The 140,713-nt window shown below is 43.7% G+C and overlaps 9 protein-coding genes, 3 long non-coding RNA genes and 1 other non-coding gene across 18 annotated transcripts in view; 11 read left to right on the top strand and 2 right to left on the bottom strand.

Annotated features, from left to right (window-relative positions):
- The window catches only part of LOC100711878 (2-aminoethanethiol dioxygenase), a 5,893-nt gene extending 4,592 nt beyond the window's left edge, over positions 1-1,301 (top strand). Inside the window, 1 exon segment of the mRNA XM_005473767.4 lies at positions 1-1,301. This exon segment is cut by the window's left edge and continues 1,540 nt beyond it. The gene's annotated coding sequence lies outside the window, so the exon portion shown is untranslated.
- A 1,148-nt stretch (positions 1,302-2,449) lies between these two features.
- Positions 2,450-5,999, bottom strand: egr2a (early growth response 2a). Its single transcript, XM_019366817.2, has one exon. The coding sequence runs from the start codon at positions 5,850-5,852 to the stop codon at positions 5,082-5,084; it is 771 nt and encodes a 256-aa protein (XP_019222362.1). The 5' UTR covers positions 5,853-5,999; the 3' UTR covers positions 2,450-5,081.
- Positions 6,000-20,993: 14,994 nt separating this feature from the next.
- On the top strand, positions 20,994-34,272 carry kif11 (kinesin family member 11). Of its 2 annotated transcripts, none has more exons than XM_025897755.1 (27): positions 20,994-21,192; positions 21,365-21,447; positions 23,816-23,945; positions 24,239-24,336; positions 24,447-24,525; positions 25,276-25,461; positions 25,545-25,669; positions 25,756-25,846; positions 25,930-26,075; positions 26,210-26,306; positions 26,591-26,686; positions 26,999-27,087; positions 27,190-27,277; positions 27,667-27,740; positions 27,834-27,948; positions 29,559-29,630; positions 30,854-30,989; positions 31,264-31,436; positions 31,518-31,643; positions 31,742-31,900; positions 32,425-32,564; positions 32,653-32,813; positions 32,896-33,014; positions 33,170-33,392; positions 33,470-33,642; positions 33,743-33,853; positions 33,999-34,272. In XM_025897755.1, the coding sequence occupies exons 2-27, from the start codon at positions 21,374-21,376 to the stop codon at positions 34,107-34,109; spliced, it is 3,192 nt and encodes a 1,063-aa protein (XP_025753540.1). In that variant the 5' UTR covers positions 20,994-21,192; positions 21,365-21,373; the 3' UTR covers positions 34,110-34,272. The 2 variants fall into 2 exon arrangements, with proteins under 2 accessions (XP_025753540.1, XP_003455739.1); XM_003455691.5 differs by having other exon boundaries at positions 21,337-21,447.
- A 1,084-nt stretch (positions 34,273-35,356) lies between these two features.
- LOC102077762 (uncharacterized) lies at positions 35,357-36,577 on the top strand. Its single transcript, XR_002064242.2, has one exon. It is a non-coding gene; the product is annotated as an uncharacterized LOC102077762 (transcript).
- A 2,373-nt stretch (positions 36,578-38,950) lies between these two features.
- On the top strand, positions 38,951-41,088 carry LOC112841916 (titin-like). Its single transcript, XM_025897239.1, has one exon. The coding sequence runs from the start codon at positions 39,129-39,131 to the stop codon at positions 39,999-40,001; it is 873 nt and encodes a 290-aa protein (XP_025753024.1). The 5' UTR covers positions 38,951-39,128; the 3' UTR covers positions 40,002-41,088.
- Positions 41,089-41,166: 78 nt separating this feature from the next.
- Positions 41,167-57,988, top strand: slc22a15 (solute carrier family 22 member 15). Its single transcript, XM_019366660.2, is given in 14 exon segments — positions 41,167-41,327; positions 42,470-42,613; positions 42,703-42,835; positions 44,597-44,761; positions 44,861-44,990; positions 45,778-45,838; positions 46,489-46,655; positions 50,587-50,621; positions 50,624-50,726; positions 51,591-51,676; positions 52,401-52,509; positions 52,923-52,995; positions 56,235-56,393; positions 56,551-57,988. Coding segments are annotated over 14 exon segments (1,494 nt in total). The 5' UTR covers positions 41,167-41,243; the 3' UTR covers positions 56,596-57,988.
- On the top strand, positions 46,663-49,250 carry LOC112841918 (uncharacterized). Its single transcript, XR_003213393.1, has 2 exons — positions 46,663-46,751; positions 47,976-49,250. It is a non-coding gene; the product is annotated as an uncharacterized LOC112841918 (long non-coding RNA).
- Positions 57,989-58,979: 991 nt separating the features above from the next.
- Positions 58,980-78,619, top strand: LOC102077403 (CD48 antigen). 3 transcript variants are annotated; one of them, XM_025897242.1, is made up of 2 exons: positions 58,980-59,316; positions 77,462-78,619. In XM_025897242.1, the coding sequence occupies exons 1-2, from the start codon at positions 59,230-59,232 to the stop codon at positions 78,026-78,028; spliced, it is 654 nt and encodes a 217-aa protein (XP_025753027.1). In that variant the 5' UTR covers positions 58,980-59,229; the 3' UTR covers positions 78,029-78,619. The 3 variants fall into 3 exon arrangements, with proteins under 3 accessions (XP_025753027.1, XP_025753025.1, XP_025753026.1); XM_025897240.1 differs by lacking the exon at positions 77,462-78,619 and adding an exon at positions 69,880-70,165 and having other exon boundaries at positions 58,980-59,851; XM_025897241.1 differs by lacking the exon at positions 58,980-59,316 and adding an exon at positions 67,918-68,025.
- LOC102077498 (pregnancy-specific beta-1-glycoprotein 8-like) lies at positions 60,580-64,711 on the top strand. Its single transcript, XM_005473763.4, has one exon. The coding sequence runs from the start codon at positions 63,662-63,664 to the stop codon at positions 64,388-64,390; it is 729 nt and encodes a 242-aa protein (XP_005473820.1). The 5' UTR covers positions 60,580-63,661; the 3' UTR covers positions 64,391-64,711.
- Positions 73,648-91,744, top strand: LOC100705186 (uncharacterized). Of its 2 annotated transcripts, none has more exons than XM_025897243.1 (2): positions 73,648-74,409; positions 91,125-91,744. In XM_025897243.1, the coding sequence occupies exons 1-2, from the start codon at positions 74,021-74,023 to the stop codon at positions 91,522-91,524; spliced, it is 789 nt and encodes a 262-aa protein (XP_025753028.1). In that variant the 5' UTR covers positions 73,648-74,020; the 3' UTR covers positions 91,525-91,744. The 2 variants fall into 2 exon arrangements, with proteins under 2 accessions (XP_025753028.1, XP_013119813.1); XM_013264359.2 differs by lacking the exon at positions 73,648-74,409 and adding an exon at positions 84,516-84,656 and having other exon boundaries at positions 90,868-91,744.
- On the top strand, positions 81,064-82,959 carry LOC112841917 (uncharacterized). The gene is made up of 2 exons (XR_003213392.1): positions 81,064-81,907; positions 82,069-82,959. It is a non-coding gene; the product is annotated as an uncharacterized LOC112841917 (long non-coding RNA).
- Positions 91,745-97,805: 6,061 nt separating the features above from the next.
- Positions 97,806-121,926, top strand: LOC109194243 (TBC1 domain family member 12). Of its 2 annotated transcripts, XM_005473758.4 has the most exons (13): positions 97,806-99,275; positions 107,218-107,353; positions 110,911-111,044; positions 113,810-113,892; positions 113,987-114,104; positions 114,179-114,285; positions 114,703-114,786; positions 114,893-114,987; positions 115,233-115,304; positions 115,406-115,534; positions 115,720-115,829; positions 116,221-116,479; positions 116,562-121,926. In XM_005473758.4, the coding sequence occupies exons 1-13, from the start codon at positions 98,143-98,145 to the stop codon at positions 116,631-116,633; spliced, it is 2,532 nt and encodes an 843-aa protein (XP_005473815.3). In that variant the 5' UTR covers positions 97,806-98,142; the 3' UTR covers positions 116,634-121,926. The 2 variants fall into 2 exon arrangements, with proteins under 2 accessions (XP_005473815.3, XP_019222360.1); XM_019366815.2 differs by lacking the exons at positions 97,806-99,275; positions 107,218-107,353 and adding an exon at positions 107,400-107,938.
- A 14,441-nt stretch (positions 121,927-136,367) lies between these two features.
- On the bottom strand, positions 136,368-138,127 carry LOC106096523 (uncharacterized). Its single transcript, XR_001222929.3, has 3 exons — positions 137,917-138,127; positions 137,449-137,508; positions 136,368-136,994 (listed from the first exon to the last, which is right to left on the bottom strand). It is a non-coding gene; the product is annotated as an uncharacterized LOC106096523 (long non-coding RNA).
- Between the last annotated feature and the right edge of the window lie 2,586 nt (positions 138,128-140,713).

Here is a 140,713-nt window from a genome sequence, read left to right as displayed (position 1 = left end):
AAGAAGTTAACTGCACAAGTTTGTGTTTTTGGTTTATTTTCATTTTTGGCAGCTTCAGTCTTCCATAAAGTGTTGAATCTGAATCTGACCGACAGCTGTTTCGTTACAGTCACATCTGGACTGAGTTTCAAAGCTAAAGTCAGACCAAGTGTGTTTATTTGACACCTGAAAGTTAATAATGCTGCATTTGAGAAAAGTCTGGAATTTTCTGTTTTCATTTTGACTGAATTTTTCAAGGTTCACTGAAAACAATAATAATTGGGACGTTTTTAATACACGTCAGTACTTCACGTCCTTCAGTCTGAGGACCTCACTGGTAATGAATAACTTGTGGTATTTATACAAAAGAAGGTTTCAGGTACACGAACAACTACAGAGGACTGTAACTGTCAAAATAATTACTTATTAGGAACAAAACCATATTGGAAATAAATGCAAGCATTAATCACATTTTTAAAATGAACTTAATTATGTTCACTTTGGTTTTCTTTTTTAACCAACTTTAAATATTTTCCTTTCCTCTTGTCACCTGACTTATTTCCCCAAATATTTTTTGTTTTTACTTTATTTTTTCTACAGTTCTGCTTCAGCTAAACCGTCTGAAACATACAAATAATAAAACTATAAAACTGCCTAAATCACAAATGAATATATGAGTGGTAAACATTTATACTTTTGCCCAACGCAGAAATAAAATGAAGGATGAATTGGGGGCTAATGTACCTTAAAATAAATAATTACTGCGAATAGAAATAAATACAGTAATAAATAGCAACACAATCGGTTCATTTATGTCCACGTAGCATTAATATTCACTTTGATGGCTTTATTAGCAAATATATAATTCCGCAATGTAATTTAGATTTTTGGCTTCTCTGGTTCTCCGTACACGTATACCCAGCCGCTACCACGTATTACTCGCCGCATGAGGGGAAACAAAAACATCCCAGGCTCCTGGCTGCTCCTTGAAAGCAGCACCGAAGGACCACTGCAGGACCCTGCTGATGTCTCTTTACTCGTCTTCCTGCTTCAGGCTTTGTGACGTCAGACCTTCGGGTCTCTTTTGAAGACTGAAATCTCGTAAAGCTGCAGATTTTCTCGTGTTAGGACTCTTTATGCCGCCGCCGCCTTTTCTCCTTCTTCTTTCTGAGAGACTTCTCAGGACTGTGTTCATGTTTGTATCTCCGATTGAAAGATGTGCACTAAATCGAGTTTATCAGCACAAAGTGTCTTTAAGAGAAATGTCAGAAAATGTCCATGTGATTACAAAATAAAGAGAAAAGAAATCTGTTCAGTCTAAAGTTTGAGTCTGAGTGATCTGCTGAATCTGAAATGTGACATTAAAACTCAGGTTTCACTTAAAAAGTCGAGCAAAAAGTGTAAAATAAAAATAGAGTTGGCATTAATTTAATCAGATGCTTCTGTGTTGTTTTAGAAGTTTAGGGAGTTTTAAAATGCAACTTTTATTTAGAAAATCCTTAGGAAATTCACTTTAAGAGCTGCCAACATGCATTTATAAACAGAATATGTCATTAATTAATTATATAATTAAGCCACCAATTCCTCTTATTCATATATGTTCACAACTATTTGTCCTATTTAATTATTATTATTTTTAAATGTGTGTTTCTTGTTGAATTTAAAAACAACAGCAATATTTGGAGCTAGATTAGATGATTCTGTAGCAACACAACAGACCGTCAGTTCCTGGTGTCTACCTAATAATTTGCACAGAGTTCGTCTCACAGCCGGGAGACAAGTGACGAAAGCAAAAGAAAAAAAGAATGTAAGAAATGCTTAAATTAAACAAACTCAGTGTAACTTTTTAATAATTACAGAAGTTTTTTTTTTTTCGGTTGTTGATTAGCGCCTGAATTTATTTGCAATTAATTTTTATTTAATTGTTATTCATATAATTTCTTTATTGTGTTATGATTTTTTGCACTTAGAGTCCTCCATACCACTGTTAATATCATGTAAATACAGTACCTAATACATTTATGCATAAATGAGTAAATAACTTGAAAGATCAAATGAGAACATTTTAAAACTTTGGATTTGATTCACACACAAATGCAAGAAACACGAGAGCAAATAAAAGCAGAGATTTCTGTCTGTTTTAAAGTTAAATGAACCACCAGGGGGCAGTGTTCCCCCACTGTGTTCGTTGACGGGTGTTTTATAAACAGGGGTGCACATAAATGGTCCGCAGGTGCACATTCGCTGTCAAAATAGTTGCAACGCGCACCAGCTCACCTCCTGCAACCACTTTTCCGAGAATACGCGCTCCTTTTGCAGTTCGGACTCCTTCTGACATTTCTTCGGAGGTGGAGGAACACCAAAGTAATTGCTTAAAGGAGCTTGCTTCTTTGACATCTTCCTCCTCCAGAAAATCTTATGAACGCAAACGCGCGTTGCAACTTCTTATCTGGTGTGCGTCTTTTATTTTGACAGCGAATGCGCACCTGCAGACCACTTATGTGCACCCCTGGTTATAGCAACTTTGTCCTCACAGAGGAAATGTGCTTTTACTATCTCTCTTGGTTAAATAAAGGTAACCCTGGGTCGCTGCACCATCTAGTGGCAGAAACTGGTATTACATGGATGTGCAGCCTGGCCAAATTTCAGCTTTAGTTGATATCGTTTGGACACAATAAACAGATGATTTAAACATAAAGTTGCAGTGGGTGTATCCTCACAGTCCGCGCCTAGCTTTAGTAAATTTTGGAGTAGGTACCTTTTCTGCCCACATAGCAATTTAGTGACAGACCATTTACTGATTCACGTTTTTGTCCATATATTTTTGATTTTGACTGTCAGTTCTCCATATATAAGGAAGCTGGGGCAGAGTCTGTCATATACACCTGAAGGCGACTGTTTTATCCTTTTCCTTCTTTTCTGAGGCCTGAATGTGAGATAAAGTTGGATTAGTCTGAAGTCAGAATCATGCAAAGCTACCCTGTGTGTACTTTCATTAAAAAGAAAAAAAGAGGCAGCAGCGACTGAACAGTTCCACGTTTATTTGCATTGACAAGAAGCATCAATTCTTCAGAATAAAAGCTTTAGTGCTTTCTCTCATTTGCATAAAATAGTAAAACACACAAAAACAAACTTTTACTTTTTGCCCACTTACTGTCTCTCTTTGTCTCACATTGACTGGCAAGAAATCCAAAAACAACAACAGGAAATAACAGATTATCAGGCTACAATCAATAAATCCCTTTCACAGCGTACCCCAGCCTCAAGCTGTGACATCACCGTATCCCCTCAGTGTGCTCTGATGCTGCATCCCACATATACACCTACATACTGCATTAGTTCACGTGACGCCGTGGCTGCCATGCTGCTCCAAATGCATGCGCGTGTGTGGAAACACAGGCCTGAACTCTCGCTGACCTTTCAGCCGATGTTCGCGAAGTTTGGTGTGCTATGGGACACTTATTTAGGTTGGTTAAATATTTTTTTAACCAAAATATTTGTCTTGTATCTCAGCAGGTTAAAAATATAAAATAAAGATGGCTGACTCAAGTGAGCAAAAGCAGCAAATTTTAGAGGTTTATGTGAAAAAGCCCGAAAAGACAGGAGCTTTTATTTTGGAAACCTGCTATGTTAAATACATATGACTAACTTCACACAATCTGAGGTCTTTCTGAGCATCCTGAAAGCTTTCTTACAAATTATATGGTTTTATTTTGAAAATCTAGCAAAATAGACAAGTTCCAGTAACTAAATAGATGATTTTTATTTAAAAAACAAAACAAAAAAACCCAAAAAAAACTACAACAAAAACAAAAACAACCGTCATCTTAAATAATCTCGATGAATTCCCAACTAACTAGAGGATTAAATGTAGAAAATGTGGTAACTTCCAATAACTAATGGAGGCTTTTATTTTGAAATAAGCGAACGCTTTTAATAGAGAAAACAGAGCTCACCATCTGTCTGAGCATCCCAGTAATTTGTTTCACACAACCAAAAAAAGGCCTTTTATTTTGACATTCTCACAGAAATAAATTATCTTGATAACGTCTAAGCAACTAATTAAAGGCTTTTATCTTGAAAAAATCATTTAAAAAAAATCATTTTAGGCCTGATCCCCCCCCCAAAAAAAGGATTTTTACTTTGAAAATATTGAAATAATTTAAGTAGTTTCAGGCTGTTTAACACAATAACATGATCAGCTTCTCTCTAATGTATTTGAATAAAATATTATTTTTGTTTATCCTAATTTCACGCCAGTCATTTTACTCATTTACGACTGTAAAATGTCATAAAACAACCTTTTATCTGTGGCCTGTTGTTTCCTGTCGCTCAGTTTTGGCATCCTTCTTCCATTAGAGCCAACAAAGCAGCGCAAAATGAGTTTATTTCATACAGAAACGTCAGAAACCAAACGCAGACCCCCTGAGCCACGGCATCTGCGTGCACTCGGACGACAGCGCCTGTGTTCATTGGTTTCTCCTAAAAACTGTAAAGTGTTGGACTTTTATTCTTTTCAAATATGGTGCAGAGGAACGTTTGAGTGCCAGCAGTCTGAAGACACTCAGCCTTGAACTTGGAATGAAGGTTTTTAAAGGATTTTTCTGTGATCTTACAAATATAGAAAAGGCTGGTGTCGCTTTTCACTAACGATTCCTCACAGTCCTCCTCCGGAAGTCACCTGTGATGCCTCCGTGTCTCTCTGCGTTTATACGGAGTTTTTTGTGCATTTAACTCCAAATGAAAGCAGCCGGAGCAGCAGTAACCCTCTCACCTGACTCACCTGTCGCACCTGTGCTGCCCGGCACGTGACTGAATCCCTGAGAGCTTGAAGCATAGACAGCAGACAGTGTTCACTAAAAGCAGGTTGTGAGATGTTGTTCTTGGAGGTTTGGAGCGCTCACGCCAAACTCCATTTAAATTCCATCTAATTTAATCCCAGCACGGCCAGCTTGGCTTGTGTGGATTTTGTAGTCATAGTAACACATCTGGGGACCGGGGTTCTGGCTCTCCCTGATTTTTTCTTCATGATATGGCTTCTAAAGAGACTTGCGGCTATTTCTGAGGTTAACTTAGACTACGGGGCACCGTTTGGGCTCAGATTAGGAAGCGGGGGTCTTCTTCTCCTTCTGCCGCAGGTGAATCTTCATGTGCCGCCTCCTCTCATCGCTGCGGGCGAACTTCCTCCCGCACTGGTCGCAGGTGAACGGCTTCTCCCCGGTGTGCGTGCGGATGTGCGTGGTCAGGTGGTCGCTGCGGCTGAAGTTGCGCATGCAGATGCGGCACTGGAACGGCTTGTGGCCGGTGTGGATGCGCAGGTGCCGGCTCAGCTCGTCCGACCGGGAGAACCGGCGGTCGCAGCTCTCCGCCGGGCACGGGTACGGCCTCTGGTGCACGGGGGTCTTGCTCGGGCGATTCGGGTACTTCCGGGGTCTTAAGATGGGCCTGAGGGGGAGGTTCTGGTGGCCGGGGAAGGGGGCGGCCGCCGGGCCTTCGGGCGCGCTGAGCGTAAAGTTCCTGATGGTGTTGAGAGGAGTGAGCGGCGGAGGCACCCGTAACGAGTCCAGCGGGTACGGGAGGGCCTTCCTCTCCGGGAAGCCGGCGTGCATGTCCCTCTGGCAGCTCTGCGGGTAGAAGCCTCCGTACTCCGGCACGATGGAGAGCAGCGCGCCGTCAGCGGCCGGTTTGGGCGCAGAGCTGTAGGCGGGAGGCGGGTGGTAGGACACCGCGCAGGTGGAGGTGGACAGGTAACCCCCGGCTGCCTGGTCCTGGTACACCTCCCCGCTGCAGGAGTAGGACGGGGGCGGGTGGGGGTGTGAGTGTGGGTGGGGGGGCGCGTACATGTGGCTGATATCCGGCTGGCCGTGCGCCATGTTCCCGTCCCCCGCTCCTCCTCCTCGTCCTCCTCCTCCTCCTGCTTCTCCCGCGTAAATGTTGGGTGATGCTGATCCGGACCCCGGTGCCGGTCCCGGGGGGCGATGTCCGCACTGACCACGTTGATCACGTCCCCCTGTGCCCAGGCTGGCCCCGCGCTCCCGGAGTCCAGGGAGAACCTGCCACTAAACGCCACCGGCTGCGTGCGTAAAGTGGCCACGTACTGCGCCAGGTGGCCCTGGAGAGAGAGCTCAGGTGCGCCGAGATCACCTGAAACACAGAGAAGAGCGCAATCAGACACATTCACAGGAGCAAGCTCCGTATCTCCATCTAACTTGTCCGTCCACATCCTCGAGTGTTTGAAACACACGAACGCTTACCGCCTCCATCCCCACCACCGTCCCGCCCTTCAGCTCCCTCCGGCCCCACGGCCTCCTCCTTGAACACCATCCCCGTTTCTGCGCACACATCTTTGGGAGCACCGTCTGGGATGCTGCCGAGAGACGCCGAGACTTCAGCTGCCGTCTTAGCGCTCATGTTCACTGACTCTCAGACGTGTTCGGTGTCTTCCCTCATTTTCTCCGGTCCGCCTCTCATCCTTCGTTAACCACTCCGCGGAGGCGCGGCGGGGTTATAAAGGGAATCTCCCGGTGTCCCGTTGCGTCATTCACCAGATATGGAGTTGGGTTTAAAAATAAGAATAATAATAAAAAAGAAGGAGAGGGAACTCCAGAAATAGGAGCTTCCCGTGACGAAACACAGACCAAATAAATGATGTTCAGTTTATTCACAAAACTTCACGAGTGGATTTAAATTTTACTGCTCAATTTCAGCATGTTATCACTATCATGCGCACGTGCTTTGCGTTGTTTTGGTTTCATATAAAGGGGGAAGAAAAGAGGCGCAATCATTCGGAATTCCGGTCCCCCTGTCTCCATAAAAGGACTCTCCGGTGAGGTGAGAGGAGCTCCGCCCGCGTATATGGCTGGTATCCGGTTAAATTGGGTTGCATTGTGTTGTCTTCGTGCCAGCTGAGCCCACACACTGACTGCGCACACCCATTTGTTTTCGCTCTTGTCTTGTCAGGAACAGATTACTGCTCTGACTGAGTCCCGCTATTGTTGGCCCGGGGTGAGATGGATGGGGGAGAATAATCATTGGAATCATCTCCTCGCTGCTCTTGTACAAACATGGATGGGACAATAAATGAAACGTCCAAGTGCAACTGTGCCTGACAAACATCAGAGCCTCAGCCGAGTGTCCTGTTAGTAAAAGCTGAGGATCAGGAAGTGTTAAAACGTGTAAAAATGACCAAACAGATTCTCTCTCAGGCTCTGTTTCAGCATTTAAACCTTCTCTGAGTTTCTCATCCAAAGAAATTATTTGCAGGTGAACTCGGAGCTCTCGGTCTGCTGAGCACACATGAACATATTAAAGGTATTTACTGGTTTAGCAGGTATGGAAGCTTGTTTATGCCACTGGGGGGAAAGTAGACATTGCCAGACAGTCCTACTGACTCACACTTAACTGGAAAATTTGAGTTAACCTGAAACTTAAACTAGCATCCACAGAGTAGAGAGTTTAACACAGCTTGTGTTGAGATTTAAAGATTTGGGAGCGATTTCAGGAGTGAGTCCGTCCACGCAGCAGCCCTCTCGGTCACGGCCCTATTGGAGCATTTTCTAACTCGGGGTTGTACGCGGTTTCAGATAAATGAATTCAAACTCAGACGGAACAGTTTGACATTTATGAATATGAATCAGCTCGTTTTCTCTTCTATTGCTGCTCAAACTGGACTGATGTGGATTTGAAAACACGCTTCATGTCATGTTTCAGAGTTTTCTGATGATCATTTCTGAATTTTATCTGAAGCTTCGAGGCTTCAGAGGTTTCAAAGGCTGAGTTTGGGTTTATAACGACTGCTGACCTGCATGAAGGAAGGATCGGGCGAACATTTATGAACACTGGCATGTGCAGGAACACAGAAGCAGCTCACTTTGCATCTTTCTGATGTTGAAATAGCGGCACAAATGTTTATCTATCAGCTGGAATCTGTTTGTTTGTTTGTTTGCTAATTTATTTCGATCGTGTAAACAAACAAGTACATTTAGGAAAGAAAAGAAGAAAAAGATACTATACAAAACAAAACTACTACATTTCAGTATTGCTTCAACTGTTCTGATTCAGTTACATTTCGAAAGCAGTTGGAAGAAGTACTTATTTAACCCCGCCCCTTTGCCATAAGCTATCAGTCAATATTTAGTCAGTTTCTCACTGATATAATCTGCAGTAAAAATAGCGAACAGATTTCTGACATCACATCATGAAATCTTCTAAACAGAGACATTCACTGAATCTCAACCTTTTCCCTTTCTTTATAATTCATGAAGATCATATTTTATAACTCTGTTTGAACGGCTTGGTTTGGACATTGCTTTAACTCCACATTCAAACTGTTCCACAGTTTCACTCCACGCACAGAAACACAAAAGCTTTTTCTGACCTTCACAAATTTGAGGTTACAAAAACCCCTTAAATGATAACTTCCTTCAAAAGACAAAAAAACAAAACAAAAAACATACTCTGAACATTACCTGGTAGTTCGTTATTTTTTGCTTTGAACAGAATTTGTGCGGTTTGAAGATTGCAAGAAGAGTGAGTTTGTGTGATCCTTATAACCTGCACTGTGGATGTGGATTTTTTGAAGAGTAAAAAGTGAATGTAATGTAGTTTTATAACTGCCCCAGACACTCTGCACAATAGCTTATGAAGTGATGTCTAATACCTGCTTTGCCTTGTTGCAATGCTTCTTGATATTTTGCAGTGAACATATCTTACGTGAGCTCTCCAGTTAAGTTATTCATCTGTTATTATCCCCAGAAATGTATTTTCACTGACTCTTTCAATATCAGCACCATTTATTTGAATCTTAGCATTTGCATTTAAAGTACTATTTCCAAATAACATAATTTTACTTTTATTCAAATTTAATGATAGTTTATTTTTTATCAAGTCAGAACTTCACTTTATTTATTTCATTAGTCATCTCATCTAATAAATGCTGCAGATCATCACCAGAGCAGAAAATGTTTGTATCATCAGCAAAGAGTTACATTTTTAATACTTTGGACACTTTACAGATGTCATTGATGTGTAAGTTGAAGATTTTTGGGCCCAACACTGACCCCTGGGGTACACCACAAGCAATGTCCATAAATAAGGAGCAACAACCATTTAATTTCACAAATTGCTTCCTGTCTCTTAAATAACTCAGAACACAATTTAAACCTCCTCCAGGTCTGACTGTGATGTCTCCAGCGTGTTCTGGGTCACTTTTGGTTGGACATGCCTGAAACTTCTCCCCGAGGAGGCATCCTGGTCAGGCTCTGACCCGCCTCAGCTGGCTCCTTTCCATGTGGAGAAGTAGCAGGTCTACTCGGAGCTCCTCCTCAGTGAATGATCTCCTCATCTTTACATCGGAGGAAGCTCATTTCTGATACCTTTGCTCTCATTAGGTCACTACCTACAGATTGTGGTCATAGGTGAGGGGAAGGAATGTAGATCAACTGTTAAATTAATAGCTTCACCCTCACGCTCAGCTCTGCTCTCTCTCCACCCACTCATGAACAAGAACCTGATGCTCGAACTTGTCCAACAACTCCTCCTCAACCTGGAGCACGGCTTCCAGCCTTTTATGACCTCAGCTTTGGAAGTGCCAATTCTCTTCACAACCTCCACGCTCGACCTCATCATCCATAAAAAAACAAAGACACAGATACCGTCTGCACCTTCGCTGTGTCGACAAATTCAGTCTATAAGCATCCCGGTGACAAAGTCCTCTTTAACCCTCCTGGCTACCAAACCCACGGTCGTCGTGTTGGTCTTCCCTACAGCTCAGTCACACTGTGTGTGTGCGAGAGGTGAAAGAGTGGGCAGACACAGATGTGGATTGACGACTGAGTGTCGTGTGAAAACATAGAAGCACTTTCTGACGGGTCCTTCAAGTTACCAGAAAAATGACTGTGGAAACGACACCACCATTAAATAAGCACACTCTAACCTTTTGATGGCCCAAAACTCTGTGTTAGACTCTGTTTGTGTGGTATTTGGATTAAATGATCTTCTGACGATGAAGCTTATGTTCCTGAGGCCTGAGTGGACCTTGCATACACACAGATGCTGTACTTTAATATGGACTGGTTAGCACACGCATTTCTTTTGGGGATCTCAGCAGTTTCTGGGAAGATGTCTTATGAAACCCCGTGGAGTCGCTCGAGCTCCCAGAGGAAGAATTAGAAATCTAATCAACGACATTTTAACATATGTGTTTGCAGCTCTTCAGGCCTGAACCTGTTTGACCAAATCTGTGACTTACGTTGTGTTTCCGTTCAGCGGGAATCACCCGGAGAAGAGAAAGCGAATGGTTTTTGGTGTATGGAGGGTAAACAGGAGCTTTGGAAGCGTGTGTTTGCTGTGCTGACTGGAGAGCTGATGGAGCCGAAGCCTTCTGCTGAGCTGCAGCTCTCCGAGCCTTTTGAACGCCCACAGTTACAAAAATGTTGGTGTGTATTGTCGTTGTGTGGCGAGCCGCCCACCCTGTGGCAGATGGGGGGTTTGCTCTGTCCACACACACATTCACAGGAAACACATACACACACACTTTCTGATGCTTAAACACTCCCACACACAGACACACACACACACACACACACACAGATTCTCTCGTTTTCAGTTCAAATCTGTCGCTCTGACTCTTTACACACACACACATGTGAGCTCACACAGCTCCGTGGGGACGGTGCCCTGCTTCCACCCTTCGCCCACGCTCCTCCAGGCCGCCGAGGCTCTGGGGGGTTTTTGGTTTTGTGTTTGGTGGCTCGGGGTGTCAGCCGGGGGTCCGGCAGCTCGGCAAACCCCACCACGCCGATTAATCATCTGTCATCTGCGGTTTTTGTTAATATGGATCTTTGTCTCGGTCCTCAAACGACGCTCAGGTCCGGCCTGCTCACCGCCTGCCGCCTTCTTTTCCATTTCACCAAACCCAGAAACCACCAAACGGGCCTTTTCTGCACCTTATGAAGGTTTTTGAAGCCATCAGCTGCTGCCCCAGCAACCTTTGTCACCTCTGAGACCTCTTATTGACTTTCAAAACCTCTACATAGGTACACGTTAGCATTTGCACGCTAGTTTTTTCACTTTGTCTCATTTCTACAATAGAAAGTTTCATCTAATTCCCTGGAAATCAATGAAAACTCATTTTCCTCCATGAACCCTCTCTTTCACTATGCTACATTATTCTATCCTAAAAACGCCCCTCCACTCACACTTCACTCTTCCCTTCCTTTATTTCTGGCTTGACCGGAGCACACAGCAGATTATTTGCAGGTGTGTTCGTCCTCTGAAAGTCGTGAATCAGCCCGGGTGAATCTGGATGTTCAGACTTTAAATAAACACCATAAATCATCTGAATTTTCTCCGCTACCTTTAGCGTCGGAGCTGTAGGTGTTTCTCAAACAGCGGATGACTCATTTGTGGAAGGAAACCCCCGTCCCAGTTTACCCTGCAGCGCTCATCGTGCTGGAAGACGAGGAGCTGGGTGATGAAACGACTAAATGAAGGCGAACTCTCGGTGTTGTGATTGAGTAAATCGGCACATTTGGCCTCATCCTTCATGTTAAACTGGTCAGATTTTAATTTTGGGCTGAAATCCTGCAGATCCTGCAGATGAGGCCAGGCCCGGACGCTTGAGGCGACGCACCCTCCACCTAATACATCCACACAGGCGATTGCATATTCATGGGAAATGTATTGACTGCTGAGTGTTGGATAATAGACAGGCGCACGAATGAGCGCTGAGGATAATTAGCTCTGTAACGCGAACATGTTTCACATCATTTTTACAGCGTTTCTCAAACCACATTGAGCACAGATGGACTCGTGACCTTTAACGCTCCTCAGTCAAATAAAAAGTCATCTTCCAGGAAGTGGAGCTGCTTTGGAAGTTTTCTGTCTACTAACTGATCGATGAACGAAAATTCACATATTTGGTATTTTTTTACAGTCAAATTAGGCAAATTTCACCAAAAAGGAACAAAAACAACAAAACTTTGAGACCTTAAATCTGGTTTGAAGCTCCACAAACAGGAGCAGCAGTTTGTTACAGAAGGCTGTTTTTGCAATTCACAAATGCATCTTTTGTAAATATTGGATCGGTCAAGAATTTCAGCCCAAAAGTTTTGGAAACTTCTTCAAATGTTAAATTATTTAGCTTAAAATGAAGAAACTGATCAAATTTTCACGCAGAAAAGTCAAAGATTTCAATGTTTTCTGTCACTTTGGTTAAAAAATGGTTTAAATTATTTCCAAATGATCAAATATTTGCCTTATAATCTCCAAAAGCTACAATATACCAAGAAAAGTAACATCTGCTCTACATTCCAACACACCTGAGTCATTTTTGCCCTTTTGCTGATTTCAGAGGTCAAATTAAGCTCAAGACACAACTAAGTGTAAACAGAAGCTTCCAGCGTGCAGCTGCTCCGAAAAGGACAGAAATATAAATGTTTGCTTCATTATATTCATTAAATGTTCAGTTTTTGAATTTAACACAGAAATTCTCACATAAAAAAACAGGAAATGCAAATTTTTATTTCATTTTTGTTCTTTTGGTTTTGGAAATAACTGAAAATTATAATCACTTATCCCAACGTTGCCTTTGGTTACAGCGGTTATCTCTCTCACACACTTTATAAACATATATCAAAGTATAAACTCACTGCTGAGCTTTTGCTGTCTGATTATCTGAAACAGTCGAACTTTATTTTCATTTAGTTCTTGACTGTGATTTTTTTACTTTGAGGCAAATAAATGAATCAAAAATCACAAACTTCTGTTCATTTGGTTTAAAAGCAGCTGAATTTGATCAACTTAATAATCTCTGATATCTACAATTTACTAAGAAAATCAGCTCCAGGCTCAAATGAATCACATTTGGTAAAACCTTTACTGATCATAGAGCTCAGGTCAGACTTCAGGACAGAAACATTAGAAATGTTAGATTTCACAGAAAAGGCTTCTCAGATAAGGAGCGAGTTGAAGGTCTGCTCCTAAAAATGCTAAAGTTTCCCACACTGACCGATTTAAACCAGATCCGATCGTTCTAAGAGCTCCTCTCTGACCACAGAAATCCTCTCAGACCAGCTGAGAGATTTTAAAGCTGAGCTTCAGAAACTCAGAACCACCAGTAAGAGGAGGAAATCCAGTCGGTGCAGTGGTTCCTCCTCCCCACTAAAGTGGACAAAAGATCAAGAATCAGACTCACTTCAGCTCTGTCCGGGTCGACGCCGGGCCTCCTCCTCGTCCTCCTGAGGTGGCTGGAGACCCAGAGAGAGAAAGACAAGAGTCGGATCGACGACAGGAGACACGGAGATGCTTCCTGAGCTGAACGCAGCCCGACGTTTGGACGCCGGATCGGAAAGTTTAGCCGCTCCTCCGGCTTCGTGGCTCGCCCCCGGAAAGGGTCATCGTCACCCGGGGTCTGAGTGGGCTGCCAATGACAAAAAGAGAGAGAGGGAGCGGGAGAGCGTGGAGGGGGGAGAGACAATACGATTGTTTCCACCTCACTCTGCTTCCACCCTCGCAGTTAAAATTGTCATGGTAATGAAGAGGGGTTATTTAGTTTTGCTGGACAGCAGATTTAATGGGGAGTGGAGGAAGATGCAGCAGCTCAGGACGTGAGGATGAGGACGATGAAGGTGGTGAAGGTTTGACATCGTCGCAACAAAGCGCACAAGGATGGTCAGGAACCTGAGCAGTGGCTCCTCCTGATGCATCAGATGGGTTTTAATGCAACAACTTTTCATTGGGGGGTAAAAATTGGTGCTTTATGATCATTTTTCCATCATAATTTCATAAATATGCGACGTATCCACGTCAAACCCAAAGGGCTGAAAACACCTTTGAGCTGTCACATCCGCTCCAGTCTAAACACAAAGTGATGGCTACAGCGTCAGAAACCAGCCTCAGCACCATGGATGTTTCAGCTGTTTAACACAAATCCATCAGTTTATTGCATAAAAGAAGCAAAAATTAAACTTTTTGTTAATTTGGCTTAAAAACAGCTAAAATTATGCAACATTTGCCTGATTTTTTTGTTCCGTGACAGCTGAATTAGCACGTTCGTATTACGATGCGGGATGGGTGGCTGCTCAGGACAAGTTAGAGCACACAAAACGTCTCCTTTTTACCTCCATCAGACACCAGGACCATCTTCCTGCTGTGATTCCTTCCAGGTCAGAATAACTTTCCTGAGTGGAGCTCCTGGCTTGGTTTTTACAAATGAATCAAACTAATTTAGGTGAAGAGGTTTTTTCAAAGTGCCAGCAGGCTCTCCACCTCAGCAGATGATTTTTAACATGTTCAGCTCGTGATCTTCTTCTTGTGGCATAAGAAGTTTAGACACTCGTATTTCTAAATTTCGGAGGAACATCCTCATCTGAGCTCGCCCACTCAGCCCGGGACCCTCTGTGATGCAGGTCCAGCACTTAGAAACTCTCAGAGTCACAGATGCCCCGATGTCTGGGGATCTGCTGTGGCAACAAAAACCACACCGCATGCACAGACATGTTAATTTGCAGTATCACATTATCTACTATTATTAAGGCAGCACAGGGAATTTGCCAAGATTTATTAAATAACGGATAATTATACTGAGTTATGAGGTTGATCAATCCATGAAAGCTGGTGCTACTAATTCCTACAGGTGTTCCAACATTTCTGGATTACTTACAGGTTCATTATGCAGGATCTTTGTACGCCGTCGAGTACAAAGACACAGTGTGTGGCATCAACTGTCAAACATGGAGGAGGCAGTGTGATGGTCTGGGGCTGTTTGCTGATCCAGGGTCGGTGACTTGTACACAGTGAGAGACACCATGAACCAAACCAGCTACCACAGCATCCTGCAGTACCATGCAGTAGTCAAGTATTTATTATTAACCCAACAATATTGACTCACGTATGCAGTGGGATGAAATATCGTCCTCCTGGATCAAAGGTGCAAACTGTAACAATAAAATGAAAAAATTAAAATATACATTTGTACAACTATACAGAAATAAGATAAACTAAGAATAAGTACAAGAGTATTGCACTTGAATAGAAAAGAATGAGAATAAATAAATACAATATTACACAGAATAAATACAATACTCAGAGTCGAACAGTATAATACAGAATAGTGCCAGTGTTGGAAGAGAGAGGAGAGTGTTATGTGGTCCAAGAAGTGTGTATACTCTCTGGTATGGACTAGAGATGGACCGATCCGATATTACGTATGGGTATCGGTCCGATACTGACGTAAATTACTGGATCGGATATCGGAGAGAAATACAAAATGTAATCGATCCATTAAATATCAAAAAAGCACCTCAGAAAACTTGCGACACGGCGTAACTCGCCTCATAACCGTAGCACGTCGGAGCAGTGTGCTCACGTGATAGAGCGGCTGTGTGTATTTGTAGCCTCGCTACCAAACCAGCATTTCATCTCCGAGGAAGTTATCCCAGAGAGAAGTAAAGCAAGTGTGTAAGTTCATCTCTGAATGTTTGTAAAGCGTTCCCATGTTAAGCTTAACAACCGATATATGGAGCGACTGCCTCTCTCTCTCTCTCTCCCTCTCTTGTTGCTACTTCAATCATGAAACTGATCAATGATCAGCTGATCGGCTTTTCTGTCGCCAGTCCGTCTCTCTTGTTTGTTTTTGGCCCACTTCACGCCAGAAAGAGGAAACAACAGCAGCACGTTTAAGCTTGATAAGCTGTTGTTAGAATGTATTTAATATTACTTTCTACACCAGGATCCTTTTCTACGTAGCTGACGTACCTGTGCAGGGGCGGATCTAGCAAAGTGTAGCCAGGGGGGCCGATAGGGCATGAACAGGGAAAAGGGGGCACAAAGACATACTTTTCTTTCTTATTCTCATTTAAAATGTCTAGCTTTTAATAAATAATTATCTGAACCTTACACCCAAAGTTTTAATCTGATGTAAAATGTATAGAAGTCCATTACTGTATATAGTAACTATTAAGTCTAATATACCCTAGTAAGCTATAGTACTTTTTCCTTTGGGAAGGTACCATCTGTGAATTCTGCAATTCTGTTGAAGAAAGATGTTGAATCTATTTAATTATTCTTGAAAAATCATTGATTTCTGTGTATTTTTTTTCACACTGCATCAAATTAAAGTTGATTACGTCGATTAAGCATCATGAGGTGGAGGGTGATTCCCTATTTTTTTTTTTTTTTTTTTGCTGGGAGTTTGCAACCCTATTAGTTAGGTTGCTTAATATTTCTGCTAAGTACTCTTTAGAATACCAGAATAGGAAGGATGGTGCAGGTTTAAGTTTATTAGATTGATCAGTATTGCTGAACTATGAAATATTTGGATGCTGTGTATTTTTTGCATACAGGTATAACAGAATAGCTTTAGTATTTTGTTTTGTTTTTTAACTTGAGTATGAACTTATTCAAAAACAGCAAGATATTAAAAAAACAGTTTTATTGATTAAAAAATACACTATATTGGATTCATATCGCCAATACCGATATGATACCATAATACCAAATTTATGGTATCGGTATCGGACATAAAAAAGTGGTATCGTGCCATCTCTAGTATGGACCTAGTTGGTGAGGGGTTCATCCAACAGCAAGATAATGACCCAACACACAAGTCCAGGCTGTGCCAGAACTGCCTCAGGAAAAAGTAGAAGATGGTGAGCTTGTAAACATGGAATGTCCAGCACAGTCTCCAGATTTAACCTTCTAGGACCTGGCGTCCACATATGTGGACATCACATTTTGGGTTGTCTGGACCAAAATACTGAATTTTACTCTACAAGAGCTTGATATCCACTTACGAGGACATTAAACTGCCTCTGTTCTATTTAAAACAAATGTCCTGGATCTCATTTTTGTCAAAAACAAAAATCAGGTAAACAAATAAAATTATCAGGTTATTCTTTGTTTTTGCATTCATCAGGTCCCAATCAGCCCAAATAGCAAAGAGAAATTAAAAATGCCATGAAAGAGTTTGGGTCTTAGGTTAAACCCCATCGAGCTGGTTTGGGATGAACTGGACAGAAAAGTAAAAGCAACCGACAGGTGTCAACGTTTACAGGAACTTGTGCAACAGATATGGGAAGAATTTTCTGAAGAATATTTTATTTCTATTGTAGAAATAATTTTATGGGTGTGTTCAGCTGCCTAAGGTGGCTACATGAATGAGTCAGAAGTTTAGAACACATGTTGGTCCATAAATTGATTCTATGATATCTTTTTTAACTCAATTGCTTATTTGTACAATCCTTTAATTTCAGAGTGCAATGAGACATTAAACTGCATCATTTTCAATTTTAAAAAAATGGGAAAATTGGGGTGTTCTGGTAATGTACACATAGTTGCATAATCACACAAATTTGTGCGTCATGACATCGCATGCGCATGCGAACATGTGGGAAGATACTCATGTCCACACCTGTTTTGGTTTTGTGACAGTTTAACTTGTATGTTCACCTGGAGCACAACGTAATCCGATAATACGTATTATGTTATTATTATGTTCTGCAGTGAGCTATGTGTTTTGATACTTTTTATTGTTTCAACACAGGAAGTGGTTAACCACACCCAACAATTTTTCAGATGAGTAACTGCACATTTTGTGATATGTTAGCTGTCCCCTAGAAAACACTCTCTGGTAGTCACGTCACACGTGTCCTCGTGCACGTCATATAATCCACAAAGTGAAGACAAACAAGCAAACATTTATTTCTAGGCTTGAAGTCACAGGAATTAGCCTGCAGCTAGTTAAAGCCTCTACTTCTACTTAACAATCAATATTAAACTAAAATATGACTTTGTAGTCAAATGAAATTCCCCATTATCTTGTGCTTATTCATCTCCATAATAATTTAAATCAAAATTATTACCAAATATATATGAAATATGATTAAAGTTAGAGAAACTTACAGACCTTTGTCTTCTAGATTAGCTAATGTTAGCTAATTAGCTAATGTTAGCTAATGTGCCTTTGATGTTTTTACTCGGCTGGTTTGGGGAAATGTTTCTTTGAATGTCCTCATCTGTGTTTAATATATTAGATATAGAATAATAGTTTCATTTTTAGCTCACTGCTTGATTTTAGCACAGCTGAAATATCCGGAGCTGCTTCTGCTTAGACGATAGAAAAACAGATTTTTAGGACGTACACTTATCGTCTGCTGACTTTATGGAGACGGTAATTTTGGTTAGAGAAAATGTTGACAAATCTTGATATGAAAAACTTTAAAAATTTCCACAAAAAAACTGCACAGTGTTTAATGAGTTAAAAAATTATGGCAACATTGCAAAAGATTTTTGAGTATCAAAAAACTTGTATGTTTTTAATTTCTTAGAACCAAGTTTGTTCAGATGTATTAATTTAAATGTCTTCACCTTAAATACATGAGCAGAAATCTTAAAATTAAGAAATGTACGACTGAACTTCTTACCTAAGGTGATGCAACTCATTAGCGTTTGCAGCTTTTACAGTGCACACAGAGTACCATTGGCACATTCTCAGGTCCCTGACTTGTTTGCTGTCATGTGCAGTGTTACTGCTTTTAAAATCCTGGAGTACAGGAAATGTGTAAGACTGTAAATCTTCTGGTCATTTTGGTTTTCGGTGTTTTGCTGTGGAGTTTCGATTATGGTTCTGATTTCACTGTTTGAGGTTTTTGGTGATATTGTGGAATTTCAGGCTCTGGTGGACTTTCCTGTCCAGATGATGATCAGTGTCTCGAGTTTGTGCCTCCCCCCCCCGTGTCGTATCTGTGTTACTGTCTTAGTTTTCATGCTTGTGTTTGGTCTCTTTTGGTTGTTTCCTGTTTTACTTTGAAGGTCAGTTTTCTTTTGTGTCCTGGGTGAGTTTGGCTTCGTTTCTCTGACTTGACCTGATGGTTCTCGCCTGCTGTTCGCTGCTTCCTCCTCTGTGCTGTTGTTGTAGATCTAGTGCTGTGTTCCTTGGCGCTTGACTCACTCGTCCACCTAAAAAAGTTTTTTGTCACCTTGTGCTGGTACCTGTGCCCTGTGCAGCTCTTCAGCACCACCAGACCTGCACCGTTTAACTTCTCCTGTGCAGGAAAAAAGGTTTCTGGTTATGGATTACAGCCAACATGTTTCTAACATGTACAGCTAAGAGTGTCTGATCAGACAAGCAGAAAAATCATTGGAGACAGTCTCCACGACAATGAACTCCAATCTGAGTTGGACTGTTCTCTTCAACAAAAGCAGGGACAAAGCTCTTTAGGTCAGATGATTTTTACTTTCTTTAAAGAGTGTTTGAGTCTTAGAGATGTTTAACTTGTGCTGAGAACAGAGAAGCAGAGATTTAAAGGAGCTGAAATGACCAAACTCGCCGTGCTTTGCATGAGGATGTAGGCAGACTTATAGTCACGATAGTCGTCCATGCCTAGATGGCTCAATAAAGCTTCTCTAAAGTAGCAGGATTGTGACTATTAGTCCAAATAAACGAGTCTCTGGTTACACTCTGCAGCTGCTGAAGTGAAAAATGAAGCGAGAGGTGCTGCAGAGTCCGACCGGAGCAGCAACGAGGACCTCCAACAGCGCTGTGAGTTGGATGTACTGTAAGATATCAGACAAAGGGAAGCTGTGTGTGTCTGTGTGTGCAATGAAGAGGTTTCCAGAGCAAAAAGGGCAACCCCCTCGCTGTCCTCAGGAGGCCGAGTGGGCGGATGGTCCTCAGCAGATGGATTGCTGCTCGCCTGCCGTCACTTCATGAACCTGGAACGGAGGCGGAGAGTGAAGTCTATCAGTGACATCATGTTTTTGGATTATTTCTTCTCTTTCTTTCTCTTTTCTACGCATTCTAGTCTGATTTAAAACCATTTGTGTGTGTTACCATATGTTATGAAGCACTTATTATGATTTTTAAGTACATTTGAGCATGAGATAATCAAAAGGTTCCTTAGAAGGAAACGTTAAAGATGAAGAGAAATGACAAAAAGCACTCAGAGAGTCATAAAATCACCTGAAACAGTCAAAAAAATAATGCACAGTCCCCACAAAAGACACAAACACATGAATAATGATAATAATGATAATAAGTTAAAGGATCATTTTGTTTCACAAAGTGATTTATGGTGTCTTTGGACTTTTATTTAGCTTGAAATTTTTAATGCTACTTAAATAATGAAACACATCAAAATATTCAATGCAACGATCGAGTCATTCACGTGGTCGGTTTTCCTCCCACAGACCAAAGACGTGATGTTAGGTTAAATAACCATAGAGACCAACACCTTTGCACAGTGAACACACGATGTCCACAAAGAAGCAAAACTGAGGGAACAAAATGAATATAAACACACAAAAGATGCAAAATGAGCAAAAAGAGCCACAGAACACAAAGAGATGAGAATGACATAGGTGAACAAAAAGATTAAAATCAAACACATAAAAACAACATAAAAGTGACACAGAGTCATAAAAAGATCTTGTTAAGTCAACAAAAAGTGCCAGAAATCCAAGCGACATGAAAGGGGAGAAAGTGCAAAGGTCATGATAAGTCTCTGATTAAGGAAAGGAACACAACAATCATTAAGAGATACTTAATTCCAACGAAAAACGTGAAAAATAAACAGAAGAAAATAGTCAAAGAGCCTAAAAGAGACAAACAACCTCAAAGACGTTCAAAAATGACCGCATGAAGAAACACTCAGTGCATCATGGGAAGCCGCCAGCATCATTCGGGTCACTTCCAGGCTTAACCATATGAAACTCAGCCTTTTTTAATTAATTGAAAGAAACACGAATCAAGTATCAAAAATCTTATGTAAAAGTCTAATTATTTATTTGGGAACATAAAAATACGTTATTATCTCTAATAGTTGTTTATAATTATAAATAAAAATCATGTTTGTTTTCGTTTAATTAAATATTTCTCAGAACAATGTCGCCACCTGCTGGACGTACATCGATATTTATATCACATCTGCTCCCGTGATGCTCTGCGATGGCAGTGTCACATGATCGTGGTACCCAATGACGGTCACGTAGTGACCGTTACTCTCCTGCTATTGGCCGATGAAAATTTAAAAGTACAGTTTGAAAAGTGTCCTGTCGGAGGTTTTAGTGCGCCAGAGAAGCTGTAGGAAAACGGCCTGTGCTGTCAGAGCAGCCCGTAAACGCTGAATTACACGATTTATTAAGATATCGAAGACTTTGGATTTATAATCGGATAACCCGCAGCGGGGGAGGAAGTGACGCGCAAACCGATATTTGGTAAGTTCTCGTTAGCTAACATTATGATGCTATTTGTCGCTTTTCTTTCGGCTCGTCACATTTAAAGCGGACAAACCGCCTCCCTGCTGTTTATTTCTGTATTGATGACTGTGCTGCTTCATTTATGTGCCGTTTAATCTGAAGTGCGTGATATAACGGTGTCCGGGAGCAGCTCGGAGCCATGTCTTCAAACGTCCAGAGCGGAGGGAAACGGGAGGAGAAGGGCAGGAACATCCAGGTGGTGGTCAGATGCAGGTAAGGAGTTAAACAGAGTTTCAGCTGTGTCTGTGTTTGCTGCTGTCAGTCACAAACATACTCCAGATATCGTAAATATCCTCAAAACATCGCAAAAAGTGCAGGAACAGCACCAAATCCACCTTAAAGCTGTATGTTCACTGGTTCAACTGCCCTCAGTGGGTGTATTTACCTGGAAGAGACCTTAAAAAGGCTAAAATTTTACTTGCAGATGTCTCAAAAAAGAGGTCACTGACATTTTACAGTCTCAGAAACTAAATGAGAACACTACCCTGAGCTTACTTGTGGAAAAATCAGCAGTTCTTGCAGTCTTAAAGTTACTATTTGACCCTCTGAGGGAACCCTAACCCATGTGGCGCCTAATTTGTCAATAAAATCTGAGTCTTTCTGTTTTACTTTCTTCTATGTTTATGGGTGTGTTAAAATGTTAAAGTGTTAAAATGTTAGTCAATCCAGAAATGTGCACACAAATGATGCAAAAATACCTGCACAACCACAGAGAAATGCAAAATGATTATAAAAATACAGGAAAAGCATGGAAATGGGACATCCAATCATAACCATCATACTAGCCTCACATGTTTGAGTCTCTCAGTATCCCAGTGCTCATGTATTTGATCTTTAAGTTATTCATCATTTTCCTAGAAGAGACCTTAAAGCGTGTGTTTTACCTCTTGGTAATTTATCATTTTTAGCATTCGGGATGAATTTCCACGACTGAGTGAAAGCCTGTTCATTCCAGTTTAATTGTACTTCAACCTGTATTAACAGGTTTAAAACCCAAGGTGAAAAAAATGAGTATAAAACCATCCTTCTCTTTTCTCACTTACACATCGGTTTGGCAGAATAAAGGTGTAATAAGTTTTTAAAAACCCAGCAGGTGGAGCAAAGACACGCCCCCGCTTGTCTAGATGCAAATATTTCAAGCACATGTCAAACACTGAGCACTAACATCGGACTAAATAGGTTTTGGGTGTTTTGGATGCTGTTCGCTATTTTCTAGCTCTCTAAGTTTTATTGGCTGTTAATTGATCCCTGAAAGTTTAGATTTGTGTGACTGTCTGTGTCGTTGGACACAAACATGGGTTTGTAGTCCCGATCCGATTACTGGAGTCGTCTTCCACGTGTTTCCATTTAACAATTATTAGTGTGAAAAGAAAATTGGTAATCCATCAGCCCCTCTGTTGGCACTAAACACTCAGCTTCACAACATTTTTTTTTTTTTTTTTTTTTGGTACCGTTAGCTCGTTAGTTCGCCAGTGTGTGAATGTGTGTGTGACTGGGTGAATGACTGAATGTAGTGTAAAGCGCTTTGGGGTCCTATGGACTAGAAAAGCGCTATACAAATGCAGGCCATTTACCATTTACCATCTCTCTATGATGTCACAGAGTACAGAAGCCCCGCCCACCAAGTTGAGGGGCAGCCAGTCAGAAGAAAGTTGGCTTGAAATGGTTCGGGTAGATAATAAACTGATGGCTCAGATAGAGGAGCTTTAAAGAAGCTTCGATGTTTTTAGTTTCTGAAACTGATTATCTCTGGATTTTTGGTTTGCGGTGTACCAGCTCTGAAACCGACACTGAGTGAGATAAGCGTCCGTAACGTCATAATCGCGGTTTGATCTTCCCGTACCCGTGCAGGCGAGTCTGTGGCGGAGGCTCAGAACACGGCACAGGAACTCTGCACTAAAACTTTAGGTCAGAAATATTGAATTTACCGTCTTTCATCCACTCAGTGCATCAGTGTCTGCTGGGTTGGAAAAACTATTGATTTTGAGTCTAAGATGATATTTAGAAACGTCTTAAAGATGTTTTGAGGCCTGCAGACGCTGATCTAATTTAAATCCCATATTTGTGCTAAATCGGTTAATTCATCTGTTCCTTCTGCTGTCCATCGTCTGGTTCGTTGTTCATGATAAGCTCACAATGTTATATGGATTTCCTTTATGTAGTCTGGTTTTCTGAGGCCTCAGAGGATGAGCATCATTGATCTGTGTATACTTAAGTCTGTGTTCTTTAGTTATCTGAACCTAAACGAGCATTAATGTGTTTTTAGAAGTCTTCATATGTAGCTCAGAGTATGTGCACAAACCCTGTGTGTATTTTAATTATAATAAGCAGTAAATCTTTATTATGGGACCTTTTTCAAAAAAATAAATGAACGTTGCTCTGACAGAAAGAAGCAGAAACTCAAACCGTGATTTTAATCTGAGCCAAAGTCAAAGCTTTGGTGTCGGCGCGCTGTGATCTTTAAAAACAGGACCGTGTGCGCCCGAGCTGATGTTAAAGCTTCATTATTATGTCTGCAGAGCTGCAGATGTCTCAGGCGTCGAGTCTTTGTCACCGAGGTTTTCCTCTGCTGCGTTTTCAGGCCTTTCAACACGATGGAGCGCAAGTCGTCCTACGGCGTCATCGACTGCGATCAAAACCGGAAAGAGGTGATGGTGAGGACGGGAGGCATGAACGACAAGGCGTCACGGAAGACCTACACGTTCGACATGGTGAGAGGAGAAATGGACACGGCGCATCCTGTGCTCGCACATCTGGCTTATACTTACATAGCTGACTTGTTGTGTCAGACTAAAAAACTGAAACCCCACAATTAGAGTCCAGGAAACTTTAGTCCGTTCTTAAGGTGAAGTAACAAAACTTGCGTTCAAATCAGAAGCGGCTCTTAGTGTCTCTCGATGAGGATTGGCTCATTGCTGCAGCTGTGTGTCCTGCTGTTGGTCCAGCGATGAGCTCACGGTCATTTCTATTTATTTGTTCTGACCGAAGCGTTTCTCTCCCTCAGGTGTTCGGTCCGTCTGCGAAGCAGATCGAAGTGTACCGGAGCGTCGTCTGTCCCATCCTGGACGAGGTCATCATGGGATACAACTGCACCGTGTTTGCGTGAGTGCTGCGCAGATATGCGAGCGTCGGCGTGAGCCGTCCCGGATGAACCGGTTTGTAATCTCTTTTGTTTCCATCTTTTTTTTTTTTTTTTTCTTTATTGATGACAGCTACGGTCAGACGGGAACAGGAAAGACGTTCACCATGGAGGGAGAGAGGAGCCCGGACGAGCAGTTCACCTGGGAGGAGGTGAGCTCGGCTTTGAAGTGGGCTCACTGGTTTACTGTATGACCCAAACCCTGCATGTGGATCTAATTCAGCCGAACCACAGAGTGTGAATGAACTGATCCTGCAGCAGCGTGTACGAAGTATAGGAAGGGGAAACATCTTGACTATCTAACATTAATAAACATTTTCAGGTTTTAAAATTCAGAGTTTTGTGATCAGTCTGACTGCATCCATCCTGAATGTGCATGAATTGGCTTTAAATAATTCCCCGTGTCCGTTTTTATGCACGTGGATGTTGGACGTCTTGTTTTCAGATCATCAGTAGCTGCTCAGACCTGCTGCTCATTTTAGCCTCAGGCTGCACTAGAGCAGCTTTGCTTGATTCATAGTTAGTAATAATCCTCCTTTGTCTTGTGCTGGGTCTCCGTACAGGCCTTCAGCTCATCCTTTACAAGCCCTCGTTCATCTTATTGGCCAGTTTCTGGAAGCCTGCAGAGGGGTAGTATGCAGTACCAGTCAGCTGTACTTTTGAGGGGGGATGTTATTGGATACTGCGTACATGCAGCCAGCTTTTTATCGTCAGTTCAGATGTGTTAATGTGTCAAATAACCAAAATAAAACATGTTTTATTTACAAGTTTCACAATTGGCAACGAACGAGGGTGACAAACGTCACCACAGCTCTGTTTGTGCACGTGCGCTTAAATAAATGTTAATTATTGTGGAATAATGGTCAGCGCTGAAATAAATTCCCGTGTTTTTGCGTCTCTAGGACCCGCTGGCCGGCATCATCCCTCGCACGCTGCATCAGATCTTTGAAAAGCTTTCCGAGAACGGCACCGAGTTCTCCGTCAAAGTCTCGCTGCTGGAGATCTACAACGAGGAGCTGTTTGACCTCCTCAGCCCCACCGAGGACGTCAGCGAGCGGCTGCAGCTCTTCGACGACCCTCGCAACAAGGTGAGCGTCACACAGCTCGGACGAAACGAACGCCCGCTGCGAAAACCTCCGGGAATCTGACGTGTCTGTGTTTGCCTCCGCAGCGCGGCGTGGTGGTGAAGGGTCTGGAGGAGGTGACGGTGCACAACAAAGACGAAGTCTACCAGATCCTGGAGCGCGGAGCAGCAAAGAGGAGGACCGCCTCCACGCTCATGAACGCCTATTCCAGGTACCTGCTCGCAGGAAACCGCTCTCAGCCCATCGCTAACCACCATGTCGGTTTTGTTTGCTCACCTGCTTCCCGTTTCTCCACAGTCGCTCCCACTCGGTGTTCTCCGTCACCATCCACATGAAGGAGATCACTCTGGAAGGAGAGGAGCTGGTGAAGATCGGAAAACTCAATCTGGTAATAATCTGGCGATAAGGGGGGGGGGGGGGGGGGGAGTGCAGCCTACAGCGTCTAAAATGATCCAAACGCTTCCTGTCCAGGTCGATCTCGCCGGCAGCGAGAACATCGGCCGTTCTGGCGCCGTGGACAAGCGAGCTCGCGAGGCGGGAAACATCAACCAATCGCTGCTGACGCTGGGCCGAGTGATCACTGCTCTGGTGGAGAAGAGGCCTCACGTCCCGTACAGGTGAGAAACGACCCTCCTCGGTCTCACGAGTCTTCTGGGGGCGTGTCTGTGCTGGTCCGCCTCCCCCGACCTCGTACAGTTTTGTGGGGGCGGAGCTAGAGAGTGGTATTGATCAGGTTTATTTTCTCCTACAGGGAGTCCAAACTCACCAGAATCCTTCAGGACTCGCTGGGAGGGCGGACCAAAACCTCCATCATCGCCACCGTGTCGCCGTCGTCCAGCAACCTGGAAGTGCGTTTCAAAAACATAAATAAAAACAAAACAAAATGAATGTTTTCAAAGATTCATCATCATATTTATCCTGAGGCGTCTCTGCACCACAGGCTTGATTTTAATGTCACGTCACCCACGTCTGTTATTGTTGGTGCAAATGTTTCCACTCAAGCACAGACTGTATATAAAAGATGGACGTAACCACGTTTATATTTTAGTTTCTCTTGATCGAGCACATTTATTTACCCCGTGTTGTTTTCACTGCTTGTAATTGTGCTGACGAGTCTCGGTTGTGCGTGCAGGAGACGCTGAGCACCCTCGAGTACGCCAGCAGGGCCAAAAACATCATGAACAAGCCGGAGGTCAACCAGAAGCTCACCAAGAGGACGCTCATCAAGGTATCCGAGGTCGACGCGACCGTCAGCGTGTGTTCGGGCTTATTTCAAACGGTGCCGTCACAGGTTTGCCCGGAAAAGCAGAACTCTGAACAACATTCAGGTCCCGGCTGTCTTTAGGTGTCTCAGCAGAAACCTTTCAGACTTCTCCTGAGAAAACTGACAGCAGGGAAGTGTGTGTTTGTCCTGGGATTCAGTCGGGAAAATCTGTGACGCCACATCGGAAGGTTTTAAATTTGTGACCCAGAAGAGCCTGAATGAAAATGTGACACCGAGGCTGAAACGCCAGATTTCAGGACCTTCTCTGTCCTTCAGGAATACACCGAGGAGATTGAGCGTCTGAAACGCGACCTGGCCGCCACCCGGGACAAGCACGGAGTCTACCTGTCCTCGGAGAACTACGAGTAGGTCAACGCTGTTTTTACCCAAATAGCTGACCTGACCGACTGTCTCGGGGTCGGAAACTCGGGTGCTCCTAAACATGACTATGTTTTTAATTCCCGCAGGAGCATGGTGGCTCAGATCACCGCCCACGAGGAACAGATTACAGAATACAACGACAAGATCGCCATCATGGAGGAGGAGCTTAAGAAGGTATGATCCTCATCCGCTGTCGGACGGCTGCAAATCAGAGCCTGATTCAACTTACTGAGGTCTTAAAAGTTGACTTTTGAACTTTAGAAGTTGTGAAGATGCTGTTTGAGCCTCTCGTGCAGATTTTAAAGCTGGAGATTTAATTAAATGCAGCAGTTGCAGATACTGCAGTCTTGCATTAATCTGGAGTTTACTGTTACTTGCTTCACACAAACATTACAGAGACTAAGTTTGTTGCTGTGGCCAAAGAAAAGACTCCACTAACTGTCTGGCTGTAGAGGGATTACGAGGTGTCTGTTGTGGCGTCTTCGCCATCGATCCATCGTTTTATTCGCTGACGTCTTAGAGTCCTGAAGCGGCCTGAACGTGTGGTCGTGTTCTCTCTGCAGGTCACGGAGCTGTTTGTGGACAGCAAAGCCCGACTGGAGCAGTGCACCGCGGACCTGGACGAAAAGCAGCAGAGGTGCAGGGTTGTTGTTAACGTGTGAGATTAAAAACCACCACCAGGGGGCGCAGTTTGATTTAAAGTTGTGGTTTTCTCCTGTGCGCCTCTCAGGCTGGAGGAGACAAGCAGAGACCTGCAGGAGACGAAGGTGAAGCTGAGCGAGGAGGAGTTCATCTGCTCCGAGCTCTCCTCCGTCCAGGAGACGCTGTATGACACGGCCGGGCAGGTACAGGCGCGCTCCTGCAACGCTCCACGCCGTAGGATATATTTAGACTCTGTCCCACTTCATCATCGCTTCCTTTCCTCTCTCTGTTATTTGAATAATCTCTTAAAATGACTCTTCAGCTTCCTCTCTCACCCCGTTTCACCAAACTTCCCTTTTCCAGATGTGAGATGTTTATTTATGATTAGTGCTGGGCGATATGGAAAAAATATTTATCACGATATGAATTATTTTATATCACGATAACGATATATATCACGATATACCACCTGACCTGTGGTCATCTGGAAAGTATGCAGTCTGTAAACAGCGAGTGGAGAGGGTGCAGTCTTTGTTTTGAGTTACCGTAAAGCATGTCGCAAATCCGGGTGCACGTAAAGCAGCACCATGTCGCAAAACCACAAGACGGAGTTTCTTTGCGAAAAATATCATATTTTTTTTATACTTTTTCTCTTGCATAAAGTTAAGAGTATGTATAGTGAGAAGACAACACTAATATATTTGCACAGGCTATTTAACCCTTTAAGACCTACCATAGAACCAAGTCTGCCACAGCTCATCTTTATATTTTACATGCTGTAGTGCCATTTGTGGAAGTATTTCAAGTTGCTATACATCGATACAACCGTTATAGCCCAAAGTTTAATAATATGTATGCATTAAGTCCATAGTAATTACATAAATTGCAAAAAATAAGTGCAATAAACTACAAAAAAATTGAAAATCTTTTCTTTTTTTCCTTTTTTTTTACATATATTTCTAGTTAGAGAAATTTAAGAGGCTTATCCCTCAAAACTGTAAATACAAAAAAGTTGCACAAAATAGTTTCCAACCACGAGAAATTTATTTTGAGTATCTTCATAGTTTTATTTTTGAGATACACAAATTTTTATATACTACAGGAAAAATGAAAATAAATAAATGCAAATTTGCAAAAACACAGCATGTGCATCAATATAAACTATTTCCAACAGTGTAATTTGACTTCTAAGCATCCCAGAAACGATACAGAAAAGCATAAAGTCAAACATGACTTTTAAAAACACCAACATAGGCTTTGAAGCTAAACAAACTATGTTTTCCGTGAAATGACGTCACTTCCGGTTTCGGACAGGTAATGGCGGACATGCGATAGTTCGCGCTGACTTATATTCCAACGTAGGAAGTGTTATGAACAGCTGATCGGATCGGCAAAGCCTGTTTCTGGAATATTATGTTTTTGTTGCTGGAAGTGGTTTTTATGCAATTTTTGCAAAGCTATATGTGGAAGGAAACCGTGACCGAGGACAAGCTGATGGCATAAGATGTAAGTGCAACTCCTATGGTTTCATATGCAAAAAAAATTATTACGTTACCTTACTGGGTTCCAGTTCTACAGGGATTTAAAAATAGTTAGGCAAAACGGAGCGTGCCTGCTCCAACTGGTTGTAAAGCGTTAATGATATATTTTATGTAATAATTTATAAAATTAGGGTTAGAAACGATAGAAGACAAATGGCACGATAGACACTTTTCTATCGTCCACACGATATATATCGTCATATCGCCCAGCACTAATTATGATTATTTATGTTTATGATTAAAGTCTGAAACTTTGTGCTTTCGTCCTTCAGCTGCTGAGCACGGCGGATGCCAGCACCAGCGACGTGTCGGGCCTCCACGACAAGCTGGACAGAAAGAAAAAGGTCACGTGTGTATTTGTTTGTTTTTGTTAAAGTGGGGATTACACAGCATCTGCAGACGCGCTCGCTTCGACTCGTGTTGGTCACTGCAGTGTGACGTATCATTACTGTGGCCGACTCGAGCCGAGAGCCTGTAGATGACTGTTGGTCTCACACTGGGCCTTCCTGCAGTCTGGAACAGGTCATTTAGCCTTCTTCTGATTGGCTGTCACAATTTGAATAGAGCAGCCTCATCCACTCACTATCACATCAGGCATCTCTCCTCTTATGACTACAGGTCCACTGGTAGAAAACACTGAGCTTCCTCACACACACACAGAGCTCAGTATAAACTCTGTCCATGTTTGATGTGAACGGACACAGATTAGAACAGATGTTAGATGATGCAAAGCAGATGTGTCTTATTTTCCTCATACTTGCAGCCGAGGCGAACACTAATATCTGGCACTTCCTTTACAGCCTCGCTGTTTAACCCGTAAAAGCACATTTCTGTTTAAATGTTTAATCCTGTCCTCGCTTCGATCTGACTGACGGTCGAGTTGAATCCGGTTTGAGCCAGACTCGTGTTTCCTGACTCTGAGTAACGGATTCTGGTGAACATAACTCGGCTGCTTATTATGTCTGCCATGCACTCATGACACACCAGGTGTCATAAATCAGAGGTTTGAGTCACAGATAATAAGATTAGGGAACACCTGGGGAACCTGCAGGGGCACAAAACTGCAGGAACTCTCAGCGTGTTTTAGGTGGAACCTGCTCTTATCTGTGACCACTGTGGGGAGCTCCCTCTGCAGACTGCAGAGAAATAAACACTCACTGTGGAGTAAGTACCCCCGAGTGACTGAAAATCCCCCTTTAGGCATCGACCGCTTCACACAACAGTTGGGAAAGAAGTGAAAGGGAAGTCGGGCGGCTTGTTATCACTGCTGGTTAAGTCCTGACGATGAGCTGGAAATAAACAGAAGGGTAAAAATGAAGCGTGTTTAAGCCGCTGTTTTTACATCTGTGGGCTGATTCGAATCATTTCCACTGTGACTAAAACCTGAAAATGAACATTTTTAATCCCTGTAAAGGACTTGAGAGGGTTTCAGGTGCTTTGGATGTTAAAAGCAGGAATCCAGACAGAGCAGAGGGCGGTGAAAGCCAGGTTTTTGTGACTTGATACTGAAACTTCCTGAAAACACAAATGTTCTGAAGCACAAACCTGCCTCTGACCGACCCTGCAGGTGGAGGAGCACAACAGGGAGATCCAGCAGAGCTTCGCCCAGCAGATGGAGGGCTCCTTCAGAGACGTGCAGCGCTGCATCCAGCAGCACGGAGACAAACAGCGCCACATGCTGAGCAGCTACTCGCAGGCCGTCGGTAAGAGCGCAGAGGTTTCCCCGTCACAGAGGCGACGGGCACCGCAGAGCTAAAGGCTGTGACCGTTTACTGCAGCCGCTTTAAATTTACCCGCCTGATGGTGACGAGGTTTCGTGTGGGAAAACTACACGAAACCACGAAACTCTGTGGTGTTTGTACTTAAGAGTAGTAATACTTAGTGTATTTTTTAGTATGTTCTGAACTGAAAAAGATGATTTGCTGTTTAAAACATCTCTTCGGTCTTTCCTGCGTCTCCGCCCTCTTTCCTGTGCAGACGGTTTGCTAATGATGAACGAGGCGGCACTGAAGGGCGCTCTGACCACTGTGGAGTCCTTTGTGGGCGGAGTCAGGCCGCTGGTGGCTGAGAGCGTGGCCCGCTGCGAGGAGAAGGTGCAGCAGAACGAGATGCTGTGTCTGCAGGACAAGGAGAGCGTGCTGCAGCTGCTGGTGAGTGTCTGAGCGCGCTCACGGCCGCGTTGTCTGCTCAGATCAGCGCTGTGTGACTAAAGACTGTGTGTGTGTGTGCAGGAGGAGCACCGACGGGACATGGAGGAGGTGCTGGTGGTCCAAACTCTGATGGGTTTATCAGCAGCCAAAGAGCTCAACGACAGCCTGAGAGCTTCGGTGGAGAAGCAGCGAGCGCTGGCCGACAAAGTTAGTCCACGACAGTAACATCCACATGGAGCCAACATGGCGTACGCTCTATATCGGAGCCGAAGCTCTGATCTGATTCTTCTCGTTCTCCTCCTCAGGCGGAGGCGATGAAGGAGATGGGGGTGGTGTTTGACAGCTTGGTCCGGGAGCTGGCGGCGCTGCGGGAGGCCACCGTGCAGAGTTTGAGCGCCCTGCAGGCCGAACGCAACGAGCTGGAGGACAAGATCAGGCAGGCGGAGGAGGAGATCGAGCAGAAGGTGAGAGCTGATCGGTGTGGACCAGAGAAGGCAGCGAACCTCCGTCTGCTGGAGGAGGACGCTGCCAGATGTTCTGGGGCCTGATACAGACCGTTAACTTTGGACCTGTGATGGTTTCAAGCCCAGGATGACTGATCTGTAGTGGTTTTCAGTTTCGGACGTGAAGTATTAGGATGCATGTTCCATTTTTAAATCCACTTGAAGAGCATTTAATGATCTATTTGAGCATGAGGTGCAGTCAGCGCACATTCAGCCTGTCTGCAGCCTCAAAAACTCAAACAGTCGGAGATTTAAAGTTAGAATAACAGTTTAGTGCACAGAATACATGAGAAGGATGAAGATGACAGATTATGAAGTTGATGGGTGCGATGTGATTTGCATTGTACCTTATTTGTTCTGCCCTCGTGTGGCACGGTTTCATGCATTAACAGGTTTATCTCCCTTTATTACACCTGAGTGTTCCCGCACTGGCTGGTTCTGTGGGTCGGATGTTTCTAACACTGCTTCCCGTTTGCTTCGGTCAGGATATGAAGGAGACCATCCAGTGCCTCCAGGACCAGCTCAACCTGCTGACTGTGAAGGTCAAGAAGAAGTTCACTGGCCTGTACTCGGCCTCCAGAGGCCTGCAGAAGCCCCTGCAGAGCCTCCAGGAGGACATCAGCAGGTGAGTCGAGCACTAAATGATCACAACAAGTTTTTCTTCTACTGAACCTCAAAGTTCAGCTCCTGCATTGAAACTGTCTCTGTGGCAGAGGCTGCAGCACAGTCGAGCACCAGGTCTCGGCCCAGGCGGACCTCCTGTCTTCCTCCGCCTCCTCCCTCATCTCCTCCCTGCGTCTGACCGCGGATGAGAGTCAGCAGTCTCTGGAGGAGATGTCAGGCTGCTGCTCCCACATCCACAGCTCCGTCACCGGTACCAAACTCCTCCTCTCCTCTGTTACTGCTCGCTGTAACCCCTCATCCACAGCACGCTCAGTGTGTTTGTGTCCGTGCAGGTCTGTTGGAGCGTGACCTCGAGTGGAGCTCCAGAGTAAAGGAGCACGCTGAGAAACGAGCTGAGGAACAGCTCACACTGATGAGGAAGGTTGGCTCTGAAGCTCAGGACCTGCGTCAGGTGAGAATTCAAAGTTTTTCTGTCCTAACCCAACACAGAGCAGACCCTCAGTTTAATACTGTAGAGACACGACCGTCTCTACAGGATCAAGATCTTATTACCAAACCGAACAACTCTGAACTCACTAAAAGCTAAAAGTGCTCCCTGTCCCGCAGAGCGTGGAGGATCGCTGCTCCGAGCAGCTCCGAGCAGCCAAGGTCGAGATATCCAACCACCAGCAGGAGGTGACGCGAGCACTGACGGCTGTCAAGGACCAGACCTCCATCGACTGGAGCGCCCTGCATGAGCAGCGGGCTGAGCTCCTGCAGCACGTGGAGGCGAGCGAGCAGCTGGTCCACAGCTTCCTGCGGGACGAGCTGCAGGAAGACGTTCCCACTGGTGACAGATTTATTTTATTTTGCCCTAAAATAAAAGTTAAAGTTCTCAGCAGGACATTAACCTGCTGTTGCCTTCAGGTGCGACCCCTCAGCGTCGGGAGTTTGTGTATCCCCGTCAGCTGGTGAAGTCTCGCCGCCGCAGCGAGCTGCTGGAGAGCCTGAGGAGGCAGCAGGAGGAGCTGCAGGCCGCCATGGAGGCGGAGGAAGAGGAGGAGCTGGAGGATGAGGACAAGCAGAGCCAGACTGACCCGGTGAGTTTCAGCACATTTATCTTAGATCTGTGATTCATTTTCATTTAAATTTAAAGAAACTTGTTGTTTGTGACCTCGTTCTTCTCTGCTGCATCATCAGGACTCGCTGGAGGACGATCTGAGCACGTGCAATGAAAGTCTGGCCACAGAGCCGTCCTTCATCGACGAGAACCTCGTCTTCAACGAGAGCAAGCGGGTCCCTTTCTTCAAGGTGAGGGTGAAGTTTGAAGCCGTGTAGCTGTTACTGTAAAAGCTGCTGAGGCAGCGACGGGGGGTCTTTACGAACCCTCCAGGTCAGAGGTCAAATATTTGATACAAAATACACATTAACACATATTTTCATTCCTCTTTTCCAGAAGAAGAAAGGCAAGAAGGAGACGAAGATCCCGTCCCGGTCTAAAGTGTCGGAAAATGAAGCGGAGTCGACGCCTCAGAGATCCAGACTGCCGCTCCGCTGTCAGAACTGAAACCTTATTTCTCTTATTACTTTATTTTTAATAACTTTATTACCGTTTCTTCTTTTTTTCTGACCTCTTTAATCTTAAACGTGTCCTCATGAACTGTTTTATTGTGGTTTGTGTCTCAGCATCTGCAAATTGTTTGTAAAATTAAAGATTTATACTTGTTTTATTCTGCTGTCAATTATTCAATCTGCCGCACTCAGACGGTCAGCTCATTGACTTTGTCCTCGGTTATGACCGCCAGCACAGGACACGTGTGGATCTCCTGGTTAGACGTTATGAAATGTGGTGTGGAGTGATGGAGGGTACAGTGGGTTCAGCAAAACCAGAAGAGTTCAAATGTTTTTGTGTCGGGTGGGCTGGAGGACAAGGCAGCCTGTGAGGTTTCTGTGGTTTCTGTGCAGCTTCATGAAGTTTCACTATTTATGTTTCCTGGCCTCGACAGATGAGCTCACAGCAGCACGCCATGTTACACACCGTGTCTTTAACACACACGGCCAGAATGTGCAAAACTCCTTCCACCTTTCCACTGGGACTCGGAGTAAACAGGAGCCTGATGCTGATAGTCTTTCATGGAGTCCAGCTGATGTGAGCGTCTGTATAAAAGCAGAAGTTGTGGGAGTTTACAGGTGCAGAGACCAGGTGGAGACACCTGCTGCAATCTTCGACAAGCCATTGTTCCAGTCTTTGGCGAGGGGGGGATCACGTGATTTCCGGGCAGTTTGGAGTCCTCATTCATAAGTGGACATCCCAGCAAATTTACCGTGATGTCAGACTGCGCATGCTTAGAGAAACTCCGAAGAAAAACCCCGAGAATTCCATGAGTGAAAAAGAAGTCTGGTGCTTTCCTCTCAAAACACACTCATGAACCAGACAAAGTTTACTGCGGTTTTCCTCGGATGACGTCATTGCGGGATTCCCCCACTGATAACGTGCAAATAAGACTGCTTATCTCTGAAGTGCGCGTGCTTGATGGCGAGGTTTCGCTGACATCATTTTTTCTTTCTTATGACCTTTTTCTGTTTACCGTAATATTTGTACTGATTATATGCACGATATACAAACATGATATTTATATTAGTATATTGTGTACGTATGTGTGCGCGTGGACACATTAAACCTAAAAAAACAACAACCCAGAGTTAAATGAAGGAGTTTGAAATGTAAAACAACATAATTCTGAATAAATGAGGTCATGTGACCGTGATAATAATTTAAATTGTTGTTAATCCTCGGTAGGAGCTGCTGTGTCAGAGGGTTACGTTAGTTTGTAGCTCTGAGGTCAGACGGAAATCACCCAGAGTTACTTTCGGTTTGGTCCTTTATTTGTTGTTGTGGATTCTGGATGAGCTCATTCTCTCAGTGTCAGGTGTGAAGGTCTTATCGGAGCTGATGTCCGTGTTTTCGCGGACATGAGGAGAGTTTCTCTCTCTTTCTGTGTTCGCTCTGTTTTTCCTGCTCTGATCTGTGAACATGGAGCGATCAGCTGCTCTCTGCCTCCTCTCCTTGCTGCTCCTGGCCGTGCCCTGCTGCTCCCAGCCCGGGCTTATTCAGGCATACTTTCGGCCTGGAGGCGCTCTGGTTCTGCAGCCTGTGCCGCCGGTCACTGAAAGCATCACCAGCGTGGTGTGGAAACGCAACAACGACCTGCTGGCCGAGTGGGCGGAGGGAGTGAGTGAGGTGGGATACTACGGACGGTTCAGAAGCCGGTCAGTGCTCAGCACCGGACCGGACGCCTGCGCGTCAGCGGCGCGTCTGCAGAGGACGCTGGAGTGTTTTCAGTGGAGGTCAACGACGAGCCTGCAGCCGTGGGTGAGGTGCCCCAGCCTGAGGCCTTTGTGACACCTCTGGCCTGCAGTCAGGCCTCCTCTCGGTGCTTACTGCACTGCTATGGACACACTGCAGACCCCGAGGACATCACCTACTACTGGAAGATGGGCGATGGAGAGTGGGAGGAGTCAGAAAAGAAGATAGAGATCCTCAGTGTTAATGAGCTGCACCATGTGAGAACTTTCTCCTGCAGGATGAAGAACCCAGTGAGTGAGAAAGACAGCGAGCCCATCAATAATCCTTTTTACAGACAGAGCAGCCCACCTGACTCTGCAGGATGGACAGATGTGGCGGTCACTGTGGGCGGAGCTTTTGCAGCTGCTGCCCTGGTTTCTGTGGCTCTGTTTGTATTTTGTCAGAGAGAATTTATCTGGAAAAGCATTAAGAAACTCGAAAGGAGGATTTCTGTCCCACAGGACTCAGTGACGTGTAACTCTGTGTAAAGCTTCATCAGCCTGGGTTTGATGTTTGTGCGTTGTTCGCCGTTCAGTGTTCTAGTGAAAAGAAACTGCTGAACTACCAGTAACAGTCCTGTGAATGCAAATGAGTTGTTTTCTCCTTATTTCTTCATCATGCCAGGTCTCTCTTGGAAATAAGATTTTTAATCTCAGTGAGATTTTTACCTGGATAAATAAAGGAATAATAAAAAAAAATCTCCTTGTTTTCTGTCCTCTGATTCTTCTAAAACAGCTTTGCATGAGTCAGAGTTTCAACTTTTATTGTACACCAGCACCTCAGCTCTGAGCTGCTCTGAGGTTGCTCCCCATCACAGTGTGAATATGTGTGAATGTTAGATGAAAAGCACTTGAGCATAGAAAGAGGCTGTGAATGAGGCATGTTGAATAAAGTGTTTTGAGTGCTCTGGGAGAGCACGCAGCTCTCTGGGAGGAGGAAAGTGCTATATAGGAATCAGGCTGTTTACCATTATAAAGCTCATTCTTTTCTGATTGGCCAGCTTCTGGGAGCCTGCTTAAGGGCAGTCCATCTTTCTTGGAGAGCTTTTAGATGCCTCACTGCAGAGCTGAGGCAGCTCTAATGGCTGTCCAGGACCAAACAGCTAGTCCACAGCAAGATTTTCCACCATTGGCCAGAATCAGGAGGTGTTTGAGTCAGCAAAGGTCAGAGGTCACTGAACAGACTGCTCTCAACCATGGACAACAGATCACACCCATTCAAGTCCACACTACTGAGCCAGCCTCCTTGTAGCTGTTTCTTAGATTTACTATCTGTCTGTCTGTCTGTCTAGATAGATAGAGATATTATTGTTGGAAGGTTTCTTTTCTCCATCTCAAAAACACCGGAAAATTACTCAGAAAAAAAAAAAAACTAAGACAAATCAAAAACCCTGGAACCTAAACCAGAGATCATAACAGGGGAACATGATATATGATACAGTGTGTGTTGGTTCAACAGTTCAGCATCCACAAAAATTAGGATTTTAGAAGGTCTGACAGCATCATCGCTGTCTTTCGCTGTCTGTTTCATTAATATCAAGTGCATGAAGTCATTATGCCACGTATCCATTCTCAATGAGTTTAAATTAATTTTAATAATAATCTATAATCCCACTGCATCAGGGACAGCTTCACGCATTTTGTAAAGATGTTTCTGTCATTGATACGGTAGAGGAGAGGACCCAAATACAGGGCACTAGCCTTCTTCTTATTATTATTAACCTGATGGTAAAATAAAAAAAATAAATAAAAAAAATTAACAGAGTCCAAAGCAAACACAGAAACAGAACATTCCCTGTGTGCAAAGATTTACAGGAACACACTGAGAGAGCTCACCAGAGGAAAGGAAGCAGGAGAGGAGGCTTTGTTCTTTAATCTCTGAATAGAAAACCAGAAAAACCATCTATTCTTTTCTTATTGTAAATATCAAATTCACCCTGAACACTTCCTGCAGTCACTGTGTGGATGAACTGAAATACAGACATATTTACATTTATATGTAAACATAAACATTAATTTATATATAAATATAAGTACATACATTTATGTATTTATATACACATTCTTTCCCTAAGAAGCACATAGGTTTCTTTCCTATGTGGGAATTCAAACTGCTCTGATCGTGGCTGCAACACTTCGGGCACCCGTGGAGCCACCGTGTGTGTGTGTGTGTGTGTGGTTCTCGGGGCTGCTGTCAAATTCTCGCTTTTATTCTTTAAGACTAATTTAGCTCTTAATACAGACGTTATGTGTCTACAGACAGAGCCATTTTATAATAAGTGCGCGCGACAATAATATGTCCTACGTTAGAGTTACTTTCACTTTCTAAGGAAACTCGATCCCGTGCCTTTCAAAATAAAGCCGTGTTGCGTCGCTGTTCTGGTTTATTGCACATGTAAAACATGCATTGTCATGTTAATAATATAAATACGATATCAGCTAGGATTGTTTTGACTGCAGCAATAAAGCAGCAGAACCTCAAATATCGCCTCTGATAAACTCTTCTTTCTTTTTACATGTTCCTGAGGATTTTCTTGATTATGACGTTATTAAATTTGTATCTGATGTTACGCTCACACTAACAGCAGTGTTATATAGCTGTAAATATAAGCTGTTTGCCTCTTTCTTCTTCTTTCATCTTCCCATCCAGGTTGATTTCTTCTTCTCGTGGTGCTGAGGCGTTAGATTGAGTGCTGAATTCACCTGTGTTGATCACTTTCACCTGTGAGCATTTTAGGATTAGGAAGGGAAACCATAAAACACGTGGACAACAGCTGGATCCAACTTTATGCAATTGATGCGAGTTTTTGTTACTGACTTTCGCCTCACAGATCTCCAAATTAACTTTAACATTGCTAACAAAGAAAAGAAACATGATTAATTTATTGAGAAATAAATCATCTGATTCACAAATATTACAAAAATAAATGTTTCATTTAACACTAAAATTGATTAGAATATGTGGCTTTAAATCAATGACTGTAGAAATTGGTTAAAATATTTCTGAGGTATTTTATTGTTCTTTTATTTTGAAAGTGAACAGCAGAGAAGCCACGCTGAAGGTTTTTTTCTGCGACATTTTGCTCCACAGGAAGAGAAGGGCGGAGGTCTTTTCGTTATCAGCGACTCAAACCTCCTCATTTTCGTCGGTTTTTACTGACCTGCCTGAAAAGATTTCGACGATTGAGTTTTTATTGATGTGATCATCGATACTCTGTCAGTCCTGTATTGATCAGTGGACATGGGTCGGTCTGTGGTTTACGGAGTGCTTCTGCTGCTGCTGGTGGCTAACGTTAGCTTCTGTCAGGCCCAGACTGTGAAGCAGTACTTCAAGGTTGGCGGCACACTTCAGCTCAGCCCTCAGTCTGTCTCTAAAGCGATCTCCAGCATCGTGTGGAAATATGACAAGAATCTGCTGGCTGAGTGGGTGAAAGACGCGATTCCTCTGACATATTACAGCAAGTTTAAAGTCCGAACCACTCTGAACACTGACACAGGAGTGTTGGAGATCAGGAACATGACTGCGGCGGACACTGGACTGTATTCAGTGGAGATCAACAACCAGGTCCAGAGTCAGGTTTATCAGACTGTGGAGGTCGAAGATGTGCCCCAGCCTGAGGTGGAAGTGAAGCCGCTGGCGTGTGATCGATCGTCGAAATGTGAACTGAAATGTTACGGAGACATTACAAATGCCGAGCCTGTCACCTACTCCTGGAAGAAGGACGATGGAGAGTGGGAAGACGGACAAGACAGAAGGGATCTCACTAGTCTGGAAAAGGACAGCGTGAAAACTTTCAACTGCAGGATGAAAAACCCAGTGAGCCAGAAAGAGAGCAAAGCCTTCAAAAATCCCTTCTACCAGGAGAAACCGCCAGAACCAGAATCATCTCCGGTTGGGGCGATTGTGGGAAGCATTATTCTCGTGGTTATTGCCATTGTTTTATCTGTATTGGGTTTTCTCTACAAAACCAAAGAACCATTCAAGACTTGGGTTAATGTTAATATATTCAGGAAAAAAACAGAGGGTAAAAACAAGGCTACAAACGAGGAAAAAAACGAGAGTCAAAGTCTCACCAAAGTGAGTGATGGCTCCAACACAGCCACTGAACAATGAAAACAGCCTGCCTGTGTGGAGATCGTCTTCAAGCTCTCAGCTGTGTGTATTATACATTGCTACTGCTGCAGCAGTAATTCTCCCTAAAACAAAAGAAAATGTTTTCTATTTGAGGGGCTGCCTGTATTAGCCTATAAGAGCCCACACCCTTTGTACTGTCAGGAAAGCTATGGGATCATAGCTTTGAAGTACAGTTACAAGTGATGTGTCTGTAAAAGTGTTCTTAAGGTGGAAATCTGTCCTGCTCATTCTTATTCTCTGAATCTTTGAGGAGGGTGGCTTTGCATGATTCACAGGTCAATAATAATCCTTTATCTCATAGCAGTCCTTCACTTCATTCTCTGTCTGAAACAGACAGACTTGACTCCTGTACACAATCCACTTTTTGTTTTACACGTATGATAAAAAGCAGAATAATCCAATTAATTAAATTAAATCATGCAGTGAGGCAATCATTTAATCATGATATAAATAAAAACGAGAATGTACATTACTGTCCTAAGACCCTCTGAATGATATGATAACTTACATGGAATGAGGTGTGCTTTTCTTTCTTTTTTTGTAAATGTGTGCTGTTGTCAGCTTTGTTTTTAGGATATTTTAGTGGCTTCATCCTTGAGGACAAACATGTACAGAACTGTTTCAGAAAGTGGAAAAGGACGTTTGTGATGTGTGTGAACGTGCAGCGTTCACGTTTTATGGAGACAAAGTGAGAAAATTGTGCCTTTTAATGTCCTGTCACAGCCGTGTAGGCTGAAGGGCACACTGGACTCACACTGTTGGATCACACGTTTAAATCCACTCTGGAGCCCTGCAGTGCTTCTCTGCACCTGAGAGGATGGAGGACGTTTATGAAGCATTATTCAAACGTGCATCATGTACTCCTGTAACGCTTAATGAGTGACACATGCCTCTTCAGTCTGCTGTCGTTTTTACTTTTTTAAAAGTTTTTTTTTTAAAGCACTGCAGGGCGAATTTTCTTGTTTCTTCCGACTCTTCCATCTTTCACATCAGCTTCTTTACACATTGGCAGTTTGATTATTTATTAGAAACTGTGGTGCCTTTAAAAATAAACCTGGCAGTGCTACACAGACTCATGGTGTCTTGTTTTACCTCCTAAAATCCAAGCGCGATAAAATGGACGCCGGGCTCAAGCGAAGCCGGAAGTGCGCGGGGGATTATTAGCTTGCGCAGATCCTTCCTCTCGGGAACGCGCACAGCTGCCTGCCTGTCTCACCTGTGATGGATTTAGATGAAGCTTTGAAGCTCGTCGGAGAGTTTGGGCCCTACCAGAAACGAGCGGTGGCTGTCCTCGTCCTGACTCAGGTGAGCAGATGTGAAAATTAGCGTTTAGTTCGCGGGAAATGGCGACAAGTGTGCGCGCAGTAACGTAGTAGCAGTTAGCTTGAGTAGCGCATACGTGGCTTTCAGGGATTTAACTGTGGACCCTCAACAAAACGGCACATTTATGACTTAATTTAACACATTTCTTATTACGGTTTCATTACTATAGCACTGCAACATCTGAGCTGTAACTACAAGCTCACATTTTAGCCATGTACGAGTGCAGAAGGTCTGCTTTTCCAGTCAGTGAACTTCTCTCCAGATTGCCTGCAAGAAACTTCAAAAATAGTTTTTTCTTGTCTCATGTCAAGTTGCGCTTTACCCCCACTCATATTGTGGTATGTTTTAGATATCTATTCCCAGCCACCCTTTAATTCTGCCAAAACTTGTATTAACCGTAGCTAGCCTTTTTATGCCCGCTGTGATTCGGCTACGCTAACGGGCACCTGTTATTTGTTTTATACGATTATTCAACCAAAATAGCGCAGACACACCTCAAACAAAAGCCGATAATTTTCTTAGCACCCCAGATATCCCAGTGTAGTAAAAAATATCTCCACACTTTTATATTGAGTTACGTAAAACTCATTTGACGACGGATTTGATTTTTTCAAAGTGGAGTTTGGTTTAAGGGTTAAGCTAACCCTCCATCTAGCTAGCTAGCTAGGTAGATGTAGTTCAGTCTCACTCAGGCTCGAAGAAAAACACAGTTTCCATTATTTTGACAGGATTTATTTGAAGACCGACGCTGTTAATGATTTCTACTGATTAAGCTGACATACCTGGTATGATGCTTGTATAGGATATATATACATGTATTTTTTACGTTGATAGTTTGTTTATTCTGCTTTACAGATTTTTCAGTTAGCCATAAAATCATATTCCTTTTAAAAGCCATCCCTGTGTTCATAAGTGTGTGTTACAACTGGGAGGTCCCGTTATTTTCACCTGTATAAGCAGGGACATTACTCAGGTGTGACTCAGGTGTCTAAGATGAATGCAGTCAGGTTTCAGTCCTTGTATGTGTAAACAGTTTTAACCCCACATTATCACAGCCTGTAATTTTTATGAAAAGTCTGCATGCGATGACCCCAGACTGTGTGTCTCTTTGTGCCCTGTTTCAGGTGTACATGGCCTGTCAGTCCATGCTCATCGTCCTGGTTGGATTTACACCGGAGTACCGCATTGAGCAGCATCAGCAGCAGGACGGCGTCCCTGTAAGCCAGCATGTCACCTTTACAGAGAACGTCGACTCCATCGTGACTGAGGTGAGAGCGGCCGACTCTTGCAGGATGCTCATCCAGCTAACCTGAGAGTCCACAGGTGAAACCTGCCTCCTGTCTCTGTGTTTCCTCAGTGGTTCCTCATCAAGCAGCAGGCCTACAAGGTCAGCCTCGCCGGGTCGCTCTTCTTCGCCGGGCTTCTAATCGGGAACGTCGTCTTTGGGCCTCTCTCGGATAAGATTGGCCGAAGACCCGTTTACCTGACAGGTGAGGTTGAGGCTGATGACAGTTTGCATTTTTCATTAATAAGTCTGTGATGTTAATGAGTGTTAATGTTTTGCTGTTTATAGGTTTGCTGTATTTGTCTCTAAAGCTTGAAACTCTTTGTTTGTCGCTCTTGTTTTTCCTCTCGTAGCCAGGCTGGCCACAGTTTTATGACTGATGATAAAATGACAACATTCAGTGAGCATGGCTGCGTAAACTGCTCGCAGACCCTGCGATTAATTTTTGGATTTCTTGGATTTTAGTTTTTCCTTCAGTCAGCTTCCTGTTGGAGGCCGGGCCCTGCACCACTTATAGACTTCTGAGGGTTTCTTTAATCGCCTGCCAGACTCTGAAGCATCTGCTTGAAGATGTTGGAGATCTTCAGACGCACTTCAAAGATAAATAATTATGTAGTAAAAGAGAAGGTTATCAGTTTGCATGGGGCATGCTTCTTTTCTCACATGGCTGTAAACCAACAGGCAGCTCACAGGACGTTAAACTTTATTTATACAGCTCCAGTTTACAGTAGCAGTTTTTTTCAGCTGTGTTGTGTTGTTAGTGGCTACAGTGTGAGAGACGGTTTGTTGGATTTCTCTGTTTTCACCTTAAAGCACTTTGAGCCAGCTGTTGTTGTGTTGCTTTGTAAATTACATTGAATCGGAAAAAAGAGAGAGCTGCAGCTGCCAGAAGTTTATGTAACTAATTTGTTTCAAATGTATTGAGTCTTTAAGTTTGCATCATTAGGGGGCGTGGCCTCTTTGACTGACAGGTGGCTGTAGCTGCTAGCTGTGTGCTCGGCTTCACCATGGCTAAGAGTCCCTGAACTGGACCTGGACACAAAAATGTTTTGAACGAGCTCACATGTTACTGAGCACGGCTGAGGTAAAGGAAGGAACAGGAAGTTAAAGTCAGTTGTGTTATAAACTGGCACAATTTGAAGAGAGTTTGAGTTATTTTCTTGTTTGTTTGTTTTTTTTCCAGTGATTCTCCAGAAATCTGTCAGAAATTTAAATGTAATCTTTGATTGCACATCTGTTAACATCTGAGGGGCGATCGTGGCTCAAGAGTTGGGAGTTCGCCTTGTAATCAGAAGGTTGCCGGTTCGAGCCCCGGCTCGGACAGTCTCGGTCGTTGTGTCCTTGGGCAAGACACTTCACCCGTTGCCTTCTGGTGGTGGTCAGAGGGCCCGGTGGCGCCAGTGTCCGGCAGCCTCGCCTCTGTCAGTGCGCCCCAGGGTGGCTGTGGCTACAATGTAGCTTACATCACCAGTGTGTGAATGGGTGGATGACTGAATGTAGTCTAAAGCGCTTTGGGGTCCTTAGGGACTAAGTAAAGCGCTATACAAATACAGGCCATTTACCATTAACAACTAATCGACCACAGTTTCATCTGAAAATCATGAGATCATTAGTCTTGGATCTTTATCTGCATGAATTTGGCTGCAGACTCAGTCCTCGGTGCCACAACAGGCCAGAAATCCTTCATTAAACTACTGTGGTCTACTGCTCATTGTGTATCTGTCTCAGTCTGATTGTGTCAGTGCTGCTGTTCATACGGTTCTGTTTTTAAAAATAAGATATAGAAGCGTTAAATCTGAATGTTTGCCAGAGGCTCTGCTGCCTCGAGTCAAACGAGTTCTTCTGTTTCTTCGGAGGCTTGTTGGACATGATCAAATATTAAAATCCTTTAAATTCCTCCTCATCCTCATCTCTCGTGTGTTTCTCCTTCTCCCTGACTAAATGTTGTCCCTCTCCTCCTCCACAGGCCTGTTCTTTGAGGTCGTCTTCGGCTATGTGACCGCCTTTGCGTCCAGCTATGAGGTCTTTGCTGCCTCTCGTTTCCTGGTGGGGCTGATGAACGGCGGCATCGGACTCGTTTGCTTCGTCCTCACGCAGGAGTACGTGGGCAAGTCCTACTGGGCCATGACGGGTAGGAAACCACCAGCCTGGTCACACTATTTACTTGGCAGGGCTTTAATTCTAGGTGTTAAAGATTAATAATCCCGATCCCTCGTCTTCCTTCCTTCAGGGACACTGACCAGCATGACGTTCGCCGTCGGCATCGCCTTGTTCGGCGCTGTGGGCTACTTAATCCAGCCGTGGAGGAGCTTGGCGACGGCGGCCAACTCGTCCGGCGTGCTCTTCTTCCTGCTGTCTGTGTGAGTACACACACCAGAGAGACGAGTCGCCCCACGCAGCCACGAAAAACCAAAACCAATAAAGTTAAACTGTTGGATGTTTGGAAGCATTTCCCATCAGGGCGACTTCCTAAACACACAGAGCTCGTGTTCTCCTGGGATTTAAACCAGGAAGGTTAACAGTTTAATGACACGCTCAGCTTTATAGTGTTAATCTGTAATCACCACAGAGAGAACAGACATCCAGGCTCTGCACAGAAAGGCTGTGAACCTTCCTGCTACAGCTCTGATCGTGGAGACTGACGGTCCAAACGGGTTCAGGCACACTGTCAGGGCGCCTCCCTTTGGAGGTTTTCCAGCTGCAGCCAATGGGAGGAGACCCTGGGTTAGCCTGGGAGAGATTACATGGATCTTGTTTGACCTGAGATGAGCTCCGGACCCTCCTGCAGGAGCTGGAAGTGTGATTTAGGATGAATGTGGATCTAAAGGCTTAAAGAAGCTGGTTTCATACAGAGGAGGGAGGGAGGCTCCGTGTTATAAGATACACTGGGAATCATGCACAAAGTGTGGATCTTGAGTTTTTGATCAGAATCAGATGTTTTTGCCCTTTCAGTCTTTTTTTCCTCGTCACCATGGAAATGTAAATGTGTTTACATTTGGTTAATGAATCTGTGTGAAATAAATGCTGTGGCTGTTTCTGTGTTATGATTGTGACATTCAAATGTTTCTGTGTGCACTTGCTGAGTCACTCTGTAAAATGAACCAAACACACCCTGTGATGTCTTCCTGTCTTCCTCTGTGGTTGCAGCTCTCTTCCAGAGTCTCCTCGTTGGCTGTACTCCCAGGGCCGGGCGGAGCGAGCTGAGGAGGTAAACACGATGAAGCATTCCTGAGCCGCTCTGTGAGAATCTCCCGGGAATTAGAAAAATGCACCTCTGCATGTTTGTGTGAATCACTGATATTTAAAACTGAGAAGCTGGAAAAGTGTGAACAGACCCTCCTTTACTCTGTTCATCAGGTGCTTTTAAATGTTTCAGTGAGCCGAGAAACCAGCTTCAGATTATGGCTTTAGCCTCAGTGAGGTCTCCAAAGGTTGGAGTCTGAAGCGCTCGTGATCAGATGTTTTCTCCTCCTACACTCAGAGGAGGTTTGGGCGAGGACGCTGATCTCGTCTGACCTCAGTGGGGAAAACCAGCAGGAAGCAAAAGGAGTGAGAATGAGGGCTTTGACAAAGGCCTGCACAGTGTTAGAAACAGCAAACAGAGGAGCGCTGTTCTGTCGAGGGACAAAAGTTAACTTTAAGTATGAATGCATTTAATGCAGAAAAACCTGCAAAGCTGCATTTGACAGAACTGCAGACTCCACGGTTCGATTCCTGACACTTTCCCTCTAAAGACTGGAGAGAAGCGTGAGCTAAAGTAAAGTCAGATTTATCGACTCGTTGGGTCTGCGTGTCCCGTTTCCTTTGCTCTCAGGAACACTGAGCATCACGTGGCTCATCCTGTGTTCTGGTTTGTAGGTCCTGCGTTTTATGGCGAGCAGGAACGGCAACGCCGTGAAGCACCTGATGCTGCAGCGCGTCGGCGTCTCTAAAGCCGGTAACCACAAAAGCCGAGGCGCCGGCATCCTGCAGCTGATCATCCACCCGGTGCTCCGCCTGCGCACGATGGTGCTCATGTATGTGTGGTGAGTATAAGGAGAGAAGAGGAAGGAGAGATGTTGGAGGGTTTAACACTCGACTGACTTTAGAGGAACTGCAGCTCGGAGCACTTTTAATACCGCGTAGGTTTCTCCTGCTTTCTATTTAATTACTAACTATAATTAATTTTAGAGTTTAGATGTGTTTTTATAAGTTGGGTGTCAGGAGGGAAGCACACATGTTGGCTCTTTTGTTTCTATGTAACTTCTGGGATTTAAACCCTGCACTTCCTGTTTTCTAAACCGGCGCTGCGACTGTGTACGAGCGTTTGTGACGGCCGTCCTGAAAAGAAGTTTTGTAGTTCGGCTGTAAATTTGGTCATTTTAACGTTGCAGGACTGAGTTTAAAAGTAAACTCTCAGAAACTGTTGCTGCTCCACATCAGCTGATCAGAGTTAGTTCAATTAACTCAGTTTATTCCCCCGAGTTAAGCACCACCCTGGGATCTGACCCGGACATGGTTTAATTCAATTCAGGTTATTTATGCAGCACCAAATCACAACAACAGTCGCCTAAAGGTGCTTTATATTGTAAGGTAGACCCTACAATAATACAGAGAAAAACCCAACAATCATATGACCCCCTATGAGCAAGCACTTTGGTGACAGTGGGAAGGAAAAACTCCCTTTTAACAGGAAGAAACCTCCGGCAGAACCAGGCTCAGGGAGGGGCGGGGCCATCTGCTGTGATTGGTTGGGGTGAGAGAAGGAAGACAGGATAAAGACATGCTGTGGAAGAGAGACAGAGATTAATAACAAGTGTTTACTGACCCGTCATGGAGGCTGTGACACTTTGGGGTGGATCTGGTTCTGGGTGGAGCCTCTGAGGAGGATTCAGGTCATTTTCAGACTCAGACTGTAGCTTTTAAATGTTTGACATGATTTAATTACTGAAATGTAATCAGATTACAATCAGACCATCTGCAGGATACATTTTAATAAAGAACTAAATCTATTTAAAGTCATTTCAGCCTCATTTTCACTCAAATGTTCCCATGAAAGATCCAACAGTGCCTCATTTTTCCATCAGTGTGACTGATTAGCAACAAATTATTGATCAGTGACCGGTTTATAATAACGAGTCTGCCGGGTGCTCGTACATCTGTGGAATAATGTCCACACCCACACAGCTGTGACGGTGCCTCCTTATTAAAACATTTCCTCTCCTTGGCGTTTGGCTCCGGCGTGACATCGTTTATTCTCTGCTTTGACTTTTAAACATTTTTTGTCCCGTTTTCTTTAATCCTGATTTACTTCTTGTTGTTTTATTGTTGCTCTATAAATACATCTGACCTCGTCCTCATCTCAGGGTCACACTCAGCGTTTCCTGGAAGTCGCTGCTTGATGACATCCTGCAGGTGTCAGAGGTTATGACTCATGAGCACAGGGTTGCTGGTTTAAATCCTGCTACTATGAACAAATACAGTGAGTGTTTGGGTGATAGTTGATAAGTTGAGTAAATGTTTCCTGCACAGGCGTTTTTTTTATTCTTTTAGTTTGTGTGTGAGCTCTGGTGTCGGTCTGTATTTCAGGTTCAGTAACGTCAGTGTCGCTGTGACTGATGCTCATATTTTTATCACTTCTATCATCATCATGCTGCTGATACTGAAAGTGCTTCTGTTTCCACTGCAGTGACTGAATATTCTGTTTTAAATACACGACTTCTTCTCTCGTGCTCTCTGCTGTCAGCACAGGCCTGGAAGTCCTCCTAACTGTTATCTCCCGAGGAGCTGATGTGATTGGGTTGATCTTTGTTTATGTCATTCAAACCCAGAGTGCTTTCTCCTGGATAATCTGTTGCTCCACAAAGGACAATGTTCATTTGTGATCTTTTGTCCAAGTTTAGGAGGTTTTCTTCCTCGTGTCATGTTCACCCTTAGTTTGCAGAAGCTTCATCGTCAGCCTGTGTAATCCATTCAGAGATTCGTTATTCCCTCTGCTTTAGAGATGAACTCAGATGTCAGGGCATTAAAGCTGGTACAGACCCCGTTTACAGGTCACCGACCTAAGGATCAGCTGATCAGCACATGTTTTATTACACTGACAGTAGCAGGGTTATTGAAACATTTGGTCAGATTTGATGAAATTGTCCCCTGAGGTGCAGCTCAGTCTGTTTTTAGGATTATTCTCTGATGTGTCATTTTAAATGCACGTCAGAAAGAAGCGGGAGAAATGTTGTATATCTTGGGAAAATTTTACTTTCTGGCAGTCAGGGAATTGGGGTCCAGGGTGGGTTTGGGTTTTGTTTTTTTTCTTCACTTCAACGGACTTGAAGTCTACTTTAGATACCATCTAAATCATCGATTGGTGGAGTTTTTGTTTTAGCTCATCTTTAGAGAAAACGTCTCTGTGGTAGATTCCCAGCTGTCGGGCTGCTTTCACCTCTTGTGAAGGAATAAAGAGCACGAAGAAGAAGAAGAAGAAGAAGAAGCAGCTGCTTGTGTCGGAGGCAGAGAGAAAATTAGTGGGTTGAATAAGCATCCACACGTTGGCTGTGTCACTGTGGAAAACAACAGGAACAGGAAGTCTGTGTTTTCCCGGCACTTCTGCACATACCACAGAGTGTGAGCGCTTTGATAGGAGCACGTCTGCAAGGCCAAAACACAAAGAGCTCAGTCATACCATCATATGTTATCTCATGGAAGCAGAGGCATGTAGGTCATGTAGTCCACACCTCCAAACATCCAGCTCGCTCCTCTTTTGCTTTGAGGTTTGCTCCTCTTCCTCACTTCTCTTCGGTTCATCTCCTTTGACTTATTGATGCACACAGAGTCGGTCGGGCGGTGCAGGTAACGCTTCATGATGGAAGCTGAGCCGTGTTGTTGTGCTCTCATGTGTCAGTCTCTGCAGTCCCTGCATTTCCTCTTTTCTCTGCAGTAACAGTTGAACCTGTTGTCTCAGCTGCTGCTCGGCGTAACCTTTAAATAAACACGTTCATAACTGAGCTGCTGCAGTTTGGGGTTTGTTGCCATGTTTGGATCCGTGCGTCACACCTGCTGCCTTCGTCCCTGAGAAAAGGCTCTGACGGTGATCTTTGATCAGCTTTTACACTTTCTGTATTGCTCACAGACTTCATCTCTTTTGCTTTTGTGCTCAGTTTGAATTACAGCTGCAGTGCTGCAGGCCTCTAACCTCACCAGCTGATTCATTCTCTTAGGGAAGTGGAGCAGCTCGGGCTGACTGATGTTCTCACACTTCAGACTTCTGACGTGTTTATAGCAAACAGCAAAAGGTCGAAGCTGCTGAACGTACAGAGTTAGCACAACAAACAGGATTTAAACACGTTTGCTCTGCTCGTCCTGTGAACACATCTTTTAATGAATCACATGCAGTCGACCTGCTGACGTTCTCCAGAAGATCCCAGTGATGTGAAAACATTTCTGAAGGATTATAAGGAATAAAAAGACAAAATAACCCTTTAATAAAAACAAGCAAAATCTGAATTTAACCATAAATTAACTAGAAATGATGCAGGAGGGCACCATTGAAATCAACACCAATGATCATGTTTTGAGAAGCATTAACAGCAATAATCTGTTTTTTCTTCTAATACACTTAAACAACCACATGTAATGAAACAAATATGATCTGAAGATCTTATACTGGGAGTTTTCCAGTATTTCCCAAAATAAAAAACGCATCACAGAAAAAGAGATTTAAAGAGAAGTAACAAGCAGAAGTAGCTAAATAAAGAAATCCTCCAAAAAAATGGGCGTATGCTGCACAGTCAGCAGAACTGATGCTGCGTGTTCGTGTTTCTTTGCTGTTAACGAGTCGTCTTCTGCAGTTTGAACAATTTCAGGTTCATGAACTCGTTTTTAACTTTTTAAAATATTATCAACAAACATTTTATTTCTGTGTGTGTGTGTGTGTGTGTGTGTGTGTGTGTGTGTGTGTGTGTGTGTGTGTGTGTGTGTCAGGTACGCCTGCAGTCTGGTGTACTATGGGCTGACTCTGGGGCAGGCGAAACGTCTGGTAGCCGGTACGTTAATGTGGCGATGTACGGCCTCGTGGAGCTGCCAGCCTACCCACTCTGCATATACTTCATCAACAAACACTGGTGAGACACACACACACACACACACACACACACACACACACACACACACACACACACACAGATGACACTTACTGTGTGATTTTAACTGTGACCTCTGAAGTGAGTGAAGAGGACGTTTCCCACCACACTCCTACCTTCGGTGTAACTGTAGCTGTGAGCCGGCGTCCTCACTCAGCTGTAATGTGAGCTGCTGCTTTTACTTGATGGATGTAGACAGAAGAAAATAATTTAAAATAGATGTTACATCAAACAGGGTTCATTGATTTTATTTATTTAACCAAGGGAAGCACCGGTGCCTCTGCCCGACCCTCCTCCTTGCAGCCCCTCCTGGAGGTGGGTGATGGCTCGTCCTCCAGGCTGCTGGTCTTGTGTGGTAGCATGGGTCCTTGGTTCATAGAGGTCTTTTAGATCATGTTCAGCCTGGCCTTTCACAACGACCAGTTTGGCTTAGGAGACTTTAGGAGCTTCCAATGACACAGGTCTGGGGTCAGTCAGGTTGCCAAACCCCTCACAGCTCTCTAGGGTTCATACACCAGCGTGCCTAGTCAGAGAGTGAAGGTGGAGCTGTGGACTTACTGGCTGATCTACGATCCTGCCCTCAGCCGTGGCTGTGGGTAGTGACCGACAGAATAAGACTGAGGATGCAAGCATTAAATGAGCTTCCTCCACAGGGTGTCTGACTCAGCCACAACAATACAGGGATGAACTCTGAGCAACTCGTCCAAAAACAGCCTGCTTGGATTTGAACTTGTTAGTCAAACTTTGTGAAGCTGTGTGAAAAACCTCACTTTGCTTCCTGTTTTCTGTTGGTCTTCCTGCTGCTTGCTCACTAACTCCTGCATGAATGTCTGTCTCGTCCTGCAGGGCTGGGAGGAGGAAAAGCATGGCAAGCTTCCTGTGTCTGGCTGGCTCCGCCTGCCTCTGCACCACCTTCATTCCTGAAAATGCAGGTGAGGCTCTGATACTCGACGGCACTGCAGAGGAATATGTGCAGCTGCAGGAAGTAGTCGTCTTCAGACACGTTTGCACTGCTCACGTTGGGTAACACCTACCAAGGTGCAGCTCTGCCCGTGCATGTATGAAAGAGCATTTGTCAGCCTGACAAGTCAGTGACTTCACTCTGAAGTAAAAAGGAAGTGGATGTGAAACCTGCGTCTGTAACATATTTCAGTCCAGTGGAAAAAAAAACTGCAAAAGGCTTGTTTAGGTGTTAAACACTTGGCATAAAATACTGATTTCCATATGCATGGATAGAAATTTCACAGTGTGTGATTATTGTGTAAGCAGAACAGAATGATAGTTATGCCTCACATAGTGTGTGACATGAAACAGGTTACACCAGCACATCTTTGCACCTTTCTGCTGCCTGTTACACATGCTGTGTTTGGAATAGCGGGCGAATTGGTGGACATTTCATCAGATAATAAGCTGCTTGCATTCTTAAACATGAAGCAGATTTTATTGTAATATTTAAAAATTGTCTTGTGTAAATAATAAACCACAGGTTGCATGAAAATGTTTTTGGTGCTGCAGATTTGTAGCCGTCAGTTTGAGGGTTCAGAGCTGCAGGTTTGTGACATCATTAAACACCTCGGGGAGGGAATGTGATGAGTTTTTATGGCTGCTGTGAGGTGAATATCAGAACAAACTCTCAGTTTGAGTTTGTGTTGGCAGGAGCTTTGCTGAGTGTGACGTCTTTGGCACTTGTGGGAAAACTGATGGTCAGCGCAGCGTTCAACATCGCCTACGTCTACACCTCCGAGCTCTACCCCACCGTCATCAGGTGAGCCACGTGCACGTCTGCATATTTACGTAGTTTCTGTTGGTCACATTCATAAAAACGTTGTTAATGAGACCTGGATGGGCGTTCAGGCGGCGTCCAGGAACAAAATATCGAGCGTTTTCTGCATCGTCTCCTTTTTTATATGTTGGGTCAAAGCTAACTGTAGCATCAACACAAAGTCAGAAACTTTGAGGAAATGTCTTCTCTTTTAATCTGAAACCGACGGGATTAAAGCTGCTAAGATGCCTCCAGAGTTTGTAAATGTCTCATTTTGATTGAAGCCAGAATAAAAGCGTCACACTGGCACAGACGGGACCTTTAATTAACTGATAATTCCTGTGCTTTCAAAGTCAGCGTGTCCTAAAGCTCTGCGCTCGGACTGATTTTAACATGCACGGATGTTTGTGTTTCAGGAACGCCGGGCTGGGAGTTTGTTCCATGTCCTGCAGAGTTGGAGGAATCCTGGCACCGTTCGTTCCTTCCATGGTAAGGCTGTGAGTGTGAGAGAGGTTAGGAGTAAATGCTCTGGAAAAAGCCTGAGCCAGCAACAGGAAGCACTCGATCTGATCTTCAGAGCCACTCAGCAGCTCTCATGAACCAGCAGACGTTTAAATGTGAGTTTAAAATGCAAAACAGTGAAATATGTGAGCGTGACCTGTGACTGTGGGAGGCTGGTGTTTTCACATGAAGCTGTGAGCCTGAAAAGGCAGCAACCAGCTCCCCGTTTGCAGTGGTAACAGTATCACTTCCTCTTTCAGCATTTCCTGTTTGGAGCTGTTGTTGGCATGGAGATCAGACCATTAAAAACATGGTTTAATAATAAAAAAGGAGGAAAAGTGATGATGAAGAAGGAGGTCTGGTAGTTTTTAAATGTTATTCTTTTAAGAGATTTTATTTTGAAATGTATTTTGTGCATCTTGGTATAAATATTTTAGCTGGTGTGTGCAGGGACGAAAGGACGAGGCGTTGAGCTTTGGAGGGATGGTTGAGTTTGGGTTCTGCAGTCGCCGTGTCCTGTTTGCTTCGTGCGGTTGCATTTATGCCTCATAGATAATAAAAGTAAGAGTGAGGCCTGTGGGGGTTTCCGGCTCAGGTTTCTTAAAGTGTGAATCTTTGCATTTGACAGCTCATCGGCTTCTTGCTAAAGTCTTGAGTTATTTATACTGGAGGGCGTGGTGAGCTGGGAGGACGGTTACTGTTAGTCTGTAAGTGTTAGTGTGATGTCAGCCTGAGAGATGAGTTCCTCCGATTGTAGCCTGTGGTCAAACATTCATGCTTTCTGTACTCTGAAACAAAGTGGGGGAATTTTAAAAAGTGATAGTCGGTGAAACCTCAAGTGTGCCAACATCTGCTTCCCACCAGCTCTGTCGTCTCTGTGGATGCAGCTCGTTTTTGTTAATAGGAAGGAAACAGTGTTTTTACTTAAACTTCTGAAGGAGTGTGCGCAGCGCCGCAGAGGCATTCAGTGTTCATGGGCCTGTGCTGGCTGTTACGTGACAATAAGTGAAGTATTTCCAAAGTGAAACCAGCGAGACGCTGAGGGGAAAATCTGTTTGGTGGGGTTTTTAATGACTCACTGACCGCTGAAGTATCGCCCTGACTACACCCTGCTGGGTGCGAGACGTCAGAGGCCAAAAATGCTGGAAAACAGAATATTGTCCTGTATTGATCTGTGTTAGGCTAATGTTTCTGCACAGTTATAAGGAAATGGAGTTCATGCAGCTCGTCTGAGTGATGAGGTCACACGACCTAATTCCAGGAAATCCATTTGCATTCACTGACTGATGCAGTTTTATTAATGACCTCACCGATTCACACATTCCTGATTAATGTGTTGCAGGTTTTCCTGCCCATGTGAAGCTGCCCCTCGGCCTGCCTGAAGTTTATCTGTAGTGATTTGTCCCCCCTCGTGCACCGTCCTGCTGTCTTATTTAACCACAGGTCTGATTTATAAATACACGCTGTGCTTTGTGTATTTTGTACCTGCTGCGTTTCACTTTCACACGAGTTAAATTTCTAACAGATCAAAGTGTGTAAATATTAGTTTCACAGGGAAAGAAAATCCTGTTAAACAGTCACATGTGACACATGAAAGTAGAAAAAGACGGTCATGAGTTTCGGTTTCTTCTTTTAATGTCACACTAACCTTTGACCTCGTTTTACCGTGTACTCCAAACCTAAATAAACAGTGACCTCTAGTGGTGATACAGGAAAGCTCAACAAACACGTGTTTACAGAAATCTCAGCTAAAAAGCTCTGAATCTTATTCTTTCTTTCTATCATAGCTGCAGTTTCCTGTTGCTGTAGCAGATGTTTTACATTATTTTCATGTTATTATTTGCATTTCAAAACAATTTCAAAACAAAATACCGAAGCTGTGAAAGCAAAGTCGATCATGTCTTTTGAAGAGCCTTTCTTTCCATAAACGCATGAATGATAAAACTGGGTGTTGATCGCGTCCTCGTGGCATTAGATATTTGCAGCCTGAGCGCAGGACCTTATAAAGTGAGGCTTTAATCAAACAGCACACCCAGGCTGTGGAGTTTATCTGAACTGATGAAGGTCGGCTTTTTACCCACAATCCTCAGCAATTCTCAGTAGTTAACAGTGTTTTACAGAGCGTGAAGGCAACACTCACAGACGCAGGAAAAACTGACCTCAGGTGCTTTATATTGTAAGGTAGACCCTACAATAATACATACAGAGAAAAAGCCAACAATCATATGACCCCCTATGAGCAAGCACTTTGGCGACAGTGGGAAGGAAAAACTCCCTTTTAACAGGAAGAAACCTCCGGCAGAACCAGGCTCAGGGAGACAGTTCTCCACAGTCTGATGGAGAACTGGAGATTGATTGGACGGGCAGGGTGTCTGTATCATATATGTTGATTGGCTGATTGGAGCCTATTTTTCCATGTCTTTGCACTGCTGAGACATGAATTAAAGGCACGAGGGGAAAAACAAGTGACTCTCATTGTTGTGTAAAAGGCCGGCATGTTTTTTAAAATCTCCCATCGTTTTTTGTGCTCACGAGTCGCACCTGTGGGGAGATTTCTGCAGAAAGTAGAGGTCTGTGTCACTCAGTCTTATCCAGAGATTTGCTGAAGATGGCTCAACAAAGTAAAAACAAATATTTAGTTTCACAGTTGGATATGATTTCCATTTTCCCAGTAATCTTGTAGGAGGTCTGATTCCTTGGAGTGTTTTTGTAGGAACTGGAGACCTATTATTGAATCACATCTTAGTTATTGCTTTCTTACTTGCACTTGTACTTTGTCCCCAATAAACATCACAAAACTCCAAATGAGTCTGAGTACAGACTTTCTCTGTGCTGGCACATCCAACATTATGTCCCAGTTTTATTTTAGGAGTGTTTTTCCTGCAGGAATCTCTCCACAGGTCGAGGCGGTGTGCCACATCTGTTTAACCAGTCCTCCTCTTTTAGCTCTGTTGCTGCTTTGCTTCTTTTTCAACCTTTTTATTTAAAAAAAAAAAAACACACTTTATTTTATTTTATCCCCCAGGAGGAAATAATAACGCATCAGAGAGTATTTAGATTTTTTAAGGGTCTCTTCAAACAATTTGCTCTTCATTTATGTTTTAGTCTCACTTTTGGACCGACCTTCTGATCAGTGTGTGTAAATAATTCAGACACACTGTGTAAACACACATGTTGAAGCATTCAGACAGTAAAAAGTCCCGGTTATGTGTCTCTGTGTGTCGCAGCGGGCCCTCCATACCTCCATGCCCTTCACCGTGTTCTGTCTGAGCGGCCTGTCGGCGGGCTGTTTGGGCCTCCTGCTGCCGGAGACCCTGAACAGACCAGCAGCAGAGACGCTGGAGGAGCTGGGCAGCCCGGGGCTCGGCCGAGTGCTGGAGAGCAAGGTGAGGCACCGCTGGGTGACGGCGTGAGACGTTCAAGTGTTTGTGGAACGTTTCTGTTTCTACAGCCACAGCGGACCAACTTAAACATAAAACCAGACGGTTCAGTCTGACAGGTTTTGTTTTATCGCTCATGTCCTCTTTTCCTCTCTGTCTGCAGCCTCTGTTGTATGAAGATGAAAGCTGCGCATCGACTCACAAATGAAGCCGCGGCCTCGTCTTCATCGCTCAGAACCGCAAACTGTCCCGTTAATTAACGGTTTCTGAGCCATCGTTCACCTCGGGAAGCGAAGATGCTCTCAGCTGACCTCGTATGGAGACGCAGCATCACGGTCGATTGTCCGCCTTCGTTTCACTTCCTGAACGCTGCGGCGGCGAATTTAGAGACCGAGGGCTGAGAGTCATGATCCGCTTTACATTCCAGATCCTGACAATTTAACAAGAGCGACCAAAAACCTTTGACAGCTCCTGAAGCCCGACAGCATTTCTTCCAGGGACATTTTTAGACTTCTGCTGCTTCTCAGGAGGAAATGTGTTAAAGACCCACCGCACCAGAGGACACCAGCTTACAGTCACTACAGTTTACACATAATTAGATTATTTATGTCGTTTCACTCAGACGGCTGCAATTTTCTTCCAGACAGGAACTATTATTATTATTTTACTCTGACTTAACGTCAGGAAGAAGGTCTAAAAGAAAACACTAAGAAAGCCGTGAAAAGTTTCTCTGTGGTCAGAAACGTCCAAATGTTTCAGGCTCAGACGATCCATCAGCTTTTCTTACCTGGATTTATTTAAACTCTGCACACAAATAAAAACCAGGCTGGTTTAATTTAATTAAATAATCAAACTCACTTTTATTTAAAGTTTTACAGAAAAATTTTAATGGATTAAATAATGAAAAAGAACTAAGTGTAAATATATGAACTGAGCAGCTGAAGCTCAGCTTTCTGTTTTTCTACCACGACTCAGCCGAGCAGCGACTTCGCTTTCAAAGGTTAAAGTAGAAAGTTTAAACTCCTGGAGTCAGCAGCTCATGAGAAACCTTGTTGGATCACCTCGCATATTTCCAGACATGTGATGAGCAGAAACCAAACTAAAGCTCACATCTTTCCTATTGGCTGCCCCTCATAAACACAGGCTTTAACCCCCCGATCCTAAAACGGCAGCTTTCAACATGTTTTCACTGGTTTTGGTTTGTTTGGTTGTGGGTTTGATGGTGGACGATCTTCAGGCAGCTCAGTTTTCTATGAATGGATTATATTCCCATCACTTTAATTCACAGTAATCATTATAGTTTTTATTATTAAGCCATTAGAACTGCAGAGCTGTGGAATATGTAGAACAGGCCAGGGGAAGATGTTTGGTCCTGGACCAATCGTGTTTGAGTGTTCGACTGCATCCATACATATCTGTGTGGGGACAGAAAATTTACATTTATAGATTCATTAATAAAAATGGAGAGTGGATGGAGCAGGAAGTCTGTGCCAGGATGTCGGCTTGGTACACGGGAACGACCCAGACGTTATTCATTGTTCCCAAACAGCAGCTGATGGTGATCATGTGATCGCCTGTGGGCTTAGAGTGTTTTCAGGTGTTGATCTGGGAAAAGTCACCAGCTGTTTTTCACATTAGTGGACAGAAGTTTTCCCTGTTTTCATTTACTTAGTAATTTATCTGCTGATTCATTTTTTGCTTTTAAAGCGTCCGGGAGAGTTGGAGAAAACTTCTCTCTTAGATGTGACGATGACGATGGTGAACCTAGAAAACCAGAAACAAGAAAACTTGATATTCTGAGAATCTGTTTTGTTTCCAGGTTTTAGATGATATGAACTGTTAAACGAGTGAAAAAGCAAAGCTGTACATTCAGTGTGAGGGACAATAAATTAAGGACAGGTTGAGGCAGGTCCCGCTCAGACTTCCTCGCCTGCAGCTCTGCAGCCTGAAGATCGGTCAGGAGCTGAAACCGGCCCTCAGATGTTTCCTCTGAAGGTCAGGACTGTGAGGCCAGTTTGATGCAGTCGTTTTACCGTCTGCTTCATTTCCTCTGTAACGTGAGAGACGCTGCCATCGGAGGAAAACTTGCAGAGAGATGATCTATAAACGTATTTTTAAAAAGGGAAGAAGCTGTGTGTTCTGCAAAGTTTCTTAAAGTAAGCGATTACTTCCTGTTTTACTGATGTTGGTGTGTGTGACACACTCACGTCTGTATTCATGCTGAAAGAGGCCGTCGCGGTCCTCCCGTGCCTTCGACTGCAGCTTTTAACTGTGAAAAAGCACTTTGGAAAGTGTTAAACATCATCTGACTGCAGATGTTTGATTCTGTGCTGTAAGCACTGTGTGCACTCTGTACATAGACTGTATGCACAGAGATCAATGATGCTCATGAACTGTTGAGTTCTCTCTGTGATAAAGACCATAAACACTTGGAAACTTCCTCCTCTCGTCTCGTTTTTTCACCGTGAGGCAGATAAACGATGATTATCTGTTTCACTCTGCGGTTTAACTTCAGGTTCATTAACAGCAGAAATGTTCTGGTTTGTGTCCTGATGCTGCTTTTCAACAATTTAGCAGCAGGTCTTTAATAACAGGACTGTTACAGGTCAGTTGGCAGATATCGACCATCGGGGCTGACCGAGGAGACAGGCTGTCATGTGACGCCCCTGGATGCTGCGTCAGAACGACCATAAAGGGCTGCAAAGCTGTTTTAGGACAGACTTCCTTGTTTCAAACGACTAATGATAAAGTTCACCACATCCACCAAAGGAAACCACAGACGGCACAAAAATAAAGACACTTGCACAGACCTGTCACTTCAGATCTGTGTTGATCTGTGAACATGGAGACATCGGCTGGTTTCTGGCCCCTCGCAGTGCTGCTGTTAGTCGGCTTCACTCAGGCCCAGACTGTGGAGAAGTACTTCAAGGTTGGTGACACACTTCAGCTCAGCCCTCATCAGGTCTCTGGAGCGATCACCAGCATCGTGTGGAAATACGATAAAAACCTGCTGGCTGAGTGGGTGAAAGGCTCGATTCCTCTGACATATTACAGCAAATTTAAAGGCCGAACCACTCTGAACACTGACACAGGAGAGTTGGAGATCAGGGACATGACTGCGGCGGACACTGGAGTGTATTCAGTGGAGATCAACAACCGGCCCCAGAGTCAGGTTTATCAGACCGTGGCGATCGAAGATGTGCCCCAGCCTGAGGTGATTCTGCAGCCGCTGGCGTGTAATCGATCGTCGACATGTGGACTGAAATGTTACGGAGACATTACAAATGCCGGGCCTGTCACCTACTCCTGGAAGAAGGACGATGGAGAGTGGGAAGACGGACAAGACAGAAGGGATCTCAGCAAACTGGAAAAGGACAGCGTGAAAACTTTCACCTGCAGGATGAAAAACCCAGTGAGCCAGAAAGACAGCGAAGCCTTCAAAAATCCCTTTTACCAAAGAAAACCAGCAAACAGTGACGATCTGCACTGTGGACTCTGGGTCATAACTTTAGGTGCTGTGATGAGATCTCTGGCGATCCTCGCACTCTTTGTGGTGGTTGTCTACTTTCTGTGTCAGAAACTACAGACTGGCTGTAAATGCAGAAAAAGTGATGATGATGATGATGCTGTTTAAAATGAACTGTCACCTTTGATTTCCTGATGAAGAGTAAAGCACATCAGCTCTACTGAGAGGGAAGTTCATGTTTAGCTTTGTTAAACTGCTCTGCTGCATTTCTACAGTGAACATTATTTATCATATAGTTACATTAAACATCTGATGCATCTATTTTTACTTCTGTCAGTTAGTTTTGCTTCTTTATTTCTGTGTATTTATACTTCTTAATGTATTTCTCTTGGTATTCGTGTGTTTCCCACATATGCCCGTCATTCCTGCCCTCTTATTTATCTCGTCAGGATTCTGGGCTTTTCCTGTTTTTTGCTTTAAGAACTAAAAGCTCTGCTTTGGTTCATCATCCCCGTCTCACTGCTCCTGCATTTTAAACACTGTGACGAGGCAGAAAAAGGTGGAAATATTCAGATGTTGTGTGCTCAACCTGCACGAGCATCAGTTTTCATTCTGCAGACAGAGGTAGATATTATTCCAGCAGAGCTGAGATGTTGATGATGATGATGATGATGGTGAAATGTTTTGTCCTGCAGTTGTGACACATGTTGGTTGTACAGTGGAGGCTTTGCTGCTTGGCTGGTGATCACACCGTCACATTATCTCTGTTATGTGAGCTGTTCTGTAATAAATGTGTTTATTTGTCTCTGTCACTGCGAGTGAAACTTCCAGACAAAGAGTTTCATTCCTGAATCCTCACATAGGTGGAAGCACCAATATTAAGAGGCATTTTTTATGTTTTGATTTATAAAGCTTGCCACCACTAGGGGGCATGCTGTCCCATCAATAGGCTATGCAGCTGTGAAAGCATGACTGCTGACAAAGGTTGAGGCACCAGTAAACCCTCTGCACTGGTCCCTCTGCATGCTGCTGCAGTATCACCACACAGTCACTTCTGTTTATGCCAGTCGTTAAAGAGCAGGAAGCTGCTGCAGTATTCTGCTGATGATAGATGATACTGCCACAGGTATCACACAGACTCCAGGTTAACAGCAGAGGCTCATTTATGACTGAGCAGCCTCTCTGGGTCAGTCCTGAGCTCCACCTGAACTGTAAGTTTGTCCAGAATTCAGATCTCAGCCTCCGAGAGCCCAACCAGCCCCCATCAGCTACTAACAAAACAGTTCGCCGTCATATCAGAAACACTTTGATTTTCTCTCTGAAAACAGCGAAGCAGTTCAGATTAATGAGCAGGAGCTGCAGGAGAATCAACGTCTTTCATGCAATAACAAACTCTGTTGGACGTTGCCTGGACTGTGTGAGGTCTGAGGACTGAGACTGGTGATCATGTGATCGCCTGTGGGCTTGGAGTGTTTTCAGGTGTCGATCTGGGAAAAGTCACCAGCTGTTTTTGACGTTCGTGGACAGTTTTCCCTGTTTTCATTTACTTACTGATTTATCTGCTGATTTTTTGCTTTTAAAGCGTCCGGGAGAGTCGGAAAAACTTCTCTCTTAGATGTGACGATGACGATGGTGAACCTAGAAAACCAGAAACAAGAAAACTTGATATTCTGAGAATCTGTTTTGTTTCCAGGTTTTAGATGATATGAAATGTTAAACGAGTGAAAAAGCAAAGCTGTACATTCAGTGTGAGGGACAATAAATTAAGGACAGGTTGAGGCAGGTCCTGCTCAGACTTCCTCGCCTGCAGCTCTGCAGCCTGAAGATCGGTCAGGAGCTGAAACCGGCCCTCAGATGTTTCCTCTGAAGGTCAGGACTGTGAGGCCAGTTTGATGCAGTCGTTTTACCGTCTGCTCCATTTCCTCTGTAACGTGAGAGACGCTGCCATCGGAGGAAAACTTGCAGAGAGATGATCTATAAACATCATATTTTAAAAAGGGAAGAAGCTGTGTGTTCTGCAAAGTTTCTTAAAGTAAGCGATTACTTCCTGTTTTACTGATGTTGGTGTGTGTAACACACTCACGTCTGTATTCATGCTGAAAGAGGCCGTCGCGGTCCTCCCGTGCCTTCGACTGCAGCCTTTAACTGTGAAAAAGCACTTTGGAAAGTGTTAAACATCATCTGACTGCAGATGTTTGATTCTGTGCTGTAAGCACTGTGTGCACTCTGTACATAGACTGTATGCACAGAGATCAATGATGCTCATGAACTGTTGAGTTCTCTCTGTGATAAAGACCATAAACACTTGAAAACTTCCTCCTTTTGTCTCGTTTTTTCGAGGAGTGTAGGATCGCTGATCTACAGAAGACCGAAAGAAAGACTCCATGAAAGTCACTTTGTGCTCACATGCATGTTCCTGCTCTGCATGAAAATACCTGTCGTCTATTACTGAGGAGCAGAAACATGCAGGGCTCAGCTTTAAACATGTGAGGGGAGGACTCGGTGAAGTTTGCATTAACATTACGCTAAACATTCAAACTTCTCTTGTGTGTCTGTGCTGTGTATTCTGAAGATGCATACCACCTTAAAAGGTGGTCGTCTGAAAGTCACATCACCATCTGAAATGTGTTAGTCACAGTTACAGAGTTCAGTTTGTGCCCTCAGTGTTTCTCAACCTGCTGTGTCTGATAACTTTATTCATTTTATTCACTTCCTGTTTTACTCTGATGGTTAGTTTTCTTCTGTCTCTGTCATGTAGCTTTACTCCATTTAGCTTTGAAAAACTGCTTCATTTCCATTTAAATATAATTTATTACATCATCATGGTCTGCCATGTTTGTAGTTTTCTTTGGATCATTTCTTGTTTGTTTTTAAGGAGTTTTTGTGTTTTCTGTGTCTCTGTCTATGGAAATACTTACTATAGAAAATATGAGCAAGAGGAAGTAGATACACAGATGTTTACATTGGAGAGACTCCAAGACAGATCCTCAGGGAACGCTGGAAGTAACTGGAAATGACGGGAATTTGACATTTTTAAATGAATGACCCGAGTTTGGTACGAGAGATAAGATTTAAAGGTGTGTCAATGATTCCACTTGAAGCTTGTCTGTTCTACGATGTTATATAATATAGTTTCAAAGGCTGCACTCAGACCAAGCAGGTTAACAGACCACAGCTGCAGGTCACCCAAAATGGTTGGCCAGTAAAATCAGGCTATTAGTCTTTCATTTGGTCATTTAAGGGCGTCCTGCAGGCAACAAGCGCCACCGCCACCCGATCGGTGTGAGAAGCAGCTATGAGGAAGACAAATGTGCACCACCAACGCGTGGATCCTGCAAACGAAGAAGAAGAAAACTCTTTCCAGAGTTTTGCTGTTACCCATTGTTGTAACCAGCCGTGGAGTTGTATTGAATCACCTGGAAAAACATTTCGGCACCAGTAACGGGCCGATCTCTTCATCTGCACGAGTCTCGTGACTCACTGGATGCAACCTGTCACCAACCAGCACAAACTGTGGGTGTATTTGTGCTGCATCAGGGCGAAGCAGCTGACCGTCAAAGTCATTCACATGGTTGTAAGCAGAGCAGAGTGTCATCATGAGGCTTTTACTGACAAAATGTCAGCGTGTGACGCACTGGGATGAGAACATGCCAGTTCAGTGCGACCACACAGGGAGCTGACTTCCTTTTCACAAATGGTTTCATGACAAGATTCACCGCACTCCCTGCAGGGAATCACTGCCAGCGCAGAAAAGAGGAAAAAGATCTCTGCCAATTTTTGTCTTTCACTTCTGTACTGATCTGAGAACATGAAGCCATCAGCTGGCTTTCTGCTGCTGGGAGTGCTGCTCTCAGCCGCAGTGAGGTTCGCTCAGGCCCGGATTATACACTCGTACTTCAAGCTTGGCGGCACGCTGGTCCTCAAACCTGCCTCGATCTCTGCTCGCATCACCAGCGTCGTGTGGAAGTGGGACAGAGAACTGTTGGCCGAATGGGTGGAAGACGAGATTCCCCAGACATATTACGGCAGGTTTGGAGGCCGATCAGAGGTGAACACGAACACAGGAGTGTTGGAGATCAGGAACATGACTGCAGCTGACACTGGGGTGTATTCAGTGGAGATCAACAACCGTGTCCAGAGTCAGACTCATCAGGCCGTGAGGATCAGAGAAGTGCCCCAGCCCGAGGTGACGGTGAGGCCGCTGATGTGTGGCTCGAGTTTGGAGAAGTGCACACTGAGCTGTGACGGAGACGTTAAAGAGGCCGAACCTGTCGAGTATTTCTGGAGGATCGGAGATGGAGAGTGGGAACAGTCAGGAAAAAACATGGAGATCATCAATTCTGAGGAAACACAGTGTGTGAAGATGTTTTCCTGCAGGATGAGGAACCCAGTGAGTGAGCGACGCAGCGAATCCATCACTAACCCGTTTCACCAGGACAGAAATCTGGACTATCGATGGTGGATCCTCACTCTTCTAGGCGCTACCGTCCTGGCGGTGGTTGCGGTGCTCGTCTGCTTTTTGTTTCAGAAACTGTAAAACAAAAACTGCTGACAGCGATGAAAATGCACTTTAAGTCGTCTCCTGATGAAGACTGAAGCCCGTCAAAGGGCAGCTCATTTCTTTGCTTTGTAAAACTGTTCTGCACTTCAGACTGGTACGGTCGTCCATGTTTGTAGTTCTTTTTCTTTGGGATTTCTTTGCATCGCTGTCTTCACTGTCTACTTTGGTGTATTTATAGCTTTAAATGTATTTATCTACCCGTCATTGTTCTTATTTTTATTTGATCTGTATCTGTTTTCTTTGATTTCTTTGTAAGGTTTAACTCAAAGTGACATTAAAATCTTGTCTTGTTCAACATCTCTGCCTGCACTGTCTTACATTTTAAACTCTTTCCTGTTCTGTCACGATCCCGGCCGTCTGGGTTTTCTTTCCTTCTCGCTGTCTGTTTTCTCTCAGGTCGAGCTGTGGGCCGACTGTTCTCGCTGGGCGGAGCTTCAGTCTCATCTCCTCGTCAGTGAGCAGTATTTAAAGTCAGCCTCTGTGGTGGTAATTGGCTCTTTTATGCTGTTACTGTGTGTTGGTGTTGTTCTTTGTGCCTGAAGGACCCGGCACCTGGTTGTTACCTGTCCACACAAGCCTGCAGGCTCTCTGCTGCTTTCCTGCTCAGCACCAGTCCACAGTTCAATGGAAGAAGATCAGACAGTCAAGCGAGATGTCAAAACAAACCTCTTCACCAAGGTCAGCGTAAAGCACTCACCACTTGTTGAAGCTAACTCCGGTTTCCTGCCTGGCAGAGCTCCTGTAAAGAGACACTCACCTGTGCAGTTACCTGTGTTGGTCTTTCCTACATATCCTGTAATTAAAGCTCTCAGACCTGCTGTCAGTGTGCAGGTTTGCTCTTTCCAGTCCAAGCACTGGTTAATTCGAACACTGCTGTGGATTTTTGTATGAGCCAGACAAAGATGTTGAACATCTGAAGCTTCAGAGTTTCAGTCTGGCTCCATTTTTGTGACAGAGGTGGACGTTCTCTGCACAGAGCTGAGTTTTAAACAGTTTAACATGTTAATCGTATGTTGGATGGTTTTCTGCTTGGATTTAACGACACAAACGACTTTAAAACAGCAGGAGCTGCTTGGCTGGTTGTCACACCGTCACATCATCCCAGTTATATGTGTGTAAATATAAAAACAATATCTGACTTTATCAACAGTGTAGCAGAGGAAGCATAAAAGTGCAGTTCCAAAAATGATGGCATGCAGTTATTTCCTGGATATCTGTGCTGATATTGGACGGGTAATGTGCGAGGGATGAAAGGATCCATCGTTTGATCAACTAAAAACATCACTCGGCAGTTTGCGTGACCCGTGTGTTCGTGTGCACGCCTGACAACATCGGGGCTCCGAATGAGACGACGCGTGATCGTATCTGTTCCCAGCATCTCTGACAGGCAGCTGTCACTCCCAGCTCATCTTCGATGCAAAGTGTCATGATTTCTCACACCACAGGGCATGTAAGGAGACGTAGGTGGGCTCTGACTGGATGCTGGTTCAAAATGACCATTTTGAACTAGGCGCTGATTTCCTCGAGTTAAATGCTTCACCTTACAATATTAAGCGCCTCGTTGTGATTTGCAGCTATATAAATGTAATACAACTGAATAAATGACACAAACGCACACACCACAGCGTGTCCACAGAACAGGTTGCACACTGACATGAATAAAAAAGCATTACATTTTGTTTCAAACAGGACTGCAGCAGAGACATGCATTAATCAGCTCACAGCAAACTACGAGAAATGGGGCCGCTGACTGTGAGTGCAGAACGAAACCAGCTGCACGATCAATCACATTAGGGTTCGATTTTAAAGTCTGACCTGCACAGCTGACTGCTGCAGATGCACTGAGCTACTGTTAGCTGAATAATTCCCATAAGCAGGATTGTTACAACAATAATTTATCAGAACTTGAGTGTTTACATGTTTCATGATCAAACTGTGACTTTTACCTGTGGAAGTACAGCAGCGGAGTCCACCTGAGGAGACGCTGCGACCTGTTCCAGTCCACCTGTCTAGTCCGGCTAAGATTCGAACCACAGACCTCGTTGCTATGATGTCACAGTGTTAAACCCAGCATATGCCAGTTCTCTCTGTGTTGGCTTCATTTTAATAGGAATGAATATAATTCTGCTCACTAAGAGTGTATTTTCTAGATAAATAGATTTTTTATTGATCCCATAAGTAACGTTGTTGTGTTACAGCAGCATGATAAAGAATAAAAATAGTAGAGTCTACAGTAAGAGTCTTATACTGTGAGACAGAACAGCTGATCTCAGCAGACCCAACTGCACATGGCTAAGCGAGTAAAGACGACTACTAACATATCAGGGGTTTAAAAGCAATCAAACAGAAGCAGCAGAGTAATCTGGGAGCTGTAGTTCTTCAAAGACCAAACAATGAGATGCAGACGGCATCTGAGGAAATCACAAAATGTGACGTCTGTGGATGTGAACAGGGCCAACTTCCTTTTTCATTGCTTTCACCATAAGCTCACCACACTCACTGAAGGAAACCACAAAGTGTTCAAAAGAAGAAAAGCTTTAAGATCTCTGAAGAGAGATTTTTCTGTCACTTCTGCACCGATCTGTGAACACGTCTGCTGCCTTTCAGCTCCTGGCACTGCTGCTCTCAGCTGCACTCGGCTTTTCTCTCTAAGCTGTATCTTACTAGGAGCATGAACGACGCCCAGCTGCAAGGTTACAGAGGTGCAGACTGTGCACCTCGCTGTCACTCAGAGGCACTGCTCGTCACCATGCAAGGCAGGCAATGGCTTAAATCTTTAGACTGCAGCAGTTTGCAGTGACAGTACTGGAGGGAATCATTAACTGTAAGGATTAGTAAGAAGGAAGTGAGGGCAGCTATGAAGAGGATGAAAAAACATGGAAACCTGTGGAGGTGCAGAGATGTCTAGAAAAGAAGATGGTGGACTTTTTAACTAGACTGTTTAACACAATCCTGCAGAATGAGAGGATGCCTGAGCAATGGATAAGAAGTGTACTGGTACTGACTGTCAAGAATAGTGATGAGCAGAGCTGTAGGATCTGCAGAAGGATAAAGGTGATGAACCACACCATGAAGATACGGGGAAGAATAGTTGAAGCTAGGTTAAGAAGAGAGGCGATGATGAGGAGCAGATTGGCTTCATGCTGAGAAAGAGCTCTACAGGTGTGATGTTTGCTCTGACAGTGTTGATGGAGAAGAACAGAGAAGGTCAGAAGGAGCTTCAGCGGGTCTTTGTGGATCAGAGGAAGCAGATGATTGGCTGCTGAGAGAGGAACTGTGGTACTGCACGAGGAAGCAGCAGAAAAGCATGTGAAGGTGGTGCAGGACATGTGTGAGGTAGGAGTGATGAATGGGTTAAAGATGGGGTGGGATTAGATCAGGGATCTGTGCCGCAAGGCCTCGCCCCAGCGATGTGCTGGCATCCTGTGGTTGCGCACAACCACAGGATGTTCAAAAAGGAAACAGTTTTAAGACCTCTGAAACGTGGTTTGCTGTCACTTCTGCACTGATCTGTGAATATGGAGACGTCTGCTGGTTTCTGGCTCCTGGCTGTGCTGCTTTTAGCTGCAACCAGCTTCTCTCAGGCTCAGACTGTGGAGAAGTACTTCAAGGTTGGCGGCACACTTCAGCTCAGCCCTCAGCCGGTCTCTGGAGCGATCTACAGCATCGTGGGGAAATCACATCGTGTGGGGCTCAGCCTCAGAGAGCTGTAAACTGGTGTGTGAGGGAGATGTTAACAAAGCCGGGCCTGTCGAGTACTTCTGGAAGAAGGATGATGGAGAGTGGGAAAAGTCTCAAACACCATGGAGATCATCAATGATGAGGAAACACAGCGTGTGGAAACTTTCTCCTGCAGAATAAAGAACCTGTTTAGTGAGAAGGAAAGCAAATCTCTCCACAATCCATTCTTCCAAACATCTGTCTTTTCATCGGTACCATTGCTGACGACGGAACGTGAAGCCGCCGTGACTTTAGAGGCTGTGATCATCTCTCTGATGGTCGTGCTGGTCTTTGGTCTGTGAATGTGAAAAATGATGATGCAGTTTAAAGCAAAGTGTTTGTTAAAGAAAGTGAACCGCTCACAAAGGTCTACATTACAAATGGAGTTTAGGTGTTTAGGTAGGAGTTTTACTCAGTTTGGTAATTTGTTTTTTTCTGCACCTTGTTTTCATTTCCTGTCGTTTACAAGACTGTGGAGATCGAAGCAGTGCCCCAGCCTGAGGTGGAAGTGCAGCCGCTGACGTGTAGCTCAGCCTCAGAGAGATGTAAACTGGTGTGTGAGGGAGACGTTAACAAAGCCAGATATTTGACTCTCTGCTGTAAGCACTGTGTGCACTCTGTTCATAGACTGTATGCACAGAGATCAATGATGCTCATGAACTGTTGAGTTCTCTCTGTGATAAAGACCATAAACACTTGGAAACTTCCTCCTCTCGTCTCGTTTTTTCACCGTGAGGCAGATAAACGATGATTATCTGTTTCACTCTGCGGTTTAACTTCAGGTTCATTAACAGCAGAAATGTTCTGGTTTGTGTCCTGATGCTGCTTTTCAACAGAATCTATCCACAGCAGGTCTTTAACAACAGGACTGTTACAGGTCAGTTGGCAGATATCGACCATCGGGGCTGACCGAGGAGACAGGCTGTCATGTGACGCCCCTGGATGCTGCGTCAGAACGACCATAAAGGGTTGCAAAGCTGTTTTAGCACTCACTTCCTTGTTTCAAACGCCTAATGATAAAGTTCACCACACCCACCAAAGGAAACCACATATGGGACAAAAATAAAGACATCTGCACAGACCTGTCACTTCAGATCTGTGTTGATCTGTGAACATGGAGACATCGGCTGGTTTCTGGCTCCTCGCAGTGTTGCTGTTAGTCGGCTTCTCTCAGGCCCAGACTGTAGAGAAGTACTTCAGGGTTGGTGACACACTTCAGCTCAGCCCTCACTCGGTCTCTGGAGCGATCACCAGCATCGTGTGGAAATACGACAAAATGCTGCTGGCTGAGTGGGTGAAAGGCTCGATTGATCTGACATATTACAGCAAGTTTAAAGGACGAACAACTCTGAACACTGACACAGGAGTGTTGGAGATCAGGGACATGACTGCAGCGGACAATGCAGTGTATTCAGTGGAAATCAACAACCAGGTCCAGAGTCAGGTTTACAAGACTGTTGCGATTGAAGCAGTGCCCCAGCCTGAGGTGGAAGTGCAGCCGCTGACGTGTAGCTCAGCCTCAGAGAGCTGTAAACTGGTGTGTTGGGGAGACATTAGCAAAGCTGGGCCTGTCGAGTACTTCTGGAAGAAGGATGATGGAGAGTGGGAAGAGTTTGGAAGGAACACCATGGAACTCATCAATGATGAGGAAACAAAGCGAGTGGAAACTTTCTCCTGCAAAATAAAGAATCTGTTTAGTGAGAAAGAGAGCGAAGCCTTCTCCAATGTGTTCTTCCAAAGAAAACCAGCAAACAGTGACGATCTGCACTGTGGACTCTGGGTCATAACTTTAGGTGCTGTGATGAGATCTCTGGCGATCCTCGCACTCTTTGTGGTGGTTGTCTACTTTCTGTGTCAGAAACTACAGACTGGCTGTAAATGCAGAAAAAGTGATGATGATGATGATGCTGTTTAAAATGAACTGTCACCTTTGATTTCCTGATGAAGAGTAAAGCACATCAGCTCTACTGAGAGGGAAGTTCATGTTTAGCTTTGTTAAACTGCTCTGCTTCATTTCTACAGTACACATTATTTATCATACAGTTATGGTCAGCCATGTTTGTAGTTTTCTTTGGTTCATTTCTTGTATTTTTAGATTTTTTGGTTGTTCTCTGTCTTCAGTTAGTTTTGCTTCTTTATTTCAGTGTATTTATACTTCTTAATGTATTTCTCTTGGTATTCGTGTGTTTCCCACATATGCCCGTCATTCCTGCCCTCTTATTTATCTCGTCAGGATTCTGGACTTTCCTGTTTTTTGCTTTAAGAACTAAAAGCTCTGCTTTGGTTCATCATCCCCGTCTCACTGCTCCTGCATTTTAAACACTGTGATGAGGCAGAAAAAGGTGGAAATATTCAGATGTTGTGTGCTCAACCTGCACGAGCATCAGTTTTCATTCTGCAGACAGAGAGCTGAGATGATGATGATGATGATGATGATGGTGAAATGTTTTGTCCTGCAGTTGTGACACATGTTGATTGTACAGTGGAGGCTTTGCTGCTTGGCTGGTGATCACACCGTCACATTATCTCTGTTATGTGAGCTGTTCTGTAATAAATGTGTTTATTTGTCTCTGTCACTGCGAGTGAAACTTCCAGACAAAGAGTTTCATTCCTGAATCCTCACATAGGTGGAAGCGCCAATATTAAGAGGCATTTTTTATGTTTTGATTTATAAAGCTTGCCACCACTAGGGGGCATGCTGTCCCATCAATAGGCTATGCAGCTGTGAAAGCATGACTGCTGACAAAGGTTGAGGCACCAGTACATCCTCTGCATGCTGCTGCAGTATCACCACACAGTCACTTCTGTTTATGCCAGTCGTTAAAGAGCAGGAAGCTGCTGCAGTATTCTGCTGATGATAGATGATACTGCCACAGGTATCACACAGACTCCAGGTTTACAGCAGAGGCTCGTTTATGACTGAGCAGCCTCTCTGGGTCAGTCCTGAGCTCCAGAATTCAGATCTCAGCCTCCGAGAGCCCAACCAGCCCCCATCAGCTACTAAAGGAACAGTTCGCTCTCATGTCAGAAATGTCCTTTTTCTCTCTGAATCCATTCTTCCAAACATCTGTCTTTCCATCGGTACCATCACTAACGACGGTCAGTAGCGATAAAGGACGTGAAGCCGCCGTGACTTTAGGGGCTGTGATCATCTCTGTGATGGTCGTGCTGGTCTTTGGTCTGTGAATGTGAAAAATGATGATGCAGTTTAAAGCAAAGTGTTTGTTAAAGAAAGTGAACCGCTCACAAAGGCCTACATTACAGATGGAGTTTAGTTGCTGTGATCTGTTTTTCATCATTACTCAGTTTGGTCATTTGTTTTTTCTGCACCTTTGATGTTTTCATTTCCTGTTTTTGTCAGTTTTCCATAATTTGTGTTTGTAGCGCCCAGTTAGTTTTGCCCCGTCAGGTCTGTGGTTTTATACCACTGACTTTCTTGTGTCAGACTGATTTTTCATCTCTGTCCCTATTTATATTTTCTGCGAAGTGCCTTCAGGCTTCAATATTTTCAATATTTTCCATGATTTTTTTATTTCTTTGAACTTTGTATTAAAAACTCAGCTTTTAAAAATGATTCCTTCCTCCAGTGTCGTTTCTTCCTGCGACTGTTATACAGATCATGTTTACAAAGCAATTATTCATCTGTAACCTGACATGGAGACAAAAATATGGTGAGAGAGATCAGACACAGTTTACAGATGTACCTGTGACATCAGTGACCAAGAACAGCTTTGTGATGGATCCTATATCAGCAATTTAATGATCATTTCCTATTTTTAAAATAATTGTTCAGTAAACCTTTAATGTCCTGATGGGCAATAAGAGCCTCATTTATTGTTTCTGTCTTTACTGGGTAAAAATACTTAATGAGATTTACAGGAAAACTCTGATGTTCCCAGTGTGAGAATTTCCCATTTGATTTAACATCAGCCTTCAGTGATAGAAGTGAAGGCTATCAGTGATATTCAAAGCAGGCTCGTTACTTTTGGTTTGCATGATTTGAGGGAGTTTCAGCCCCATTTCATGTCACTGCTCCTGCTCATGTATCAATCACCAGGTAAACAGAGGCTAAACTGTGTCGGGGTTAAAGTGGGCCGGTGTTTTTAATTATTGGAATTTAACAACTGCAGGTGTCCATAAGTTTCGAATGCAATACTTCAACATCTAGCCCTACAGAAGAGCAGCGAGCATAAAGGGAGTAACGTTTTTTAAACACGTTTGTCTCACAGCGCGTCGCAGCTGAAGGTCCAGCTGCTGTAGTTCACAGGGAGAGACAAGAGAGAGAGCTAACGTCAATCAGAGATGGAGAAAGATAAGAACAACGGGACAGGAGAGGAAGAAGAGAGCTTAGAGTTAAAGCGAAGGACAGTCTTCAACTTTTGCTGGAGAATTTATTAACGGTATTATCTATACTTCTACTTAGATACAGAATGTCTGTGCTTTTGCCACGTCTGACTGATAGATGAGTTACTGTTAATAGTCACAGCAAGTGTTTCACATGGAAGTGAGAAAATGCAGCAGCTTTCCAAGACTTCAGCGAGTTTTATCAGTAAAAGCAAACATGTTATAAGAGAGATTTCCTCGTGTTGGTCAGCGTAAGTCTGTTTCATCTTTCTATATTTGGACGAATGAAACAACTTTAGTTTCAGCCAAACTGGAACAAATAAAACTGTGAAATAAACTAAATATCACCTGTTAGATTTCACTTGAGTGATTCTGAGAGCGCGCTGTCCTCAGGCCCCCCTCCCTCTGACTGTCTCTGCATTATTGGAATCATTTTCACACCATGGATTGGACGTTTGTGTAATAGCATGTTGTACCACATGATAAAGCAGTGTCAGTGTAAGGAGAGGACAGGTATCCTGATCACCTGTACAGCAAACGAGTGAACTTCAGAGAAGCTTTGACTGATGGAGACAGCTGCTAAAGGAGAGGAGGAAGTGACGACGAACTGGATGATGAAACTTTGTCTCGACCAGAAACATCAAACCCGAGTTAAAGTTGACGGCTGCACTCTGCTGACCGTCTTTACTGACAGCTCCAGGAAAGCTGCTGAGCGGGTGTTGCTCAGAATAATCACTCTAACTGAACTCTGGCTCTGAAACAATAATGAACAGCGACCAGGCTGGTGATCAGACTCTCAGTTATATCTAATGTACATGTGTAAATCTGACAGCTGGAGCTTTGGCTAACACGTCATAGATATATAATGTTTTCTATCTTTATTTGGAGTTTAAAGCAAAAACATGAATTAATTAGACATGAAGTTCTTCCAGTCCTTTGTTTTTTTTTTGGCTAACTTACTTTTAAAACACCTTGTTGATAAACTTCTGGAGAGTTTGGAGTTTGTTTTTCATCGTGACTGTAGACTGAGTTTTGTTATCATTTGTTTCTATGATTATTCTAGATTAACAGTAATATTCATATGTATCCATATGTTATCATACACACATAACTGATTATTGGGAGTTCTTTAACAGAGATTATTCTGTTTAGACTTCTTGCATGTCTTTCATTGGCCTTCCTGGTGTCTTCTTATATCTCATCTTTAAGTCGTTGTCTTTGGTTCTGTGCTCTGCTGTTTAGTCACTTCCTGTTGTGCTTGGCTCTTTGTTTACGTCTTTTGTCATTGTCTGTTCAGGAGTTTGTTCACAATCTTTTAGATTCACTTTAATTAAAACTTCGTTGTGCTTACTTTGTCTGCTTGCTGCATTTAGGGTCATTTTGGCAAAACTGTGAATCAGCACAGATTTGCCTTCTCTTTTAAAAATGTCACGATGAGACGCACTGTGCTCACTGAAGGAAACCACAGGCTGTACGGAAGAGGAAAAGGGTTTGAGACCTCTGACACGTGGTTTGCTGTCACTCCTGCACTGATCTGTGAACATGAAGACATCGGTGGGTTTCTGGCTCCTGGCTGTGCTGCTCTTAGCTGCATCCAGCTTCTCTCAGGCTCAGATTGTAAAGAAGTACTTTGAGGATGGCGACACGCTTCAGCTCAGCCCTCAGCCGGTCTCTGAAAAGATCACCAGCATCGTGTGGTATTGTGATGAGTACCTGCTGGCTGAGTGGGTGAAAGACTTGATTGAGCTGAGAGATCACATCTCGTTTAAAGGCCGAACAAATCTGAACACTGACACAGGAGTGTTGGAGATCAGGGACATGACTGCGGCAGACAGTGGAGTGTACTCAGTGGAGATCAACAACCAGGTCCAGAGTCGGGTTCATCAGGCTGTGAGGATTGAAGCAGTGCCTCAGCCTGTGGTGAGTGTGAGGCCGCTGTTGTGTAACTCAACCTCAAAGAGCTGCACACTGAGCTGTGACGGAGACGTCAGCAATGCTGGGCCTGTCGAGTATTTCTGGAAGATCGGAGATGGAGAGTGGAATCAGTCAGGAACGAACATGGAAATCATCAATAATGAGGAAACACAGCGTGTTACGAATTTCATCTGCAGGATGAAGAATCGAGTGAGTGAGAGAGACAGCAAACCTCTCCCTAACCCACTCTTCCAAATACCTTCCTTTCCATCTTCATCATCACCGACGACGGTCAGTGACGATACAGAGAGTGAACCGCTCACAAAGGCCCAGGTTACAAATGGAGTTTAGGCGCTGTGATCTCTGATGGTCGCGGTCTTCTTTGTGGTGGTCGTCCACCTGTTGAGGCAGAAATGAGAGATGCTCCACGTCTGTAAATGCAGTAAAGATGATGATGATGATGCAGTTTAAAGTCGAGTATCTCCTTTGATTTCCTGATGAAGATTAAAGTCTGTCTGCTCTCCTTAAACCAAAGTTGATGTTTGTTAGCTTGTAAAATGGTTCTGAGTTTTTGTATCTCCTTTGTCTGCACTTGTCATTGATATATTAGTTGCTCTTTCATCATTACTGATTATGGTAATTTGTTTTTTCTGCACCTTTGATGTTTTCACTTCCTGTTTTTGTCAGTTTTCCGTCCTTTGTGTTCGTAGCGCCCAGTTAGTTTCGCCCCCTCAGGTCTGTGGTTTTATACGTCTGACTGTCTTGTGTCAGACTGTTTTTTCATCTCTGTCCTTATTTATATTTTCTTTGAAGTGCCTTCAGGGTTCAATATTTTCCATGATTTTTTATTTTTTTGAACTTTGCATTTAAAACTCACATTTTAATAATTATTCTTGCCTCCAGTGTCGTTTCTTCCTGTGACTGTTATACAGATCATGTTTGCAAAGTAATTATTCATCTGTAACCTGTCATGGAGACAAAAATATGTTGAGAGATCAGACACGGTTTACAGATGTACCTGTGACATCAGTGACCAAGATAACAACAGCCTCATCTTTTTTTAAATAAAAAAATGTTTTTCCAGCAATTTAATGATTATTTCATGTTTTTTAAAATAAATGTTCAGCAAACCTTTAATGTCCTGACGGGCTATAAAAGGCAATTTTTTAAATATTTTTTTTAATTTTTATTCTCTTTAATAGAAGATTTAATTATTTCTGACTTTACTGGATAAAAATATTTAATGAGATCTACAGAAAAACTCTGCTTTGTGTGAGCATTTCCAATTTAAAGTTTTATCAGTGACCATAAACATGTTAGAAGAGAGATTTCCTCATGTTAGTCAGCTACATTTGAGATATTTCAGCTGTAAACCTGCTTCACCTCAGTGAATCATGTGCTGTGTTTACCTCCACTGAGAGGTGAGGGTCAGTGCGCTGGGAGCCGGCTGTTCACAGAGGGTCTCATGAGCTCTGACCGCCCGGTCAGCTGATCGCCCGGTCAGCTGATCGCTGGTTGTTAGGCTGACGGGACCTGACATCTCAGAAAACATCAGAGCACTTTTGCAAACGAGCTGCGTCTTGACAAACTGACCAGATGTTTGATGATTACAGCACCGGACTGTCGCCTAAGCAAACCTTAAAAGTGTATTTGAGCGTGACTGAACACATGATTCTTGGTGTTTTCTCTGTTTCCTTTGTAGCATTGTACGGTTTTGACCTTACGATATAAAGATCCTTCAGGCAACTGTTGTTGTGATTTGGTGATATATAAATAAAATGAATTGAACTGAACTGAGTATTTGGTGACCCAGAAATGGACAGTTTCAAATTTTCCTTGCAGTTTTGGGTGTTTTGCTCCGTCACTGCCACTTATGATTTCATTCTAAATACATTCCTGCTGCTCCGAGTCCTTCGCATCAGTCTATTACCTGGGATCGATCTGTCTTAATTTGCTGTGCAGAATAAACTATCAGTTTTAATAACCTGTAGCACAGGAACCATGAAATAATAGTGAAATAATTAAATATAACAAATACTATTTGTATTAATTGATTACAGGTTTATGGAATTGATTACTTATATATGAAATTAAATATTATTATTATTAAATATATGATTAAATATTTGACTCCTATTTTAATTATTTATTGAGACCTGTAATTCATTTTTTTCATGATGCATTTACTTTGATTTTGGCACTCTTTGCACTCCATATACCTGCTAGCTAGATTAAGTAATGTTAAATCTCAAAGTAAGTAAAAAAAAAAAAAAATGTGATGCAAGTGGAAGTTGTGTTTTTCTGTGCTGGGTCACAGTTACCTGAGTTAGTGGATGATCCGGCCTGCAGCGATTCATTAGGCTGCTTTAGTCTCTGTTTCTTTTTCACACTCCTTTATTAGTTTTGTGAATCTTTTCATGTCTCTTTAGCTGTGACAGCAGCAGGCACGCTTTGTGTCAGAAGTTGTGTTAAATGTGTATACAAGACATAAATATGGACTAAAAAGGATGATTCCTGTGGACTACAGCACAGTTCAGTTTGTAAAATGTGGACAGCTCAGTACTTTCCTTCTATTTCTATTGTGCATCAGTCATAATTTGTTTCTGTGAGTTTTCAGTTACAGGAATAATTCTGTTTTGAGAGTCTCGTCTCTCCATTATCTTTTTACATCTCATTGTTAGATCACTAACATTGTCTCTGTCTTTGGTGTTACGCTGTTAGGTCACTTCCTGTTTTGTTTTATGTCTAAAAACTGAGGTTATGAACTAAAGTGTAAATAAAAATGAAAAAACAAACATCTGGTGTGTATTTGAAACAGCACGGGGCTGACGTCTTTGCACAAGTGTTTTCATGATCAGACTGAAAGATCCCACAGTGAGTGCAGTGGGCATTGTGTTAATAAGGAAATCCTCTTCCTCCGTTACATAACAGGAAAAGGGTGTAGGACCTCTGAAACGTGGTTTGCTGTCACTTCTACACTGATCTGTGAACATGAAGACATCGGCTGGTTTCTGGCTCCTGGCTGTGCTGCTCATAGCTGCAACCAGCTTCTCTCAGACGTACTTCAAGGTTGGTGACACACTTCAGCTCAGCCCTCAGCCGGTCTCTGCAGAGATCACCAGCATCCTGTGGAAATACGATAAAAACCTGCTGGCTGACTGGCAGAAAGGCTTGATTGATCTGACATATTACAGCAAGTTTAAAGGCCGAACCACTCTGAACACTGACACAGGAGTGTTGGAGATCAGGGACATGACTGCAGAGGACAGTGGACTGTATTCAGTGGAGATCAACAACCAGGTCCAGAGTCAGGTTTATCAGACTGTGGAGATCGAAGATGTGCCCCAGCCTGAGGTGGAAGTGAGGCCGCTGTCGTGTAGCTCAGCCTCACCTAACTGTAAACTGGTGTGTGAGGGAGACGTTAGCAAAGCCGGGCCTGTCGAGTACTTCTGGAAGAAGGATGGAGTGTGGGAAAAGTCTCAAATAAACACCATGGAGATCTCCAATGAAACAAAGAGTGTGAAAAATTTCTCCTGCAGGATAAAGAATCTGTTTAGTGAGAAAGACAGCAAACACTTACCAAATCCTTTGTACCAGGAGGAAAAGCCCGAGGAGCCACGTCCACTTGGGTCTTGAGATCTCCTCCAATAAAACAAAGAGTGTGGAAACTTTCTCCTGCAGAATAAAGAATCGAGTGAGTGAGAGAGACAGCAAACCTCTCCCTAACCCATTCTTCCATCTGTACCATCACTAACGACGGTCAGTAATGATAAAGAACGTGAAGCCCCTGTGACTTTAGGCGCTGTGATCTCTGGGGTTGCGGGGGTCTTTGTGGTGGTCGTCCACCTGCTGAGGCAGAAACAAGAGATGCTCCACGTCTGTAAATGCAGTAAAAGTGATGATGATGCAGTTTAAACTCAAGTATCTCCTTTGATTTCCTGATGAAGATTAGAGTCTGTCTGCTCTCCTTAAACCAAAGTTCATGTTTGTTAGCTTTGATGTTTTCATTTCCTGTTTTTGTCAGTTTTCTGTCCTTCGTGTTCGTAGCGCCCAGTTAGTTTCGCCCCCTCAGGTCTGTGGTTTTATACGTCTGACTTTCTTGTGTCAGACTGTTTTTTCATCTCTGTCCTTATTTATATTTTCTGTGAAGTGCCTTCAGGGTTCAATATTTTCCATGATTTTTTATTTCTTTGAACTTTGTATTTAAAACTCACATTTTAATAATTATTGTTGCCTCCAGTGTCGTTTCTTCCTGCGACTCTTATACAGATCGTGTTCAGAAAGTAATTATTTATCTGTAATTATGACCATTTCATGTTTTTAAAATGATTGTTCAGTAAAATCTTAATGTCCTGATGAGCCGTATCACTCTGATTTTCACAGATTTCTTTAATTTCCACTTTACTGGATAAAATTCTTAGATTTGCAGAAAAACTTTGTGTGAGCATTTCCAATTTAAAGTTTTATCGCTGACCATAAACACGTTAGAAGAGAGATTTCCTCATGTTAGTCAGCTACATTTAACACTCAAGATTCTTTATTTGTCACATGCGCAGTTATACGAGTACAACACAACGCTCCTCGACGGTGCAAAAAGAGAACATTAAATACAGTAAGTGAAAACATACAAGGAGGACATTATGTGCAGTAAGTGAGTGGCTTATATACATTAATAAAATAAAATAAAACAATCTGGAAATTTAAGTTGAAAATCAGAGAATGTACATTATGTGAGTGGGTGTTAAAGTGTCTTGTGCTGTAGTGAGGCCAGAAAAATCAGGCATGATATGAGAATCTGGTAAGAATAAGTCCTGTCTCAGTCACTTATGGATGCTGGGGGGAGGGGCATGTCCTGACTTAGGACAGGGATGGCCTGAGGATAGAAGCTCCTCTTGAGCCTCTCAGTTCTTGCTCCGATAGTGTGGAACCTTGTGTCTGATTGCAGAAGTTGGAACAGTTTATTGCTGGGATGGGACGGGTCCTTCAATATCTGAGCTGCTGTGGACCAGCATCTCCTCGTGAAAATGTCCTGTAGCAAGGGGAGAGCAGCTGCTCTCTGAAGAGTTTTTTTTATCCTTAACACAGCTGTTCCCAAACCAGGATGAGATGTTCTGTGTGAGGATGCTTTCCACAGCGCCTGCATAGAAAGTCCTGAGATATGGTACAGGCGCTGCCTAGCCTTTTTGGACTGGACCTAAATGTGGGGAGACCATGTCAGGTCAGACGAGATGCTATTAGGTATTATATTAGGTATCTGGTCTCTAAGTCTGACGTCATTACCCTTTTCCGGGTCCAAACTCCGCCGCTGTTTGTACTCATAGCTTCGCTCTGCTAAGAAGTATGTGTGCTTTTACAAAGGCCATTAAGCCTCGGGATTTACACTCTTCCTGACACAGATATGTGAAGAATGAAGGGACCCTGCAGTGAAACTTAGAGCTGAACCTCTGACTGAGTGCCTGTTTCCTCAGTCTGACCACCTGTTGAAGGTAACGTGCTAACATGGCTAACGCTAGCATCACCTCATATTTTAAGGTCATCTTAGCTTATGAAAATGTTACGTCGCAGCTGTACGAGCTAGCTAGGTGTTTTCTTCACAAATAAAGCTGAAGCAATATTAGAACCAGCACTGAGCCCTGTTACATTCATACAGTGTTAGAGCAATGGCTGCTACCTACAGCCTTTAAACTAGCGATTAAAATGCTGACAGTAAACTCGTCAGTCCAGATGTTACCACATTACTTTGTGATACTTAGAGTTAAAACAGCTGAGACAGGCTGATTAAAATAACAGCTGTCAGTTCTCTCATTTCTTATATTATCTTCAGTCTTAGCAGAGGGCAGTGACACTGTTTGTTTAACCCCAAAAGATGATTCTGTTCATCTGGATGTACCTTTTTTGGATGAGTGATGAAACGTTTCTCCCACTAAAAAAGGTACGTCCAGATAAACAGAATCAGCTTTTAAAGATTTCCTTACCTGGATGATTGAGCATGCACCAAGACACTGTTGATTTAGTGTCATAAGTCAGTGCAAACATTTCTGGCCTCTTATCAATTAGATTTCTCAATCTAAAAAGTGAATGCATTTAAAGCAGGAACTGCACACCTAGCCATCAAACATTTGGCAGCATGAGTACTAAAAATTCCACAAGCACCACACCACATTTGTCATATGTAGTTCCATTTTGTACAGGACATTGTTGAAATTATAAACTATATATCCTAGTTATCCACTTGTCAGTAATTTTTGAGTAAATGGATGTCAGTGATAAATCAGTGGTGATTCACCTGCAAATGTTTTTAGCAAAGATTGTTTATGGTAGAGTTCATCAGCAGCTGTGAGGAGACGCATTTGAATATCTTCTGGCTCCACTTTTCCTAACCTGGAAGCTGAGGATGGCTGATTCCTGAGAAGGACACAAACCTCAGTGCTTATCATGGGTGTAACATCCTCTGTGCAGCAATTCCAGAGAGAGAGAGCAACGACCACTGATTAAGACCAGACAGAAATCTGTCCCTTTCTGGCAGCTGTGGAAACTTCCAATAGGAAAGTTTGCATTCTTAGAACAATGCTGGCTCATGTGTGATGTGTCATTAGAGAAAACACAAATAAGAAAAAACAGATTTTCAAAAACACAAGGGAAGTGTCTCCAGGGAGACAATAAGCTGACGGACCAGTTGCAGGAACCCAAAACATGGTGGGTATGTTTTTATCATGATTCATATAATACGATGACGGATTGATTTTTAGGCTAATAATTAGGCTAACACACTTACCTCTCATCTTTTGTTTCCTCACAAAACCGATAGATCCTCCACTCCTCCCAGCACAATTCTTAGCATATTTTGGTTCCTGCAACTGGTCCGTCAGGTTATTGTCTCCCCAGAAACACTTCCCTTGTGCTTTTGGAAATCTGTTTTTTCCTATTTCTGTTGTGTTTTGTGTGCTTTTGCAGCATTTTTCTTATTGCTGGTGTTTTCTTAAGTTGCAGTCTGTTTGGCCTCTCAGGGCCACCGTATGAAACAGTGTGATCATCGAACATTTTAGTGCAAAGAATAACAAACCCACTGGACTCACAATACCTCCATGCTTATTTACTGTCCATCTCGTTCAGACAGTCACTTAGACAAACTAGCCTGTTCACATTTTCAGGGCAGCTCTCTTTTTTGTTACTATGTGACCTGTAAGTGAGAACAGTCTCTCACATGGGACAGAAGTGGCAGGACTAATCAAATACTTACAGGCCAGGCCAGACAGCTGAGGGTGGTCCCTGTTCGACTGGACCACCACTGCAGTGGGCAGTCTGTCTCACTGATGGTGGATTCTGCTCTGTACAAACTCAGGGCCCCGTTACACAGAGCTTGAGTCTGAAGACAATGAAGAGAGGAGGAGGATCTTTCTTTGGTGGCTCCTTTGTGGTGGCATCTTTACACTGTTCCTGCAGCAGGGCCTCAAGGCTGGTTCTTACCTCTTCTTGCTCTCCTCTTACAAACAACTTTAAATCCTTAAAGCGTGGGTCAGTAGGAGAATTTTTGTGTGTATGTATATATATATAAATGCAAACTGTATTTTTCAGACCATAAGGCGCATTAAGCGAAACAAAACAGTCAGATAAGTCAAACTTTGCTCAACTCATTCTTCTTGCTTCCAAAACAAACTGATGTATATTTGAAACAGGTCCAGAGTCGGGTTTATAAGACAGTGGCGATGGAAGACGTGCCTCAGCCTGTGGTGAGTGTGAGGCCGCTGGTGTGTAGCTCAGCCTCAAAGAGCTGCACACTGAGCTGTGACGGAGACGTCAGCGCTGCTGGGCCTGTCGAGTATTTCTGGAAGATCCGAGATGGAGAAGATCAGGAACAAACATGGAGATCATCAGTGATGAGGAAACACAGCGTGTTACGAATTTCACCTGCAGGATGAAGAACCCAGTGAGAGAGACAGCAAACCTCTCCCTAACCCACTCTTCCATATCCCTTCCTTTCCATCTTCATCATCACCGACGACGGTCAGTGATGATACAGAGAGTGAAGCTCCCGTGATTTTAGGCGTTGTGATTGGCTCTCTGGCGACCGTGGTGGCGTTTTGTCTGTAGTGATGAAACACTTTGAAGTTGAGTGTGACCTTTCATTTCCTGATCACGTTTAAAGCCTGTCTGCTCTCCTGAAGTTTGTTAAGCTCTTCTGTTTATTTACACACTAATAATCATCATGGTCGGCCATGTTTGTAGTTTTTGTTCGGTTCTCTTTTCTTCTTTTAGAAACTTCTTATCATCTCAGTTTACATTTATCTTTGCTGTTTCACTTCCTCCTCATTTCTATAATTTGTTTTTTCTGCACCTTTGATGATGTTTTTCACTTCCTGGCTTTATAAGTTTCCCCCGTTGTGTCGGTCACATCCTCAGTTATTTTGACTTGCTCAGTTTTTTGGTTTTATACCTCTGACTTTCTCCTCTGTTCGTCGTTTTTTTCCTCTCTGTCCCTGTTTATATTTTCTTTGAACAGCCTTGTGGATTCTGTAATTTCCATGATTTTCTTTTATTCTGTATTAAAAACTCGCCTTTGCTCGCTGTCCCTGCCTCCAGTGTCCTTTCCTCCTGCTGTTAGATGGATTATTTTCTAAAGGTAAGCCACCCGTCGATAGTTTCATTCCAGGTTCACGTCCACAGAATCAAAGTCTGTAGCTCCATACACAGAATTAAGCTTAACGAGCAGTGATGAGTATGCCCAATCTCTGCACCAATCAGAAGACTCTGCTCATCTGTCACTTCAGTCAAGCATGTTCTGTCCAATCACAGCAGGAGAGGAAGAGACGGAGCAGATTTTATTACTCGGATCCAAAAGTTAAACCTGTCAGAGAGCTGGATCACAGGTCCCTGAGTTAATGGACGATCAGGCCTGCTGTGATTCCTCAGTGAACATTTTCCTCTAATCTCTGTTTCTTCTTTTTTGTTTTTTAGTTTTGGGGATTTTTTTAATCCACTAAAACAAATAATAATTAGTCTGCTGGGGTAATTACTTCTTATGTCTTTGAGCCTTTAATAATAGGAAGCTAGCTTTAGGTTCAGGTTGAAAATGTGTGTCTAAGACAAAAGCAACTCATAACTCATCGAGATCGAATCTGAAATCCAGAGAAATTTAGTGGAAATTCAAGTTGACTAAATGATGACTGCTGACATTAGAAAACATATTTTATATAAATTGTGATGCCACGGTGAATGGAGGTATCAGAACGGCTACATCTCACACAGGATCACCAAAAGTCGACGACAGAAGGAAACTGAAGGAGTACAGAAAAGAGGGAAAGCGTTTTCTGAACATGGAGGAATATTCCAGCATGTTTATAGACTGTTCATAAGAAGCATCCCAGCCTGAGGCGATACTCATGCTGTCAGCATGTAACTGTCCTGGAAACACTGAAGCTGGACCCGTCAGGGATTTCTGGGAGACGGGAGATGGAGAGTGGGAGGAGATGTGGCAATCCTCAATTCTTAGAAAATACAGCATGTTAAAAATGTCTCCTGCAGAATGAAGAGCTGAGAACGTGAGAAAGACACCTGGAGAATAATCCAGGGTGTCCACTTTCAGTTTCAGTTGCTGTGACGAGATCCTCGGTGACGCTGCCAGTTTCCCTGGTGGTCCTCTACTTTTTTTTGCATCAGACACAAAAGTTCAGAGGCTGTTGGATTGATGTGCAGTCGACAGCTCAGACCTCAATACCAGCAAGACAAAAGAGCTGGTAGTCGACTTTAGAAGGAGGAAATCTGAGCTGCAGCCCAGACTGAATTATAAAGCTAATAAACGTGCTGGATGAGGACTGGAGTACAGGAGGTGAGAATACTTTATGATCCATGTGTGTTCAATTTATAAGATTAAAACACTGGAAAACCTGCAGCTAACCAAATAAATACCTAATTTTTTAGCCATAATGATTAATGTTTAATAGGAAATGTTTAATATCTCATAAAAAGCAGAGGCTACATTCATACTCTCATGTGTGTTATGCACTGGGCTGATTTCCTTTTCACAGCTATGACACTCACTGCACTCACTTAGTAAACCACAAAGAGTAGAGAAAAGGAAAAGAGTCTAACACCCCTCGAAGAGTTTGTGTCACTTCTACACTGATCTGTGAACATGGAGACGTCGGCTGGTTTCTGGCTCCTGGCTGTGCTGCTCTTAGCTGTAACCAGCTTCTCTCAGGCCCAGAGTGTACAGAGGTACTTCAAGGCTGGTGGCACACTTCAGCTCAGCCCTCAGCCGGTCTCTGCACAGATCACCAGCATCGTGTGGAAATATGATAAAAATCTGCTGGCTGAGTGGGTGAAAGGCTTGATTGATCTGACATATTACAGCAGGTTTAAAGGACGGACCACTCTGAACACTGACACAGGAGTGTTAGAGATCAGGAACATGACTGCAGCGGAGACTGGACTGTATTCAGTGGAGATCAACACCCAGGTCCAGAGTCAGGTTTATAAGATTGTGGAGATCGAAGATGTGCCCCAGCCTGAGGTGAAAGTGACGCTGTTGTGTAACTCAACCTCAGAGAGCTGTAAACTGGTGTGTGAGGGAGATGTTAACAAAGCTGGGCCTCTCGAGTACTTCTGGAAGAAGGATGATGGAGAGTGGGAGCAGTCAGGACAGAAGATGGAGGTCCTCAATAATGAAGAAACACAGCGTGTGAAAACTTTCTCCTGCAGGATGAAGAACCTGGTGAGTGAGAGCGACAGCGAGCCCATCGATAATCCGCTCTACCAGGAGAAAACCCCAGACTGTGGACTCTGTGTCACACTTTTAGATGCTGTGATGAGATCCCTGGCAGTTCTGGCTCCGTGTTGGGCGGCTGTGTGTTTGTGGACAAAACGAAAGACTCTTTGTAAATGCAGAAACACACACAGCTGAAGCTGAACCACTGCCTTAATTTCCTGGTGTAGATAAAAGTGTGTTGATAATATTTTGCCTTTTAAAGCTGACGTTCAATAATTCTGTTGTAATAATCATCAGATAAAGCTCAGTTTGGTCTGTCATGTGTGTGCAGACTGTTTGCTGTGGCTGTTTTTATAAGCCTGGGTTTCTGTTGTAACAGCTTGGTTTGGTTCATCGAGGAGTCTGCTGTTATGCACAGTGTCCTCTCCTGCAGCAGCAGTGTCCACAGAGAGAACAGCTCCACTTTAGAGTTGTATCTGTGTGGGCTCAGATCACACATACAGGTTCAAAGAGCATCACTGGCAAATTTTTTTTTATCTACAACTATTTCCTTTCTGAAGCATTGAAGCTTGTATTGAAAAACGGTTCATTACTCGAAGTTTTTCAGCTCAGCGCTCTTTGGTGACATCTGCTGGTCAAATATATGAAGCGCAGCTTGAATCTACAACATAATGAACTGCTTCATTGTGATTTCCCACAGAGCTGAAGTGACAGCTTCTGTTTAACATCATGACAGTTCTGTGTGAGATCGGGCTGATGTGGTGCTTTGAGCATGTGTGTGAAAAAATGATGTCTATTTTAATAATAATAATTAATAATAATAAATAATAAAATGATGTCTATTTTAATAATAATAATTAATAATAATAAATAATAAAATGATGTCTATTTTAATAATAACTCATTTTCATGAATAAACCTTCCTTCTTTAAACATGCGCCGTGGTTTGTTCTCACTTTGCTTGTGACTTCTTGCTGTTTTTCTTTTACTAATAAGAAAATCACTTTATATAACAATGTACAACACAATATAATAAACTGGGAGTATGCTTGTGCTGTGGGGTCCCTGCAGCCATGTGATAATGTAATTAACCAGTGGTTATACATGTATAGGTGGTTAGCACTGTTGCCTCACAGCTAGAAGGTCCTGAATTCAATTCCTCCATCAGGCCGGGGTCTTTCTTTTCCCCGCGAACCTGAAAAGGATAAGCAGCTGGACGTATAATGTGTGTCTTAAGTACATTTTAGACCACCAGCATCTGTCTGTGTATGTGGCCTGCCTTCTGCTCCAAGGACAAAAATCTAAATATTTTATTAGACTTTTGTTCAAATACCTGGTTAACTCCAGCAGGTCTTCAAGGTTACTGACAGCTTATTCTGAAACCGTGAACATTGCTTCGTGCCAAACATCTCTGGATCTAATCTGGAAGTTGTTATCTGAACACAACTCGACCAACATTGTGTGACCGACACCACATCAGCCAAAGCTTCCTGTCACAACCAGGAGCCCAGCCACCACGTCTCCCTCCACCTCCACCTGCACCACCGTGGTCAATCTTATGACAGATGAGCCGGCTCTGTGCCACTTCTCTGAACATACCACTGATCCTAAAACGCTGAAACAGAACAAACCACGCGTACTCTCAGCTAACACAGCAGATCTAATAACTCCTGCTGTGTTTGTTTGAACAGCCCTCAGGGTTGGGATTTCCTGGAGTCTGAAAACACTGTAGTACCAAAGAGCCAAAAGTCACACCCCACCACAAACATACTGATGTAAAGGAACATGCAACAAACACCAAATTACCTTTTCTATCCACTTTTACAACCAGTAGAACTTAATCTGCTTTGTGTATTCAGGATTGGCACCAGACAGGAACCCAGCATTTACAGCGGGGCAGTCAGCTTACTCAGCCTACTTCTTCATATAATCACAGACACTATATTCATGTCCTCATGTGTGTTATGCACTGGGCTGACTTCCTTGTCACAACTGTTTTCATGATCATGCTTCCCTCAAAAGAAAACCACAAAGATTAGAGAAAAGGAAGCTTAAAGACTGCTGCAGAGACTCACTTCTGCACTGATCTGTGAACATGGAGACATCGGCTGGTTTCTGGCTCCTGGCTGTGCTGCTCTTGGCTGCAACCAGCTTCTCTCAGGATCAGGCTGTGAAGTACTTCAAGGTTGGCGGCACACTTCAGCTCAGACCTCAGCAGGTCTCTGCAATTCAATTCAATTCAATTTTATTTATATAGCGCCAAATCACAACAAAAGTCGCCTCAAGGCGCTTTATATTGTACAGTAGATAGCACAATAATAAATACAGAGAAAAGCCCAACAATCATATGACCCCCTATGAGCAAGCACTTTGGCGACAGTGGGAAGGAAAAACTCCCTTTTAACAGGAAGAAACCTCCGGCAGAACCAGGCTCAGGGAGGGGCGGCCATCTGCTGCGACCGGTTGGGGTGAGAGAAGGAAGACAGGATAAAGACATGCTGTGGAAGAGAGACAGAGATTAATAACAGATATGATTCGATGCAGAGAGGTCTATTAACACATAGTGAGTGAGAAAGGTGACTGGAAGGGAAAAACTCAATGCATCATGGGAATCCCCGGCAGCCTACGTCTATTGCAGCATAACTAAGGGAGGATTCAGGGTCACCTGGTCCAGCCCTAACTATATGCTTTAGCAAAAAGGAAAGTTTTAAGCCTAATCTTGAAAGTAGAGATAGTGTCTGTCTCCCGAATCCAAACTGGAAGCTGGTTCCACAGAAGAGGGGCCTGAAAACTGAAGGCTCTGCCTCCCATTCTACTTTTAAATACTCTAGGAACAACAAGTAGGCCTGCAGTGTGAGAGCGAAGTGCTCTAATAGGGTGATATGGTACTACAAGGTCATTAAGATAAGATGGGGCCTGATTATTTAAGACCTTGTATGTGAGGAGCAGGATTTTGAATTCAATTCTGGATTTAACAGGAAGCCAATGAAGGGAAGCCAAAACAGGAGAAATATGCTCTCTCTTTCTAGTCCCTGTCAGGACTCTTGCTGCAGCATTTTGGATTAACTGAAGGCTTTTCAGGGAGTTTTTAGGACATCCTGATAATAGTGAATTACAGTAGTCCAGCCTGGAAGTAATAAATGCATGAACTAGTTTTTCAGCATCACTCTGAGACAGGATATTTCTAATTTTAGAGATGTTGCACAAATGGAAGAAAGCAGTCTTACATATTTGTTTAATATGTGCATTGAAGGACATGTCCTGGTCAAAAATGACTCCAAGGTTCCTCACAGTGTTACTGGAGGCCAAGGTAATGCCATCCAGAGTAAGAATCTGCTTAGATACCATAGTTCTAAGATTTTCAGGGCCGAGTACAATAACCTCAGTTTTATCTGAATTAAGAAGCAGAAAGTTAGCGGCCATCCAGGTCTTTATGTCTTTAAGACATTCCTGCAGTTTCACTAATTGGTGTGTGTTACCTGGCTTCATGGATAGATAGAGCTGCGTGTCATCTGCATAGCAGTGAAAATTTATGCTATGTCTTCTAATGATGCTGCCTAAGGGAAGCATGTATAATGTAAACAGAATTGGTCCTAGCACTGAACCCTGTGGAACACCATATTTAACCTTAGTGTCTGAAGAGGACTCTCCATTTACTTGAACAAATTGGAGTCTATTAGATAGATATGATACAAACCACTGCAGTGCAGTACCTGTAATACCTACAGCATGTTCTAATCGCTCTAATAGGATATTATGGTCAACAGTATCAAACGCAGCACTGAGGTCTAGCAGGACAAGCACAGAGATGAGTCCACTGTCAGAGGCCATAAGAAGATCATTTGTAACCGTCACTAAAGCTGTTTCTGTGCTGTGATGAGCTCTGAAACCTGACTGAAACTCTTCAAATAAGCCATTCCTCTGCAGATGATCTGTTAGCTGTTTGACAACTACTCTTTCAAGGATTTTTGATATGAAAGGAAGGTTGGAGATTGGCCTATAATTAGCTAAGACAGCTGGGTCTAGAGATGCTTTTTAAGTAAAGGTTTAACTACAGCCAGCTTGAAGGCCTGTGGTACATAGCCGATTATTAGAGAGAGGTTGATCATATTTAAGATCGAAGAATTAATTAATGGCAGGACTTCTTTGAGCAGTTTTGTAGGAATGGGGTCTAAAAAACACGTTGATGGTTTGGAGGAATTAATTATTGAAGTTAACTCAGAAAGATCAATTGGAGAAAAAGAGTCTAACTTAACATCGATGGTACTAAAAGTAGCTGTAGATAATATTACATCTGTGGGATGATTATTGGTAATTTTTTCTCTAATGATAAAAATTTTATTTGTGAAGAAGTTCATGAAGTCATTACTAGTTAACGTTAAAGGGATGGTTGGCTCAGTAGAGCTCTGACTGTTTGTCAGCCTGGCTACAGTGCTGAAGAGAAACCTGGGGTTGTTCTTATTTTCTTCAATCAGTGACGAATAGTAAGATGTTCTGGCTTTGCGGAGGGCTTTCTTATAAAGTAGCAAACTATTTCTCCAGGCTAAATGATGATCCTCTAAATTTGTGACACGCCATTTCCTCTCCAGCTTACGAGTTATCTGCTTTAGGCTACGTGTTTGAGAATTATACCACGGAGTCAGGGACTTTGGATTTGAGGTCTTAGTTTTCACAGGAGCTACAGTATCCAGAGTCGTACGTAGTGAGGAGGTAAAATTATTAACAAGATAATCGACCTCTGTTGGAGTAGCGTTCAGATAGCTGCTCTGCTCTATGTTGGTACAGGGCATTGAAGAAGATAACAGTGGGTGGATTATATTCTTAAACTTAGTTACAGCACTTTCAGAAAGACATCTACTTTGATAAAGTCTACTCTCCACTGCTGTGTAATCAATTATTGTAAATGTAAATGTTATCAGGAAATGATCAGACAGCAGAGGGTTTTCAGGAAACACTGTTAAATGTTCAGTTTCTATGCCATATGTTAAAACAAGATCTAGAGTGTGATTAAAGTGGTGGGTGGGTTCTTTTACATTTTGACAGAAGCCAATTGAGTCTAATAACAGATTAAATGCCATGTTGAGGCTGTCATTTTTAGCATCTACATGGATGTTAAAATCACCCACAATAATTATTTTATCTGAGCTGAGCACTAAATCAGATAAAAAGTCTGAGAAATCAGAGAGAAACTCTGTGTAAGGCCCAGGTGGACGATAGATGGTAACAAGTAAGACTGGTTTCTGAGTTTTACAGCTGGGGTGGACGAGGCTAAGCATCAGGCTTTCAAATGAATTAAAAGTCTGTCTTGGTCTTTCGTTAATTAATAGACTGGTGTGAAAAATTGCTGCCACACCGCCCCTCGGCCTGTGCTTCGAGGTTTCTGGTAGTTAGAATGACTCGGGGGTGTTGATTCATTTAAACTAACATACTCATCCAGCTGCAACCAGGTTTCTGTAAGGCAGAGTAAATCGATTTGTTGATCAATTATTAAGTCATGTACTAACAGAGACTTGGAGGAGAGAGACCTAATATTTAATAATCCACATTTCACTGTTTTACTCTTTGGTTCAGATGTGGATACTGTATTGTTCTTTCTTTGTGATTTTTTATGTTTAAGTTGTTTATTGCTGGTTTTTAGTTTGTTTTTTGTCTTTTTGGGAGCTGACACAGTCTCAATGGAGATGGGTTTTTGGGGGGGTAGCAGGAGGAGAGAAGCTGCAGAGAGGCGTGTAAGACTGCAACTCTGCTTCCTGGTCCCAACTCTGGATAGTCAGAGATCACCAGCATCGTGTGGAAATACGACAAGTATCTGCTGGCTGAGTGGGTGAAAGACTCGATTCCTCTGACATATTACAGCAAGTTTAAAGGACGAACCACTCTGAACACTGACACAGGAGTGTTGGAGATCAGAGACATGACTGCGGCGGACACTGGACTGTATTCAGTGGAGATCAACAACCAGGTCCAGAGTCGGGTTTATAAGACAGTGGCAGTCGAAGCAGTGCCCCAGCCTGTGGTGAGTGTGAGGCCGCTGTTGTGTAACTCAACCTCAAAGAGCTGCACACTGAGCTGTGACGGAGACGTCAGCAATGCTGGGCCTGTCGAGTATTTCTGGAAGATCGGAGATGGAGAGTGGAAGCAGTCAGGAACGAACATGGAAATCATCGGTGATGAGGAAACACAGCGTGTCCCAACTTTCTCCTGCAGGATGAAGAATCGAGTGAGTGAGAGAGACAGCAAACCTCTCTTTAACCCACTCTTCCAAATAAAACCTGCAGACTGTGGACACTGGATGATAGTTTTAGGTGCTGTGATGAGATCTCTGGCGATCGTGGCGCTCTTTGTTGCCGTCGTCTACTTTTTGTGCCAGAAACTGCTCTCTGTCTGTGTCTGTAAACACAGAAAAGGTCATAATGATGCAGTTTAATGTTGACTATCACCTTTGGTTTCCTGGTGAAGACTAAAGCATGTCAGCTGTCCTGAAAGTTCACATTTATTTGCTCATAAAACTCTTCTGCTTATTTTCTATAGCAATGATAATCACCAGGCTGTCATGGCCATGGTCTGCCATGTTTGTAGTTTCCTCTGTTCTTGTGCCTTTTACAGTATTTGCATTTGTCTGTTTCTCCTCTTTAAACCAGTAAGTATTAAAAGCTGAGCGTTTGTTCATCGTCCCTGCCTCCAGCGTCTTTGCTTCATCAAACACAAATCAAGTTTGATAAAAAAAATAGATCATTAAAGAGAAATGCTTTGTGATGAACTCTAACAACAGTATGGTTTTTTTTAAAAATTTGACTAAAGCAACACCTGGAAACATTTGCAACCAGTCTTATTCCTCCAATCAGAAACAACATTGAATGATAACACTCACTCTGCACATGCTCAGTGAGACCTGCTACATTTATTTAAAAAAGTGCAAAATTAGATTTTTAAGCTCCATTTTTCTTCTTAAGTTCTTGAGCTTCTTCAGGACGATCCTGAGGTGTTCGAGGTGACAAAGCTGCGACTTCTGTCTCCACCACTGCTCAAACTTCCTAATGTGGGTCTTTAAAGCGGGGCTGTTATCGCATGGCGGTCAGTCAAGGCTCCGACATCAATGGATGAAGTTATGAGTGCGGGCAGCGTCTGAGAAAATGAGAACATGCTGGTTCAGAGTGACTATAAAAAGGTTTTTGGGACTTCCCTTTCACAGATGTGTTCATGATGAGGCTCACTGCACATTTACTGAAGGAAACCACAGGAAGCACTGAAGAGAAAAAGATACCTGTTGATCTGTTTCCTACCCTCACCTGTAGTCATGAGCTCTGGGTAGTGATGGATACACACAGGGGATGAGCTTGCTGGTGGCTTGTTTGAAGTTCTAAGCTGATGTGGTTCTGGGTCCTGTTTTTGAGTTTTGTATCTTGTAAATAATCGTTTGTTGTGTTTAGACTTCTCAGTGTTTGTCACGTTTCCTGTTTTATTTTGAAAGTGTCTTGTCTCTTCTGTATTACGTCCAGTTTCCGTTTTCTTGTTTGATAAAATTTGTTCCTGCTGTGTTCATGAGGAGGGTCCGTCATCGTCCCAGTTCCTCCCAGTTTAGCTTTTCTGTTTTGGTTGTGTCTTGCAGGGGGACGAGCTGCCCGTGAGCTTTTTTGCATTTTTAAAGCAGATTCAGCAGCAGAAACACAAGTTTGTGTTATTGGGAAGCTTCTCTGGGAAATCCTGTAACCAGCTGAGCGGCTCACGCAAACAGAAAGACGGGCATGTTAACAGCAACCGTTTTAACTCGCTCTGCTGTTTCAGGAAAGAGAGATCACATTCATGTTGTCAGTTATGTGCACAATAATCTGTTCAGACACGCTGTGTCCACAAAACTGAGGCTATAAACATTAAATTAACTAAAAGTTCAGCACTGTGCAAACATCTCGAGCCTCTTAACATCTTGCTGTTCTTCAGTTTAGAATCAGCAGGCTGCAGCACAAGCATCTGATGCCTCTTAACAGATGGGTTACTTAAATGTATTATATTATATTATCAGCTCGTCATTTATCTGTGAAACAGTTTAAACTGCACCAACCTGCATGAAACCTGTTGTACAAAGTTTGATTCACCTCTTTTGCTTAGAGTGACCGATGTAGCAATGCCACCATGCACAGTACCAACGAAAACATATTTCAGAGTTCAAACCCATTTAAAGCCAAACATACTGACCAAGACCTTTAAAACTGAACACATTTAACTTTATTTTTGTTTCTGTTCTAATTTTGAAAATGTTGGGAGAGCAAAAGCCAGAGCGGCTGTAGCTGTGTGAGGGAGGCAGGCAGGATTAGGACCCGATAAGCAGGACGTGGGCTCGAAGCAGCTTTACTGCAGAACTTCACAGACCTACAGCACATAGAAGACAAAGGCTCCTGACACGTGTCATCACACAACACTTACACCCTGCACAGCTGTGTGCACTCTTTATATTTCAGCTTGGATGGCTAATGTTAGATTGTTCAATTATAAACTACATTTAGTGATCAATAAAATGTGGAAAAAAGAACATGTACTCAGTAGCACATCACTTTTACTGCTTAAAAAGACACCAACTGAAGACCCTCCAAAATACGACGTATTAGAATAGACTCAATGAAATAGTTTACAGGAGAATACTAGCAGCAGAGGGTGGAGACACAGCAGCTATGATGCTGCATACTGTGTATGTGTGTGAGGTAGAAAGCACAGAGAAAAAATGGTGTGAATGGGTGAATGAGGCATGTTGTGCAAAGCCAACCACTTACTATTTACTTCTGTGTAATATCATCTTATACCACAGGGTGGCGCTGTGAGTCAGTGTAAGAAGAGGACAGCAAACGGTCTGAAAGCGCTGAAGTCGCAGATGAGACCAAGTTCAGAGAAGTTTCCACTGCTGGAAAACAAAAAGTGATGATGAAGTTTGTCCAGACTGGAAGGCTCAAAGTCCTGTTACTGCTGATGTTCTGCTGATAGCAGCAGAAAAGGTGTTGAGAGGAGCAAACATGCACTTGATTACTGAAGCCTGTCCACTGGTTTTAAAGCTAATTATGTGGTACTGAGCAGTGGGAGCCACTTATTTGTCCGCCCACAGTATGTAAAAGCCAGTTTATTTCCCAAATCCACCATGAAGAAGTTATACCAGCCAGAAGGTAAAGAGTCATGATGCTGTCACGTCACTCACAGCATTAAAGGTGGACTTTGCTTCTCGGTCTGAAAAGAGAAGCTTTATAACGAAGCCTCTGCACGGCTCAGCCTGCAGCCATGACCCACTGTGACTGATCAGCATCACCCAAGCTGTGGGCTGGAGCATCTTGATCTGTCATCAGTCCATCACAGAGCTAACACACACACACACACTGAGGGACACCTAGACTCTGCAGTGAGCCTGACGCGTGTGTTTGAACAGTGGAAGAACCTGCATGCTCCACAGAAAGGTCAGCAGGAAGTCTGAACGGTGACCCTTCCTCCTCTAAGGTAACAGTGCTAAAAACAGCAGCTCTGCATCTCAGTCCAAACACTGCACCTTCTTATATCTTACTGAGGCCACCGCATTGACTGTTTCTGGTAAATCACTGCCATGTAGAGGTGAAAACCCGAGTTCAAGTGTACAAATTCAGTTAGTTCCTTTTGCATGTTGAATTGTCTTCATGAGTGACTGTGTCACACTTTTAGGTGCTGTGATGAGATCCCTGGCAGTTCTGGCTCCGTGTTGGGCGGCTGTGTGTTTGTGGACAAAACGAAAGACTCTTTGTAAATGCAGAAACACACACAGCTGAAGCTGAACCACCGCCTTAATTTCCTGGTGTAGATAAAAGTGAATGTTTTGCTTTTTAAAGCAAAAATAATTATCAGATAAAGTCTGTTTGCTGTGGTTGTTTTTATAAGCTTGGGTTTCTGTTGTAACAGCTTGGTTTAGCTTCATCGAGGAGTCTGCTGTTATACTCAGTGTCCTCTCCTGCAGCAGCAGTGTCCACAGAGAGAACAGCTCCAGCTTATTTGTGTGGCCTCAGATCACACATACAGGTTCAAACAGCTTCACTGGCAAAACACAGTATTTAAAACAATGAAAAACAATTTAGAAACATTTTCAAACAGATAAAAAACAGAAATGTTTGAAAAATATAAACATACATACAGACGAAGAAGAACAGAAAGGAAGCAAACCTGGTGCTGCTCTGACTGCAGACTGCAGCTTATTTACAGCTCTGCATCCTCCAAGTTACAGTCTGTTGTATTTGTCAGAATTTATTTGAATTAAAACTGAACAACAAAACAGAGAAGTACCAAATAACTGTGATACAAAGTAGAAAAAATACTATGATTGAGTCAAAATTAGAAAATTTGAAAATGGTTCAATGATTCAGTGAAATGTACAAACACAGACGTGCAGCACACAAGGCAATAAATGAGTTTGTACAACTAACAGGCTTGAAAGTGAATCTTTGTTGTGAGCAGCTCTGTGAGGATCCTCAGGAAGACTTCTCCAGGCTTCTTCTTTGTCCTGGTCCCTGTCAGGATGATCCCACACTGCTTCAGTCGGCTCTGGGGAGGCCCATCCATGACTGATGGTGTCCTGCGGTGTGTTATTATATCCACGTGTGCTTTCACTGCACTGACAGTGTGTTTGCTGGAACAGGAAGCTGCTGGTTTTGTATGGCGGATCTAAATATGATGGATCTCCAACAACAGCCACACTGACTATAATCTGAACCAAACACGTCAGATGTGGATTCATCTCTCCGTCAGACCTGTTCCTCTGATCTTTGGTCCAGTTGACAGCCGTCCTTCACTGAGGCTGTCAACTTCTTCTTCTTCTAATGAGGCTTCAGTGAACAGCAGATGATCAGCTGAAGGTCCAGATCATCTCATCACCAACGATGATGACGCCTCCTACAGAGATGAGATCCAGCGGCTGTTAGAATGGTGTAACTACAATAACCTCACCCTAAACACCAAGAAAACAAAGGAAGTGGTCATGGACTTCTGCAGAACAAGAACTGACCCCCCTCCCCTCTCCATAAAAGGTGACTATGTGGAGAGGGTGTCCTCCTTTAAGTTCCTCGGCACCCACATATCTGAGGACCTATCTTGGTCCACAAACACATCAGCCTTAGTGAAGAAAGCCCAGCAGCGCCTCCATTTCCTGAGGGTTCTGTGATGGAACAGGCTGCAGACTGACCTCCTAGTGTCCTTCTACCGTGCCACTACTGAGAGTGTGCTGGTGCACGCCATCCCTGTGTGGTTCGCTGGTTTTACAACAGCTGACAAGAAGAGACTCCAGAGGGTCATCAGAACTGCAGAGAAGGTGATCGGCTGTCCACTCTCCACACTGGAGTGTGTTATCTTTGGCTCAAGACTTTTGCACAGCACTCCAAAGCACTAAAAGAAAACGAACCATCTGATTTACAATCCCCCAGAATCCCCAAACATGGTTTGACCAACAGCTCTCATTTATGGTTCTAGCTGTGAGTGTTTCACTGATGAGCTGTCGGAGGTTAACAGGTTACTGTAAGAGTGAAAGAGCAGGAAGTTATGGAGAGTGGTTGGGCCAGTCTGTCTTTACATCCAGTGTTTCCTGATTGAAGGCAAAGATAGCACATTCTCTGGTTTCCTGTACTTTCTTCCTGTACAGCATTTTTGCTGGCTGAGTGGATGGAAGATGCCATTGACCTTGTATTTTAGCAGATTTAGCGGCCATTCACACCTGAACACTGATCCACTGCTGAAGATCAGGAACATGACTACAGCTGTCACACTGATGTATTCAGTGGAGATCAACAACAAGGTGTAGAGTCAGCTTTATCAGGCCGTGGAGATCACATAAGTGCAGCCGCTGGTGTGTAGCTCAGACTTAAAGAACTTTAAACTGCTATGTTTTTGGGGATGAGTATTTATGGAAGAAGGATGACGGAGAGTGATGATGAGGAAACACAGCGTGTGGAAACTTTTTCCTGCAGGTGAAGAACCCAGTTAGTGAGAAAGACAGCGAATCCATCAATAATGTTTTCCACAGAGAATAAACAGGCATCTCTTCTAAATCCAGCCTTATGATATCTCTGGGAATCCTGCGATGGCTTGGGGCAGCAAAACCCAGTGTCTGAAACGGAAATGCAAGTTTTTGCTTTATTTTCAGTGTTAATCTTGTGTCAAATATCAAATATCAGTCTTCAAACGCTGATCTTTTTCAGGCTTTTTATGTTTTTGATTACTTTTTTCTGTCATCTTATCTGTGAGAAGCTTCTTCAGTTCTGAAGAAGCTTCTCGGATGAGAGGTGAAATGTCTTCAAGCAACATAAAGAAGTCCAGATACTTTTCTTTCCAAGCTCCTTAGACTTAATTTCAGTTAGTTTTTTTCTAGATTGTTAAAAACACACAGAGCATAGTTCTGCCAGGCGCTTTTAAAATGGTGATCATCTGATTACAGGTTTTCTCTGTTGTCTTTGTATTAATATGTCTTACCTTACAGCATACTGTGTCTTGAGACAGTTGTTGTTGTGATTTAGTGCTATATAAATAAAACTGAACTGATTTTTTTCCAGTGCAGTTTTCAGATTAGTATTAGTTAACTGTCGTAACTCTGAGTTTGTTTGAGTTTTTGTGTGTTTTTTAATGGGGTCAACAGAGGTTTGAGGTGCAGTTACACAGATTGACCGCAGGGTGTCACTGTAAACCTCTTCAGCGAATCAAAACACAGTCGTGATGAATGACGTCATTGTTGGGGAATTTTCAAGATGGCGCTGGACTGTGGCCGGGATGCCGCTGCTGCTGCGACTAGCTAACAGTTGGCGGATTTAATTAATCTTCTGCCCGGTGGCGACGCAAGAAAGCGGCCGTGAAGCGTTCCTTTGTCTGCATTAAACACCTGAGACGGAAATGTTGCGCTGGGTGTGTGTCAGGTAGCCTTAAACCGGCTCTGAAAATGCAGGTAGCCCCTTCCTCCAAGAACAACCAAACCTGCTGCTGCGGAGCTCGGCCCACCGGGCAGGGGGACTCGTTGCAGGAATTTACGCCCGCGGCAGAGACTCGCTTGGCGGACTGAGAAGTCATGGAGACGGTGAGGGAGAACGGAGGGTCGTTCGGAGTCGACTTGAACGAGAACGAAGAGGGAGAAAGAGGTGGCGGAGCGGGGAAATCTGCACTCAGAGACCGCAGCATCGCGCTGCTAGCCGGGGTCAGCGCGGTGCACGACGCTGGGAAGGCTTTCACCGGCCTCGGCAGGGATGTAAACACTGACGCCTCCTTGAAAGGGGAGATAATGCTGGAGAGGCTGTTCCCCGGCCCGGTTTCCGGGGTCTGCGGGGACCACAGCGGCCTGAACGGGTTCACTGAGGAGGAGCTGCCGGTGGTCGAGTTGGAAGTAGGAGGAGGGGGGCTTGGCCTTGAGGGCACCACAGCTGCTTCCTGTCCAGCTGTGCTCACAGTGGAGAAGATGCGGGGGGACAGCAAAGGAGAAGCCCGGGATTCAGACTGTGTTAGCCCGGGGGGAGAGGCCACAGGAGGCGGGTGTATCAGGACTTCTTTGCCCGGCCATGAGCTGGCATGCGCGGTGAGGGAGCACCGGCGGAACTGCGCCTGCACCGCGGGGGTAAACATGCCCAACGGGGCTGCTGACAGCTGTGAGGGGGAGGCAGGGTTATTTCCCACCCAGCAGCTTCGCGTTTGCGACTGTGAAGACGTGAAAGTGGCCAACGGGGGTTTCCACACACGTGACCAGGACCTGGACTCGGGCTGCTCACCTGAAAACACCCCTGAATGTCAGTTGAAGTCGGAGTCTAGGCATGATAAGAGGTTGGGGTCCCCTGGATTAAGTGCCAAACCCCCCTCTCCCTGTCCTTCATCCAGTGGCAGCCCGCTCTCTGAGCGCAACACCAGGGATGAAGAGGAGGAGGAGGATGAGGAGGGGGGTTTCAGCGACCCCAGCTCACCTCCCGTCAGGCCGCAGAGTCTGAGGACTAACCCCAACGTAGCCGTGTCCCTCAGCTGTGACGCCACCCCGCTGTCCCCAGAGGATGAGGAGGATGGGGGCTTTTATTTTGAAGGGTACGACGAAGACCTGAGGGGTGTTTTGGAGGCGGGTCGCCGGCAGAGCGCCCCGGACACGCTGCCGGACCTGACCCAGGACAGCTCGGACCCCAAGCAGATGCCAAAGAGGTTCGGCATCGCAGATTTCTTCACCAGGTAAAATGATCACGTGGTCTGCGGGGCAATAAAGAGTGCACGTGCTGTCTCCCAAGGACCCCCTCCCTCCTCATATGGTTTAAGGTTTTAGTCTTATTACTGTATTGAAATATAAGTAAACAACATGAAGACAACTGAAAATGATGTAATACTAGGTTTTAATTCTCAGTCAATCCAGGCTCAATTATTTTAGTAAAGAAGCGCACAATTTAAAGATTAAAATAGAAAAAATAAAGATTTAAAAGCTGATTGGACTTCAGTTAGCTTTATTGAAATACATTTTACATATAGGAAATACCTTCTTTTATTTACGTATCCGTCTTCAAGATTCATGGAAATAAACATAAAGACGGCTGAAAAATATAAAACACACTTCTATTAATTTGTGCTTCCAAATGCAGATTTTAGGAAATAAAGCTCATGATGTACAGATTTAAATGCTCAGTGATGAAGATGCGTCCTTGCATCCAGCAGTCTCCACCTCCTCTTCTCGCTCCACCTTTCCACATTAAAGGTCACTTATTGTATTAAACAGACGACCTCTCAGAGCTGCTGTCTGGGGCCTGTAACACTGTAAAATCCTGCACGTTGATCACATCTCAGTGACACAGCAGGCATCAGCGAGCATCGACTGGGTGCTGCCTCTTTCCCCGGGGCTTCACCGCTCCCTCTGCTCTTTTCCCGGAGCGGTTTCAGCCATCAGAGGCGATTGATCACGCCGTTCAACCTCCGTGCAGCTGCCCAGATGCTGTGACTGTGTCGATCAGGCACGAATGAGATTACATGCTCTCAGTTCCTGAAAAGCTGATTTTTAGACGCGTCACATCGACTTTGAATAAACCCCACACGCACAGGTGGTTGAACTAAAAGGCTGTGAAACACAGTCTGAGCTCTTTAGATGGAGCTTTTTAGCCTCTGGGGCAGAATTAAAGCAACAGAGCAGCAACACAGGAACACGTTTTTCCTTTGTAACCAAAGAAATGAGTCATACTGAAGCGAAAGAGAAGGTAAATAAATGGAGGAGAGCCTGAATTACTAAGCTTTAACTCTTAATGTACAAAACCTCCAAACACATAAGAGCAAAGCTGGAGATATTTGAGCTGTGGGTTACGGGATTATTTTCAGATTGTTGATGACTTTGTGATGATTTTGTTGCCGTCCTGACGCAGGGACAGAGCTGTCTCCCTCTCACTCTTTGCCACATAAACAGGACAGTGACTCAGTGACTTTTGAGGTTTCACTCCTACAGTGTTGGTGCTAAAAAGCAACAGTAGTTCATAACCTGTGTGAATCTGTGTTATCACCACCTGTTGGTCCATTTTGAGTCTGCTACTGAGTGCATCCTGAATTTGATTGCCTTGTTTCGGTCTTTTATTTATTCAAACCAAGATAGCCGTTCTTTGGTCATTTTAATTTGGTTGTTGTTGTTCCAAGAAAGAATAGATCTTCAATGATTGCATGTGCCCCAGGCCGAGGGAAGTGGGTGCTCTCCATGTTCCCAATGCAACAGAGGGAAACGCCCTCCTCCTGCTTTGTCTCGTTTTGAGATGACAGATTGATGGCGTCATTTCCCATACACGCCACACAGACCCCTTAGCAAATATACAAGTAACCTCCTGTTGTTGGACTGGATAATGTTAGCTGACGGGACTAAACACGACATTTCAAATGAGATATAAAATCAGATAATGCAGTTTGATGTTGCATGACGTAAAGTGTTGTCCGTCTTCTCTCAAAGGGAGACGGCACTGGTCCTACGATAAGTAATAACTCAAAGTTTGAAGGTATACGTTGATTAAATGTTAACATTTTGAATAAAGCAACAAAGAGAGTTAATTTGCAGAAATGGCGTGCTGGGAAAGGAGTCGTTCTTTTCAGCTCTACCAGACTCCTGACAAAAAAGTGATCATTTTAGTTCACAGGAAACGAGTTTGTTTGTTTTAATGTGTTGTTAAAAAACCAAAGGCAATTAGACGACCGCCTCCCTCATTTTAGGAGGTAAAATTCCTGTTTTTGTGAGCGGAGTCTGGTGGAATGTGATGGCTTCACATCCTCGTCAGAGTAAAGCACTGAAAACGCAGCATCCACCTTTAATTATGCACCAACACTGAAATCTTTTTTTTTGCATTTTATTTCAGTCAGCTGTTTGTAAAGTCCCACTGTGTGTTCTGGTCCTTATCAGCCACTCCTGCTATATGCAGTCTGTTTTATTGTAGTGCATCTCTTCCTGTTTTGTAACAGCTGTAAGTACACACTCATGTAGGGGTACGAGTTTCACACTCGTGTCAAATACTCGACAGAATTCCTCAGTTGTTGGAGTCGGTCTTCAGACAAGAAACGATTACATTTATCAGATTGTCTGCAGTTCCCAACAGGAAGCACACAGGGCCTTCTCAGAAATCAGAGGAGAGCAGGTTGGGTGAGGACATAAAGCAGCGGCCTCCTGCAGGCTGGTAACTGAAGGGCTGTTTGTTCAGAGCTGAGAACGTCTAAGTTTGTATCTTCGGCTGAAATGCGGTCCGTTTTTTGTCATTCGACTGATTAGATTTGGTCTGGAGTCAGTTTTCTTGTTTGTCCGCTGTAACCACAACACCGCAGGTGTTTAGGACATCCAGACCCCGCTAATTTGGTCCCGATGCTGAGCCCTGCTGATTTTAATCATGCTCGGTGCGGTCTGGTGCCACGCTCATTGATTACTGCTCAGTCAGAGCCAGGAAGTGTGGATGAGGTGGATGCAGGTGTGTGCAGTATCTGTTTGAGAGTACGGAAGAGACGGTCTGTCGGTAACTGATGATTAACCCAGAGCGCCCAAACAGAAAGCAACCTTGAAGTCTCAAGGTTGGAGATTGATCTGCTGGCGGATATGTGCTCATCCAGCATAACCTCGTTAGTCAAACGATCCTCGGCAGCGGTGGAAACCCGCCGGGCGCTCCGGGACATGGCTCGGTTTATCTAACAGCCCAGTTTTAGTTTGTTTTGCTGAACTTTGTGACTGCCGTCGTTCTCTTTGGCTTCATTTGTTTCTCCCGTTGGAACAGCTAACCTCACTTCAGTGCTGGTGCTTTAGGTCTATGATCTGAAATCATGACCATTGCTGCTCCACGTTGAGTTCATATTTGCTTGAAGTCGCCTGTAAATGGTAAAAATAATCATCGTGGCTTTTTGTTGTTGTTCATCGACCAGTGTGACTCATTAAAACCAGCCGTCCATTCTGCCCCTCACACCAGAGACCACAGTCCCACACAGAACACATCATCTGTACCCTCTGCTTCATATGACTTTAACACTAAGATGCACTAATTCAGTATTTGTTGAAGTTCTGGTGCCAAAACTACTCGGATTGTTTGTGATTTTAGGAAAAAAACACCAGGACATTTTGCATGCATGAACAGATGGGATCATTTTCCATCACCATTCCGCATTTTTCCACGAGAGCAGGCTGAAACATCAGAATGATAACTGTGGAATTGAATCTCTGGGGACTCGAGGCCTCCACTCAGTTCAGATGATTTAATACGCTGCAGATATTTGCCTTCTACAGTTACGTATAATTGGTTTGAGCAGATAAGGCTGCAGGTGAAGTTCGGTTTCCTGTTTTTATTGTGCTGTAAAGGAGGATTGTGAGCTAGTAAGACAGCTTTGTTTCATCCTGAACTGACTGCATGATTTCATCCCTCGTGACTTGGACAGTGACTCCAGCAGCAGAATAAAGATGTTATATTACGCTGATAGTTACTGGAAGAGCTCCAACGCTCCTCTGAGCCACACAAGGAAGTGAAAAAGAGAGAAATGCAGCAGCAGAGAGTTTCCCTAAGGTTTGGTCACATTCAGAAACTTGAGGGTTGGATTTTTCTCCATTTGACTAATGAAGTAGTAAAATTGTGCCTGACTGGCAGGTGCAGGAAAATTTGTGTTTGTTAAATCTGCGTCTGGGTCTGGGCTGGTTTTGGATGCAAGCCCCTGCAGCTGGCTTGAATGTCACGGCGTCTCAGAGGAAATCCAGACAGACGGAGGAGGAAGGCCAAGGAGAAAACAGCCCAGCTGGAAAAACTCCACTCTGGCTGTGTGGCCCTCTGAGCTCAGGCAGGTCAGCCTGGGTCACATACAGGCGGGAGTGCTACTTTAAAGTGGACCTGTTCTGTTCCTTATTTCCTGTCACCCACCTCCTCTTTCATAGGTGGATGTTAAAGTTAAGCATATGTAGACGTGCGTCTGGGTCAGTTTTAGGTAGTTTTTTGCAACTCAAACCTTCTGTTTGTGAGGGGCAGCCAATCAGAAGAAAGATGGCTTAAATGAAGGATTAATTTAAACTATGAAAGAGCCCAAGATTAAAAAACAAGTGGAACTGCAGCTCTGAACATGCACAGCTTTGTGCTCACGTCCTGCTTCTAATCAGCTGCTGGAATAACAGCAAACCAGCCTTGAATTATTTAAGGTCTTCGTTAGATGTGCTCACCTCTGCAGTTAATTATTAATGCAGTGTGTAGTGCAGCCTCAGTGTTTCACACAGAATTACGCTCCGTTTGTGATGGCAGCACGGTGCCTTTTAAAAACAAAGTCATAAAAAGACCCTCGTACACTTTTGCAGGAATAGATAATAGATGATAAACAGCTGCACCTCCCGTCTGTGCTTCAGCCCCGTGACAGACTCACAGCACATCCAGGCCATCTTCAGGCTGCAGCAGATCAACAAACAGCAAAGTTTACACTATAAAAACTGCTTGGTTAGGTTTGTCTCAGAATAATGTTTACCCCACATTTTACTGAATTCTCTTCTACAGCTCCAAAGAGCCCCCATCAGTCAGGACAAGCTCGGGAGAGCAGCCTGTGGAACAGGAAGTCAAGAGTCTGGGATTATTTCTGTCAAAATAAACACAAATTGATACTTGAATGGCTCCCACCAGTGAAGTTTGTGTGTGAAACACTGAGGTTAGGTCTTATCACACATAAACACCCACAGAGGCTGTGCTGAACGTCACAGCAGCCACAGTGTGTTTTAAACGAGGCTCCTTCTGATCTGAGGGACAGTTTGATGTAACCAACACAAAGCTACGCGTCAGCTGTTCTTCTGAGGAAGGAGCAGTGACAGTCTAACCTGCTGCATTTCTTCTTCTGCATGATTAATCTGCGCACTCCTCAGTGGTTTGGAGAATCCTGACAGGACGCTGTGAATGAACATTTCACTTTCTTTGTGTTTGTGATCTTCTTTCTTCTGTAATGAAACCAAACAGAGTCACATTATTGCTCAGATAAAGAGCCTCCGCTCTCTGTTAGTGAGAAAGCAACTTCTCCTCTTCTATTTCTGGAGTTTCTCTCATTTGTTACAACTACAGCCACAAGAGAGGAAGAAGATCAACACACAGTTCAGTTTTTAACCAAAGTCTGTCAGCGTCTACGAGTTTGTTTGGTTTTAACATTGACAGCAGTGTGATAGTGGAGTTTTTCCATCAGTTATAAAGCTGTATTTATCTGTCATTTTGGCATTAAAATAATAAAAACAAGGATTTTATTTTGCAGAACTGCTGAAACATTGTCGGTTACACCGAGAAGAAAATAATCTAGAGTTTTAATTACACTTAAGCAGGAAGTTCACCCCCAAATGAAATGTTCAGCTTTGTCCTGACGTCTGCTTGTTCATGCAGATTGTTTTGCTCTTTCTCATTTCTGTCTTAAAGCTCTTTCATTTCCTAACATTCCTGACTTTCATTGATGGGTTTAATAATTTACATCAAACACTTTGAACTGGCTTGTTCAAATATGCAGTCTTGCAGTTCAAGTAACAGCTGATATTTCCAGAAATGAGGACCTCATAACCTAATATTCTACGTGCCTGATGGAAAAACGGCACCGACATTTGTTTGTAGGGGTACATCATGTAAATCAGGAGTATATTTATTTATTCCTGACATTAGCAGGTCGATGATTTGCATGCTTTGGATCATTAACCTGGGTGGGGGCTCACGTGGGTCAGACGCTGGCAGCTTAACGCCAGAAAATACTCAGACTTTAGAAATGATCAACCTGACTTTAATGGCCAGCAGGGGGCGACGAATCTGAGTGCAAAAAGATTTGGGAGTGCTTACATCCATCTTTTATCTACAGTCTATAATTACCTTTTATTACCTTTTAAATGACTGAAAATATTGAATGAGCCGTGCCACAGACACTTCAGCAATAGCATTTATCTCAGCTGAGGGAGAGAGAGCACAAAATGACTGAAAAACTGGCGCCAAGTTTTCTGTAATCAAAGTAAATTAAAGTGGAGGGACACGGGGATCGTGGCTCCGCTTATTCTTTTCAGCTGCTGCAGTGGTGCGCAGCCAAAACTGAGCTGTGGAGGAAAGAGCAGATGCAGCGTGTGGGTCTTTGAAGCTGTGAACAAACTTGACCTGCAGAGCGCGAGGTGGGATAATATTTGCTCTGCCGTCTCTCCGGAGCAGGCTCCCATGCATATGTGTGTCTGTGTTTGTTCTCTTCCCCCCGGCTGACCAGCAGACTCTTCCAATGAAAACTGTCGATATGGCAGCTTTTTCTGAAAAGTCTTAAAAAACTGCTGCAACTGCAACATTTACCGCATTACGTCTTTGCTGCGCATCTTTCTTCGTGTTTTTTTGAGGAACTGAAATCGTCCTCTGCAGCTTTTCTGACCAGAGTTTACATTCTTCACAGATGGCTGGACTTCTAATGAAATGGGAACCTGCCAGTGTGTTGAAATGTCTGAGTGATAGGGAACGCTTACAGGAATCGCTTTAAGGGGAAGACGTTTTATCAGCCAGGTCAGCACACTCAAGGAGGTCAGAGGGACACTGACCATAGAACCTGTGTGAGGATGAGCAGAGTTTTATACACTGACTTTAGTACATTTAATGACGCCATGCAGAATCTGACCTTCATACTATGAATATCTTCAGAGTTACAGCCCCTCAGATATGTAGGGGGTGACTTCATAATTACAGCACATTAAGTTTTCATTGCTGAAAAAATATTAATGCTCTGTTTAAAACTAAACTGTCACAATCCAAAGCCAAAGTCTGGCTAACGTGGAGCGTCGCTATGATGGGATCTGTCAGCTGTAGCGGAGCAGGAAGCAGCATCGATAGTCTGCATGTTTGATCTGGTTTGTGATTATTTCAAACTGTGCCAACTTTCAAGACTCATATCAACATGTGGGGCAGGTGCTGCTCAGGACAAGTTAGAGCAAATGAAAGGTCTCCTTTTTATCTATGTTCGATACCAGGATTCCTTCGGAATGATTTATGGAGCCTATCCCACAAAGGAGTGCACACCCTGAACAGGTCATCAGTCTGGTGTGGAGCTAAAATAGATAAAGAAACAATTAATAAAAATGTAAATAAATACAGAAGCAATTTATGCCACATTTTATATTAAATACATTCAACTTTTGTGTTTAATGTTAGTGATGATTCATTTTATTAGTTTTTAAGGTAGATGAGCTAAATGCCTAAAATGATTAAAATTAATAAATAAAACTGTAAAGTCAATCAAACGGCATCAAATATAAAGTTAATTTTATTCATTTATTTATTTTCCCTCCTGATTAGAAGACACCATCTCTGTCATCGTCCTCGAGGCAACACTTTTCCTCTTGTCACCCTTTGAATTTGCAAAATGAAGCAGAAATATGCAAAGAAAATACACAAAAATAAAAGGTCAAAAATAAAATTAGGGAAGTGAATTAAAATGAGTTCAGTTGACGATAATAATAAGAAAAATTTGTAACATTTTATAAGTATACTAAAATCCATCCAGTAATGCATGATATAATTAATTATAATTATAATCGTATAATTAACAATGAAGAGAAGTTTTATTTGTCACATTGTGCTTTAGCAGTGCTCCATATGATTTTGAGAGATGAAGTTTATTTCCTTCCTGTTGACTCAGATACATGTTTGCTAAGCTGCTCTCTGTCGTCTTTCAGGAGCCTGTTTTCTAGGAAACCCAAAGAGCCCAAAGCGACGTCCCACAGCTCAGCAGGGTGGCGACTGTTTGGCAAGACAGCAGCCAGAGAAGGCGATACGAGCAAAGACCTCGCCTCCACGCCGACCGCGGAGCAGGTTGGCTCTCTAAACACACACAACCATATCATCATCATCCTCCTCCTCCTCCGCCCAGGGTGTTTAATCTGCTCCCAGTCACAGTCGGTCCTTTATAAGGGCATGAAACTCTCCTGGGTGAATCATCTGTCAGAAACATGAGCTGCTATGTTGGAAAATCAGATAAACAGTGGAAGGAAGAAGCCTTAGGACTCAGAAACTGAGGGCGAGGCGTTAAACAAGCTCCGCAGGCACAATAAAGGCTCTGTTTGCTTTCAGCGTTACTCGCTGTGTGTCCTCCGTGTCCACTCGAGGTCTTCACAAAAACGCTGATTATTTTAAAGCAGATCCAGCTGTGTCCACCTGCAAACTCAGTTGTCCTCTTTCCTTCTGTCGGCACCTTTTCTTCATCAGTTATTGAGATTCTACATTTTTCTGAACCGTTTGTGTTGTGGGATCACGAGCACGTCATTTCCTCAGGGCAGTCCGCAGACCGTCCGTGTTCAGGTTCATGTCAGAGTTTGAAGCCTCGTCAGTGAATTCTGAATATCTTAATGTAAATGTTGCCTTCAGCACAGAGAGGGGAAATAAGCTTCACGCTGTGAGGTAAGAACTAATCATCTGCAAATAACTGACATCCAATTTATAAACGTAAACAGACTGCAAAGTGCTGCAACTCACCTGCGAATTAGCTGAGGTGAAGTCTAACAGACAGCTAGCAGCTATACCCACCTGTCAGTCAAAGAGGCCACGCCCCCTAATAATGCAAACTTTTAGCTGTAATGCAGTTTAAACAGGTGGGTTATAACCGTACCCTCGGTACAGTTGTTATTGAAGGGACCAGTACAGTTTCTTTGGAGGACTTCTGGAGCCGGCCCCTAGTGGATGTTAGAGGAACTGCACTCTGGTGCAGTCCTGGGGGTTGCTGTCTGCTTGCTGTTGGAAAATAGAGCCATGAACACTGCGTCTGCAGTCCCATCTCATGCACTCTCTGCTTTATTTGTGCACTTGAGTTGAACTTTTTGTTTAAATTGAAGAAGCTCTGACGCAGCTCTCAGCAGTCACATTCAGAGATCTTTAACTGGAACACCTGCTGGGGCTTTTCCTCCCATGCAGCTACGGTGAAGTCCAGTTCATCCAGACGATGCTGGATGGGGTGTTTGCTCCGGCTTGCTTACTGCAGGTTGCAAAGCTTTTTCATGCACGTTCTTCCAAACCAAAGTGGGAAAGCTGTTTCTTTGTGGGATCTGGCTTTGTGCATGAAGCCATTGTGACACTGAAACAGGAAACGGCCAAACCTGAAACCCAGGACTGTTTCCACCGAGCTGGACAAACACACTATTGTCTGAAATATTGCTGCAGCAGGAAGATGTCCCAACAACATCTGTGCTATGGAGCACGCAGCAGACGGTGGCGGTCATGATGTGAATGTCCTCCTGCTTTCTGGAACAAAGACTGAAACTGCAGAGCTGCACCGGGCTGGATTTACCGGAGTCTTATTTAAGGAGCCAAACCCTGTTTAAACCATCAGTTAACAGCTTCAGAGCAGACGCTGTCCTTCTGCACTATTGAAAGGAAACAGTTTAAGTGAAGTCAGCCTTCCTCCTCCTCCTCCTCCTCCGGCAGCTTTGTGTCTGACGTGTCAGCCAGCCTGAGCCAGGCCACATCTGGCCAACTCTTTTCCTGATGAATCATCTGACTGCTGCTGCCGTCATGTGAGCAGAGCGAGGGTAGAGGCCAGCAGCTGTTGGCAAAATACCTTTATGGCTCCAATCAAAGGTCAGAGGTCACACAGTCATGCTCAAAGGGACTGTGGCAGCAAAGAAAATCCCGCCGAGTGTGACGTAGCTTTTTATCCGGCTAACTGATGTGAAAATGTATGTAATTAAACTCAACCAGAGGAGGAGGCTGGTGGTGTGTGTGTGTGTGTGTGTGTGTGTGTGTGTGTGATCATCTTCTGCCTCCGCAGCTTCAGGCTGTGTACGTGTGGATGTTGCCCAGCACATTAAATCATTTTACAGCCATCGTGTTGTACATAAACACAGGCAGGCTAACAGCGTTAGCATCAAGCTGGTAAACACACGTGTGTGTAGATGCAGCTCCTCTCTGCTCTGCAGCATCTGGATTTTTACTGCTCGTAAAAACCCTCCTTAGACATAAACACCATGATTACGTGGAGCTTTTCTGTGCTGACACAGACACTCGACCTGCAGCAGACCGACTGTCTGATCTCCCGATCGTCAGTATCGCAGAATTAGGAAATCACCTTTCCGGAGGTCGAAGGATCTTATCTGTCTGAATGGAAAACACAAGTTCTTCATTTGTAGTTCTGTAAAGTCCAGAAAGCTGCTATCGTAAACGCCCTCATCCAAATACGTCACTTCTGCTGTTACCAAACAACATGGCAGTGGCCAGCTTGCTAACATAGATGCTTTTAAATGTGGAGGCACAAACCAGTGGGTGATGTCACTGTGGCTACATGCATCTTTTATCTACAGTCTGTCTAACAAACCATAATATGCACATTGCTGTAATGTAAGGGAAAGGCGAGCAGCATGTTCCACGTCAGTGTTTCCTCAGCTCCTTGTTTTTATATCTCGGCTCTTTGGAAATCACCAGGACGGTCACATGATGTGTATTTTTTATGACTCTCACTTCATGTTGAATGTGATGACAGAGCAGCCTCAGAGGGCGACCTCTGTCTCCCTCTGCTGGCGGCAGTCACGCCTGAAACCAGCTGATAAAAGACGTGTTGTTCTGTTGACCCCGCAGCTGTCCTGCTCCTGTGGATAAACGGTTTATTGTACGGGCTCAACACACACACACACACACACACACACACACACACACACAGTGATTCTCTGTGCTTAAGCTGATGAACGAGCGCTCTGTTTATTCTGAAGCTGTAAATAATCTGTTACAAACATTTTTACTAAATTCAGGGTTTGAAATGATGCTTTTACTTCCGTTTGTACTCGAGAGACGTTTGGAAAGAAAAGCGTCTGGACTTCTTTAAGTTTCTTTCACCTCTCATCCAAGAAGTGGAGAGATCTCTCCACCATCTGCCTCCATCTCACCCTATCCCAGCATCCTCCTCTGTTACCAACCCTCTGCATGTCCTGCTTCACCACATCCATCTTCTCTGAGCTCTTCCTCTTTTCCCCCTGCTTGGCAGCTCCATCATCCTTTGTCCAGTAAATCCACTCTCCCTCTTCTGCACATGTGCAAACCCTCTCAGCTTCTCTACCTTTGTCTCCAAAGCTCGCCTGAGCTGTCCCTCTGACACTGACACTTGAAATGATCAGACGTTTGCAAACGCAGTTTTTCGGTCTCAGAGAAGAATGAAACCGAGCTGGAGGACAGATGTTTATCTGTGTATAAGGTGGAATGGCTTTTTATGATGTTCTCTGGGTGAAGAGCTAAACACCCACAGCTCAGTGAGGACTGTGGAAACTAAAAATGATGTGAGACAGATCTGAATTTGTGTAACTGCCAAAAACACCCTGTTGAGTTGATATTCAGGTGTAATTACTCTGAGAGTGATGCAGTACTACATGATCACCTGTTTCTTTCTTTAGTCTCCTCAGCAGGAGCCGATGAAGGACTCCAGCGTGCCCTCGTGTCCTCAGCGCGCCCAGCCTGCAGGGAAGAGAAGGAACCTGGAGTTTGAGCCTCTTTCCACCACGGCTCTCATCTTGGAGGACCGCCCATCGTAAGTTCAGCCTTTTGTGCTGTGATGGCTTTAAAAATGCAGTTTTAAGAATGTGCTTTTGTGTCTGTGGTGGAAAAGACTGGAGCTGGTGTTGCACGCTGTGGTGTTGGAAAAGGGATAAACCTGCTGATGTGTGTACTTAAGGTATTTAAGTATTACATAACGCATGTTTAGCAAGAAAATCATGAAGCGAGTGCATCTGCAAACAGGTGATTTTGTGTTATTCCCACGTTTAAGCTCAACGGTTCCAACTGTGAGCCGAGTAGTTTAGGGAATCCGTGCTGGTGCCGATCTTCTTGTTGTTGGAAACTGGATTTTTTCCACTACACTCTGGAGTGTTTGAAAACCAGTCTGTGTTGGTGCTGGTTTGTTTCCACCTCAGCTGCAGCTGCAGCTTCTGACTTCAGTGTTTCCAACTTTGGGCTCAGCGGTGTTGGGAAGTCAAGCTGCTGCTGGTCTTTATTCTCTGGAACCAGCTGGAACTGGTTCTACATTATTATCATTATTGTTATTATTATTATTATTATTGTTATTATTATTATTGGCAGCATGTTGCTGAATGGACTTGCAGATTGGAATGTAACATTTTAATGTTTGATAGCTGCAGAAACAGACACCTGAGCCAGTGAATGAGATGTTTTATTTTTGTGAAAAGCAAATGAAAGGGCCGAATATTGACACCACATACATGTGTGTGTATCAGTAACATATCTGCTTGGATATGGATATGCATTGGAAGACTACACGTGTGGTCCTCCATGACTATTTTTCCTGCCTGTACAGTGGTTTGCAAAAGTATTCGGCCCCCTTGAACTTTCCCACATTTTGTCACATTACAGCCACAAACATGAATCAATGTTATTGGAATTCCAGGTGAAAGACCAACACAAAGTGGTGTACACGTGAGAAGTGGAACGAAAATCATACATGACTCCAAACATTTTTTACAAATAAATAACTGCAAAGTGGGGTGTGCGTAATTATTCAGCCCCCTGAGTCAATACTTTGTAGAACCACCTTTTGCTGCAATTACAGCTGCCAGTCTTTTAGGGTATGTCTCTACCAGCTTTGCACATCTACAGACTGAAATCTTTGCCCATTCTTCTTTGCAAAACAGCTCCAGCTCAGTCAGATTAGATGGACAGCGTTTGTGAACAGCAGTTTTCAGATCTTGCCACAGATTCTCGACTGGATTCAGATCTGGACTTTGACTGGGCCATTCTAACACATGGATATGTTTTGTTTTAAACCATTCCATTGTTGCCCTGGCTTTATGTTTAGGGTCGTTGTCCTGCTGGAAGGTGAACCTCCGCCCCAGTCTCAAGTCTTTTGCAGACTCCAAGAGGTTTTCTTCCAAGATTGCTCTGTATTTGGCTCCATCCATCTTCCCATCAACTCTGACCAGCTTCCCTGTCCCTGCTGAAGAGAAGCACCCCCAGAGCATGATGCTGCCACCACCATATTTGACAGTGGGGATGGTGTGTTCAGAGTGATGTGCAGTGTTAGTTTTCCACCACATAGTGTTTTGCATTTTGGCCAAAAAGTTCCATTTTGGTCTCATCTGACCAGAGCACCTTCTTCCACATGTTTGCTGTGTCCCCCACATGGCTTGTGGCAAACTGCAAACAGGACTTCTTATGGTTTTCTGTTAACAATGGCTTTCTTCTTGCCACTCTTCCATAAAGGCCAACTTTGTGCAGTGCACGACTAATAGTTGTCCTATGGACAGATTCCCCCACCTGAGCTGTAGATCTCTGCAGCTCGTCCAGAGTCACCATGGGCCTCTTGGCTGCATTTCTGATCAGCGCTCTCCTTGTTCGGCCTGTGAGTTTAGGTGGACGGCCTTGTCTTGGTAGGTTTACAGTTGTGCCATACTCCTTCCATTTCTGAATGATGGCTTGAACAGTGCTCCGTGGGATGTTCAAGGCTTGGGAAATCTTTTTGTAGCCTAAGCCTGCTTTAAATTTCTCAATAACTTTATCCCTGACCTGTCTGCTGTGTTCTTTGGACTTCATGGTGTTGTTGCTCCCAATATTCTCTTAGACAACCTCTGAGGCCGTCACAGGGCAGTTGTGGAGCTGTTTTGCAAAGAAGAATGGGCAAGGATTTCAGTCTGTAGATGTGCAAAGCTGGTAGAGACATACCCTAAAAGACTGGCAGCTGTAACTGCAGCAAAAGGTGGTTCTACAAAGTATTGACTCAGGGGGCTGAATAATTACGCACACCCCACTTTGCAGTTATTTATTTGTAAAAAATGTTTGGAATCATGTATGATTTTCGTTCCACTTCTCACGTGTACACCACTTTGTATTGGTCTTTCACCTGGAATTCCAATAACATTGATTCATGTTTGTGGCTGTAATGTGACAAAATGTGGGAAAGTTCAAGGGGGCCGAATACTATATGTGCCACTGTATGTGGAAGTCGGAGGTTTGACTGTGAAAACACTGAAGCTTTTTAACAAAGGTTTAGTATCAGTCTTTATCCTTCTTTGTCCCTCTGTGTTGAACAGTTTTAAATTAGAGTCAAATTGGTGTAAAAACTCAGATTAATTAGTGTTTTCCGGAGTGAGGGGGATGCGAGGCGATCCTCGCAGCAGAAATCTGCTGGGCATTGCACATGAAACACTTCAGGATGAAGAGAGGTCACTGTCACAGAGAGACAGAGCCGCTGTGTGTGATCACCTGACAGGAAGTAAAAAAAGTAAACCCCAACAAGCTTTCCAGCTGGCTGAGAGCTCGTCTGTCTGTCCGTCTGTCCTTCAGGAACCTGCCGGCCAAATCTACAGAGGAAACTCAGAGACACAAGCTGGAGTACGAGGAGATGGTGGCAGGAGCCAAGAGGAGAGGTACACACACACACACACACACACACACGTATTGAGGTCACTGGCTGGTGCTGTTCTTGGATTTGATTGGCTCGTGCTGTTGCGTCTCCTTCAGAGCTGAAAGAAGCCCAGAGGAAGAAGCGTCAGATGAAGGAGAGACACCGGCAGGAGGACAGCATCTCCAACGCCATGGTCACCTGGAACACTGAGATCCTGCCTCACTGGGACTCCATGTGCGTCTCCAGTGCTGTGTGTGTGTGTGTGTGTGTGTGTGTGTGTGTTTATTTAATGCATTGTGTGTGTGCAGGAAGGGAACGAGGCGGGTCAGAGAGCTGTGGTGGCAGGGCCTTCCCCCCAGCGTCAGAGGAAGAGTTTGGAGCCTCGCTATCGGCAACGAGCTGAACATCACACCAGGTACAAACACACGATCCTGGACGCTCCTGTTAAAAATGTAGAGAATTATATTTAAGTGCTGCAGTGACTGCAGCTGTTTATTTAAACCACCATGAGTCCCACAGGAACACTAATCTGTGCTCTATCTTATATGGAGAGAGGAGGCGTGCAGATTGAGGCTGTCAGTTTAGATTCTGGGTAACAAACATTTGCACAGTGGGAAGAACACAGCTGGCTGTTGCACACCTTTAATGGATCTAACGAGAATTTTATTTGCATGGTAAAAATATTTCTGCTCACAAAACAGTGACTGAGGCTCAAAGAGATTCAAAATGATGGATTTGCATAAAAAATGAAAATCCAACTCTAACCTTTAAAACTAGCTGATTAAGTCTGCAGAATCTAATTTTCTGATTTATGGTGTTTGTGTTGCTGCAGAGCTCTATGAGATCTTCCTCTCCAGAGCCAAAGAGAAGTGGAGGAGTTACAGCGAGACCAGCTCGGTGAACGACAGCGAGAGCGGTACGACGCCCCTCCTCTCTTTGACCCTCACAGCTCCAGTTTCAGCGAGGACTGAAAACTTCATTCTGAAGGTTTAAAAAATACCTGTGTGTGTTTCTCCCGTTAGATGGAGGAGCATCTCTGGCTGACAGAGAGTCCAGCCTGGATCTCATCAAACTAGACATCTCCAGAACCTTCCCCTCACTCTTCATCTTCCAGAAGGTAAACGCAGATAACGGGCAGAGGACCATTCAGTTTTGCAGCACTGCAGCAGCAAATGCAGCAGTTTGATTTCTGCATTAATGAGAAAAGAGTTTGGTCGGATTTTCAGACGTTTGTTTTTGGACTTGTGACGTCTTTTTGGGTGTTTTTTGTCCCGAGGTTCTTCAGTCTGCCTGCGACAAACAGCCAGCAGGTCAATCACATCTGTGTCTCACATGAATGTCTGCTGTGTTTTCCTCCTGCAGGGCGGTCCGTACCACGACCTCCTCCACAGCGTGCTGGGCGCCTACACCTGTTACAGGCCTGACATTGGCTACGTGAGTGAAAGCATTATGGCAGCTGTTAGCAAATATTTAAAAAAAATCATTCAGTGTCTCGTTAAGACTGATCTGAAACCAAAGCGTCTGTGGACTTTCAGGTGCAGGGCATGTCCTTCATCGCTGCTGTGCTCATCCTCAACCTGGAGGAGGCCGAGGCCTTCATCACCTTTGCCAACCTGCTCAATAAACCCTGTCAGATGGCCTTCTTCAGAGTCGACCACGAACTGGTACGCAGTCTTTCTGATATTTCATAAGAGGGAGAGAAGGAAAACTCAGAAACATCGCTCCTGTTCTTAGTCCTGAAGAACTCTGAGAGCTCGGTTTGTGAGTAAAGGTGAAAGATTTTTACTTTTACACAAATCACTGTGAAAAATTAAAACCTTTTCCTCTTTGTTCTGTCTGTTTCTGACAGATGTTGAAGTATTTTGCAGCCTTTGAGATTTTCTTCGAGGAGAATCTTCCTCGTCTCTTCAGCCACTTCCAGACCAACAGCCTGACCCCTGACCTCTATCTGATTGACTGGTGAGTTAATACAACTGAATAAAAAAGCAGCCAAGTTGATTTTTTTCTGTTATAAATTTACAGCAAATCTTTTAAATGTTTAACACAGATTAGATTGTCGGTAAGATTTAACGACTTAAAAATGTTTTAAAGTTCATTTGTCTTAAAAAAAAGACTTTGGATGTAGCTCACCTGGTTGAGCAGGTGACCCACGTAACAAAGGTCACTGCAGGTCACCACAGAGTCATGCAGAAGCTGTCTGTGTTTGACCTCGGAGAAAAACACCCAGTTTTACCTTCCTGTAAATGTTAGCGGCGCATATTTCCATGCTGATCTTTCATAACTCACCTCGAGTCGGTGTTTCCTCTTCATACACCTGCAGATTTCACTCAGCATGTCTGTCTCCCTGCAGGATCTTCACTCTGTACAGTAAGTCACTCCCTCTGGACGTGGCGTGCCGGGTTTGGGACGTCTTTTGCCGGGACGGCGAGGAGAGCTTATTCCGGACGGGTCTGGGCATCCTGCGTCTGTACGAGGACGTCCTGCTGCAGATGGACTTCATCCACATCGCGCAGTTCCTCACGCGCCTGCCGGAGGACCTGCAGTCTCACACGCTCTTCAACGCCATGGCCAGCACGCACATGATCAGCAGGAACCGCCGCTGGGCTCAGGTCAGCCTCACGGTCAGAGCGCAGGGCGAGGGCGGCGCAGCTCACTCGCAGATAAAAAGCTAACAGGTGTGTTTCCTTCCAGGTGTTTTCTGCCTTGATGAAGGATGGAAATAAAGAGGCGGATAAAAACACGAGTCCAGCTTTGAGAAGCTAACTCCGACGCTAACTCCAGCTGTATTCAAACTAACGTCTGGCTTCGGGGGTGTCGGAGTTCATGCTAGCTCCCCCTGCCGCCGCTGACGCCAACCACAGAGGCAAGTTGTGTATCTTGAAGCTGCGTAACCTGAAATTAAACTCAGTCCGGGCCTCAGCTACGAAGCTTGAAGTGAAGACGAGGCATCCGTGGAGGTGGGGGCGGAGCCGCTGACCAGTCCTGGGCAGCTCCGGCGATTCCTGAAACCTCTGCTGGGACCAGAAGCGGTTGGTTAATCCTGATCTTCAGCTGCCAGTCAGTATTTCTCACAGATTGTGTTCCACAGCTGGGGAGTAACAGACGGCTGGGAAGAAAACCTAAAAGCAGCTCGACTCGGCCATCTTTGGCTCCTCCAGGTCGGGACAGCGCCAACACCGAGCATCACGCCCTGTGTAATTCTCCAAGACTCTAAATCTAACTGTAGGTGCTAATGAGTTTCTCAAGGCTTCAGAAATGACCTCTGTGGTTCACTTATTAATGTGGGTCCTTGTGGTTCGAGTTCACAAACACTCTTTTACTTTGCTGCTTTTTGTTGTAACATTAGCTTCAAGAATGACGGCAGTCTGCACTACTTTAATCTGCAAGCAAAACAAACTCCCAACACGGGAGATTTGGGTGGAAGTAAAACTAAACTGTTGTAGTTTACTCGCTGCTTCTCTGTCACCACTGTTTTGGTGGGAGCTGCCCAGTTTGGGAGATATCTGCTGCCTTCTCAGGAACTAAAATCAAAAATCAGTTCCAACAACACAAAACACATTTTTAAGCATAATTCTGTCTTTCTGGGAATCATGACCACCTTCCTTAAAAAAGGATTTATGTACACAAACCTCACTGTGAGCTCATGTCGGTCCGTTAGCTTAGCGCCCTGCTGAACAAGAGACAGAAGTAATTTTACCAGAACCAATCAGCAAACATCCTACAGGTGACATCACCTGCCCACAGTCCCAAGTCAACTGGCCAACGATGTGGTTTAATGTTGCTGCGCTTCATTAAAGTCAGTCTAATGTGTTTTATTAGCGCCTGTAGATGTTACCTAGCAACCACCACTAGAGTGCAGTGTGTGACTGGAAGCTGTAACCGTCTGTCGAACTCGTCCACTGGTCTAAAAGACGTCCCCACACACAAGGTTTGTGGATTTTTGTGATAAAGTCGGTCATGATTATTGGAAAAAGACTTTTCTGATGCGTTTTTAATCAATGCTTTGAGCATCATTTACAATCCCTCGAAGTAAGCTGGGGGAAGCTCAGGAACCCGCGGCTCTCTCAGGCCAGAGGATTTATGTAATGTGTCCTGAGAGTTCTAGATCTAACCCAGGGCCTCCTCCCAGTCACGTGTACCCAAAAAACATACAAAAGGAGGTGACTGATAGTCCTGATCACATGCCCAGAGCTCCTGGGACTGAGAGCTTACGTCACTTGTGCTCCGTGTTCCCGTCACTTGTGCACAAGATCCTGAACGTCCTCATTTGGTGGAGGAAGCAACAGCCTGCTGTTTTCTGGCTCATTCATCTGAGTCGTGTTCAAGAGAAGGCAGCCAATATCTGTGAAATTAGAGCGCTCACACCACAGAACAGCCACTCTAAGGAAACCAGGGCTGAACTTTAAGGACGAGCAGAGGATGAAAGTGAAGCTTTTCAAACCATTACAAAGGATTCAGTTAATGAAAGAGTATTACGTGTTTTCTTTTACATTAAGATAATGATTCCACTTAAGTGTTTAATACTTCTAAATGTATTGTAAAGGTGGGAATATTAGTGATACTTACTGCTGGTGTTTAAGCAAGAATTTAAAAGGACATTCGTGTCAGTATTTGACGTTATTTGGTTTAAAATATCCACAAAAACCTTTTAGGTGGAACGTAAATGTTTGTGCTGACAAGTGGGGTTTTAAAACCAGCGTTTCCCAGATTTCCATTCAGAGCACTTTATCGCGCAGCATTTAAGCCCCACAGTGAGGCCTCCAGGTTTATGGCTGCAGCTTTTAGCTTTTAGTAGTTTGGGCTTGAAAAATGACACTTTTATAGGCTTTGCATCAGATTATTTCTTGTTTGGTTATTAAAAATCAGCTAAAATAATTGACTGAAGTTAACAGAATAAACTGCTTCATCTCTGCAGCATGTATGCAAGCAACGTGTTTGAACCCGGAGGCCTAAAACCGACACCGAATTTTTGCTGTTCACTCCCAGAAGATTGTTAAAAACATGTTATTTCCTTTTGAAGCAAACATCCTCCAAGTCGCCATCTTCTCAAATTTGCATTTTTCTTTGTCATCTCTTGTTTTGGATGAATTAGATTGTACGTTCTGATTTTCTGTGGATCAACCGTTTGGTCTACAGAGATGCCAGAGGGAAAACAAAAACTTGCTTCCAGCCGCTCGAGACTGAAAACTCTCTGCCGACTTTAAGACTGTTTGAAGCTGCTCGCACCAACACTCCAACGGGATAATTAAAGCAATTTTTATTTATTTTTTCTTATATTACTCGTTTTCTTTAAAAAACAAAAGTCTGTTAAAAAAAAATAGTTTCTGCTGCTTTAGCCTGTCTACGGGCAACTGCAAGCCACTTTGCAACCCACCGTCACCACCTTTGCTCCATCTCCTCCATGTCGTTCCCAGAGCAAACAAGCATAACACAACAGCGTCGTCCTGAAATAACTGAAAAAGGAGTTTCTGGTATTTTTAGTGAAAAATGATTGTTTTTGGACATTAATTACTTTATATACCCAGAAGGTTAACACTAATCTGAGGATGCAGATGTGACCAACACTCTGAACAAAGCTTCGCACTCACAGCCGTCACTAAAAACACAACAGCGCTACAATAACGAGCAGATCAGCAGCGTTTCTACAAGTTTCTGTACTCTTTGTCGCTCCTTGAGCTCGTGGAAACACTTTTGATTTCCACTCACTACATCAGCCTGATGTGTTTGTGCAGCCAGATGATGGGACCTCCTGTGAGACGGGCAATGATGGAAATATGTGCCATAAAAATAAAATCAAGATATAAAATATGTTTCAAAAATATAGCGGACCACAGAGTGAGTTCTCCTATTTGTAGTGCTGTCAGATCTTATAATTCATGGATGGTGTCGACTGGATGTCAGACTAATATGATAACAGATGAATTTTAATCAGTTACTGATCTATAAACTATTTTTTGTATCAGGCGGTAAACATTTGTTTCTGCTGTGATGTTGCCCCTAGTGGGCCTTAGAGGAAGTGCAGCAAGAAAATGAAGCTTTGTTTTTGTAAAGAGCTCGCTCTATAGTCCTCTGCACAGAACGATAAACGGGCTGTGTTGTGTTGTGCTGAATGATTTAGGGCTCAAAATAAATACAACACTCACTTTCATTCCCCACACCGACCTCGCCATGACCATCGAACTACCGACAAGCACTACTGAGGAAAAGTCTCCACTCAGCCTCCAGCAAATGCACAGGCCGCCACGCTTTCTATTGAAAGCTGAACACCCACCAGACATGACGAGGATCCCTGGATGAGGGGGGAGGAAATAGGTCATGTCCACTACAGCCACCAGCCAATCAGTATTTCTGAGGTGGTAAAGATGGAGATCGTTTCCAAACTTCAGGGTTGCTTCTTCTTCTCTGGTGACTTTGTCAGCGTCACATCTGTGTAACACCTGAATGCGCCACAGACAGTTATGATCAGTGTTCATAGGGTTTAAAATTATGTTTAAAAAGTTAAAAATGCAATTAGTTTTTCCTTCAGGAAAACTACAGAATGTCCCTTTAAAATGTCCGTTACCTTCCACCGAGCCTTACAACCCAGGAAGTGTCACCGCCTTTCAAAATAAAACTCGACCAAAGTGTTAACGAAGCGCTTCATTAAACAAGGCTGGAAACAGAGTCATGATTTATTATTTTTAAACGCACGATCATCCAGCATTTAGTTGTTTTTTTTTTTACGGTGAAGCAAAGCAAAGCACCCAAAAGGTAAAACATTCATTTGTAGTTGTTACTGTTACTGTTATTATTCGTCTGCACTGCGGGCTTGTGCTCAAAAATATTTTGGACCATTATAAATCGTCAGACTATGCAGAAGACGTAACACCTGGTTAATGTGTGTTTAAATTTTAATCTGGAACTTTATTTATAGCAGGTCTGTCCAGAATTCATCATCATTTCCAGCAGATTTACTGAAAATCACAAATTACAAAATTACATTTCCAGCAATTATTTTTCTCAATGTTCTCCGATTAGTTCTTGACAAACGGTCCAAAATACTTTTGATGTTTTTGTTTTATTTATTTTCTTTTTAACAAACGAAGAACACATTAAAAACTCCAGTTTTCTGATTTTTTTTTTAAATAAAGGCACTTTTTGAAGACAAACTTGTTTTTTCTACACTTTAAACACACTTGGTAACAAAGCTGCACTCAAGGCCTGTTAATTAATTCCTCTCATTTGAGATTCAGTGATGAGTATTTGTTTTGTTTTGTTTTTGTTTTTACAGTTTTTATCTTGTAAATTTACAACTTTAATGTTCAAACTAAATCAGCATTCGCCCAGCCCCTCGATTCTTTTGGTTCTTTTAAAAATGAAACCACATTTTAAACATTTTTATTAATGTCTTTTGTCTGCTTTTGCAATTTTCTCCAAAATTTCCCATAATCCCCCCCCCCCCCGGCTTTACGGCCATGTAAGTGTTTATACATCATGTAACATCTCCGTATGATTATTCTGACAGCAGAGTTATCCTGGATCTGAATCCAACCTCATTCAGTTTTTCGGGCTCGATAGAAACTTCTGCTCATTTTTAACTTGACACAAAACAAATGTGTGAAAACAAATCAGACAAAAAATGTATTCATGGATTTAGTTTTGATTTAAATAAAGGAAGTTATCAATCAAATATGCAAGTGAAAAGTTAAATATTCAGAGCTTTGAACTGAATGAAACAAAATTGCAATACAGATGTTGTTTGTGCAGTTTCATTACCCATAATCCTCAGCAGGTTGATTACATCACATCACTCCAGATTACTAACAAACGTTCAGATGAGACTCGATAATGTCCCCTCTGACTCTTCAGCTTATTCCTTTTTTTGAACTTGTTTTATACTTTCATGTAAATCCATTCAGCTTCTCTTTTTCTGTGTTTTATTGTCAGATTTTAATATTTTAATGTACAGTTTTCTTTTGTTCCATAATGCCTTACAGGTGCTGTAAATACACTGTAAAAAATAAATCTTTTCATATAATGGCCACTAGTTAAATGTGTAAATAAATATCTCAGCAAACTCCTGCGTCTGTCTCTTTACAGTTTGTTTTAAATGAATTCAAACGTTCTCTGACTTTGAGGACTTTACAGTCTTGTCTCATCGAGTAGTTGCACCTGAAGAACAAAAGTTGATGCAGAGTTAAAATATAAGAGCACGCAGTCACTAACTAACATGCAAGAACCTGGATAGTGTTGTGGTATGACTAGACACCTTTGGCGCAGGAGTCACAAGTTCAATTCCCACCTGGGGCATCAAATCCAGCTACACCCTCCCCTAAGGGCCTGCTGCCATGCTTACAGATTGAGGAGGTACAACATGCATGCTACAGCGAGGGGGAGCCAGGACGGGGGAGATATCATCACCCCTAACAAGCCCTGTTTATTTATTAGGTAATTGACATGACTCCTCGTCATCTTATAGTGTTTAAGATGATGTAAATAAGTTATTATTATACAGTCTGTAAGTTATAACTTCAAATTTTGCAGTTGAGGTTAACAAGGCAATACAGAACATGATATGATAAATATGTGTTTCTAGGGGTGCCTTGAGTGCAACAAGAAATTGGCCCCACTCACGCACCAACCAAGAAAGGTGAAAGGTGGACTGGACTCCAGTAAGCCACACCCAGGTGTCCGCACTTGAGAGAGAAAAAAGGGAAAACCCACAGCAATCCTCTGATGGGAGGAGTCACAAACAACCACAACACTCAATCATAACATATGCATGTACAAATGACTTTGTGATCTTTTTATCTGGAAAGGTGCTATTTCTCTGTGTGCTGTCTGACCACCAGATGGTGCCTGAGGACCAGTTTACTCTGACATGTCTGTAGTTCTCTGCAGCCTCCACTCATCTAAACCCACTCTGGACTTACATCTACACTTCCAGCTTTCTGCTCCATGCTCACAATAAAAACGAGCCCGTTTTTAACGTAACAAAAATCCCCTGAGAGGAAACTGTTCTGTGTCCACGTCATCATTCAGGTCAATAAGTCAACATTTACTCTGCATTTACCCAGAAAGAAAAAAGAAGACTGAACCAAAAGAAACTGAAGTACGTCTTCCTCATACTCAAAACAAACATGACACGACTCCGACTGACTGACATCACCAGTAAATTCAAACCGACTCCCCAAACCTGATGAAACTCGTCACAGAACAGCAGAGCTTCAGTTAAACGTCCAGGAAGCAGGAACCATTTATTTGCACCTGTGCAGGTAAAAAGTGACTGCAGGGAAAACAGCAGGGCACCTGGAGAGGCAACAAGATGAGCCTAAAAATAAATGGTTTGGCAGACAGTGGTCAAACCATCACCTCCTGACCTCTCGCTGGTTTTGCTTTAGTTAGCATTAGACGAGCTCCTCCAGGACGGCACATCCACGCGTGTCGTCACCAGAAGGTTTGCCGTGTCAGCGAGCGCCGTGTCTGCCAGCACAGTGTCACGAGCATGGAGGAGCGGCCAGGAGACAGCCATTAAACAGCGGGAACTGAAGCAGGTCCGACATCTGCTCCTTTACGTGAGGAGGAGCCCTGCCAGAAAATGACCTCCAGCGTGCTCCTCATGGGCAACCAATCAGACTCCATGAGGGTTTTTTCCTACTGTGAACGTCATGAAAGAACAAATTGAGATATTTGAACCTTGTGATCAAAATGTGAGTATAATGGAGACAAAGACCTGTCAGGTGTGGCACAAGAAGAGAGATAAAGTAGATATGGTGACAACATCCGTCAGTTGAGTTTACGACTCCTACACAATCAAAATTGTTTTATCTTTCCAGCCTGTCAATCATCCTAATGCATCACACAATAACTCGTTTCCAGGAAGTCCAACGCCTGGAAACGGGAATTTTAAAAATGTAATAAACTATTTGTTTTTAGCTGAAAAAAAACTCTCGGGAGGTGAACTCGGGTCAAAGCGGGGAGGATGAGCGGCGCCCGCTCTCAGGGATCTCAGGTATTTCCGAAGCCTGCGGCGAGCGATGCTGCAAGGGGCCTCTCGCTGCATCGGAGCGAGGGGGAAGAATCAATGTGTGGAGACATTTGGCGGCAGTCTGCGGGTTTTCCTGTGGAGGTCGGGCCGGAGGGGAAGGAGGGCCTCTGGGATGCCACAGCAGGAGGTCGAGGTTATAGCCGAGGAGGAGAATGGAGGAGAGTTTAAAGAGCAAGAGGGGAAAACATGGATTCAAAGAGAAATGAATCAAATGTTACATAAATGAGCTGCGACATCTTCTTCATTTTAAATAATGTTTGGAGGCTTGTGGAAGTTCTGAGTCTCTTCTTTTAACATAACGACAAAAACAACCCTGCTGTCTGTATCGTGACAGCTGGCTGGTTGTAACGGTTGTAAGATCAGCGGCCCTGCAGAGGTTAACGTGGAGGGAAACCAAACAGGCTGTGGTGACGGAGTGATGAGTGCAGGACAGATGAAAGGGTGCAGAGGAGAGATGAGTGATTCAGTCATCCAGAGATACCAGAGGAGAGGAAACGCCGTGTTGACCGACAGTCTGCACCTCCTCCTCCTCCTGCTTCTTCGTTTTCATCTCCTCCAACTGTTTTCCTTTGAAATTCATAAAACATGCTTCAAAAACTGCTCGTGGTTAATTGTCCAATTATTTTTGCTTCTGTTTGGGAATTAAAGCCATTTTATACACAAACAGTTGATGCCAAACTTTAAATTAGGTCCTGGAAAAGTCACAACACCTAATCTACTGATACTCCTTGCATTAGCATTAGCAAGGAGTAAATAACATGTGACATAGCTGCAGGTCGCTACAGAAAGTAGTTAAGCTAAAAGTTCAGCAAACAGACCCAAAAGAGTTCAATAACTGAACACTGAGCCAAAGAATATGTGCCTGGATAAAATTTGTGTAACTTACAGTGTGAAATAGGTCGCAACATAAAAGATGGGCAGTGATAGTGCTGGGATGATCAACTAGCAGCAGAACACCAGAATGCACTGAACCACAGGAACCACACCTGTTATTTGTTACGCAACCACGGCTACATTTGGGTCATTTCCATGGAGTCGCTTCAGTTTTAGCACCAAATCACAACATACAGTCGCTTCAAGGTTCATTATAGTTCAATATTAGAGCGAAACCCCAACAATCCAACAACCCTCTAATGAGGAAGCACTTTGTGACAGTGGGAAGGACCTCATGGATCCCTGGATCCAGTTTCCAGCACCTGGAACAAGAAAATGACCTGACTCATTTATCACCCTCCATATCCAATAACTACAGTTTTTGTTGGACGTGAGGAACTGGCTGTAGCTGTGGCACCATCAGGAACAGAGATATGGGTGTGGCTCTCCATATTGATGTCAGCCTGCTGGAAAATTGACGGTGGAGATGCAAACGTGTTATCGTCGGAGATGAAAGAAAGCCAAACATCAGATTTAAATTCTCAGCTGCCTCATGATGAATTTCCTGTTTTGACAGAGTTTCATCTGATCTATTACCTAATAACACAAACACATAATCTGATCTCCAACTTCCTGTTCACCTATTCCACTTAATATCTTTCCATGTGACCGCCCGCTGACTTTACAGAGCAGGCTGCCGTTAATCCTCCGTACACGCTTCTCTTCACGCCGGCTTTTATCGTGGAAACAAGTTTTGCATGAGGCTCAGTCACGTCTGTGCTGGCTTCCCCGTTTCCCCCCCTGAGCCATACACCTCGGCGTCCTCCTACACAAACATTCGCAGCATTAATTAAAATCCTCTCTGTCAAAGTGTGACTGACATGTATTTGCTGAGCGTGACACAAAGCTGGGAGGAAGTCATGTAAAGGTTACATTTTCCATATATACCCGAGGCACTTTCAGCTGACGGGCTTATGTTAACAGCAGGATTATTTCTGTCTGTGATCACCACACAAAACAAATGAAGTCATTAGTTTCCTTCCTGTTTATTTTGGCAAACTAAAAACAGTTTGAAAACATCCACATTAAAAAAAAAAAAACACAATCAGCTGATTTTCACTGTACACTAACCTTAGTATGTTTAATGAAGCCGTGCAAAATGTTACCTTCATACCACAAATATTTTCAGTTACATGCACTCGCAGCTGTCAGTCAAATGTGGTATTTAAAATGTAATCTGACTGAATCAACACTGCGTGTGAAACAAACACCTGTTTGATCAGGTAATGGACCAGAAACCGAATTTGTACACACGTGTACAAAAAAAAGGAAAATTAAATTAAATCCCAAATCACAACAACTGTTGCCTCAGGTGCTTTATATTGTAAAGGCAAAGACACGACAATAATACAGAGAAAACCCAACAATCATGAGACCCCCTATGAGCAAACGCTTTGGCGACAGTGGGAAGGAAAAACTCCCTTTTAACAGGAAGAACCCTCCAGCAGAACCAGGCTCAGGGAGGGGCGGCCACCAAGGAGTGATGTGCACTAAGTTGCACATTTACCAATTTTTTCTTGTAAATTTGCCGCAGCCGCCGTACAGCAGTCACACACTCTTGTGTGAAGGACTTTTATTGTGAAAGGAAGAAACAGGCGATTGCACAGGAGCGTTTTAGAAGGGTTTCCAGTAGAGATCGGTTAACCATGTTGGATAGATTGTTAAAAAAAGATTATCTTGAATAAATCATTAAATTTAAATGTAATTTAAATGAATTCTTTTATAGAATAAAAATCCGGCCTGGAGAGGCGTCACGTTAACAGTCCCTGGACATCACAGCCGTCGCGAATGCCAGAGCACGAGATTCACACCGTTGGAGTCTCGGGGGTGCCGACCTCCTGCCAAGACGCTTCAGGACGAAGATGAGGAGAATTGTTGGAACCAAACTGAGCCACCTGCAGCCACCGTGCTGCAGGGCTCGACGTGTTCAGGTCTCGCACCCGAAGGTTTTAATGTTTAAAAGCTTCGGGGGTCGTCACCCTGAGCGCCCCACCTGCAGAAAGCCTCGAGCCTCCAACAGCGTCACAGACTAAAGCTCGAGCCGGTTTCCCATTAGGTCAGTGCTCGCCCCCAGAGGGCAATTGTCTTTAGCTTCCCTTTCCCTCCTTTCACACCAAATACCGCCGGGTCGAACGGAGGGAAAGCTGCTAGGCGCCGAGCTGCAATTAGACACTCCATTATATAAAGGCATATTCAGATAACAGGGGCACCAATGAGGTCAGTACGTGCCCTTTGTTGTGCGAGTAATGAGTTTTTTAATAAAACAAAAAAATGCCCACTTCTTTATTGTCATGACCTAATGAGTGTGCCGGTGGCGCCAGGCCATGTTGGTGGGAAAGTGCGCGGTTGTACCCGTCTCTCCGTCCTTTCCCTGCACCTGCATCCACCCCCTTCTCCCAGCGCCGGCCCGTGCTTTCCGGACCCCTCCTCCAGTGTTTGTATTCAAAGCTAGGAGCCAAACAAATGTTTAATTACCATAAAATGCTATCGGCATTTCGCCCTCTGACTCAATGAATGGCAACATAGAGCTCATTGAGGTTATCAACAAGGGGACCAGTGGTCAATTGGGTCATTGATTTGGATTGTTTGACAGACCCGGAGCCAAGGCCGCAGGAGAAAGCAAAGTTCAAAAATCCCCCTCAGTTGAATCGAGAAGTTTGTCACAGAATCTGTTGGAAGGGGCTGTCAGGAGCGATTAGGGGGCATGAAAGGGCTCAGCGATCAAACGGGGCCTGTTCCAACGCTGCGCATTTAATTAGAATTTGCATGCCTTTGTTCCTGACCCTTCAGCGGGCATGATCTGATTACAAGGGTGAACAGTTACCGCCGGGGGAACGGGGAGTTTGCAACGTGCACCCGCGCTTTTTCGCCCGGCAAAACGCGGCAGGTATTCTACGCAGGTGGAAACAGGTTGTGGGTGATGGCGACGCACGGCCGGACACAAACTCAGAGCAGCTGGAGGGATGGAGCTGTGTGGGGGGGCAGCTGGAAAATATCCGACCCCCAAATGCTTCTGCTTCATTTCTGCCTCCTGCTGAATTGTGGGAGTTTGGGGAGGGGCCGACTGAGGCGCTCCGTGGCCCATTAATTGGGAGGCGCAGCGCCCTTTGACCCCTATGATGATGCAGGGCGACAGGGCAAACGGCGAGAGGTGATTGGCTAGCAGCTACAGCAGTTGAATGTGCCACCAGTGGTGTTTGAGGGTGGAAAAGGGCAGCGTGGATCCAAACTTTGCCCCGCCCCCCAATTCTTTGTTCCTCCGTCCAGTTTTATTCTTTTTTTCTGGCAGATTTCCTTCTCTGTCATTTTTGCAAAACTTTTCTATTAATTGATTAAATATAGATATTTTGTACTAATAGCATAGCACAAAACAATCATCCTTCAAGTCAAATTTGCATATTTATTTCCCTACTTTACTGTAACTCTTCGTAGCCTTTAATGACAATCATGATTCATATTCATGTCTCATTTTAATAATAATTAATAATACCTGAAATTCATTTGTGTTCCAGGCTGGTTGCTGTTGTGATTGTTTAAATAATCTGGAACTGTGATGTGAAATGCTGATATTTGTTATATCAGTAATAATAAAAGTACACATTCATAATTTATACATTTATATTGTTAAGTTACTAAATTATTCCTAAAAAACCTTAATAACTGCCTTTAAGAGTCAGTGATTATCATTAGTAGTAGTAATATTAATGTATGTCCCGAAATTACAGTAACAAAGGAACTTGAATACTCAGAGTATTTATATAGATTAAGTTGTGTTAAATATTACAGAAACAGCTTTTTATTTCATGCTGTGAATGTTTTCCCAGTTCGCACATTTAAAGCATTTCTAGGTGTATAAAATTGATTGGTTGCGGTTTTTAATCTGCTGTACTTATGAAGTTATGGAGGTTAAAAAGTGTTGCAAAAAATATTTTAAAAGCATCAGATTCATGCACTGTAGACGCCTGTAACTGGGAAAATATTCCTACTATGAGGGTAAAAATTTTGCATTTGTTGTTCTCCAAACACCCGTGCGTGCTCCTCTCGTCTCTGTCCCCCACACGCATTTTGGGAATTGAGACGTCCTCCGACATGCCGTACTCAGATTTCCGGGTCACACTCAGGAAGCACAAATTAGAGAAATGAGGAAAGCCAGTGGAGTCCAGGTGGAGTGACGGCTGTCAGCACAGACAGCAAAGTGCAGAGTGATGCTGTGCTCAGCAAAATGACTCCTGATCTTTTTATAGCTCTGTGTGTGTGTGTGTGTGTGTGTGTTCATTTTTAAGCAACTTTAATTCAATAAATTTTTCTTTTTTTATGTAAATCTGATAAAATAGTAAAACTTAAAACAGCTCATGTGTTCATTTAACCATTTATCAGATCTGATGTTTAGTTTAATATTCAGTGCTTTTTACTGGAAAACACTTTTATTTCAATAATAAAGCCAAAAATGTGTTTCAATAAAATTAAAACGCACTTGAAATTATTATTGCTTTGATTCACTTCACAAACCCACCACCTACTGACCAATCAGACCTCTGGAAACACCACCATCCAGGAAGATCCTCCAGGCCCTCATGTGAGGACAGTAAGAGGGTTAAGGTTACAAGCTCCGCCCCTTTTATCGATGAGCAGCTTCAGGTGACCTGAACCTGATTGCTGATAAGAAACGATATCGTGGAGCTGTAGGACCTGTGAAAAGATGATTTAATAATCTCTTTGAATCAAAGCATCAACACAGTTATCGATAACACCACATTTTAGGACACGGCAGGATAAACAAGAACACATTCTTCACAGCTTTTGTTATTTTGTGAGTCTTAAATGTTTTGGTGCATTACTCTGGAATAAATATGTTATTGCTTTGATTTTGTTTGAAGCTTTTTCAGCTGTTTCCATGATTTTTGTTTTCATGATAATTTTTTCACACTGTTTGTGATTTTTTGTATCCCTGCCAGGACTGAAGGATGTGAGTAAATACAGCTGGAGCTCTTCTGTATCAGGGAAACGTGATGTGATGTGATGTGAAGGACTGGTGTGTTTTTGTGTGATGGAGGTCATGAGCGTGTTATGTTTCTTTGTTAAAGTGTCTCCAGTGTGTCTGGGAGGACGGCACGCACCCCATCCTCCTCCCACGTCTCTGCACCTCCACCCAGCTCTTTCTTGTTATTTATGGTATTCTTGTGTTTCTTTATGGAACAGCTGCGCTGAATGAGAAGACTGACAATATGACAATAAAAGCTCCTGATCCATTTTTCTCCTTAACAGATGTTTTGGTTGAAACATTTACTAAGGAAAAGATACTTTGTTGCACAAAAAGGCCGACAGGTTTTGGCCTGTGTGATGTGCAGATGTTGGTTCCTGCTGCAGATCACGCTACTGTGCCACACGGACCAGCAAAAAGCTGTTGCTTTAAATATTTGTTTTTCGTTCATTGTGTGCATTTTTGTCAGGACATCTGATGGAGCAGGGACTCAAACTTGTGACCAATCTGTTACTGGGTTGGAGACAGGTGAGCACAGGTGAGTCTCTCTCTTAAAGCCAGAGCTCAGAGATTCGCAGCAGCGATATGCGATACTGCAAAGCTTGGTATCCATCCAGTACCAAGTAAACACTGGGCCAGTACTGATACAGATACTGTGAACTTCTGTAGGATGGAGCAGTGTGTCAAACACATCTTTGAACTCGGGCACCGATGCAGTTGATGGCAGTGATTCGGGCGTGGCTCCGCATCACTATGGACAGTTACAGTTACAGGGCTGTGATGATGTCACAACCCATGCAGGGCGCCTGCAGCAGTCTAGAAACGACCCTGCTGCAACGTGAAACAGCAGGACTGTCAACCAGGAGACCGCAGATCACTGCGTCTGCACCGTGTCTCGCACTCAAAGCTGGTTTGATTCTGGTTATTGTCCAATATAAAAGCAATGATGCTGTGCGCTGTACATCACCAGGAGCTCTTTCTCTTTCAGACCTGGCTGGACTCGGAGTATTTAAAATGACTGTCTGTAATTCAAAGGCAACGACTTCACTGAACATGATCGGTGTAATTTTGGAAGAGCTGCAGCAGCTGCTGTTTGTCCCAGTGTGAGTGTAGCACAGGATTTAGGAAACATTGTGTTTTGTTGTCACATCTTGTTTAGATTACTGTCATTCTCTCATAAATCTCTCCATAAACTGCAGTTAGTTCAAAACACACCTGCTTGTATTTTATCCAGAATTAGAACCACTGAACATATAACAGCTGTTCTTAAACAGCTCCACTGGTTCACCTCCGTGTCAATTTCAAGATCCTGCTTCTTATTTTCAAAGCGCTTCATAACCTCGCTCCTCCACATTTCTCTGATCTCCTCCTACGTACTCACCCCCTCGTACACTCCGCTCTTCTTCAGCTTCCCTTCTGTCTGTTCCACCTGCTCACCTGACTCCCACAGGACTCAGAGCCTGTAGTTGTTCTGCTCCGAGACTTTGGAATCCACTTCCACCAGATCTCCGGACCACAAACTCGCTCTACTTTTAAATCACATCTTCAAACCATTTATTCAGAACTGCATCATCAAGACTCTGTCTTAGTCTAGTTTTACCTTGTTTAGCTTTTATACTTTCATACTTGTTTACTAGGGATGCAACGATACCAATTTTTTCAAACCGATCCGATACCGATACTTGGATCTGAGTACTTGCCGATACCGAGTACAAAAACCGATACTTCTGCCACACACAAGTTAAACTTAACCGGTAGTAAAGAAACGACCCCACACAACTCTTTAACACAAACGAAACGTTTACTGAACGTAAGGGCAGAGACAAATACTGTACAACACCATCCCTTTTTTAAACTCAAATGATATTCCAATTCCTTAACCAAATGAAAAACACTGTATAAATGACATAATTCCCTTTCAAATTATATTAAACAACCCAACTTATGTTATCACCTTTTGGTAAGTGACTCACTAATATACACTCCAAAACACGTTATATAAATCCACTAAACATACAATATTCACACATGGGCCCCACACACTCACATTCACACTTGTTGCAGGCCTGTTTGCTGCTCACGCCGGACGATGGAGAAAAATCCTCTTCTCCCCAGTAAGAGCACAAAAGTCTGACTTACAGTTCCGTTGCTCGGTAGGTCGCCGTTCACCAGTCCCACACTAAATCCACTCCCTGCGTACCCGATGCTGTCTCTGCTACAGCGCGTTAGCCCGTCACTGTCCAGCTCTCCGACAGTCCTGCCTCCGTGGCGCAGCCAAGCAGTCCGGGCTAGCCTTTAGCCTCGGCGGTCATGGCTGGAAACACAGTTTTCCACGGTGGTGCGACCGTTGAAACAAAAAGTCACTTCACCCACACTCTGTTGCGAAGCTCTCACACGGTTAGCTTTCTAGTCACACACTCTTTTGTGCTAGTTAACCTCAGTAAAACTAGCCGAGTCTCTCACTTTGGTTCAGCTAACCTCGTGCATCTCTCCATGCCGTTCTCTTCTGTGAACTGTGAACACCTTATGTGGCGTTCAAGTCCATGGGAATTATGAGTATCTACTCCCAAATTCCCATCCGGGCTACATTAGTATCGGTTCATGGTATCGGTTGACTTTTACGAGTACGAGTACGCACACATTTTACAGTATCGGCCCCGATACCCGATACCAGTATCGGGATCGGTGCATCCCTATTGTTTACCTTATGTTTTTATTTTGTGTCACTACTGTACTCTGACCTTGACGTTCTTTAAAGGCGCCTATAAATAAAATATATTATTATTATTATTGTTATTATTATTCACAACTTTAACCAGGACACTGAAAAAGGTGCTGAATGTTACTCAGTGTGTTAAACTGTGACACCCACAGGTCCAGATGTTACTGCTGAATTACAGCTGCAGTGTTGGAGCTGCTACTCACAAAAGTAATGCATTACAGTGGCCTGTCAGAAGTAATCCAGTACACTGCTCATTACTTTATTCCTTCGTTAGTCTTTAACATGGCCCAAGAAAAAATATAAAGCTGACATCCTTCATCCACGCGAGCTAAAAACGGTGAAAATAATTACTTTTATAACTTTACAAACTTTTCTAAACTTGCCTTCTGTCAACAAAATCAAGAGGAAATGAATCTGTGGAAGGATCAGACCGACGTCGCCTGCTTCACAGATAAAATGTGCTGAATCCAAATATGACTATTAGAATAGCTGATTTCTGAATCTGTACGGTTTCCAGCACATTTCATGATTTTTTAATCATAACTTGTAAGTTTCTACATTCTAATGTGTTTATGTTCACTTCATATATGATAATATTTAACATTTAGTTAAAAAAAGAAAAATGATATCAAAAAACATCACAGTTTTTTTCCCCCTCAGTTCACATTTAGAGCTCAGCCTGGCAGGTCAGGGTGGGAGGATGATGATGATGATGATGATGATGATGATGATGATGGAGAAATGTGGATTTCAGTCAGAGACATGAATGTGTTTCTTTCATCACATTGTGTCTCAACAAAACAAAATGATTGTACAGCAGTACAGCAAAGTACTGTCAACAGCTTATTGGGAAAGAAAATGAAAAATATGAGCCATTACTGAATGTGCACGATTACTTTTTGATACTTGGATGGTCCGAGATCAGAGTAGATGTCAAAAGATCAAATAGAGATAACATAAAATGTACATTTTCCTTTTAAATGTAACAGTTGCAGTGGAAGGATCATTTAGGCAAAGTGAACAACTTCACAAAGAGACAAAGTTTGACTGCATTTGTTTCAGGTTGCTGCAGAGTCCTGGAGTCGTCTTTGGATCGCTCGGCTCACATTCAGCCGTCAGCTCTGACCGTCGCTGCCATGAGGAGAGTCAGGCTGGTTCTCAGTGCAAGACGAGGTTTACGGCTAAAATCATCCGCAGTCTGTTCGTGTACACGTCTTTCTTCCATTTATTTTTCATTCGAATTATAAATAAAGAGAAGGAAAATCAACTTTTACAAAGATGCTTTAAACTACATTAAATGCATGACGTTCACAAAGTTCACGTGTAGTGAAGAGCCATCATGGCCTGCTCCATAATAAAATGAACGTAGTGTTTCTGTCCTTAAACTTTCCTCCTCCCTCTACACGGACCAAAATCCGTCAGTAATGCTTTCAATGAGAGCGTACAGCCAACGCGGCACACCTGCGTCACATCGAGCTCTGCGCTCGTGTTGTTCTGCTTCAGGTCAGCGTTCCTCTCTGGGGGAATCGTGGGGGAATCGTGGGGGGATCGTGGGGGGGATCATGGGATTTCACGTGATTTTCGTTAACTGTAACATGCTTATGTATTTACGTAAACACTGCACGCTTGCGTCTTTGAGAGGGCCTTTCTTCGTCACTGCCCGCCATCTGTTGGAGCTGGCAGTACAACCTGCTGTTGTGCTCAAAAGGTCACGGTTCACTGTTCGGCTTTCGATTCCGCCGTGTGATTTATTGATGATTCGCCAGCGGGACAGACGGAGAATCCTGGGAATCACTTTATCGCAGGTCATTTTCCAAATGACAAGGACTGACGTTGGAATGACGAAAGTTGAAATGATATGATTTTGGTTGGCGAGCTGGAAGCACCGAGGCGGAAAACGGGCTTCTTGTGCTTGGCCGCGGTTTCTGTACTCCCTGAACCCTGAAATAATGACCCTTCCTTGTTCATTAATGTCTACTTGGTCAATCATAACACATCAGAAATGAGTTTAGCATTCAGGCGCAGGACAATTGACCTTGTGTGTGCCCTTCCTCACCAGCGAGCTGTCACAGGACTTCATCCAAATTGAGGCAATTAGCTCCGATGTGTCTCCCCATTAAGCTGAGTATCTCCACTGTGTTCTAATGACAGCAGAAAAACATGGCCTAATCATGCCCGGCGTTTCCCCCAGAGTTCACATCCACTGCTAGCCCGAACACCCATGGTGAGCTGAGAGCCGGGGTTACGAGCCCGAAACCATCTGCAACGAGGAAAATGTTCAGGAACAGCAGCAGCAGGAGGGCGACGCTCGTGAGAGGACCACAAAACAGCTCTGCAGAAGCAGAAGCAGAAGCAGGCCAGTTCGTGGGAGCGAAATCGACGCATGATGTTCGGGAGGAAAGTTTTCCCTCAGGTGTTAGTACGAGAATCCGGAGCTGCAAGTCCCAAAAATCAAACACTGAGGCTTGACTGGGAGTTAAAAAACTGCCTAAATGATTTCAGCTCCAATAAACTGAGCAGTACATCAGGCTGTTCTTCCAGCTGTTACAGTAACATTTGATATCCTGATGGCCACGAAGAAGAAGATTTATGAGGGTTAGTGACGCTGGGCTAGCTTACAGCGGTGACCATCTACAGCACTATGATGAAGCTAATATGAAGACAGTGCTGGTTACTTGAAAATAGTAATTAGTTACTGATTACTTCACCAGTTACTTTACTGATTACTTATTTTCAAAAATAATTAGTTACTTTATTTCTTAGTTACTTTTAAAAAACATGAAACACAACCTGAATATGTAATAAAGCCAAAGAGCTTTCGAGCCCAATTCTACTTTTTCTGCATCATATAAAACTGAATCAAATGAAAAGGTGTTTTTTAAAAACTTGTTTTATGAGTTTTAATCTTTGAACTTTATGCACATTGTGTCAAGCAAAAAATAAAGTATATGCAAGAAGAAATGTGTTTAACATTTAAACCTGTTCTGCATATTCCAGCTTATAAAATAAATCATGTTTTGTGTTTACACTCTTTCAAATAGATGCAAGTAAAACACAGCAGAAATAAATCGAAGACTCAGCAGCTCTTAAATCTATTGTCAGCTGTTTAGCAGGAGTGGGGCGGGTGGAGGTTTGCCCACAGCGGTCACGTCAGTGTGTGAACGTCACATTCCCGTGGCGGCGTGCTCGCTCAGATTTGAAGTTTAATTTTTCGCTGTAGAAAGAAGTTTTCTCCCCACGCAGAGTGAACAGCGGACGCTGATGTTTGTGTCACTTTTTACAGAATCAAACTCAAAGTAATGTGATTACTTCCACACTTTAAACGCTGCACAGTCGTACTCTCTCCATCACTCCATATTATCCGTTGTTGATCTGCACACGTCTGTTGCTGCCGCGGACGTCACAGTACGTCACTGTCATTAGACACTCTCACAAACAAAATCACGGTTTAGTAACGCGGCGTGCTTACGAGACAGTAACAGTAATCTAATTACTTTTTTTGCAATAGTAATGCCTTACTTTACTCGTTAATTGAAAAAGGTAATCGAATTACAGTAACGCTCCCATCTCTGATCACAACAGGGTCACAGTCAAAGTCTGTGTGGAGGGTCTCAGACAAACGCCGTCGTAGGACAAGAAGAAAACAAACCGAAGCTCAGCTGAACGCGGGCGCTAACATGCTGCTGTGTGCTTTGGATTACACACTGGGAGCTTTCAGAGTCAGGTGTTCAAATTTCAACATGTGTATTAAAAAAAAAAATCCATCTTTATTTTCTATTAATTTTTGATTGATGACGCTAAAGTGTGTCAGTTTTTTAAATTATTGTGGTTTATTTGCAAAACTATACAGCATCGAGCTTTAAGACATGCTGAGTACATGACGCACATGAATGGCGCTGATAAAAATACGTGAGAAGAAGAGAATGACAATAATAACAATAATAATAGTAATAATAATAATGACAATAATTCACCAAATTATATAAAATGTGGTGACCCTGCAGAGCAAGTCTAACAATAATAGAGCAGTAAAGCTGCCCAGCGTTCTGGTTTCCCTCAAAGACAAACAGGAGGTTGAAGTCTGAACTGGACGCTCTCCAGCCATAACCCCGCTGCTGTAAGCTCACCATCCACCATCTGAGCGCCTAAATTGGATCTGCACTGATGAGATTCTTGTCCAGTTGACCTCCTCATGTCCTCACCGTCCCATAATACACCTCGTTTTGTTCTCAAGCTGTCTGAGGTGGTCGGGTTATGTAAGCTCTCTCTTTGGACTGTAGTTACACAGATTGTTATTGAGAGAGCAATCTTTGTTTTCTCCCGCTGGTTAAACTTGTGCATTGCTAGTTTGGGGTTTATTTCTGCAGCTACAGTTCACAGATGTCCCTAAAAACTCATCACAGGCATTTGGATGGTGTTTATTGTCCCCATCAAAGTTCTGCAGAACCGCGATCTGTGGGTCTGCAGTCACAGTAGTGGTGGCGTCATGTAAAATCATTGATCCAGTAAAATTAGAATCTGTTTAACCTGCTAGTATTTCTGATGTGGGCTGGAAACAGCAGCAAACAGCTGAAACAGGCGACTCCCTCACTCACCACAGTCAGAGCTCCTCGTCTGCATTAAGTAAACTTACACTTCATTGGTTACTCTTTAATGTAGTTACAATCAACCATTCGCTCTCACATTCACACCTGTGGGCAATTTAGGAGATGGTACCTAACCCACCTCATAAATTTAGGTGGTTCTCAGGAGGGACTAGAGAGAGCTCAGACTCCCCTCAGAGGAGCTCAGTTCACAGCTTGTGTGCTCGATCTCCTTCCTTTGGTTGTATGAAGCTCTTTGAGTGCTCAAAGAGAGCAGAAAAGCAGTATACATGTGAAGGTACTGCAGAAAAATATTTAATGCAGGTACTTACAGTGATGAAGTCTTGATTTGTTGCCGAGTGGAAATCCTATCCCAGGACTCTTCTTCTATTCTACAAATCAGGTGAAGATGAAAACCTCCATTAAACTTTAGCATAAAAATAAACACAATAAAAAATCCAGTCAGACCTCAAACAAACAAAAAGGTGTGTGTGTGTGTGAGGTTTTGTGTGGGGAAGGAGAAGAAGCAGCTGTTTCATAAGAAACAGTAATTCACAACTACAGATGAAGTTTAAAAGGTACGATCAGTAAGATCAGCTGCTCTGACCACAGTTGAGATCAAATACAAGCAAATTCTGGCACCAAAATACACCTGGACAGGTGATCAGGCAACTAAAAACCACAGGGTGGTTGAAGTAAACCACAAGTTAATCAGAGGTTTAAGCTAACACTGGCTACCGAAGCTAAGTTAATGCTAAATGAGTAATGTAAGCAGCGCCTTGTTCAGCAAATCAATCTACCTGCCAGGCCTGCGTGCACGCTGCAGGATCCTCAGCCACCTCCAACTTTCCCTTCCAGGTCACAGAGACCCCATCTTAGACAATGCCATCAAAGCTATCACCTAAAAGCTGGACATGGAGACCTCCTGGCAGGGCCTCCTCACAGCTAGCCTCATGCTAATTACCTGTCTGTCTGCAGGAAACACCTGGAAAAAAAGCAAAAGAAGCAAAACACGACGGGGCTAGAAAGTGGTACTTAAAGCCTGATTGGATATGAGAAGTGACCCTTCTTTGAGACCTAAGATCTACTCAGTTTTTTTTAAAGGAGCACAAACTAATTGTGCTTTTCTTTATTTCCTGTCTTATACTTCCTGTTCCACTGTTTCATATACATATTAAACAGCACCTCTAGCTCAGGTGACTCACCTGCTGAAAGGCTCATGCAGGTGCTGCCGTTTCCTTGGTCCTGCCAGCCTTGATCTCTTCTTTCTGTGGTCTTTTCATTATAAAAGCTAAAAACTCATCAAAGAACATGACCAAAGGTTTTAAATAATGAAGTTGGTGCACGTGTGACACTGGCTAAGACTATTTTGAGTTTTTTCTGCATCAGTTTGTGTTGAAATGTCTGATTAAATTAATTAAAAAAGAAAAATCGGACACCAGGTAAAAGTTCAGCAAGTTCTGAATGTTTAAATAAATAATCTTTAACATTTCCGGATGTCAGTCGGAGGGTTGCTTATGACGTCGAAAGAGAATCGGACTGATTCTCTTTTGCTTGTTGTAACAACCTGATTTAATGTGCACATCTGACTCTGGTGACAAATTTAAAGCCAAACTGGTTTGTACTATTTAGATAAAATCTGACTGAAAGGGTTTTACAGACGCAAAGAAAGAAGAAACTGCAAAAGACTGCACGTGTGATTTTATGGGTTTAATCACTAAATTAAAATCTACATCTCTGTGTAGAAGTGATCCCTTCACTCAGAAGCCCCACCCACCTGCTTACGAGGGGCAGCCCATCAGAACCTTGGCTTAAAGTAAGAGGTTGTAAATTGACTTGTTTCCAAGTCCCAACCTGAAAAGTAAGCTGAAAGCTGCAGTTCCTCAAATGTCCACTTGAGGCAGGATCGCTGAGCTGCACCTCTGGACCAATGGGAGTGAAGAACTGAATGACAATTTCGAACAAATTCTTATTTTTTGTAGCATCCCCGTCACACACATCCAACAGGTCAGACATGTTGCCCAGCTGGTCATGGTTTAAATACGTTGGAGGATTAAAAATCTACTTTTCATATGGGGGTGTATTGGAAGCAGCACCTAGTGGCCCTCGGTGGTACTGCACATTGGTTTAACTTTTCATGTTGATCTTTTTATACACTCTATGTTCTTACTAGACAAAACCCAGAGGATAAGAGCTGATTATTATCGTACCATGATCCTTTGGTGTAACTCCGTTTCTGTCTTAGTAAATACAAAGGTTCAGCAGTCAGGGTAAAAAACAGGAAGAGGGAAATATAAAAGTCAGTGTAATCTGAGTAAAAACAGCACAAAAGAAAGGGCCGAGTTAGCTTGTCGGAGTACAGCTTGTGCCTGCCTGGTTTATTTGTGCGTCTCTTTCTGTGAATGAAATAAAAGCTTGTCCTGTTTAGCGGGCCGCTAACAGTGAAAAAAGGCTAATAGGGCTGACCTGCCGTTCACCCCGCAGCAGCAAAAACAGAATGAGGAAGAAAAACAGAGGGAAGAGGAGCCGGTATTCTTCTTGTGCACGAACGAGAAGAGCGAACGAGGGACGGGACCAGCGCCGGGTGGCGGATTAGTGAAGGTTATGCCCCTCTGAAGAATGGAGAGAGGAGGAAGAGGAGGAGGCGAGATGAAGGGAGGCTACTGTAGATAATAGAGCTGCTGCTGATGAGAACAGAGAGGAACAAAGTGCAGGGACAGAGGAGATGTCTGCACGTGTTTCACTTTGATGACGAGAAGAAAGGGTCTAACGAGGTTGCACAATTATTTTCCCATATACCATACTGTACTGTGCAAAAGTCTTGAGCCGCCGCCACGTACTTAGTATATGTTGTTCAAGGAAGCAGACGTCCTTGGTTTGAAAGTGGTGTGGAGGAATCGTTCCCCAGGCTTCTCACCCACTTTCAGCGAAGCCCCTTTTCAGAGGAATGCTGTTTTTTTGTTAAACTACTTAACACTGACCCATGACTCATTCAAGGCCCCGAACTCAAACCTTTCGCTGTGTCAACACATAAAAGACAGTTAATCAGTTAGTTATTGTCTTGTTTTTAGTCGGAATAGAAAGGTTGTTGATGAAAATGATTGGTCAGTAAAATCAGCACTGGCCATAAAAGTGACACATCGTTGTTAGTGGCATGTTGGGCCCGCCTTTTCCTTCAGAGCTGCTTTAATTCTTCATGGCACAGATTCAACAAGGTGATGGAAACATTCCTCAGACATTTTGGTCCCTGTTGACACGACAACATCGCACAGCTACGGTAGATTTGCATCCATGATGGGAATCTCCCGTTCCACCACACCCCAAAGGTGCTCATTTCAGATGAACCCTGAACTCTGTGTCATGTTCAAGAAACCAGTTTGAGATGATCCTGTGGCCTGGTGTGTTTTCCTGCTGGAAGCAGCCATCAAAAGATGATGCACTGTGGTTATAAAGTCGTGGACAATTGTCTCCTGTTTGCAGAGGACACTTTAAGTGAACTGCTTCTCTTCAATCGATAGAAACATATCAAGTGAAAGTATCTGTAGGAGCAGAGGGAGTCAGAGAAGTGAGGGATTGTGTAAGAGAAGCTCCAAATCC

This window comes from Oreochromis niloticus, linkage group LG13 (genome assembly GCF_001858045.2).
Source record: "Oreochromis niloticus isolate F11D_XX linkage group LG13, O_niloticus_UMD_NMBU, whole genome shotgun sequence".
NCBI classification, from domain to species: domain Eukaryota; kingdom Metazoa; phylum Chordata; class Actinopteri; order Cichliformes; family Cichlidae; genus Oreochromis; species Oreochromis niloticus.
The sequence above is the reverse complement of the archived record's forward strand: the minus strand, read 5'-3'. Positions and strand labels throughout refer to the sequence as shown.

What these genes read in the sequence shown, in the direction of transcription:
- LOC102077498 (XM_005473763.4), top strand. Translation starts at nt 63,662, where the DNA reads ATGAAGCCATCAGCTGGCTTTCTGCTGCTGGGAGTGCTGCTCTCAGCC.
- egr2a (XM_019366817.2), bottom strand. Translation starts at nt 5,852, where the DNA reads ATGGCGCACGGCCAGCCGGATATCAGCCACATGTACGCGCCCCCCCAC.
- LOC112841916 (XM_025897239.1), top strand. Translation starts at nt 39,129, where the DNA reads ATGGGTCGGTCTGTGGTTTACGGAGTGCTTCTGCTGCTGCTGGTGGCT.
- LOC109194243 (XM_005473758.4), top strand. Translation starts at nt 98,143, where the DNA reads ATGGAGACGGTGAGGGAGAACGGAGGGTCGTTCGGAGTCGACTTGAAC. An exon ending in CCACGCCGACCGCGGAGCAG is followed by an intron (nt 107,354 to 110,910) that starts GTTGGCTCTCTA and finishes TTCTTTCTTTAG; the next exon opens with TCTCCTCAGCAGGAGCCGAT. An exon ending in GGCAGGAGCCAAGAGGAGAG is followed by an intron (nt 113,893 to 113,986) that starts GTACACACACAC and finishes CGTCTCCTTCAG; the next exon opens with AGCTGAAAGAAGCCCAGAGG.
- kif11 (XM_025897755.1), top strand. Translation starts at nt 21,374, where the DNA reads ATGTCTTCAAACGTCCAGAGCGGAGGGAAACGGGAGGAGAAGGGCAGG. An exon ending in CCAAGAGGACGCTCATCAAG is followed by an intron (nt 26,687 to 26,998) that starts GTATCCGAGGTC and finishes TCTGTCCTTCAG; the next exon opens with GAATACACCGAGGAGATTGA. An exon ending in TGTATGACACGGCCGGGCAG is followed by an intron (nt 27,949 to 29,558) that starts GTACAGGCGCGC and finishes TTCGTCCTTCAG; the next exon opens with CTGCTGAGCACGGCGGATGC.
- LOC102077403 (XM_025897240.1), top strand. Translation starts at nt 59,230, where the DNA reads ATGGAGACATCGGCTGGTTTCTGGCCCCTCGCAGTGCTGCTGTTAGTC. An exon ending in TCCCTTTTACCAAAGAAAAC is followed by an intron (nt 59,852 to 69,879) that starts CAGCAAACAGTG and finishes TCCAAAGAAAAC; the next exon opens with CAGCAAACAGTGACGATCTG.
- LOC100705186 (XM_025897243.1), top strand. Translation starts at nt 74,021, where the DNA reads ATGAAGACATCGGTGGGTTTCTGGCTCCTGGCTGTGCTGCTCTTAGCT. An exon ending in CAGCCTGTGGTGAGTGTGAG is followed by an intron (nt 74,410 to 91,124) that starts GCCGCTGTTGTG and finishes GGTGAGTGTGAG; the next exon opens with GCCGCTGTTGTGTAACTCAA.